Source organism: Balearica regulorum, chromosome 1 (genome assembly GCF_011004875.1).
Source record: "Balearica regulorum gibbericeps isolate bBalReg1 chromosome 1, bBalReg1.pri, whole genome shotgun sequence".
Taxonomy (NCBI): Eukaryota; Metazoa; Chordata; class Aves; order Gruiformes; family Gruidae; genus Balearica; species Balearica regulorum.
The window spans coordinates 74,851,933-74,991,642 of NC_046184.1; the positions used below are offsets into that span (position 1 = coordinate 74,851,933).

Sequence of the window (139,710 nt, forward strand, 5' to 3'; positions counted from 1 at the left end):
ATGGATTGTAAAAGCCCAGATTGCGGGCTTGAATAGGTCAAGCGGTGGAGCAGTAAACAGAAAATAGGCAGGAAGCGGGAGTCAGAGAAGCCATTTCCATAAGCTACTTCTAAGTGATTGTTGGACTCATCACAGTCATGGATAGTGAGTTTAGTCCTCAGGCAAAGAGCTAATCATGCTTGATGCCTAGCCTTGCTGGTTCTACAGCTAGAGTTTTCATCTCTGGTCCTTCATTTTTTCCTTTGTAAAATGGGAGACAGGAGCGGAATGGGTAGCAAAGCAAACAGGGAACCAGAAATTCGGTGGTTAGAAGACTGGCCAGTAGAAAGTTTACTGCAGCAGCCTTACAAACAGGACCAGCCTGTGGTGTAACAAAAATACAGGTCACCCCTTATGTGTGACAAACACACGCTCATGTATGTGGAATCTGAGTGAGGAGGGTGCAGATAGGCACTGCTAAGGCTTGTTACGAGCTTTTCCCTGGCACGGTGTGTCTGTGGAGACTGCTCTGAAGCACACTGTTAGTGAAGGTGCAATTGCTCTCCTGCTTTCGAAAGGATGTTGCTCCATTTTCTGCACATGCCAGACAGAATTGTTCATCAAATATACAGACCTGGCATTAGCTGCAGCTCACTCTGGTATAGATGCAAGAAATGAGAGGGAAGTTCAGGTTTTGGCCTCATGCAGCTCTCGTGATGGCTGGGAGATGCTATTATAACTCTATCCTTTAAAAAGGCCATGCCACGATGCACCCTAGCCAGCGGAAGGGTGCCATCTACTTCAATGTGAAGTTTACATTTTACCTGCTCTTTTCCTCTTGCTCTGACAAGTCAGAGACATTTCTTGATGATGTTTAACCCTTAGCCTTAGAAAGGGGTTATACATTGCATACAGGAGACATTTAACAAGCAGAGACTTGGAAAAGATAAAGCTACTCATCTATTCCCTTCTGTAGCGACTTTGAAGCCTCTCTTTATGCACAGATCATAGGGCCAGAGTCAAAACATACAAATGAGTCTGTGAAAATTAACTCTTTATCTTTGGTATTGGTCAATATAAGGTATATTCTCTTCACAATGGTTCTCCTTGTGGTAGCAGAACCAGAATGTGTTTGGTGCTTAAAATAAGCCCTGTCTCTCCTGCTACTGGAATGAGACAAGTTAACACAAAATAAACTGTGAAGACAACCAGCTCAGTCCCTTCTGTTGGAACTGGGGAGAAGGGGAAGAGAATGGGAGACATGGAAAAAGATTTATATTGTTACTACACTGTAGAAAGACAACTTCAGCTTTTCTTATCTTTTGACCACTTTGCAAGGTGTGAGCTGCTCTGAGTTGGTGTTGCTGGAGTTGCACTCTCTCTTCCAAACGTGGCTGTATTGCCAGAGTCCCACTTGCCTCCTTGTAGAGACTGGGGCTTGCTTGAGGCTGCCTGGAGGGCTGGAGGGAGCTGAACTGGAGAAGTCAAAACCTGAACTGGCTTATTGCAGGGTCAGGTAACCAGCAGCTCAAAAGCAAATGCGGGGCCTTCACAGCGTCCTCTTAAATTAAATGGTTTTAATGTTGTACCATCAGATGTCTCAATGGCACTAAGGTGTCCAAAAGTGAAGTGTTTAGTTTCAACCAGTAGCAAGAGACAGGCTACCTTGCCCAAACACCATCCAGGCCACCTGAGACACCACATGGGACTGCCAGCTGTGACACAGGGCCTGCAAGAGACCCAAGACTTGTGGAGAAGCAGCTGAAGGGCAGACAGGATCCCCAGGGCACTTAAAATGTCACTAATTGCTTTTGACTAGGAACTGAATCACTCCTACAGAGTGGAGGGAAACAGGACTTCAAAGAGCACCTTCTGGTCACAGAGTGTAGAGCATTAAGAGAGAAGGACTGAATTCTCCTCTGGAGATGTCTGTGTCTCTTCATTGGCGTCAGACAGCATTTTACACAGAAAACATCAGGTGAAATGAACCCACTCCCAAATTGAATTTCCATGGTTCTTTTTCCAAAAGGTTTTTATTTTTCCCTTAAAATCTCTTTGTCTTTGTGATGTAGGGCCCTAAATCCATTTACTTTTACTATGATCAGTGATTCTAAGTTGCTTTGGCATTTCAAAAAAATTATATTTCAAAAGCACCTCCCTGGAAATCTATAAGAAGTCTGCATGCAGAGCAAAGAACTCCAGGTTTGTCCATTCTACTTTAGTGAATAAAATTTAAAAGACGACTCTTCTGCCTTCATAGCTCGCTCTTGTCCTATTCCTATGAGAAGGTGGTCATCTTACTCTTCCCAGAAATCTAACCACTTCTAAGATGGCATATGGGACATGATTTATTTGCAAACAGCAACAGGAGGCAATACTTTGGGAAGGAAATGCATGTACGGAGAGTGCTTGCATTCACAAAGAAACATGTGGACGTGTATGGGCATATGTAAGCTTGCACTCTTGAAAAATGAAGTAGCCTATAATTGGGTTATGGATCATAACACACTAAAAAACTACAGCACTTCAGAATGATGAGCTGTACATGAAACACTTATTGTCAATCTTGCCATTTCTCAGCTGATTCACATAAATGAGGAAGTGGCTTTGGCATGTAATCAATACCCTAAGTGAGGGAAGTAGAGTGAAGCTTGCTGTAGCAGCAGGACCCCTTATTAGAAAGAACATAACCTATTCTTATTCTTAAAGATGATCTAAAGGGCAGAGGCTGCTTATCCTGACACTGTAAATGATAAAAAGCCAATTTCTGGGACTGAAGTTCAGTGCTGAGGTGGGTGAAAAACTTCTCATGTGGTGGAGTTTTACCTAGTGGGGTCAAACATACATCACTGACTTGCGTCACAACCGTGTACTTTCCCAAATATTTCCCTAAAAATATAGGCTACAGTCATTGTGCCTGCCTATTTTTAAACTGCTGGTAAGGACACCAGTGATCCATTGCTTTCTCTTGAGTAAAAGGTGTAGCTGTCATGTGTAGGTGGCCAGTAGGTACGTCAGCAAATATGGTATTCTGACGGTGTCAGGGTATACATCTCCTGAGATTTATGACCTTTCTCTCTTGTGCTTATTCTCATTTCCTTTGTGCTTTCCTGCTTGTTTGTTAACTCTTTGGGAAATACATCTCACTTCTGTCTGGTATCTGAACGGCACCTAGCACAGTGTAGTTCTGGCTTGTACATGCTAACCACAGCATCTTAAAATGCTGTGAACTATCATGACAGAGCCTGCAAAGTAAGAAATTGCAAACCAAAACTTTTGTGTTTAATTTGCAGTGTGGGCATTTAAGTTAGATAGTAAGGCAAGCTTTCTAACAGTAGCACAGTGAAATATAAATAGATTGCCCTGGAAGGCTGTGGATTTGTTATCACTGAGAAACTCAGAGAGTAGTTTAGCCAACTCCTTCTTAGGACTCATCAGTAAACTGATTCTGCCCAGAAACATGGTGATGAACCATAGGAGCTCTTAACATCTTCTTTTAGGCCTGTTTTTTGTGTTTCTGTCATCTTTCAAACCTGACTCCGAACTTTTCACCCACTCAGACTAGCGGGACCTCTCTGCCCCTCTAGTTCTGTATTCACCCTGTAAAACCTTTTGACTGAGGAAACCTTATCTGCAATCCATCAGTACATTTTATGTCAGCCACTTTATATCACACTAACATGTTTTTCAGTATTATTTTTCAGAATAGGCCCTAACTTATACAATCATAGAATAGTTTAGGTTGGAAGGGACCTTTAAAGGTCACCTAGTCTAACACCCCATGCAATGAGCAGGGACATCTTCAGCTTCTCTGGGAAGTTGTATTTTGATGGTGCATCTCTGAAGGGAAGAGATAGTCTCTGATGTAAACCATGTGCATGATTACAGAGGCCATTAGTTGCTGGCCCAAAATTTATCTAACTACTCTGTTGTATGTTCAGCACTATGTCTGCAGGCCTGATTTTAGCGCTACTGCATAGTTACTAGTTGCTTTTCTTCTTTTCTCCAGACTGTGTGAGAACTATACTAAAAACTACTTGAGGTATTACTTCTGAAGTTCAGGGAACCTTGGTATGGTGCTTATTTTTTTCAGTAATAGACAAGTCTGGGGCAAACACCAGGAAAAAAAGACCAGCTGAAAAACAGTTTTCTCCAGTTTGCAAGCTGGAAAAGAGACCTGACCATCTAAGTATAGGCATTTACAAAGTACGTTAGCAGAAGCTGTACAGCTCTTTAGACAGGCAGATACTACTGAACGTATCTCACAGAACATACCTTTCTGTAATGACAGAAGCACCAAAGGCCAAGGAGTCATCTGACCTTTTCTTCCACCCCCATGAACTTGGCAAAGAGGATTTTCGTCTTTGTCAAGAAGCTACCTAGTGGGCTACAAACTGTGCTGAGCATTACGCATGCAGTCATCTCCTCTTGGCTGAGCCATGTGTTTGTCACACAGTCTCACCCATGGAGCTGGGCAAGAAATACATGCTGCTACTGAGCAGCTGGAAGCCAATATTTCATTGTATATAGCGGACAGAATTGGGAGAGAGGAAAAAAAGTAAGTTATGCTGAAAGACTGCATGATAACCAGTCAGTCGGGTGTCAGAGACTGAAACAGCCTGCTCCATGCTCTGGACGGACAAAGTGCCTAACCTCTGCAAGCATGGTCCATTAAAATGTGCAGCCTCTTGGCCCGGTTCTCCTTACCCACGCATAGCGTGAAGGATGGGGAGGGGTTGATACATTTATATAGAAATACATATATTTATATGACACATACATAACTTTACGTAGAGGAAAATGTTGTTAAAGGCTGAACAGGAAACCTTGGGGAGTATTTTCAAGACAAACCAAATAACTTGTGAACTCTGCTGCATGGATTCGTTAAACTTTGAAAACACTTGTCCTCAATATTTGCCTATGCATACTGAACATGAGGTACACTTTGCCCTTGAGGAGTATTTTAATCCCACCATGCCGAGAACAAGAATCCTACTAAAATAAGAGTATTTTTTGGTGTTACACTGTTGTAACAATGAGCGTTGTTGCTTGAAACAAAGCTTGGTTTTAGAGGCACAAGTCCAATTCAGGGGAGAATAAATAGCTCTATCTGACCCACGAGGTCATCAGAACTGACAGACATTTCAGATGTTCCCAGTGTGGGTGGGAAACCACTTCAACCAGGTCTGTCAGTGCTTGCCTGTCTCAGCCCACAGTGAAGCCCTAAGCAGTACGCAGTGTAGTGCAGCAAAGCTGGGCTGTGAGCCACATGTACTTGAGCTGCACAGCAGGCAAATGGAGGGGTGGGGGGAATTTCCTCCTGCCGGATCCCCCACATCACTGAATCATGGTCTCACAGCAAGTTACAAGTATTTCTTTTTGAAGACCTGAATAAAATAGCAGAAAACACACAAGCTGATTCAGTTGTTACATGAGTCTGTCATTCTACCAGTCCTGAAGGAATATAAAGGAAAGGGCCTGCTACTTTTTTAAATTAAAAACTTTATTTTTAATTTTGTATTACCAGAGTTTGTACTCAAGCAGAGTAATTAACAGTTTAGCTGTTGCGCAGTTACACTCAACTCTTTACAAAGTCCCGTGGCGTTTGTCATCTGAAGCAATGTGAGGAGGAGGCAGACCACGTCATTGAGACTTTTAGGAGTGTATCAGGCACCTAGTTTATATCATCTCAGATCCTGTGAATGAAACACTGCTTCCTGTGCCCCCACTTTTCTCTCCATCTCTCTCAGTTTAGATTGCAAGGTCTATAGGCAGCGGTCATTTGCTCCTGCACCTGCTCGGTGCCTACTCTGCTAGCTGTACGGCAGCACAACTAACGTTGACACCTGGAGGACCCTCCCTGAGTAGAGGTCACTTATTCCTGGCAAGGTATGAAAAAACAGGGGTGCTGTTTTAATGTGCGAGGTTTTTCTCTTCAAACCTCCTAAAGTAAGTTAAAAATCTTACCATACACAGAAATCTCTCAAAGATAAGAAAAAAGAGAAAAGAACCTCACCTGGATTGGTTTGCTCTCAGAAATGTTACCTCTATGTTATTATCAGCTTTATTCCTGGAGGAAAGAGTGTCTAGTCAAAAACACCCATCTGCTAATCAAACCAGAACCGACTGCATCAGCTCCGTGCTCTGTGGTAATGCTGCTGGATGACAGTGCCAAGTTTTCACTTTCATTTAACAGCTTTCCCATAAAACAGGGAATTCAATGTCAGCTCACTTCTATATTTTGGGTTTTAATCACAAAGCACCTGTGAGAGCACTTCTTCCTTTTTTTCCAGAAGTGCTGGAATTGCCTGTGGTAGATTGGGAGGTGTCATTTCTCCAAGAGTTTGGAGAAGTCTGATGGGCTGTGCAGTTAGTAGGTACTGGGCAGGGAGTAGTACTCCCTCAACATTATTCTATTTCCAGTTATTTGTACAGCATATACCTAAAGATCCACAGTGTTAAAATGCAAATCTTGTTTGAGAATACTAAAATAATGATTAATACTAAAAAAATGATTTGGTTAACAGTCCTAATGACAAACTGTGGTGTTTTTTTTTTTGCTCACAGAACCAAGTGCAGAGCAGACAGTAACACAGAAACTCTTTAATACACCATTAGCCCAACATATATTTCAAATTTACCCTTCCTTTAAAAAGTGGTAAGAGCTATGAAATTGATACAGTTTCCGGATTCTCTGCTCAAACTGTCACAGGAGAAACTAGAAGAGATCTGCTCCTGCCTGAAAGTTTGCAGTAGCTGGGAACATAAGAAAGAATCATAGAATCACAGAACGGTTTGGGTTGGAAGGGGCCTTAAAGATCATCTAGTTCCAACCCCCTGCCATGGGCAGGGACACCCTCCACTAGACCAGCTCTATTAGAACCGCTACTAGAAGTGAGAAACATCCCAGGTAGCTGAGTTCAGACACAGCAGTAAGCTATATGATTATTTTCCTCACTGTTTTAAAAATAAGGGTAGGATAGCAGGGAGACTTCAGGATGCCTTGAAATTCCAGGCAATTCATTTAACAGCTGCAGGACAGATGTGAGAAAACAAGTAGGAGGGCTGGAAAGCTGGGCACTGGTGGTTGATTTGCACCTGATTGCAGCTCATTGCCCCTCACAGCCTGAGAGCTGAGTGGCAGGCAGCAACAGGTCTACCTTATAAAGCTGATTTTCCAACTATGAGCCCTCTGCTCATTAGAGTACCAAAGTTTGTTCAGCTGGTCCTCCTCAGAGGAATAGCTAAAATAGCTTTTGTCATCCTGTGCTAGCTCTACCAGAGAGGAATAGGAAGGTATTTTTCCATATGCTGTTGTAAGTATAAGGTCTTGGACCGGTTTGTTTTATGGGGAGTTGCAAGCAATATTTTAAAAGGTGTTGTAGTTAAAAAGACTAATATTCTTTAATGGAGGGTTACTTATACCTGCTTGAAGGCTCTTGTGCACTTAGAGAACATACTTAAATCTAACTGCAATGTTTTTAAGTTTGGTTGTTGGGTTTTTTTGGTTTGTTTGTTTGTTTTGAAAAAAAATATATGCTGTATTTGTAATGTAGGAGACTGCTTCAACTTCCTGGCATTTATTTTTAAGGAGTAAATCTTTTAAATCAGCCATAATAATAAAAAGCATTCTCTTCTCCAAAATTATTCTGACATTCTTACTATTGTTTGTTGGGGTTTTTTTTTAAGTAATCCCATGGCTAAGGACATGTTCATTAAGGTAAATGTCACTACTTACAGAAACAATGGCTGAAAAAAATAAACTTGGAGCTCTTGACTCTGCATATATCAAACTAAGTTGCTGGCATGCAAGAAGCTTGTAATAAACCAATTTAAGTAAAACATTGAGTATTTATCTCTTGCAATCTAGAATAATAAAAACTTATATGTGATTTTTCTCTTTGTTTCACAAGATTATACAAGTGGTAACTCTTGTGTTAAATGCTAGTGAAACACATTGCTGTTTTTTGAGAAAATAACTATTTTTTATTTTTTTCTACCAAAGAGAAAAGCAGGGAGCTAACTTCTTGGGAAGGTTGCTTCATTTTGTTTCTTGATGCACAGTTTGAGTAAAAAGACACAGTTCAGTGAAGTCTATATCCTTCTAGGGTCAAGTTGGTATTTGTATTATGCAGGGGGAAATCCCTTCAGGGTCAAGAAGTCTGGCGTTCTACCCCTGTGGCAACGGTGTCAGTCCCTTTCACATGCACACACCACCTTGTTAGCTCTAGTTATAAAGCTGTTGTTTAATTTTCCACTGCCCCTAACAGAAGTGAGATCTGGAATGGTACTATTCTGATAGGCTGGTTATGAGTAAAACCCAGTCTTGGAGGATCCTGAGGACTGTTGTTAGTGGTCATGCGGGTTATGCAGTTAACATACACAGGACTCTTACTTCAAAGCCAGTGTTGGGGTTTGTGTGTGGTTTGGTTTTTTGGTTTTTAACATTGTATATAATCTTCTGGAGAGAAGCAATACAGTGTATTTTGAGCTGAGGAGTTGAAAGTGATAGAGTGGTGGAAGGCAGGTATATAGCTGCAATATTGGGTGCAAAACATCAGATTCTTGGGAGCTTCAGGTAGCTTTATCTGGTGCATTATTTTTTTTTTTTTAAATTATGTATCTCTTCTAATGATCTAAATGTCATAGCTAAGTTCCGTTAGTATTGCTTGTTTCCCTCTTGTTTCTTTCCAATGGCAATTCAGTCAACCTGTTGCTGGCTGTCAGAGGGCTCTGTTCCAGTCTGATCACGTTCGCTTTGTTACACTGGCTGGTGGATGGTGTTTCTCAGTGCTGATGTTTCAGCAGATGCTCTTTTTGGCGGTGAGGAACTGTGAGTGAAGCCCACAGTGGGGCAGTGTCAGATGAAAGCTCCCAACTACTTGGTTCAGAGGAGAAGGTTGCAAATAGCAAGGTAGAGACAGGTATCTCGCTTGAAATGGGGTTTTATGCTCTCAAAATGCTCCTTTTGTGCCTTGGTAGCACACACATGCTTATCTTACTGGAAACAACTCTTAAAATATTGTCTGGGAGAATAGATAATAAAACTACAAGTAGAACTGAAGTGCCTCTGTAGGATACGTTTTTTGGGTAATTCTCTATATGGTAGTGTGACAGCTGTAGTTGTGGCTAATTAGTATAAGAAACAACTGGGGTTTGGTTTTTTGTTCTTCTAGGCTCACTGAAATGCTGAAAATCTTGTTGCACTCACTTTTCCCACCTTCCCACGTCCCCCCAAGCCAGTACCCACAAAGAGAAAATCCAGAAAGACAGACTAATATTTTTTTTGAAAGTAAACTTCATTTAAATCTTGGCTTCTGAAACCTGTCAAGATATTATCAAGAAAGCTGCAGACTCAGAATACTTCAACTGACTTGTGTACCTGTAGCTGCAGGGGTTGACTGGGAGGCCATTGAAAGAGATCAAAAACCTGATAATGTTTATAGCTGTAGGAGATACCTTCAGTAAACAGCTGGACAGTGGTTGCTGCTAGACCTGAGCAAAAAGCCATGGAACCAGGGGAAGTACACGTCACAAATGTGATCAGAAGTAATAGGTACAAAATCTGTGTGAGGTTTTTATTTCTTCTTAATGAATGCTTTTTATATTAAAAAAAATTACTTAATCCGGGATAAATTGTTCTGAGTAATAATGCTTAGTGCTTTCTTTAAAAAGATAGTCAGCTACTAGGTTGCAGGAAGTTCTTCAGTTCTCATTTTTGGTTCCCCTCCCCCAGTCCTTGCCATGGTTATTGTATTTAAGAATAAGCAGTGAGATTTCAGAAAGTATTTCTTTCTTTCTTCCCCACCTTTTCCAAATCAACATTGCTTCTAGTTCCCTGGAGAACTAAACATCGTGACTGAAGGTTTCTGTCACAGCTGGTATGTGGACCAAGGATTTTCAAATCACTTGATACTGAAGCTTTGAGTTGTCTGCTGAAAGGAAAAAATGACGTGAAGAATATATGTATGTTGATCATCCTGACTCTTATATCTTGTCCCTATTCTTTCCAGATACTTGGCAAAAGAGACAAATTGATAATGTCTTCAGAACATGAAGCTAACAAACGGCATCATAACCCAGTGGACAGTATATGCAGAAAGATCAGATCTATCCAAATGATGGACCAAGTCTCTAACCCTGCTTTGCAGATACCAAAATTTCAGTCCAGGAACTTTGACAGTCCACAGTGCAATATCAAAAAAAATCTAGAAGAAATACTGAAGAAAAGAACTTTTAGAAGTCATGATAGTAGTGATTCACACTTAATCAGTCCCAGCAATAACAGTGTTTTCTCAGCAGACTCGCAGTTGCTGTCACCTTGTCTCAGGCGTGTCTCTGATTCCTGTTCTGCAAATGCTACCTATTCAATCATTAAAAGTGAAGACAGATCCAGCGACTCATGGATGCCAGTATGCCCCGTGGAGAGCTGTTCTCCATCCTCCTTCAGATCCAGAGAGGCTAATACCCAGGACAAACTGTGTGCTTTATCAAATATCAAATCTAAAGATGTCCTTTGTCAACAGAGGTGTCTTACGTCAAGTCCAAATTTATATTTCTTTGCATCAGATAAGAAGTCAGAAAGTGCTGTCACTCAATCTCCTGTGCCAAAGAGATTATCTTTGAGTGAAAGAGGTAAAAAATCCTGGAAAAACACCACCCTCCCAATTCAAAATCCTAGACATCTGAACATTCAGCCTACATAGATGACATTTATTTACTACTTAAGCTAGTAACAATATGTTTTAGAATCGCTCAAATTCAGTAAGCCTGCAAAAAGAGCTGAGTAAAATCTTATTTTTTCTTTAAAAATATTAATGTGAGTGTAAAAAGTGAGGAAGTAATAAGTCACATCAAAAACTTTTTCAAACTTGCCAATTCCTTTTTGTGGATAAGAGATTTGGCTTTTAATTTAGTCTGCCCTTAACAAAAAAAGGCATATAAGTTCGAGTGTGACTTTTTCTGTGTAGTTGTTTGGTTTGGTTTTATTTTAAGGATTGTTTTCTAAATAGCTTAATCTGACCATGATGATTTCTCTACAGTGTATCTGGAAGGGAGGGAAAAAATAGCTCACCTCTTAAAATGTTGTGGTTTATATTTTTACTTCATGAAAAAGAATAGCCAGAGTTGCCAAAAACACGTGTGTAGAAGTAGATGCATAAACCAGTTCCCAGCTCAGAGGCAGCAGCTATGAACAGTTTCTGGTGTTATTTGGCAGTAAAAGCTCTGGTTTTATTGGGAGGAGGGGGGAAGCAAGCTGCTTGGTTGGTTCTAGTTTTTTAAATAATCTTAAAATAAATTTTAAAAGCTTCATTCAAGCTGTAGTATGCTATGTGTGCTCATGCTATTACAACCATAATATTGTAGTTAGAAGCTGTGGTGCAGGACAGTTACTATGAGCAAATAAAGATGGACACTAACAAGCTTATTCTCCATAGGATGGAAGCAGTCAGTGGGGTACAAAGCTGACAACATGTATGATGTGAGCTTGATCTGTGAAGAAGACCTACTGACCACTATCTTCTATGCATGTGACATAGAACATACAGGTTTGCCGGTGGCTTTTCCTTGCTCTGTTTTATTCTCCTCTCAACAAATTTTCAAGGCTGAAATCATGTTATGACTCCTGAGCCATGCCTATCTGTGTTACGCTTAGACTGGCTAGCTCCCTTAGCTAGGTGGCTGCATGTGTGGCAGATGCAGAATAAATGTCTGTGCCTCTTCTGTGTGATGCCTCTCTCTTCTCTCCTCCTTCCCCTTCCAGCTGATTTTTGCTGTATTTTAGTGCAGAGGAAGTGGAGGAGCAACAGGCTTCTAGCAATCAACCTTATTGAAAATGACTGTTCATTTCTTTTAGGCTTTTTCCTGTTAGAAAAGAAAACTTTGGGAAACTTCAGAGCAAGAGACAATTCCTCTGAATTCCACCTCAAATGTGACTAAAAGTGGTAGAGAAAGGAGCTGTCTAGCAGATTAAGATAATGTCAGTCACAGGGCTTGCCCAATTTGATGAGAGACCTGAAAGTAGTAGCACAGCAAATGTGTTGAGTTTATTGTTTTTAAACTGAAGCCCACAAAACTAGTAAACTGGACTTTGCTTCTGTATTAGAAAAAACAAACAAAAGTACTAAACTATTCCTCTCCAGGTCACACTAGAACTGCAGGAGTCAGTTGCTTGTCTACAGCTCTCAAAGGCAATTCCGTACACACTAGTGCAGATCAGTAGCGTGTCCTTTTACAGCTTTTTATAACGGCCTACTAGACTCCAGAGGCTGGTGCGTGGACGCCTGTATCTTTTTTAGGAAAAGTAGCAGTTTCCAAGATAGTCGATTATTTGAGACATACAACTAGTCGGGGATCAGAAGATAGCGGTCTTGAAGAGCTGTGCAACATGCTTGACCCGGATCAGAAAGATGTCTCCATGGACCTGGAAACATATCATGCCATCATGAAAGAGTGGATTGAAGACTGTAAGAGAAAATGGTAATAGCTTTTTATCAATTTATCTCATAAAAGCTTCTGTAAAAACAGGAGAGTAGAAAGTTCTCCTGTGGGTTTCTCCTTCCGTGCTCTGGAACAAAGATAGTATTGGGACATTGTGACCACAGTGTGGGTTTTGCTTGAAAGCTTTTAAATGTTACAAAGTTGGTGAGCGATCTAATGTCGTGTTGATTTTGTGAGTCTTGATGCTTCCTTGCTTCAGGGAAGATGGTGCCACAGAGGAACCAATAGCAAGCATGGAAGACCTGGAATTTAAAGTGCATAGAAACACCTCTGAAGGTACAGACCGTTTTATTCTGTTCTTATTCAGGAAAACTAAGCTTTCTTACTCTATAACAAAAAACCCCACCTCTTTCAGCAAAAAAGATACATGTCCAGATGAATGTTACATCAGGAAGCTTGGAAGCCTTTGGGGGTGATGTGTCTAAAGGAGACATGTAAGTCCATTTAAGCAATTCTTTCTCAGAATTTAGTACTCCTAGCTTTGAATTACTTGAGAGCAATTCCTAGAACCACTGTTTCAGAAAACTGTCTTGGTAGAATTTCTAATACTGACCTCAGTCTGCACTAGCTCTCGATGCTATCGTGTTCTTCCTCACAGCTTCTGCTCAGACTTAAAAAGACTAGTAATTTTTCCTACTGATATCTTGGTCCTTTCTGCATCCATTTGCCCTTTTAATTCCTGGTGGTCAGAGTTTTGCCATATGTTTCTTTTCCTTTTTAAACCGGTTCTTTCCATCCCCCAAGTTCTTAGGTGTACGTATCTCCTGGAAATCTGGTCCTTAGTTTTGTTTGGGTTTTTTATTTGTTTATAGTCATGACTCTGACCTGGATTCTATTAATAACAAAGCACTTAAACACCAGAAATTTCAAAGATAACTTTTGCATTTTATGCATAGTCAAAAATCTTAAGATCTGCTTTCTGATGCTTCCCTGTCATTTTTCAGGATCTCAAAAGGGTGATCCTTGTTCAAGTTTCAGTTGAAAGCATAAGTGGGGGATGGTTTAGGTGAAAAGAAAGGATCCAGAAATTGTGGAGTTAGATTAGCAAAGGCTTAAGATACTGTCATGCAGATACCCAGATGTGACACTTGTCTGGTGGCATACTTCAATTACAGGGACCATTTAAAAAAGTTCCTAAAAACAAAGCAGTTCCTGGTGTTCATAGAATTGGAGAACTGATCTGATATCTCTGTGCAGAGCAAATGACTGTACACTGCAGAATTACAAGCCCTCTACGGGGTCTCCTCTCGCCTCTTTAATCGGTGCAGTACAGCATCAGGATTTCAAAAAAAGTCTAGACCAAATTCCCTTTCTCCATCTTTCCTGGTTTTGTTACTGGAACAGGGAGACTTCTGACTTGATAACCTGTGTTGCGGACCTGCAGTACAACAACCAGAAGCTTCAGGAAGAGAACAACAAGCTGAAGCTCGCACTAGAAGCTGTGGATGAGACCAACAATAAGCTATTGGCCGATAATGAGGATCTACGTCAACAAATAAAAAGGTGGGAGACCCTGATGGCACCAGATCTAGTGTAACAGTCATGGGCAGACCTATGTTTTTCCAAGTGGCCTAGCCTTGCTTTATGCTTTTAGCCTCTCTGGTGCTTCATGACAACAACTTTCTTGACTTAATGTAGTACCTGTAAGGTTTAACCCTCTCGCCTGATTGTTCTGCTCTGTACCTCCTGGTTCTTATAAAATCACTCATTCATCTTATAGCCTGGCTCTTGCAGCATAAGGTGCTGCGGGTGCACACAGGCAAAAACTTAGGGTAAAGCAAAATCGAACAAAACAAATCACGGGGGCGGGGGTGGGGGGGAAGGCTTAATATTACCAATAGAACAATCCAGCACTGGAAGGCTTCCAATCCTAGACCACACACTTGCTGCCAAGTGGGGAAATGAGCATGTGAGAGCTATTTTACTAGTCCCTTGGGGAACTAAAGTGAGCTGTCTCACGAGCTTAGTATTGCTGTAGCCTGGGGACCCTTCAATGCTACAAGTATGAATCTAGTTTTGCAGTGAGTTCACAATGCTCATCTGACCCAATTTATTTGAATGTAATATAGTTAAGTCAACTGACAAACCATTCCCAGTATCTTCTGGGGAGATCAGGGCAAGAGTCCTGCAGCATAGCTTGTATAGGACGTGGTGCCCTCACGTTGGATCTGCGGTGCTCTGCAGCCTAGAGCTAGCCAAAAAAAGGGCCTTGCCCCACTGGTTAAATATCCATTGTCTGGGGTATCAGATCAGGATAAGAAAATGATGTAGCGCTTATCCTTAAACTGAGTTTTTTTCTGTAACTGCTAACAATGAAGCATTGTAAAGATGAGTTTATGTGCTCAGGTAACCTGATATGTTTGACTGTAACAAGGTACATCAAGTAGATGCAAATAAAAGCATGCTGTCTTGGATGCTATGTTTGTCTGGGGTTTCATCCCTTACTGTGAGAGCAGAAGGAGGTCATAGAGGGTAAGGCCATGAGCCTTTACTTACTAGACAAAAATAATGGACTTAAACTTGATTGTTGCTCTTCTGTTAAGTATCTCTGCCAAAGAATAAGTCCCTGGTGGCTTCTAAAAATACTGTTCTTGGTATTTCAAGCCTATCTAATGACCAACAGTAACTTGCTAAAGTTTATCTGGATTTTCTCCCCCCCCCCCCCCCCCCCCCCAGCATCCAGCATTCTGTGCTGAAAGCCAAATCACTGGGAGAAGAACTAGAAGAAGCAAAAACCAACCTGAACCTGTCAGAAGAGAAGAGACAGCAGATTCTCTGCCAGAATAAACAGCTAGTAGGTGCTCTTACTTCTTAGTTTGCGTTGTACAGCATCTCATACCTTGCTGTAACAATGACATGACTGCTCAGACTGGAAAGATTAGCAGTATGACCTTCTCTGCACCAGTAGGTACTGAGGCTTTTTGAGAATGTTTGAAATGTGATTTATTAGCATTATGAAAACACTGAAGTTTTTGCATGGAAATTTCTTTAAACTATTGTAAGCTTACGATGAAGAAAACAATTAAAAAGGCTGGTCTCACATGTAATTATGCTTAAAGACAACAGTTCTTGTGGTGCCATCATGAAGCCCTATCTGTTTTGAAGTTGGTGATGTTCTGTCAGAAATTCATAAAACTTTTCTAGAACCAGCAGAAACAGGAGACTTGGTTCAGATGTCTGCACAAAAGAGTCATTTTCCAAAACACCCCTAGGTTATTGTCAAGGCCCATATATATGGGCTGGCAGATATGACAAGGGCCTGTCAGAAACCTGTCCGTTCTGGACTGACAGCTGGAAGTCAGGCAGCACGCCTTGGTGTGCCTCAAAGGGCAGGATCTGCCTACATAAGAGCATCTGAATTGCACTCCAGGTGTCGGAGTAGCAAAGCCCGTGTGACTGTTAGAGGTGCAAAGCAGCCTGGTAAGAAGGCTGATGTGGCTGCAGCTTTTGCAGGTGCAGCCAGACACCAGAGCGCAGGCTCTCTGGAGAACGTGTATTTGTGGTGTTGCCATGAGTGCTGTTCACACTGCAGTACTATCTCTCTGTCTTGCTGTGTGGGTGTAGCTGTAAAGTGGTATTCCACAGCTCTGTGCACTGCTGATGGTGGGTATTCAGGAATCAAAAAAAGTCTTTATGCCAAGCAAGAACACAAGATTTTTTTTTTGTGTGCTGTCCTGCTGCAGCATGTGTATATTCTTGTTTTGCTTTAATTTGAGATTACATGCATAATTCACCTTGTGAGAAGAAGGTGAGATGTGAGAGGGAAATATATTATTAGAACTTTAGTACTTGTTCTTATAAGTCCCTTAGTTACTGTACCCTGTGCAGTGGAGGCTCTGAGTGGGATACTACTACCTTTCTTCATGTCTGATGTGAAAAAAGTGTAGTGTGGCACACAAGCTTTCCAGATTTGTCTTAATTCAAGCATGAGCACAACTAGACTTGCTCACTCTGGCCTCGAAAACCCCCTTCCCAGCACCTAGTGTTCTGAGATTTACTCTGATTGGAAATGTCTGTGTCAAATCCTTCAGAGAGGGTTCATGAGCTGGACCAGCCTCAGCACTCCCCATTTTGCATTCCTTTGCTTTAGAGCACAGCAACACCACAGCTTCATGTTGGGCTCTGGACATGTTTGTGATCTGTTGGTTTTTGGCTTAGTTTGGCTTTGAATGTTGAACTTGACATGATAAAAGCAACCATTTTGTTTTTCTCTTTCTCTCTTTTCTTAATAAACCTGATCAGGAAAAAGAAAATCAGTCTCTCATCATCAAAATTACTTCTCTCCAGGAAGAGGTAAAATAAATCATGACTTTGCAAGTGCATGTTCTTGTCTAGCTAAAAGCCACCATTAAGAAATGAAATGTTTGTCAGACTTTGAAGCCTGACTTGCTAATTAGGTTATCAAAATATCTTACATTTTGCAAGGATGACTTATAAAGCTTTATATCTTGAAGTTGCACTGTGCTTCAAACTTTCCATTTGCTGGGTAAGTAAAGATATGAGGCTGGGAAAGTATGGGGTACGGGGACAGGCAGCTGCTTTTCCTTCTTTTTCAAAGTTTTATAAACAAATTCCAAATATTTCTAGTTAACACAGCTATAAATGTACTAACTCTATATTGAAACAATCTCCATCTAACACTTTCTCATTTCATATTCAGTTCTGGTTTCCCTCCTTTAAGATCCAAAGGAGGAGCCTTGTACAGAGGTGTAACTCCAAAAAAATGTAGTGGCTGAGGGCTCCACTTGACAACTGGCCAGGGATCTGCAGGAAGCTTGTAGGGAATATACTGCTAATGGAGCTATATCTCTAGGGGGGGCGTTGGGTTTGGTTTGGTTTTTTTTCTGTCCAGAGGATAGCAATTCATTCTTATTTACTTTAATGAAAGAAATAACTGGTTTATAAAACACTTTTATCAGGTGATAAAACGTTTTAATACTTGCTTACAGCCTGTATTTTGGACTATTTAGTATGAAATAGAGAAACAGGTTAAATCATACATAGTAACTAAATCATACATAGTAACAACAAGAAGCACCTCATGGACTTGGGAATCTATCACCTATTAGAACAATACAGTAGTCATCGTTCTTTGGATGTTTACAATGCTCAAGATTAGTCTTTCCAAAAAGCTCTTAAGTCCAAATAGCTATTAAACTGCATCTTTCAAAAAAAAAATTCTCATGTTGCAGGCCTGAAAGATTTTTCTTTAGCTTTCTAGGTCTGGTACTGCTTAAAAAAAATCATGTTTTGAGGTTTTCTCTTTTAACAGTGCTCTGGAGAAATGGTGGGAAAAGTAGCAGAAACAGTTTCAGTGGGGCAAGCACATACAATGTATGCGCATAGATGCTGGTAGAGCTTTAGAGTAGGCAGTAGCTTGGGGGTGGAGATGTCATTTTGCGTAGTTTCTTCAAGGAGAAGCTGTCAATCCATTCAACTGTGCCTAAACACTCTGTATCTTGTTCAGAATATTAGGAATAGCATGGACACCGATGAACTGCAAAAGAAGATTTTGGACCTGTCTAAAAATGCAGCAGAGCTTCAAGTAAGCATCTGGACTCTAGGAGGAATAAAAAGACAGCCTATAGTTTACTTGGGTCTAGTGAGGGGAATTTCTGCCTCTGTAAGACAGACAGCCCTGAGCCTGTCTATACTAAAGAACTTCAGTGCCATCATAGCTTGGACAGTGCAACAGCTTTGACTAAGGAAGTTGCTGTCTGGAGGCTAAAAACTGGGCTATTATAAACACTCCACGGTTTCATTCTTTCCTCTAAGTTAAAGTTTTGGGGAAACTTTTTCCCCATTATTTGAGAAAATACATTAGAAAGTCATGCTTTGACTGATGTTGCTGAAACTATTAGGCTGGATAGACAAGAGAAAACAAAGGTGACTGTGAAAGCTGAGAGTGCTTTTGCTTTTAACTGGATGCAAAGTTTGAACTTTGAAACACACCATGCAAGGTATTCAAAGAATAATTTGATTTTTTTATTTAGGCCAGGAATGTTGATACCCTTTTTACCCTCCAAGTAGGAGATAGGAACAGACTTGTATTATAGTGCATACTGATGATTATTTTTGATCTCTTCATTCTTTAGATCCAAGCACATATCTATGAGAGCACTGTGGTGAATAAAGAGGCAAGCTTGATCCAGGTTAGTTGCTTTTACTTCATTATGGTCTTTACTGAAAAAAAACCTGACTATGGGATGATTTGTAAAAAGGCAAGTCTTCACTGTGGCACTTTTATTTCTACTGTTCTCACACTACAGAACCTGATCCTATAAATGGCTTCAAAGTAGGCGAGATCTGCTTTAGGACCTGGTTATGAGTCAGCATAATTAAAGGTTTCAGGATTTTGCTTTTATTTAAAAAAGGAAAAAAAAAAGAACCCACAACTTATTAAAACAAAGCAAACTTGCAAACTTCAGAAAAACGTATAGAAACTTCTAAAGGCTACTTCCCTCAACAGCTGGTAAAAGAATGTACCTGTAGAAGATCCTTACCTTCATGGCTTTTACTTAAATTACTTAATTTTTGTGCCCAACTAGAAATGGTGATTCAGAGCCTAATGGAAAAGCAAATCTGTGCTCTCTCACTACTGAGATGTAATTATCTAGGCCTTGCTGAAGAGTGAACATGTCTGATGCTGTTTTTAAACTTGTATTTTTTATTAGAAAGCAAAGACCTAAGACTACACAAGGGTGTTGGCATTCTCTGTATTCATTAATTATGCAAATACCTTTCTAGGCTAATGGAGTTTCTATTTAGCAGAGCATGTTCTAAATCAGCTGATGAAGTATTTTACTATTAGGCTGTCTGCAAATATAAGTGCAGTTGAAGTCAAATAGTGACGAGAGATCCTAACTTCAGTGTGATCCCGATAATAATGATTTTGTAGCTGAGTGTTTGGTGTTGTGGCGAGTTTTTTGGTTGGCTGTTTGGTTTGGTTTTGTGGTTGGGTTTTTGTTGTTGTTGCATTTGGGAGTGTTTTTGGGGGGGGTTGGTTTGGGGTTTTTTGTTTTGTTTTGGGTTGTTTTTTTTTTTTTTTTCCAAAAGCAGCTTAAGGGCACAAATGAATTAAGGTTTTTGTTTGTTTGGGGTTTTTTAAAATAGCTTTCACTTTCTTCTTCTTGAATGATTCAAAGCTTTTGTGGCCTCCGTAGTATCCTTTTATTTTGAAAAGGCTTTTTTAGTCTATTGACTAGATAGGAATTTTGAAAACAGACAGCTAGATTGCATGTTTTTATAGATAAAGGTGACTGGTTTCTATAATCTTCAAGAAAGTGGTGTGGAACACCAACTATTGTTGTTGGCATTAGGAACTTTACCTGTAAGCTAAAAACCCCTCTCATAGCCCTTTTAGATAAAGGTAGATTGGATAGGATTGATGGCTGTTGAAAACTATTATGGTAACCTTTCTTTTCCAGGCCTGCATAAGGTATATGAAGATAGAAAGAAAAATGGTTAGGGTTTTGTTTATTTGTTTGGGGGGGTTGTTTTTGTGGTGTGTTTTTTAACCTTCAGCATGTAGTTGTCTCTGCCAAGGCTGGAAACCTGGTTCTATAACCTCACTTTTCCTGCTTAGCTTCCTATGTATTTCATCTCTTTCAAAACCTCAAGTATTTTTACAGAGGAGGAACATGAAGGAGTCATAAAAGGGGTGAGAGGACCGCAGCTCCTACTTGAAGTTCCTGTTTTCTCTAAGAAATGTTTTGCTTGTCTATGCAGTGCCTTCTATTGAATGGCACAATGTGACTGAAGCCCATTGATAGTTTGTGATGCTAAGCAAGCTGCTAATTCTACTAACTCCTTAGTCTTACCACGAGGGTTGGTATGTTCTCTATCAGCCCTTCTGTTAGGTGGTGTTTAATCCACAAAGCGCTACACACTGTCTTTAATCATGAAAATTACTGAGAATAAACTTGGAATGTTGCAACTTGTTTTAAGGGTCAGTTGGGATTAAAACTCATGGTAGGCATAATATAGTCCAGGTTTTCAGCTAAAACTAGAGTGTTTCTGTCTAGTTTTAATCTGCTACCACTGGTACAGAAACCAGGTAAGTAATAAATTAAAACACAGCACCTGGAAAGAGTTTTTCTGTGTCCTTAATTTCAGGAGTTACATAGAAAAGGTCTTCTGAGTGCTTTCAGTTAGCAAATATGCAAGGTAATTGACTATATTCTTTTAAATTTGTAAAGATTTTTATATTGCATAATTAAGTAGCTGCTCAAACCTAAATCATGCAGCTTGCTGCTGTGATGTAGGATTGAGTATAGTGTTGTTTTGATTACAAAGCATCATAGGTGTAAGTCTTGCAAATGCACTTCAATGTGCTAGTTGTCAGGTTGTGTACTTTAAAGGTTCTTTTCTCCACCATCCCTGCAGAAGGAGCAGGACATCAAAGAACTGAAGTTAACCATTGTGGAGTGTTCCTCAATCATAGAGGTATGGGATCAAGTTTAGTTTTTGACTATGTGAGGACAGAGCATGCATATCCTATGCTTATTCTTCATGACCAGGTCTGATATACGTTTTAGACTTTGCGGGCAGAAAAAAAGAAGTTACTGGAGAACATGCAACACATGCAGCAAGAGCTGATCTCGTGAGTATTGTGAACAAGTGCCAGGAAATACAGTTCATCAAATGTCAAAACGGGCCGATACATTTTTTTTTTCTTCTTCTTTTTCTTCTGCTTCTAGAAATGGGTTGAGTTTCCCATTGTTTTCTAAATTTAACAGTAATGTTCCTGAAGGGACGAATTCACTGCACTGTGAACTGGAACTTGCTCAGTCTTCAGAGGTATGAATCAAATCTTTATTGAATCTCATCCCAGTTGTCTTGCATCAGTAAAGGAAGAACAAAGCTCATTCCCTCTAGATCATTAATTAACCCTGGAATTTGAAGCCGTTAATCCTAGCACACAAGCATGGAATGTGAAGTTTACAATATTGTCCCAAGTACATTGGAGAAAGTCCAAAGAAAAGGAAAAAAAAAAACAACACTCAGATCTAAAAAAATGAGACCTACAAAGTAAATCTGGAAGAGCTAGGGTCATGCATTTAGCTGGCAGAAGAACAGACTGATAGAAGATACAAGTTTTCAAATATATAAAGGCTATTATGCTGAAGAGACTAACAGTCTGTTTCTTATTGTACTGCCTACATCAGACACAAACAATGATTTTTCAATTGCACAAAGGGAGATGTTTTTTTTCCTTGAGGTCGAATGAAATTTTCTTTTCCATTAAGTATTAGAATAAGCATCTTGACAAGGTTATACAGTTTTCATCTAATTTATTCTTTAGAAAGTCTGATAAGCATTTGTCTGTAGGTACCCTTTTCTTGCCCCTCAGCAGGTACAATGGAGACTGATCTTTTAGGAGTTGTGTCTAGCTGCCCCACTGTTGTTTTTTTTTGGTTTTTTTTTTGCCCACCCCCTCTTTTTTTTCTTGGCCTCCTGAGATCTTTGGGTAGTCACTCAGAGGAGGTCTGGCACAGACTGACAAAATCTTAGTACTGCAGTTGAGCCTGTTGGTTTGGAGTTGTAGCGTCCCCCATGTCCTCTGCAAAACACTCGGCAGGTGGTTTGGTAACTTTTGGGAACTACACTTTTGATCGGACATGCTTCACATAACACTAGAAGTTTGGTCTCTAATTTACTGTTCCCATAGCTTTCCAACACTCCAACGGAGAACTACTGGGGGGAAAAAAACCAAAACAATTTACATGTACATTATGGATTTGGTTCAGATTTTTATGTGAGCTATTCTATGCTCATTTCCCTAACAACATTCCTTTGAGTCCCATCCTTCCTTACAGTGCTCTCTCCCCTTCAGATGCAAGCTGTGCAGAGAGCTGATAACAGATGCTATTGCAGTCATTCTTCTTGTAAGACTTCACCATGATACTACTCGCTTTTGCATGCGGTGCATTTGCAAAGTGTATTGATAACAGAAGGAAAAAAAAAATTCTACTAATGAACTAAAACTACAGGCCCAGAAATGAAAGGTATACTTGACTAGGCAGCTCTGTTCCAAAAGTAATGTATTGTCCCCTATTGCAACTCCTCACAGCCACAGTGAGTCACTGCAGTTTACCTCTCAAATGCTGTAATGAGACACAATTCTATCAAATCACCTATAAAGCAAGTAAGGGGTCTGTTGGTAAAGCCTCTTCTGAATAAAGATAACTAATTATTGACTTCCTCTTGCCTGCTCCTGATGTGAAAAACTTACATTAGATCACTCAGCAGCTTGGCTGGCTTGTTTTTTGTTTTTTTTTTTAAATCCCCATGACACGATGGTTTTGAAAACCTTTTACAAGCTTCAAGTTTCGGTAGCTCTGACCTTCTGGTAAATATAATGCAGGGATACTTCAGAAAAGTCTAAATGTCACTGATGCTGGTTTGTAATAAGGAGATGTCAAAATAAGCTAGCTGGCTCTTCTGTCTCTTCAAAGATTACCAAGACTGAATGGACATCCCTGGATGAAACACTGGACCGTGAAGTGCTGTTTTTACTTCAGGGACCTGAATATGCAGGAGAAAAATTTAAGACTATCATGCAAAACCTGGTCAGTGGCAGAGCTTACGTGTCTTCTATCAGCCTTTTAATTAGGATTTCTCCAAATATTGATAACCAGATCATGCTTAGTCCCTTTGAAAAAATAAGAATAGCTTCTTTGGGGATGGAGGGGGGGCATACTTACTCTAACAATATCACTTGGTACCTACTCTAACACTGTAACTTATAAACTGGGTAATTCTGGGCAGTGTTTTGTCAGACTAGTACTAGAAATGCCAGGGTTTGGATTTGGGGTTTTTTTGTTTGTTGTTTTTCAGCAAGCGGAAGCTTCTGAAGCAGAGGAGCTTGTCATGACTTCTTTACAATGGGTAAAAGATCCTGATGTGAACATGCAACAGGCTTGGGAAAGAAAACTTGTGGTAAGTAACAGTTTCCCTGAAGCTATTTTATGAAATAGTGGGGCTGTGCAAAAACTTAAGGTAGGTATCTTACTGCTGCATGCTATGTATATTAATTACTTGAGATCATAACAGTCCATTGGGGGGTCAGAGATGGCTGTATGGAGAGAAATTTATTTTGTGAGTTTTTTGAGGAGGAAGGGGACTCTTGCTTTTCACTTAAATGCCGTGCTTCTCCTGACTTGTATTGTGCAAGAACTTGCTTTGTTAAAACTATGCTTGAAGGAAAGGGAAGATGAAGCAAGTCGATTTGAAGAGGAAAATGAGGTCAGACAGCAATGTTGTATTGTGTGAGCCATGAAGCTTTTCTGCCCACTGCATGTTTTTGTCTGCCTTGAGTGCCCACGTTTCCCCCGTGCTCTGAATCTGACTACAGTAGTGGATAGTTTCACCGTCAAGAGGAGGAGGGAGGTGGCTTTATAACCAGATTTCCAATCAAAACCTTCATGGGGTTCGCTTTCTTTTGAAAAGCAGAGAGTTGTGCTGGACAAGCTACACAGGAAGAGCTTCTACAAAACTGTATTTTACAACTTAATCTTGTATAATGTATTTTTACTATTCCTTGTACCTCTTGTGAGGCTTGAAAGTAGAGACTTTTGCTCAAGGTAACTGGCAAAAATAACTTCCCCATGTGGTAGCAGCAGTCTGTGGACACAGCTCAACTCTCTTGCTTTTGTTCCCTCCTCCCCTCTCATGTAACAGCAAGGTTTCTGAAATTTTCATCTTACTGGATATAGCTCTTTCTCTAACCTGCTCCTTCTTGCTGTATTTGTTGTTAAGAACACTTCTACAGAAAACACCAAACTATATATTAATGCCATCTTCCGGTTCCTTAATAGATGCAAACCCCTCATTTCATCCCACTTAGTTAATAGCAGGTGCCACCACAGTATGTGCTTCTTTAAGCTGTCACCTTTTAAACAGAAAGCTACCCTTCTTTTCCTCTAGTACTGTAAAATGTAGCTGGCCCTCTTCACATTTCCTGGGCAGGCAGGAGCAATCTTTGGAGCCATCCGGTCCTGGAGCCAGCTCTTTTATTTTTTTTCTCTTTTATGTAAATCCTGAAAACTTCCCCTTGGAGAAAGTGCAAATGTCTCAGTCTCTTCACCCTGATGTGACTTTGGGTAGACTCTAGGAAACTGCTGGCTCATGCACTGCTGTAACTATTTGATCTTGATTAAAACTTCCTCCTTCAAAGCTGTCAAAGCTGAAAAATGCTTGTTAATTTGCCGTTCACGTTGGGATTATATTCGTGTAAAAAATTTGAAGTTAAAAACTTTTGGTGTGGGTGTTATAAATGATCATGGCAAATAAATCCTATTCTGGCTCCTAGAGAGAGATGCGTTTGTAAACTAAGGCAATGGAGGATCAAGGAAGAAAGATTCTTTAAAAATAAAAGGTTCCATCATTCTGGGACCTGTGGAGATGAGAAGTGACTTCATGTCAAACATACTGTCTTTGCCTAGCTAGAACAAGGAAATTATGTGGGAAATATGGTATATGGAGCTGAACAACAGTAGATCCCCCCCCCCCCCAAAAAAAAAAAAGATATAAAATATTTTCTTCCAGCCTTACAGAAAAATTTTGTAGAAAAAACAATTAAATCTTGGACCATGCACTATCACTTGAAGCCTAACCACTTCCCCACCATTGCCTGTGAAATGTGTTATGGACATGTTTTGCTGGGTTTTAGTATTTTAAATTATGTTTTAAAGTATATTTATATATGAAGTAAATTTTAAATGTGCCTGTATTTAAGCATATATGGATTGTGACAGTAAAAACTTTTTCACCCTTCTCCCGGTGGAAGATAAGACTGTGGCACATGTGCCCTGATAAGCCTGTACCACTTATGTGTCAAAATCATGTTATTTCTAAGAGCAAGTGCTGCCTGCTTTGGCTGAGAAACTGATCTTCAGGATGTGGGCATTTGTACATAGTCACATCCCATGTCATCCTAGTAAACCTATCTAGCAAAACTGCTCAGGCTCTCTTCAATTTGTTTTTTGTAGCGTGATACTTGATGTGCTATGCTTTTTTGTTTGTTTGTTTGAAGCTCACGAACAGCATTATGCTAACTTGCAATTAGGTAATGTGGCCCATGTTTGTAGGACTGATGTTTTTCCCCTTTGAACTAATGTAAAATCCCAGAAATGTCATTCTTACCTGATCACGTTTGACTCTCATTAAGCATTGTTTAAAATATGAGGAGTCTTTTTTTTTTTTTTTTATGTTCAGCTGAACAAGGTCAGAGAAAGAAGAATGCATTCTTCTTTCTCAGGACTTCATACTGCAAGTCACTGTTCAGAGAAATACAAAGGATGCAGTGTTACTTAACACTTCATTTTTACCATCTTCCCTTTTTCCTTCATACAAATTAGAGGTAAAACTGAAAACCTTTATCACAGGGTTCACCCTTGGACAGATTTCAGTTTTTCCTACGTGCCTAGCAGATGAAATATGGATTTATTGTTTTTTTTTTAAAATTATTTTTCTGTAATACAGACTCAAATTGGTTCCAACAGACTTAGTTGTACTTTGAAGAAAGGGTCATGGAGGTCTAAATTATCAATTTTAGAGCTTCCTGCAAGCTGGGCGTTATTAAAACTTCCCCTTATGAGACGTGGTTTTTGTTGCTGTATCTGGGAATCTTGTGATGGAGGTTTTCTGGGGTAAGTTGTAAAGAGTCCCTCCTGCACCTGTAGTCTTCTGCCACACTTCCCATAAATACTTGCTAACTGTATATTTGTTTTATGAGGGATAAAGAGGAAGAGGACAATCTGTGTACCCTAGCTCTACACAGAAAGAAAGGCTAAGAGTAGCTTTTGGCTTAGAAGTAACCTTGTGAAAAAAGCGGGGAGCCATTTATCAAATTGAACTAGCATACGGAAGGCTTACGTTTTCTTGCATAAACTGTTATGCATTGCTCCATCTTAAAATCTTGAAGTACTAACACTCAACAGGAGTCGAGCCTGTCTCTCCCCACATCCCATCAGATTCACAGGTTTGAAGTTTAGGAGTAAGAAGACACTGGTTTGAAGTTTAGGTAGCTTTGTTAACCAATTGGACTGCACAAAACACTGTTTTGTACAAAACAGACACCCATTTGTCCTTTATAATATCTTTCTTATTAAACTGTATTCTTCCTCATTTTTTTCTCTCTCTCTCCCCAACCTGATGCTGTGTGAGTAAATTACAAAATATTGTCAATCATTCACCTTCTTTATTGCTGATAGTGTTAGATGTAGGTGATACTAAATGGTGGAGCAGGGAAATCAGTTCTCCTTGTGTAAATTAGGGCTCTGGTTTACTCTCTGGCTCTGCCCCTCATCTAACCACACAGCAAAATTCTACAGGTTCTCAAGCAAGAACTAGGAGAAAAAAGACACCTTTGGATGCAGAAACTTCATCTCTTGGAAAAGTACAAAGAATCCCTAGATAAGGATTTTATTCGAATGGCAGGCAACCTGAGGAGAACCAAGACAGAACAACTTCACCTAAGGAAGGAGCTCTCTGCCAGGTACCCCTTCAAAGTGTGTGTGTGTGTCTTTTTTTTTTTTTTTTTTTTTTTCCTTTTTTTTTCCTCTTTGTTTTTGTTGGTTGCTTAGCTGTTTGGTGGGGGGTTTTGCTTTGGTTTTGGGTTGGGGTTTTTGTCTTGTGGAACAAAGTTTACTGAATTTGGAAGACTTTTTTTCACGGAGGAAACTACCTGCTGTTTCGGAGAGTGGATCTGGTTATAGTATGATTTTTACACCATGTGGGAGTTAAGATTTGTGTATGAAGTAACATATGATCTTGGAGATGTCTTTGAAAATACCAGGGAGACCACACACTGAGCAGTTAAAGCAAGAGGGCACTACCTATCTAGCAGGTGCAACCATTAAATAAATTGCTGGTTTTGTGTGAAGCAAAAGACCTGTAAAATATATGCCTGCAGGTATTATTGCTTTGGGAGACAATTGCTAGCCCCAGGTGATATAATGTCTCAGCTTTTCAAGGATATAGCTTCAATGAGTTATCTCATTAAATATGAAAATGTAACTGTAAATATTAGTGTATTGGCCCATGGTTCCTGCTATGAGTTTTTATGTTACAAATATGGCAGCAAAAGGCAGCAGATGTAAACCTCTGCCGGCCCCCCCTCTTCTCCTCAGACATTCAGGAAAGTAGCTAGTCAAGTTTTTTTTGGTGGGTTTGGTTTGTGGTTTTTTTTTTTTTTTTTTTCCAGAACAGTTATTCTCAATTTGTCTTTGTGGAACCCCAGCTTACTCATAGTGTTAGCCTTCTGCTATCCTACACTAAATGTAAATTTTTGCACATGTGCCTTTACCTGGGTTTGGGGCGTAAGCAACTTCCTAGGGCTTTGCATCCCTGTGAGCTAATGTGGAGCAGTCATACTGCACTTCTGCCTGAGTTCTCCTCCACTTAACGTTGTTAACGTAGACCTCCCACATGCTCTCCCTTCACTTGGAAAAGAGCTGATAAAAATACTGATGGCTTGGTTTCTTAAAGCTGCCTCTCTGCATTAAAATTGTTTGTGTTGGTAGCAACAAGGAAAAAAAAAAAAGAGGTGAGTTAAAGAAGAAACGGGCAAAGAGTTTCTGTAATGGAAAAATGGAAAAGAAGGGGTTTCTTGAAAACCATAATCTTTAGCACTGGTTCTGATGGCATCTGCTTGCTGTCAAGTGAAATACCCTGGAGGTAGTACTGCAGATACATAATTTCATCAGATTAATTTCCCAGTATTTCAGAGGTTATCTTTTCTAGAATGATTGAGACTATGATTGCATTGTCTTATGGTTTGGGAGAAATAGTATTCTTTTGACCAAATTGCAAAAGTTTGCCCCACGAAGCTCTTGCTCCGAGTTCTCTGTGTATTCCACAAGTTTCTGCTATGCTACACAGCTGGCTGGGGCTAGCACAGCCATTGCACCATTCAGCTGGGCAGAAACCAGGGAAAACCTCCATCCCCTTCCTAATTCTGAAGCTGCTATAGAAGAGCCTTGTCTGCCTACTGGGTTGAAATGTGCTTAGCAAGAACGAAGTCCCTGGTGCTGGATCCTGGGGAGCTGCAATATGTAATAGCTGAATGTGGGTCTTGATGCACGTCTTGACAACTAACGTGTCATCTCCCGGGCATGCCTGCTCTAAAATGTCAGTAACGGATTGTGGTTTGTGCTTTCTCACTCTGCAGGCAACGTGAGATAGAAACTGCCAAACAGTTACAAGAAGAAACTGCTGGCTGGGCAGAAGCCCTTGGTTTAGAGCTGCAAAAAGCTACAAAGCAGCTTGAAGATGCCAGCAAACAGGTAAGGGACAGTCCACATAGGAAACAAGCAAGCAGATGCAAAAGGCTATGTACAATGCATCGCTGCTTTTGGGAAAGGAAATCGCATGTTCGGAATGGAGTGCTTCATTACAAAGTGGAACCAGCAGAGGAAGTAAAACTTGAGGGGGTGGTGACAACAGTTTGCTGATGAAAGAGACAGCATTGCATATTTGTGGTGGCTTAAAAAAAAAAACAAAACAGAAAAGAGAAAAAAAAACCCACCAAAAATAGCTTCCATACAGAGTCCACCCCAATGTAAAAATGCAGAAGTTCAGAGGGAGCTTTATCACTTCCTGAGAAAGAACAGATGCAGTTTGGTTTCATTTACATGAACTGTAGAGACTCCTTGTGTTAGCCAGGCTGCTTTAATTTTTTTTTCATTCCCTTCTTTTTTCTCAAACATTGTTTTGTGCTTAGGCAGAGGATCAAGTTGAAGCCTTTCACTCTGCTTGCGAGGAAGCCGCATCCTTTAAATGCAAGTTAGAGGAAGCCATTTCTGAGCAGCAAAAACTCAAGCATGTGAATGCAGCTTTAACAAGCACTTGCCAGTTGCTTCAAGAAAAGGTGGAAGACCAGAAAAGTGAGTAACTACTGGCAGCGTGCCAGCATTCACTCTCGCACGGGCAAATCCTTTATGGTTTAGTTATGGCGAGGGGGAATAGGGCTAATCTGCAGGTCATCCGGTAAAATGCTCTCTGGAGGGTGTTTTGCTTTGGGTTTTTTTCTTTCTATTTTTCCTTCTTCTTTAAGAGATCTGCAACTATGGCATCTGGGCTGAGAACCAGGTGGGATCCCAACGAGTGGGTGTTGGGCTGGACCAAAGCTGCAGAACCTCCTAACAAAATCTCCAGTCCTAGGAGGAAGGGTTAGTAACTCCGTGGGTGGCACGGGCACTCCTTTACCAAAGGTGCTGTTCCCACACCTGAATAGCCCACCTCTTTCCTACCAAAGTCAACCCTCTTTCTTAAGCTTGCTGTACCAAATAGATCTTATTTTTATGTTCTGCGTTCCGCTTGCTGCTTGTACGTGCTTTATGTTTTTGAGTAACTGCGTGGTATTAGGCTGTTCTCCTTAGTAGAAAGCAATCGTGTCCCTGCATCGTAGCACAAGCTGCATGTGTACGGAACCATGGAAACTTCATACTCTCTCTTGCTTACCTGCTAACATCAACACCCCAGAAGCTTGGGCAATTAAAGAATGCAGTGGCTTGATTCCAGCACATGTGGCTTTTTGTTTCCAAATTCTGGAGCACGTATCAGTTGCTTATAGGAAAAAATTTTGACTGACTTAAGCCCACCGAACACTTTGGCCTCAGCCATGTGTTTCCCAGGGCACTGTGACTGACGCACAACATACATGTGTGTTGTAAACAACTTTATGTGAAACTACAATTTGTCTTTTAAGAAAAATTATGTGGGACCCTGTGCCTTAGCTGTAAGGCACACCTGTTACACATTCATGTGGCAGAAACAGCAGCAGACTGTGCTTGCTGACTTCTGACCAGTATTTCGGCGTTGTTCGTGTGTATGTGCTCATGTTGCTTTCATGCTTACTGCTTCCTTCACGCTGTGGAGTTGGTTTTTTTAGCATAGAGGCATAACGGTGGAAATAGTGTGTCATTTTCCAGCTCTGAATAGGCAAAGCTCTTTTGCAAAGTGGGCTAGAGTAAATAAAAAGAGAGAGAACCCCAGATATGTGGAAGGATTGGGGGGGGGGGGGGGGGGGGAGAAAAAACAAACCCAACAACAAACACCCAAACAAACCCCCTGAAAATGACTGATACTTTAGCTTTAAATTACTTCAGGTAGTTTGCAGAAATATCTTTCTGTAGATAAATAGAAATAAACTGGTAAATGTGTGGGAAAAATTGCAAGGTGTTATGAAGAACAGGGCTGACAAACAAGAATAGGCGTGTGGGAGTACAATACTGTATATTAGCTCCTGCGGAAAGCCAGATAGGTCTAGTGCCCCTTTTGAATGGAGGGCTGGGTTGTAGTCTCTTCCCCACCCACCTACCCAGTCCATTCTTCTACTTCCCCCCCACATGCGCCATGAGAAATGAGGGAACCTGTTGGCCAAGAAAGCTACTTCAACCTAATTCAACTTGGCACGGTTCCTTCTATGTTTCAGATGTCTAACCATGCCTTGCCACCAGTTGCTGCAGCCCTCATCCAGTGAAAAAGCTGAACAGGTTACTGAGAGCTGCCTTCAATTTTTGCTTGGGCGCTGAGGTGACGGTGCTAATGAAATCTCCTTTCCCCTGAGCCTGCATTATTAGCCATGGTATAAAAGCTATGATAGACTTTTATCAAGGCAGAAGGCACCAGAGGCAGGCTCTGGAATTACCAAACTTGAACAAATGATGTTTCAAAGTATAGTGTAAAGCCCATTGACTTTAAAACTTCTGCACAAGGAAGTCGTCTTGTCTTTGGAAGAACCAAGTGTTTCTCTTCTAATAAGTTCTAATGGAGTTGTCCATTTCCATAGGGAATCATGGCACTGACAATGTGAGGAAGCATTCCCCCCGCCCTTTATAGCAAGGGGAAACATAACCAGGGGGAGAAAAAGTGCCCAGTGTTTTCTGGAACTCACAAAACAAAATGTACTTTTAAAATTCTCTTTCCTGTGAAAAACTGTCGTAGGTATAACTAGACTAAAGCAAAGTGCAATGGGTTTGCAATAGGCAGTAGTCAGGTTTAATGATACTTTAACATCTGACTACTTGTTATCAAATTATAAGGAACCCTGTAAGACTTGTAAATGTCTATTCATAGCAACTGTTAACACGCTAAGATGGGAGCTGCTTCGAAGGCGATTCTGTGAATTGCTATGTCAGGTATGATGCTTGTCTGGTGGGAGAAAAAAAGGTAGGCTTGCACAGGAGGTGCTCTGGTGGAAGGACACTTACAGCTGAGATGAACTGCAAGTAATTTGGCAGCATCTGATTTCTTCTTTTTCTAACATATCTATAACTGGATGCAGTAAACTGTATGTACTGATCTACATGTTATTATTTTCCTTCTTCGGGCTTATGGAAAAAATGGGCTAGAACTTACAGGTGTGGTGTTGGTATTCACTGGAAACGGTTGTTGGCGAACATATCGAATGGGGCTGAAGGAAGCTTTCCCTGATGTATTGGTATGATTTGTCCCTCGCAATCAGCCCTCTCTTCTGCAGACAGTCTTGAGAACAAATGTTTAAAATCTTGCAATAATTTTTTTTTTTTTCAGTGTCCAAGCGTTGGAATAGGCAGTGAAACAGTTAATACCTTTGTGCCCCTCTGTGGAAATGTGTTGGAAATTATATAACTCTGGAGTACTTTGAATAAAAATATTTTCTCCAAGTTTGGAAGGGGGTGGAGGGGGAGACATTGTGGGAAGACTTTTTTCTCAACCAGCTCTACTAAGGAACACTATAGCTCAGTGTTTGAACAGTCTGGATTTAACATAGAATAACAAGGTGTTTACAAAGACAAACAGAAGATCCTAAAATGTATCCTAGGCTGTAATAGGGGCATCAGAGGAGCAGAATCAAAACTGAGTTAGCTGCATGCAAATAAAACTTGTATTTATGCATAAAGGTCTGCAGAATTAAAGGCTGTGAAAGTAGCAAGGGGAAAGAACTGCATAGTCTTCCTGACACCTGAAAATAGTTCAACTGGAAAGTTAAAATTTTAATTTTGTTCATAATCAGTAGTATTGTTCCTGCTCTTTTTCTTACCTTTTGTTCCTTCTTATTTTTTTTTTCCTTTCTACATCTACCCGTCTTAAACTATTTCTCTCTTGCAACAGTGCTGTGCAGAGTTGGAATGTGACTACAGTCTGCTGCCTGCATCAGCTGAGCCAGTAAAAGGGAAGGTAAGTGTGTTTGCTGTGACCATTGCTGAGCCTGTTAAAATGTGACACTAGTTCTGTTTGTTCTTAGGTTTTTTATATAAAAGAATAAACAACTCTCCTCATGAGAGAGAAGATGGGGCTACATCTTCCAATTTCTTTTCCATTTTTCATCACTTAAGCACCACTAGGTCAAATGCAGCTGCGTAAGTGTCACTTCAGAAGTTTCCTCTAGCCATCTTCAGGTGACACCTCTTCAGCCCTGAGCAGCGAGAAGAGGTGTGCGTTCAGGGGGAGGGGATGGTGGGGCAGTGCTCTGTCTTCCTGCAGCCCTGCTGCTCCTGCTGAGGGAAACCTGACCTCCTTAGCAGGTCCTGGACACTGGATGAATGTTCCCCTTCTCGGTCTGTCTGGTTGGCTTGCCTGGAAGGTTGTGTTTTGGGGGTTTTGTTTGTTGGTTTGGTTTTAGATTTTCATGGGGTTTGGGGAGGGGTTTGTATGGGGTTTTTTTTGTTTGGCTTTTTTTTTTTTTTGGTCTTTTTGTTTTGTTCTCCTGTCCTGCTCATCTTGCCTGGTTTTGTAGTGTCTAGTTAGAGACCTAGCTTGGAACCAACACATGTGTTGCAAATGTAAAGTTGAATTATTCTACCTCTTCCTGTATCTGTTCTGCCCATTAAGGATGTGGGCTTTTCTAGACAAAAAAGCAACAGTTGATGTATTTGTATAACTGTTAGTATTACATTATGCAGATATAACTGCTCGTGTGTGGGGGGAGTTGGTGCCATTAATGTATTCGGCATGACTGAACAACAGGGGCGCTTTCTATTTTTTCAATTAGCAGCTCCGTCGTTCTAAACGACTGTGGAGCGAAGGACCCGCCTCGTGCATTGAACTTCGCAGGACGCTGCACTCGGATATTTCATACTGGCGTAGCACACCTCTGCTAGGTAAGACCTGGTGGTGTTGGCCACGTTTCTTTCTCTCTCCAGAAATATAGGAAGAATTGATAGAACAGTATCAATGGTGCTAAACGTGCTGGCAGACTGTGGAAAATCTATTGTTGGCTTTAGCCTATTTCCGCATGTAATCCAGGCGGCTGAACCGTGTTTATAATGCTTGCAATTAAAGGCCTGAAAAGGTGGCTGCCTGTGAGCCTGACAGGAATCCACAAAAGCTTAAGGATCTATTGGTATAAATCATATATCCAAGTGTATTCCTGACAAGATGCGTGCCAGTCTGGATCAAGAGGACTTGAGTTATGTTCTTCCCATTCATTCATCCTGTTGACTTGCATGCACTGAGATAGCAAACACGGTCCTGCCACTGAGCTGAGGTCAGACCCAGTTTAAAAACTTGAATGGGTAATATAGCTACTGAATATCAAATAATTGTATTTGTTGATTTCTCCTGCGTTCCTAAGGTGTTTGTACTTCCCTGCAACTCTCAAGCCTTATGAGCATTAAAAGCAACCACTGACACACATGCATTGCAGGGCCATAGAACTGCAGAGTGCATTTGGGATTTTATAGAAAAAGCATTTCTTCCAGAGTAACCTGGTACAGCACAGAGTCTCTTCTCATACAAACTATAAAATGCTCAAATGTAATTCTATGCCATACTGGGGGAGACAGAAGATCTTGCTTGACTGCACATGCTCCTTATAAGAGGACTCTGCTGCCCTGAAAGAGCTGTTTCGGTGCACCAACTCAGAGTGTTCTTGCAACTTGCTGTAATATCACAATCCAGCCACAAATAAGGTGTGTATTTTCAGCTTGCACCAATCAAGTATTGGTACAAAAAAGATCTATTTCCCAGCCCCCTCTGCCACAGAAAACAATTCACTACAACAGAGCTGTCCTACTTGGAAGTGTCTATAACCTGACCAATGGAAAATCCCCATCCCCTGGTGCTGCAGACTCTCCACCTACAAAATATGTTAAGGCCACATAACCTAACCCTTTCATACCAAGATGGAAGCTGCCTTATCTGTGTTTGGCTGGTCTGCTTCTCAATTATTTTAGACTTGTCAAAAATTGACAACCTTGCCAATGACCACTGCTCTTCACGCTTGTCTCTCTTAACAGATGCTCTGACCTTGGAAACTTCATGCCCAAATAAATCTCCTGCGTACAGCTGGGATCGGCCTTGCAGACAGAGCTCTGGCAGCCGCACATTTGAAAGCGGAGATCTGGGACGTGCATCCGCTTCAGATGTGAAGTCAGTGGGGTGCAAGTACAATGGCAGAATAACTTCTTTGGGGTGAAGGGTGGAAGAGTCCAAGGGATCTAGCAGGTTCCAAGGGAAAGCTTTATCCCCAGTGCATGCTGAGTTCAACAGCAGAGCATCTTGTAGGAACTACTGGATGCTTAGTGGTCAGCTAATGGTGTTATAGGGTAACACTTTGCTTCTGTTAATAAAAGTAATATTAAAACTTTTTACCGAAACCTTTGGTATGACCACTAGCCAAATACAGTGATGGTGTTTCCACTTCATACTGGAGAACTGAGGCATTCAGTATTTAACTTGCAACTGATACTCCCATTTAGGAGTCAAAATCCTGTTGGCTTTGAGGAGTCACTTTTTTTTTTCCAGAGTTTAGAGCAGGAGTTCTGAGGTCTTTGCTTACCAAGCTGCCTCCTTAGATCTTTAAAATAGAGATTGAACTGCTTAAGATTATGAAAGCTAGCTAAATATTGTCAGTGAATATTTTAAAAGATAAGGATGTTCCTGAAGATGCAGAGGCAGGCAGTCTGCAGCAAAAGACTCAGCAGCTCTTGAAGCTTTTGCCACTGGTTTTCTGTAGAATTGTGTGGTGTGGAGGAGGTTGGGAGAAGGACTGGTGGTGGTTCTTGCTGTTTGGGGGAGGAGGGACTGATGGTAGTAGTGAATTTGTCTTTCTCTGAGAGACCAGCTGTCTGACTATACAGATAGCGGTGATTTCAGTTGTTATGTGCTTAAGGAAAATGGGCAATATAGCTTACTGTTGGTTGGGCAATATGCAAATAAAACGTGTATTGCCAGGTGGAAAATATGCTCTGCTGGTAACTATACTGATGCAGACCTTCCTGTTTCCATTACAATGATGGACTCTTCACTTACTGAGGTGAGTGCTGTCTCTGATGCCTGAGATGTGGGGGTTTTTTTGAATGGGTTCAAGCATTTATTGCCTTACCCAGATCCAGACTGAGCAGCTATAAATCAGCACTGCTGCAAGGTGAATGGAGCTGGCATCAGTCAGCAGGGTGCTGTGACATCTTGTTCTGTGTGGGGTAGTCCCTTCTATTTGGGCACGCTTCCTGGAATATTGTAGTTAGAGACCCAGATGTCTTGATGTTCACGTGCATCTGGGTCATCCTTTTAGCTGGGTAGTACTTTAAACGTGGTTTCGAGACTTGAGGCAGTGCTTTTTCTGCAGCAATGCTCAGTTCTGCCAGGGAAGTCTGAGTGACTTTTGCTCTTTTTATCCACCTGCAAGAAACCACAGGATGTTTTAGTTGTGAATGCTGTCTTTCTCTGCGCTTTATCCCACAGCTACCACCTAACAGCTGAAAAACGACATCTTTGCTGTATTAAAAAACCTTTCTTTCAGCTGGTGTGTTCAGATATGCCTTTGCTGCTGTACTGAATCCTGCATCTATTGGAGTGCTCCTACCTACAGCTTGAGCTGTCAGTCAGCTTTCTCATGGCAACAGCAAGATGAGCCACAGCTCAGCACACTTAGCTGCGCTCAGTGCCACAACGCTCACTATTGAAATCTAGACCTCAGCTCTGCCACATGGGGCTTCTAATGAGCTTTACAAACTCCAGTATTGGTGCTGGTGATGGTGGTGATATTGGACAGTGGTTTCTGTGAACCTGGCAGCATTAGTTTTTGCAAGACTAATGAGCAGGCAACCTTAGATTCACCCTAGCTGGTGTGTGGTACCTCCAGGTGCAGCAGTGGTCCGCTTGTAGCGGGAAATCAAGGCAGAAAGTGCAGTGAGGGTAAAAAAAAGTAAGAGTGAGGGGGCTGCCTGTGGTTTCAGCACACTGCTTGGTTGGGGCAGAGCAGGTGAGGAACTCCTTGCTTGTGCTGCTACTGCTTAAGCTACCTGAAAGAGGATAATCTCAAGGGCTCTTGCTTCATCCAGTCCTTCTGGAAAGTCGCAGCACTGCAAAGTTGTTTGAAATGCCCATGCTTCGTTGCTCTGGAGCTTTCTGTAATTCTAGCTGGGCTCAGAAGTGCTGTTTTCCATTTTTGCTTCTTATTTTTTATATAAACTTTCCATGTGAATATCCTAGAAGAGGGAAAAATGAAAGCATTAAACCTTGCCCCAGAGAAAAGGCAAACGGGCCATGTCCACTATCTGTTCTAAAAACTGTGACGTGCAGCAAAATTTGAATATCCTTGTTTAATAGGAAAAGTCTCCCTAGATGTTGGGGCTTTTATTATGCTGTGGCTTCAGATGTATTTGAGCAATCAAGCCCTTCAGCATGTAAGTAGCTCAAATTATTTTGTCAAAGTATTGTCACCATAGGAGTTTAGGGGCTATTTAATAAAGGAGCTCTTGAGAGCCAGATGAAGCTTGGGCTTTTTATACTTGTTTTGATGTGAAAGTTGTATCACAGCCTAAAAATCAGATGATAGGCCTTCCAAATGTTAATGCTTGTTTGGGAGGAGTTATACAAGACTGTGGACAGAACTTGTCTGCTGTAATAGAGGATCCTTGGATTGTTATGCTAATTGAAGGGATGGGGAGGGGGAGAAGAGATTAGGATTGTACTGCAGGATCATCTTTGACACAATCCTTTTATTAGGAAGAGCCGTTCTCTAATGCCTTGTGCAAACATTTTATTAGAAAAGCTGGAATGTGGGGTATTCACTGTTTCTCTTTAAGTGTACCCTGTGCAACCCATGGGAGCTTGCAATCCTAATAGTCAGTATGGGCTTTTAAAAACAGAATTGAGGGTTTTCCTTCATCGCAAACAGAAACCACTGACCATGTGATTACCTGGGGAAGGAAAGGGCATGTAGAATAACGTATTGCTTTAGTTCCAGGTGATGCAAGGGTTTTTTTGTTGTTGTTTGTTTGGGCGCTGTGGGGTATGTATTTTATTTTACAAGCTTTTTAGATTTCTTTTGTTTTCATTCCAACATGCTATTTATTTTCACCTTCTCTAATACTCCTGTAGATCTAATGGCCTGAACAAGGCAAATGCAATGCTGTACTTCCTTAAGCTTAATAGATAATTCAAATAAGAATAAAAATAGCCTGGATTTGCATTAGAGGAAACATCCGGCTAGCTGGGGCAAAGCTATGAGTGCAGTCAGGCTCTGGTGGGTGGAGGAGTGGAGAGGAGAGAGAAGGCTCTTGCCGATGCTGGGAACAGTCAGTTGTTCTCAGAAGTGACTGGGGGGTATTGGTCACCTCTTTTTCAACTTTGCTGGGTTTCCTGGGTCCTCTGAGGATGTCTGAGGGAGAAGGAAAGATACCAGAACATAGATGATCAGTTGCTGATATGGTTTTCCTGTTGTCTTTGTCCTTCCCACACACGCTTCACTAGTGCTCTTGAACAGTTGCTATGTAGGGAGCTACCAAACCTGGCTAGCCTCACACCTTCTGTGCTTGGAGATAGGTTTAGGGTTTTTTTTCTTGTATTGAGCACTCCTCTTCAGCTGACTTTACAGGTTGAAACAGAGGTTTAAAAGCTATTTTCATCCACGAAGAGAGACCAAGATATCAGTTGAATAGACAAGTTGGAGTTATCCAGGGTGAAATGAGGAAGAGGGATATTTCCGATTCAGTATCTCCCTCGCCATATTAAAAGACTTCAGAGGATGTTGTTTTTGTCTGTGATGCGATAAGGCTTGGGTCCAGAACCGCACTGTAGTGGCTAAAGGAACATGAACAAAACATTTAGCCTTTAACTGCTGAATTCCTCTCTGCTGTTTGCATACAAAGGAGGCCTGAAGCCTTCTGAAGTGGCCAGGTATTTGTTATACATAATGTGGAAAACTAGTGTCAGTCAAAGACAGACACTAAAATGTACAACGCAATGTGCAAGTTCTCTGTGTTCTGAATCATCTGTTTGGTCGAGCTGTTAAAAGTGTTACTATTATTAACAAGTCTGACATCTATAGCCGAGTGAAGTTCTTTGCACCTCACTTGTGGGGTTTGAGGTCAAGACCTTGAAAATGGCTATATCTTGACACACGTCATTAAGATAGAACAGTGGCATGGTAACATGTATATTGGTCATTTGAAAATGTGCATTAGAAGCAAAACATGAAGTCAGGAATCAAAATACATCTCAAAGTACAATATTCCTGAGATAAGATTTCTGCAGAAACAAAGTTATCGCTCCTAATGACGATAACATGCTAAGCTACATACTGTATGTATGGGTGGCTTCAGACCAGCAGAAGAATCTGCATGCACTTACCATTTAGTTCTTCACTACTAAAATAATTTAGGTATAACTGGGGAATTATTTAAAACTTTGACATACAGATTTTCTACTCACACAGCAACCCTTTCCCTGATATTAACTCTTCTCTTTTTATTAAGATTGACTGTGCAGAGCCATCGCTACCAGCCAGTCTGATCCCATCCAGGTCAGATTTTGTGCAAGTTTTTAAGTGTCTTTATCGAGATCGTATACTGTGGATGAGTATCTGAAAGAATTTTGTTTTAGCAGTGATCACTTAACTTCACCCCAAGAAGTTCTTACGTCCTCTTTGGAAAGCACTGCACCAGTAACAGGTAAGTCCTTAATTTGGGGCACAGATGTTTGAACTATTGCACTGACAGTCTTGAAACAGATATGCTCAAGTCTGTGCGTTTACTGAACAGTAAGAGCTCTGTTTTCTGTTGCCTGATATTATAGGCTGCCTTGTTATGGAGGAAAAATCACCCAAGTGTTCACGTGAAAAAGAGGAAGATGTGCCAACTTCCACAGCAATGGAGAAAGACAGCAATAAGGATCCAGCTGGTCCTGTATCAGGTACAGTAACTGCTGCAGCACATGAACACTCACACAGTGAGGAAATGGCTTGCTTCCAGCACATCTTTGAAGTGAGGAAGCTGAGTGAGAAAAATAACTTAATGACAACTTGTGATTCCCCCCCGATGTTGAACATACTTTTGCCTCTGAGTGCTCTCAACCCTCCCTGAGACTGAGCAGGAATAAGATTTTACCTGCTTGTGGGAGGCTGGTAGCCTACAGTGCTGCAAGAAGTAAATGTGAAATAACTTAGTGCAATCTTGATGTTTGCTCAGTTGGCAACACGTTGTGTGGGTACTAAGCTCCGGGCAATTTTGGGAAGAGAGAGAACGTTTTCATGATTTTTAAGAAGTTTAGTGACACAGCTAGACTATACAACACTTTCCGCTCTTTCAAAAGTGATGGTCAGTGCACAAGAAGCTGGTGTGGGTCAAGAGGAGAGATGAGGATAGAGGCCTTTGTGTATGGTTCTGTCTCTTTGCTGTAGCCATAAAGACCTAGAATTACTCTTACCAGATCTGATGGTGCTTCTTCTTCTCTAAAAACCCAAAGCAAAACAAGACTGGAGTATGTGTACCCAGTGTATTTAAGCTATTTTTGAAAAGGCTGATCTGAATAAGCAGCCCAGAATACGTGTGAACGCTTGTTTGTTACCATTTTTTAACCTTTACCTAAATATAAGACTTCTTGTTGCCATTTTTTGGTTGGTTTTGTTTTTCTTTAGTACTATCTTCCTGAAATCTAATTCAGTCCTTTCACTTAAACGTATTTTCTTTCTACTAATTTGCCTCTACTGTTAATTTTCATATGTGGTCTAGGTGCCTTTTGCAAGGAGGAAACAGATATGCAAAACAGATCAGAGAGAGTCCAAATAGCTTTAAAGTCTGAGAATCCTGCTGCCTGTTGTACATCTCTGAATAGAAAGCATTTCTAGTATTAGAATGGAGACACCAATGAATCTCTGTTTGTGGTTTTTGCTAGTACCACACAACATCTTCTAAAGGGGCCTGGGAGCCGGGTCAGATGTATAGGGCTGCTGCAAAAATCAGCAGGGACGAAAGGGACCACTAAGCAGAGGTGGTTGTTCATGTGAAGGATGGAAAGAGAAAGTACTTCAAACTTGAAGGTGGTGTTTGGGGTTTTTTTTCCTGTGCCATTTCTTGGGCTTGCATCTGTGTATGACTACATAAACAGAAAAGGGGAAAAAAAAAATCTAGGTGTTCTAAAAGGTGTAAATAGCTACCAGACTTACTGATACACAAGAAATTAACTGACTCTTAAATTTTCTTCAGTTTCTTAAATATCTTCCTTCTTAAATCTTTGTAAGAGCTGTCTTCCTGGAGGTTAATTTTGCCTGCTTTAAAGCTTTTCTAATTTGCGGTGCTCAAAAGTTTGTGTTGCATTTGAACTGGCATCATTGGTTCCTGAACTTACCAGTTCATCACCGCTCGTCTTCTGGGAGAAAGAGTTATTTTGTTGGCTCTGTCAGAACCCTGCTAGTTCACGTTTAAGGTACAAAGGACAATCCAAGTGTCAGTCTATGTTTGAAGCTTATAGACACCTGAAATGCCACAAGTGTATGCATTTCATGACCTGGTTGTGCTCAAGCTCCTTTGTAACAGCAGCTGAAGTAGCTTCTATTTCTTGACTTCATCTGATATTCTATAATGTGAAAAAAGAGAATTACAAATACTCATCACTTCTGTTTTGTGCATGAGATTTTTTTTTTTTACAGTGCTTATAGAATTCCAAATAAAAACAAATTATAAACTGTCTCTTTAAATAGCAAACAAACAAAAAAAAAACCCCACCACAAACCATGCCGGTAGCAAAATAATGAAATTCATTTATCTAAGGGAATATTACTGTAACTCTTGCTACTTCAACTAGAGTAGCTACAACCAGGAGTAATAGTCTCACTTGTAGACATGTAACACTTTGGGATTTTTTCCAAGCCAAACATAATTACTGTCGTACTTCTTCCTGTATGTCTTTACAGCGTTCTTTGCTGCTGCCCGTCCTTCTGAATGCCCTCTCCTGGCATTCGCTACAGTTTCTTTTTAGCCCCGTTGGTCTGTGGCTAGCACACTGGGTGCTGCAGGCTTGTTTTGGTTTTATCATGGCATTTGGTTTTGGGAATGTTTCTCCCCAGGAGCGGATCTGACTGCGAAGGAATCCTGCCCTGTGACGGAAGAACACAAAACTGCATTTCAAAACGTCTTAAAGCAAGGCCTGGTAAGAGTCCTAGTAGCAATAAAACATAGAACTGGTTTGGCTGAGCAGTGACAAAGGAAAACACTACAGGAGGGGACAGACCCTTCCAGTAGTGCTGTGGCTCTTCACTTGCTTACAACTTCTCTCTGATGCACCTTCAGGAGGTAGACCAGGAAAAGAAAAATAATCAAGAGCAGAGCAAGGAAGCACCAGCTCCGGTTCCGAGTAGGAAAGGTAAGAGGATTTTGCTGAACACATTAGTGTAACTCACTGGAATGAATGCCTTGGTCACTCCTGTCAAGATCGGTGCAGGGAGCTGCCTGCCCCACACCGGTTATTGTGAAGGGCCCTTGTTTTAAGGGGTAGTAGCTGCAGTTAGAGATCAAAATGGATTAGCAGTGGAGACAGGGAAGATGTTATGCAAAACCTGCTCCTCTGATTTCTACAGATACTGATCTAACCACTGTAATCTTCCTCTAGAAAGGAGGGAAAATTTCTTAGGAATTGCATATGAGTTGGGATATTGGAAACAATTCTGGCATGCCCGCCCTCCCCAAATATTTGTAAAGCAGCATCCTTTATGCTAGCTAGAGTTTGGGGTAATATGTTGTAGAGAAGCAGGGTGATGTTTCCACTATACTGTGCTTAGAAACCTCTACTCTTCTAGTCACTTCACCTTTTGCCTCTGGAGTTTGCTAAAAGCTGCTGATGTAGTTAAGTCACACGTCCTGAACCTATGGGCTGGGGACCTAAACCAAAACCTGTCATTAACCGCTCCTGTACCAATTAAATGTCAGTTGAAGCCAACTAAACTTTTGGGGCTTTGTACAAGTGACGGTGCTGAGCTGTCTTACTGACGCTAACCCTAATGTACTCTGAGGTACACAAATTCTTTTTCTAGGCAAGAGCTTAACACTGGAAATCTGCAACAGTGGTTTCTGTTGGAGCTTAAAAGACTTTGACAAGCTGGTTTTGGGAGGCTGTTTTTTTTTTCACTCTTGTCTGAGAACTTTTCTTTCTCTCTTCTCAGGGAGTTCACCCACTGCAGGTGGCATAAAAGGAGATAAAACAAAGCAAAATGAGCCGTAAGTGTTTTGACTTTCAGTGATCAACTGCAGGTATGAATTTAAAGCTGCTGTTACATGATTATTGTTTGTTCTTTTCCTACAGTGACTCTCCTAATGAGAAAGAAGTGGAGGTATGTCTCGACTGCTTATAGCCTTAAGTACCTCGGACAACAGAAAGACCTTATAGATAAGCCCTGATTAATATCTTGCCCTACATAAAAGAATAATGCTGAATAGCCTAAACTGGATGCATTTCTATAAATTAGCCTCTGAAATCTGTCTTTCCAAGCCCAGTGGAAATTTTGAAAGGGAGGGGATGGGAAAAGATGGTAATGTGTAAAACTGAACGAAAGATTTGTCATGACTAAAACATTTGTTTGTAAGCTTGAAGGAGCATAGCTGTGACCTCCTCCCAGGCAGAACGTGCTGATTTAAGACAGTCTTGTCAAAAGACGCAGATGGCACGCTGCGTGCTACCAGGATATCACTTATTCTGGCTGCAGATTTTTTCCCTTCATCACTACATATGGGAACACTGGCTTTGTGGAAATTGGCCGTGTTTGCTTTCTTTTCTGTATCTCCCCTATAACTTTGTTCGTGGGCTATAGTGCCAAATGTCATGTCAGTATCCAAATCTCCTTAAACTGCTCCATCAGTTGGATTATTCTGAAATCTTTTCCTCTCCCACAACAGGCTGAATTTCTGAGGTTGTCTTTAGGTTTTAAATGTGACTTGTTTACCTTGGACAAGAGAGTGAGGCTTGAAGAAAGGTCCCGAGACTTGGCTGAAGAAAATTTGAAAAAGGAGATCACAAATGCTCTAAAGATGTTAGAGGTTAGTGTTGGCCAAGACTGGTAGGGTGGATGGGATGAACGGTTGTGAAAGTATTTGTCTTCACATGGCCTTTTTTTAGGATTTGTGTGTAATACATTCTAAGCAGTTCTGAACTAAGTTCTTACGTGATGCACTTAAAATGAGACTTTTGAGGGGTAGCCTTCATCTGAGTGTGTTGTGTGCTCAGGCAGTGGGGAGCTTTTCTATTGCACAGGTGTTGGGGTTCAGCAAGAACCCCTGTGTTCAGCTAATTTTATGCTAGGTAACTCTGCCTACTGGAGGTCTGTATTCAAGTTACACTGATTGAGGATGTTGGATGCTGATCTTGTGACACTGTGGGCCTGAACGCAACCCCTCAGTGTCATCAGCTGGGTTTGTCCTTCTTTTACTAATAGCTCACACTGGTTTGGGGTTTTTTTAATCGATATGTCTCTTAGGCTTTAGTTCCTTTGTGTGAAGAGGATAACCAAGCACAGGAGATTATTAAGAAGTTGCAGAAAAGCTTGCAGTTCCTTAGCCAGTATGCAGCCCGAGTCGCCAGTAAAGCAGAGATGTTGGGAGCTATTAATCAGGTAACTGTTTCCATATAAATGTATTTTGTACAAAGGTAAAAGCTTTTAGGTGTAAAGGGATAGCAGTATCTGTTTGCCGGGCTTCTGACTCCAGAATTACATTTGCGAATCTTGTGAATGCAACGCAGGCTGACCAGTACAGCTGACCAGTACAGCTTAGTCCTGGCTTTCTCTTCTCAGATCACTGTTTGTGGTGTTACAAGGGATCACAGGCACTGAGAGAGCAGCTATGTTGCAGTAGCAATGTGCAAAAACACACAACAGAAATATGACCCTGATTTTGGATTTTTTGTTTATTTTTAAAAAAGAGCTTTGCATCAGAGGGATGTATACACTAGAGACCACAAGAATGTAGCGTAGCAACAGTAGTCTTGATGCTGTAAGGATGATTCTGTGCCTTATGGAAAGGGCAGCTAATAAGCTAAATCTATGGAAATTTACAAAGACCTACTCAAACGTTACACGTAATTGTGTATAATGCCAAAGAACAGCATGAAAATACGACTTGGCAATACTAGCAAATGCGTGGTGGCAGCTGAGACTGTAGATCAGAGAAAGAGATGAGGAGGAGTTGTAAGGGCTCAGAAAATGAAGACTAATTTATTTTAGGATAAGAGTAATCACTGGAGAAATGAGACCTGTGTAATTTGGGCATGTGTTGAGAGATGGGTTCTAGTTGAAACTTTGAAAGGGTGAACAAAACTGAGAGGATCTCGCATCATGGTGATACAAGATGAGAGTAGATGGTTAAGGAGGGAGAAAAAGTCTTAAACTCTAAACATGATGCAGCTCCTTAAAGACCCCCCTTCTTTTTTCTACTGCTGTTCCACTCATTTAGGAAAGCCGTGTCAGCAAGGCTGTGGAAGTAATGATTCAACATGTGGAAAACCTGAAGCGCATGTACGCAAAAGAACACGCAGAACTTGAGGAGCTGAAACAGGTCCTGCTCCAGAATGAGAGATCTTTTAGTTCTCTTGGAGATCGAGGTAAAGCAGCTTCGTCTTTCCTTTTTCTAGCACCTGCCAGACAGACTCTTACCTAATTGAAGCTTAACATATTAGGTGGAGGCCTTATGGCTGTTCTATCTCCTTTCCTAAAAATAGAGGGAAAAAATAGCAATTTACTAACGGTATTAGAAACAACTCTCTGAAATTAGACTTGTACGTAAACTGCCATGAATCTCAGTGCAGGGGGAAACATTGCAAGTATGCAGTAATGCTCTGGCTTTTCTAAAAGTGCATTGCATGTGGTGGTGATAATCTTTTATTTCTTGTGAGCAGTAAATTTGAGTGCTCACTCACACTGGAGCATTCCCACTAGCTATTTCTACGTAGCTGAGCTTTGATTGCTCTCCACAGATGCTTCCTGCTCTTTTCTAAATACAAATTACAGACTCCTTAAGTGAAGGTGCTCTAAACTTCCCCCTCTAAGCAGGTGGTACAGTGGGTTTCAGATGGCACTGTGCACTTGTGGCTTTGCCAGAGAAGGATTAAATTTTTCTGAAAAACAGAGCGTGTATTTTAAAACCTGAAAGGGCAGTCTTGCACACAGGTAAAATCCTCGCAGGAGCCTTCTAAATCACAGGCTATTCCTTCCTGACTGTCAAAGAATGTTCTGTAACAGGACCCTGTCTCGATAACAGAAGAACACATATAATGATAGCAACAGAAATTGATGCTTGTAGAGGATGTATAATGTGTGAATATTATGAACTTATCTAATGAAATAGAAAGCTTTTTCCTGAAGTCTTATTTCTGCTTTCTATGAGTGCTCTGACACACTCTTCACTTAAACAAATTCTGCAAAAAGTCAAAGATTTAGTTGCAAATAAAGCTCACTGCATTCCTGTAAGCCTTTTTGATGTTTGATCTCTTCACAGATGAATCTGCAAATAAAAAGCTGCCAAATTCTTTTAAGGTAATGGCTGTTGCAGCTTAACTTGAAATTTCAAATGTGTTCTAAGAGTGTGTGTGTGCATTTTTCTTTGCCTTGTCATATGCTCTGCTACATGCTTGACTTAGTAGGTTTCTGTCTCAAATATGGACTGATGTCATCAACCATGAGGATATATTTTTTTTTTCAGTCGCCCCCACCAACCCAAGGGAACTGCATGTGGCCCCACTTAGAAGATGAAATGTTCACAGAAGCTGAAATAACTGTGCTTCCGTGCAGTGGTTAAGAAATACTGTTCACTTACGGGTGTCTCATTGGGGTTACAAAAGAAGGATTTAGCACAGAGAGATGAAAAAAAAATAGATGGGAGCAATTCAAACTGATAGTAGAAATTCCTGTGAGCACCATTAGGAGAATTTAGATGCCTTCAGTCTTGGTATTTTGCTGAAAGCTGTGTAGCCAGCCTCACTTCAGATGCCGGGGGGGGGGGGGGGAAGCAGTTAATGTGGGAAGATGCTGCTTTAAAGAACATGGTTTGGGCTGTGCTTTGATTTGATTTGTGTGTCACCTCAAGCTAAGTATCAACATCTATGTTTTATACAGCTTGTATAAAAACAGATGGTATTTTGTGATCAGTGAGTAATGCAGTCATTCCTTGATAGAGTCAGTAATGCCTCTTATTTGTATAGCCCTCATCATCCCTACGAAGAGTTAGCATTGCAACACTGCCTAGGAGCACTGGAAATGCAGGCGTTGGGTTGCCGCTGGTAAGTAAGGGTGCCTAGATGGTGAGGTGCTTTACCCTCTCAAAGCTGGCTGGGCTGAAGCGTGAAAATGCTGATGCAGTAAGTGTGTCAAACTTTTTCTTTAGGCCCAGTTCCATGAACCTGATAGAGATGAATGGAATGATAAATTCAACAGGAGATCAAGCAGTTGGTAAAGTTACTTCGGCTTGTCTTTGAATAGGGTTAAATATTTTTCAAATCTAACTGCGCCTGTGTTAAGCAGTTTATGGAGCGTCTTGAGGTATAATCATGTTTAAGCTATACTCTTCACATTAGTTTTTCATGCTTCAGTAGGTAAATGAACCTTTGTGAGTAAATGTTACAGCTGCTCTCTTTTAATTTTTTTATTAAGGGTTTAGAATTTTAAAAAAAATACCTCAACTTTCTTGCTTTAGAACTAAAATATGAAATCTAGGCAGCTGGCATTGATGGATCTGGTTTTTGGGGGTGTTTGGTGGGGGGGAGGGTGGTGGTGGTTGTTTTGTGGATGTGTTTTGTTTTCTTTGAAGAATCCTAATTTCAGGCAACCAATTTAGAAACTTATTTGTCTAAGGCCTACTCAAAGGAGTAGGCTGCTGCTGAATTTCTAATTTCCTGCTACATATCTGATAGGGAAATGAAGGCAAATTTGTTTAAAATATGACAGGGGGCGACTAGGAGCAAAGCAAAATGAGAAGCGTCCTTCACTACAGCGGTTCATTAGCACGTATTCCTGGGCAGAGTATGAAGACGAACATGCTGAAACAAAGTAAGTTCCAACAGCAACATCCTCTGAGGTGTGTGTGCGCGCGCACGCGTGTGTGTGTGCAGGGCTGGCTGGTTTGTTTGTCTCTAATGAACTCTTAACTGTCCTGATCAGGGCTGTAAAATCAAGCTGTTGTGAGCTCTGTCAAACTGAATGCTTGATGGAAAAGCTTTGGAACTGTTGATGCTTGCTTACAGACACGAGCAGTCGGAATCACCTGCAGAAGTACAAGAAACACCATCCAGGAAGGAAAGTGTCTCTGAAAAAGGAAAATATTCATCAAAATGGAACCTAGAGTCAGTGTAAGTTTTCTCACATTGTGAGGTAAAGCAACGTTTGGGTGGCGGACACAGGATGAGGAAGCAAAGCTGTAGCTTTAGTTGGGTTGTTGGTACCAACTTCTTAAAGAAACCACCTGGGAATGGGTAATCTCAGGTGCCAGAGACTTGCCCCAGCAGGGATTCCTTACTAATCTGAAATGGTGAGGTAAGGAGGACCCTCATGTTATGACCCTACCTCTTTTGGTTATTCTGTGACAGCTGTTAGAGCTAGGCTATTAGGTCATGCTAACGTGTACTCTTGTAAAAATGATCAAGGATTTGAGTCCTGTGCAAAACTTAGCAGGTTTGGCACACACTGAGATACAAGTAGTTATGAAAACTTAACTCCAGACTATTCCAGCTAATTTCTCCGAGTATCTCGAGTCAAGGAAGCGAGTGCTGTCCTAAACAAATATCCCTTGGAAGCCCCTTCCTTATGGGAAAGGAGCTGCCTCCACAGAGAAACTGTTTATTCCACGTGAATATCCTATGCTAAGCCTCCACTGTGAGCATTCCTGATCAAAGCAGAGACAGTTATGCTCGTGTGTAAAACTGAGAAGACAGCAAGAACAAATACTATTATTTTTTCTATTGTTTGATAAAGGATAGAGGTACTCGGCATGATGAGAGGTCTAGGATTTGGATAGTCGGTGAGGGTAAGACTTCTCCCTAACCTCAAGGAAGGCCCCAAAGCCCTAGAAAACAGTAAAACGTAAGGCCAGTACTTTCAGCGCTTTCTACAAGCGAAATTTCTTGATGATCCGCAAGGCAGCTTTTGTGAATCTGCTTCAGAAACAGTGTGTGGTACAGGGAGCACAGGTGGACTTACGAGTTGGGTCAGTCACCTAAATAGCTGATCAAGAACTTGCTTACTGAAGTCTGCATTTTAAGCCCAGAACATAAGCTACCACTGTACATAGCTCCCAACGCAGTAACGACCTTCTAATTTTTGATAGTTAAGGATCTGTATGTTTGTGTGGTCTAGTTTACTTTAGGGTTTTTTGGGGTGGGAAGAGGGCTTCCAAGTTTTGAAGGAAAAACCAAACCATTCTATGACTTACTCTCCTGTGCAGGTGCAATCTAATGTCATCATGGGCATCCCATTTCAAGACTTCCTTTTCCAATGCTAACAAAACTCTCTGGGTTTCTGTTTCCATCCTGGTACTGCTTGCTGCTCTTACGAGCTTCCTCACTGGGCTGTCTCTTCAAAGACCAGCCGACGCAGCGCCTGTAGGAACTGGGGACTCCTGGACTTCACTACAGCAACTGTTGTGGCCATATACAGGACTTCAACACAACGGACCACCCCCAGTATAACAAAGGTTCTGACTTTTGTAGTTATACTTCTGAGTTCTGGATGACAGTATGAGAAGCTGAGATAGGATATTTAAGGTTACATGTTGGTTTGGTTGGGTTGTGGGGGGGGGCTTTTGGGAGAAAATTTTTTTTAAGTTGTGTTTTGTTTGGTGTTTTGGGGGGTTTTTTGTTTGTTTTTTTTTTTTAAAGCATGACTTGAAATTAAAAAATACTTTCCTCCCCCCATCCCCAAGTTTGACAAAAGTCATCTTTGCAACTACCTAAAAAGGTCTCAGTTCTATTCAGGTTAGTAATTTTGAACGTAGCTAACAATAAATATGACTAAGTGGTACGCCACAAGAGAATAAAGAACTTATTTTGCTTTAGCAAAACTAGAATGTTTGCATTTTAGTCACTGAAGCTGTTCTAATGATTTGAATAGAAAAGCATTCAAGACTTGAAATGTAACTTTATTGAAAGCTTTTGATAATAAAGTTTTAAAGGAAAGCATGCAGTATTTAAGAGTATGTTAAAACTCTTGTAGCAAGGAGTAGCTGATATACAACATCAATAAACAGGAAGCTAGCTGTTTCCACTCTATCAATTGCTTCTTTGCTGGCAGAGTCTTTTAGCATATGGTAGAGTGTGGAGTGAAATTCAGAATCTTCTTCTAGCTCTTCTGAAAAAGCTTCACTGCTTTCAGTGATCTTGAGCTTTTGTGCTTTCTGACCATTAAACATGTAAAGAGACCAGTCTTTGTCAGAATCTGCTTTAAGATGCTCACTTACCTATTACAGGAAAAAAAAAGTGCTGTAAGATGAAGCTCATGACACAGAGTATAAATTCTAGTATGAAATTCTGAAGTCTAGTATACTCATGAGCGTAATGCAGAAAGCAAGCCAAGGCACTGCTTTGAAATCCTGAAACGATATGAACTCTCTCTGCCTAAGAGACTGTATACCAGGTACTATATCAACACCAAAGTCTTCCTTCTAGTTTGCCTCTGTAAAAGGCAAGGTTTGGCCACTCCAGCTTTCTTGCTGCTCCTGACTCCTGTGGAGAGAGGAGCTAAGTGCAACAGGCATCACTTGGTTTAGTTCTTGCTCCTGGGATTAGCCTAATACTTAAATATTTAAGTATGTCACATGTATTTAACTCAAGAGAGGGGGAGAGTTGTTCAAGACTTCAATGGTATGGTATGTTGGTATGTTCTGTATCTAAACTGGGAGTATTTTTCTGTCTGTCTGGGAGAAGTTTTAACCACATCTGTTTTAGTTGACAGATGAAAACACATCAATGCTGAAGTTGTTTATCCCCCCTTTACAGTAGGGAACAAGTGGACAAGAAAAAAGGTCCAGATATTAATTATAAAACTTGCAGGTCAGATGGCTATTCTGAGGACCCCTGCAGCAGGATACTTCATGAAAATCAGCATCCAGCTATGTCATCCCAGCCTTGGCTAAAGCCTCAATAGCTGACCTATCAGTTACACATCCTAGCAGATTAGCAAGCATCTCTGTTAGAGAGATGTGCGTACTGTTAGAGATCTTGCAATTGCATGAGCTGTGGAGCACTGGAGCAGCAGGCTCTGAACTTTTACCAAACTCTGCTAAGTAGTCAACCCTAAATCTTAAAACTGCTGCTCTAAAAGCATATGCAGGGGTTGAAGACAATGTTTGAGATGACTGTAACTTACAGAAGTTAATTGTTTCTGTCTCTTTATGACAGTTCTGTGCTAGTTTTCTCTAGAAGTTTAATCTAAATCCACAAACCTTGAACACTACTTGCTCTTGACCTGCTTCTAGATTCCACTTGCTCCAGGCAAAAGCGAAAGCAGATGCAACCAGTGCCATCTGTTGATAGGCCCTAACTTCTGCTAAGGCAGCCTGTAATGCAAAAAGTACAAGTTAGGAAAAAAAACCCAACCAAACGTATATATCATTCAGTCTAATTCCCTATGTTATACTAATGTAAGAAAAAGCTTGCTTTAACCAACCTCAACTGGCTAAGCTGCCAGAACACTTGTATACTTGCCACCTGATTCTGCACAATGGCTCTTCATACAAGAAAGTGTTACCTAGATGGAAAGAACAACAGGACAACCATCCACTCCTGCACTCACCTTCTTGTTCACAGAGACAAACTTGTGAGAATACTCTCCTGGGAAAATATTCACACCAGCTTTTTTCAAAACTGTTCTTAGGTCAACTGGACTTGTCCATTTTCCTGTGATGTGTGAAAGCACATCCCTCTCTTCCACCACTACTGAAGACAACATACACTGATCACCCTGTTGTACAAAACCGTAAAAAACAACTTATTGGTAATGAAAGCTATTTTCTGCTTCAGGCATCAAATTAGTAATAGTATCTTTGCTGTTCTGGATATTGTATACATTAGCTACCACTCTAGGCTGTAACCTTTAATTCCATATCCTGAAGAAAGCCACTTCTCTGTAGGATTTCAGAAATGACACTGGTCTACTGGCCCCTGCTTGCGTACAGACTCTTTTAAAACCACGTCTGTTACTGAACTGATTTATACAGCAATGAGCACATGGATAATCATGTGTAACTCGAACCTTTAGAAGGAACAAATAGCATTAGTAGTAGGTTGCTTGAAATGCTTGGTATACTTGGGAGGAGAGAAGAACAATCTTGAATCCAGCAAGGTGGTATCAATATCAAAGCTCTTACTGGAACTTTGCAGAACAATCATACAGATGCTTTCTTCTGACCAGTTCACAGAAAATAACTGAAATTAAATCATCAGTTCTCTTCCTTACAGTGCATGGAAAGAAAGAGATCATCTCTCATTTTTAACTGAGGCAGAGTGAGATTCAAATTGCTCTTCTGGAAGAATCCCAAGTTCTTAACAAAGGACACTGTAATAATTCTATATATTTTTTAAAAGCTGCAAATGTTTTTATAAAAAAATATTTACAGTACCTTAATTTGTATCTGAACCGTGGCAAAGACTGTAGTAACTACAAGCAGTGCTTCATCCATAGCAGTAGGTTGCAATTTCCATGCCTGATAGGGCATGTTGAGGTGAGCATCCTGGAGAAGTGCTATCGTATAAAAGGCACCCATCTCAAAGGTTACGCTTTTCTCTGGCTTTTCATATGTTATGTTACTGATGCCATCAGTTCTCCACTGTTGGCCTTTACAAAAGGGATGCAAAAATACAAAGGTGTATGTGTAAAGCTTCTGATATGTGCCAGCAAAGAATTAGTTGGTAAAGACATCCTAGGTTAGATAATATTTACAGCTAAGATAAAATATTATGCACAAAATCAATGAACTTTCTTTAAGGCCAAAATTTTCCTTATTTTAATTGTCCTTAAGTACAAGATAGGGCTAATTTTGACAGGAAAGCTTCGCAATTGCAAAAGAAATACAAATACTAATGTAATTGTCACATCTTACTTGCTATATAGCAGTCTACAAGCTCATTTTCAAGAGTAACTTCAAACATCAAATTGTTTTAAGAGGTTCTACTCTCTTTCATCAATGTAAAGTCAGAGGTATGTTGTATTTTTTTAATAACTAGAATATCACATTTGGTTTTTAACATTTAATTTCCATATTTTAACTTACACATTAAGTTAGGAGCTAATTTGGCTCAAAGTGGACTTTACATGGCTTCACCCTAGCAAAACTTGATTTGTGGTATACAGTTGTACTACTTCCATTAAATGGTATGTATCTTTTTTTCAATCACATGAAGAAGCTACAGTAAAAAGCTTCAAGCAATCCAGCATTAAATAAGGTGCAGAAGCAAAACAGAACACAAAAAAAACCCAAGAAACAAGTCGATTAACATTGAAGTCCCCAAATTATTTCTGAGCTCTGAATTAGCTCTTATCTTTACAGCTAGATTCTGGAAATAATCAAACTCAGGTATAAAGTCCATTATTCAAACTTAGGACATAAATTTATTTTAAGTTTGTACCTGCAGGATCCCATCGGGCTATCACAGGATCCTCAAAATACATCACGTTGTCAGGAAGCCTGAGGGTTATCTGTATTGGTGGAGGTGTGGTATCTTCAGCCTCTTCTGGGGGATATGGGTATGCCTCCACTCCACCATCGAGTAACTGTGGCAAGATGGGAAAAGGACAGATAACATTGATTAGAAAATACAGTACTCTCTTTTTTTTCTTTCGGTCCACTTAATCACCTGTGGAGTTTCTTAATACACCATTTCAAATTTGTTAGTATTAATAGTTTGTTAATATTGCAGATTTCCAACAATGTTGGAGAAAGTAGAAGGGTGACCACTACCCCGCCTTTGAACCCTTCATGTGCTGTTGATGGCAGCCTTAAGGCGGTGCCATACACTAAGCATAGTCAGCTCTTAATAGAGCCACAGTCTGCAAAAAAAAAAAACCCAAAACAAACCAACAAGCACACCTGAGAGTCAAAAGCAACTATAATTCTACTTTGCCCACACAGCATCAAAGGGAATGACAGAGGGTGATGTGAGTGGTGATGCAGGTCTGTGGGCTCGGTTGGGAATGAAGACCCCATGCCTCTGGATCTGCTCACAGTCCCACTTGCTTAGTTTCTATAGGAATTTCACTTAAAGATTTTTCAGATTCACACTAAAAACTGTGATGGAAGTTAGTGCTGCATCAGGCTCCATGAGTGGGAAAACTGTAACGCATGGGCTATAGACCTCAAAAATCTTGTAGAGCCTGGCACTGAACTGGCAGTAATTTTGTTACCATCCTTTCACATCTGAAAAACTAAGAATTATTCTCTTTGCTTTTCCTTGGCTAAGAGCATTTTTCTAACACAACACTCTGTGCTAGCCATGCTGATGAGCACTGACAGAGCACACACCTCTTGGCGCAGGCTGGCCTGTTCTCCACCACTGCTCCAAAAATGGGCCAAGTGTAATTGAAAAATGATTTGAAAACTTTCAGCTTGCTGCTTAAGCAATGATGTAACTGCATATGTAAAATGGTGACACAGCTCTTCAGGGACAACGGGGAAGAGGGCTGCATGGGGCATCGTCTCTTTCCTCACTTACCTCCACCATACTCCAGTCCTTGATTTGTTTGACCTGAGGTGGAAGCTGTAGTGCATCAATGTGGTACACACCACCCACTGGTACAAACCGTTGCAAATCAACAATGTCCTCATCAGTTATCGCTGCTTCTTTTCCATTCGTCTCTTCCTGCAACAGTGGATCCTGAACTAAAACATAACCAAACAACATGAGTTAATTGAAGCACGAAGTTAAGATGCTGAAATTTCCCACTTTTACTATTTTTCCCTTTAGCACAAAAAGCCCGTGTGCTTGAAGTGCTTTACACTCTGCAGCATTTCGACACCATCTACTGGTTTCCCCAAACCTTTTAACAATTAATTGAAATGTAGGGGAAAGATAGACAGCTGGACAAACAAAAGCACTTCTTGTTTTGGTACTGAGCTTATTTTAACAGATACTAATCTCTGCTCTTTGTAGTCAATTCAAAATGTTCAAATAAGGTTTTACTGACCAGCTGAGTCACATCATTAATCACTGAAGAATTTCAAAAGTATACAATACAGTAGACTCGGGATGGTTTGGGTAAGATTGCATTGGTGTGAAAAGAAATGAGGCTTAAATAAAAAGGTATAAGCCAACTGCATGTCACATGCTGAAAATGAAATACAAATTATGTTTATGAAGGAGGGATTTTAACATGTGAAACAAAATTTTCAGATAACAAAGATAATTCATATTTTTATATGCACAATTAGGTATGTATTATATGTATAAATTTAAGTTTTAATTAATTGGAAAATATTATTAGAAGGCATAAATGCCATGGACAAAAATGCCTAGAAATATATATTTTAAAAATATATAATTGCATGAAACATTGCACCAGATGTTACAGGAGGAAGGACATTACTTTTGACAGGGATCAAGAAAAAGTGTGCAATAATGTAAGACCAGCTACTGTGTTACAAAAATATGCTTTTAGAGAGTGAGATAATCTTATAAAATGACAAATATCCATATAATCTGTTTTCAAGCTTTTTAAAAAACAAGTGAAAGTGGTATTAATTTTATAATGTCAGATTTAGTTGCATTATGCAAAGCTTTTATTCTACTGTATTCAAACAACAACATAACATCCTTTTGCAGTTATTCCAAGCAAAAACTTTACAGGAAGTAAGAACCATTTTACTACCAGCCACAGTGGCAGCTTGCTCTTTAACTTGCTTTTTAAAATAATAGAAAAATGTGTGTCTTCTCAACAAAACTATTCATTCTCTCAAACTAAATTAACTTCCTAACACTGGTACAACAAAGTTAAATCCAGAGAAGAACCAACCGGCTGTAGTTCTCAGTGTTTTCCGTGTTGCTGCATGCCTAGTTCTCCTCTCTTCTACCCAGCTGCCTGTTTTCACTGAATTTGTGGTTCTTTCAAACTCTGTTCTAAAAAGTGGCTGTTGAATGGGTTGGGTTGGCAAATAGTACGCCAGCAAAAGCGTAGGTTTTCTCTCCTTATTAAAGCAGATGATAGATAAATAAGTTTGAAGGTATTCAGGTATAATTAGTACATTTCTGGACACATACATTTTACCTCATAATACGTAGGGATTTTCAAAGCCTTACAGAAAGAAAATAGCAAATTCTTCCAAATGAAGCCCAAGTTCTCTTGCACACTGCTTTGTTTAGATGGTCTTTAGGGTCTAGTCTGATAACTGGTTGCTTGGACTGTGCTCAGCAGAAAGTTTTCGGGTGGGTTTGATGGGTTTTTTTTTTAAACAAGGAGAAGTCTGTACAGTTCAGCTGAACTATGCTGAACAGTTCCTAGTCATTTTATTTAAGACAGTATTAAAAGAAAACTCGCTCTTTTTAAACCAAAGGACACCACAACACTGAAGAAATTCATAACTTAACTTCTGTGGGACAGCTAAACAAACAGGTTTAGTTCCTAGGCGTAGGCCCTCTCTTAGCAAAGTATATCGCAAGTTATCTTGCTTCAAATACCTGCAGTACCACCTACACTGCCTGAATGCCTACCATTATATGCATTTGAATCATTTTTTTCCGAGGAAGTCAAACTCACCAGCCAGCCTGGCAGATTCATACAGATTGCCTCTTTTACCCATAAACATATGCATACTAATACACAAATGTACACAAACATAGTAAATATGTACAGGAACATAATAAATACCTTAATTAAAATAAGTGTAGGGACAAAATGCAGGTTCCTATCTATCTGTCCTATTTTCTCCCTGCATTTAACAATCATTAATAGAAATGTCAACAAAAGTCAAGTGTTATCAAAACATCAATGTATTTATAAACTTTGTTCCATTCACACAGAGATATACATCACAATGTTTCTGTATATAAAAGAAAATATTTAGAATAATGGAATAAATACTTTTGTAATGCTGCACATAAAAACTAACCATATACCTTGTGATGGTATGTCCGAGATTTCTGATTTCTTCTCAGTTTCCTCCTCTGTCGTCTCATTTATATCAGCTATGCCATTGCTCTGCTCTTTGAATGAGATAGCAGTCTATATAAAAAGCAAAAGACATTTTTTTCATTAGAGACAGACACAATTTAAAAAAAAAAAAAAAAAAAGAGTACCACCTCCTTCAAGGAGGCCCGAGGAGAAAGCATACAGTCCCACTCCTCCAGCAACATGTGTGCCAATCTTGCTACAGTGTCAAGGTTTTAGGAGAAATCATTTCTACCTAGCTAACAAAAATAGCTTTGATTAAAAGTGCTCTCAGACTTTATAACCAGCTGTCTAAATAGAGATAACATAAAACAATTACTTCATTTCCACAGCAAATTCCATCTTGAGCTCCCCAAGTACCACACGAGCACTTTGCCTTTTTAGCAGTGCATGCACTCAAAAACTATTCTGACTTTACAGCTAGAAGAGTGGCACAAAGAAAACTTACTTAGGCCACCATTGAATCCAAAGCCATACTGAAACCCTGCCAGACCCCCACTTGCAGTCATAGCCTGTGCCCTGCCCGTGATATTTACTCCCTTTCTCACACTGTTTTCTGTTTTCAAAACATTACCCTAAATTTCCAGCCAAATTTCCAACCCAGATACAAATTCACCCTGTCATAGCAGACTCCTCTGGAAGTGGCAGACAAACAAACAGCAGTTCAGTGTATGAGCCATTCGTTTGGAGGCACAAGCACTTCCTGTGCATGGGAAGAACACACATCTCCTGAAAGAGGACAGAAGGCAAAAGAAAGGGGGGGGAGAAGTATTTATGCACATAAATGTGGGGGAACTCAAGGCAGAGGCAGACAGCAGGACAGACTGCAGGAGCTGAGAGAAGTGGAGTCTTCAGATGGAACAGTAAAATTCACAAAACTGGACAGAAAGAGAGTAAGACCTGTAAAAGAAAAAGAGAAGGAATGAAATGAGGAGCTTGAAGAAAGTCATGAAAAAAATGTAGGTGAAAACCACCAAAAGACAAGATTTGTCACACAGAAAGAAAAAAGGAACTAAGAAAAATGGGATTTCAGGCACTGATTCACCACAAGGTGTCAGGGACTGAAAAGCAAAAAGCAAAGACCGCTGCTCCGAATGTATTAAGGCAGCATCAAACATGATGGTTTACAGTTACTGGTGCAGAAATTTTAGATTGAGACCCCCAAGTCATTTATCTGCAGGTTGCAGATGATACACAAAGTGAAAACCCCAAACCCAGAAACAAGAATACAAACTCAAGCAACCCCCACAACTGCCAAAGCCACCGTACTCCCTTGCGGAGTTATTGATGAAGGGAATCCAGCAAACAGCACGGGTGTTGGGAAAGCCCTCTCCTGGCAGACGCTGAGACACTACGTAACTGCACAACCGAGACCTGCTGAACTGAATCCTACTCTGCACCGTGCGAATTTTCCTAATACTGGATTCCTGCAGTGATTTCATGGGACTGCCAGTTTCCCAGAAGCAGAACATACATCACACGTTTATGGAAATATCTTACAATGGCTCCTAACATTCCTCATGGCTGGATCCTACTCTTAAACTGCCAACCAAATGCCAACTCACGCCTGTCGACTGCACGGCAACTACCACATCCTGTCCAAACGTCCCTTCCTACCTTCTGTACAACAATCTTTGGTCATTCATCTTTCCACTCTCTTGAGAAGGTCTATGGCACTGTATCAAGACAAGCTGCCTTCTAGAAAACGTCTAAGAACCTGGTTCTCTGGACACGTTAAGAAGCTGTTACACCATGACTGGCCTTCGAGTAGCAATAGCAATGCAGAATATCCTTTGGTGAGATTTTTTTTTTACCTACCTTTCTCCCATCAGAACACATTTCTTCTTCAACAGGCATGCCAGGCTCTTCTCTGACTTGCTTTTCCTCCTCTTCTGGTTCTTCTACATTGTCTTTCGAATGCTGAGTTAATTCTTCGCTATCCAAGAGTTCCAATTTTGGCACACTCTGACACTGCAGCCAAAGTGGAGATACATGATCATAACGTGTATGCAATATGCGAACAGCAACACTGCTCACAGCCAGTGACTTTGGAAGCTGAAATCCATGCTGTGCATCACAAAACACGTGATTTTTGAACCTGTAAATAACAGTTAAAAAAAAAAAAAAATTCCCTAGTAAGATTGGCAGTGCTTGCTTTTATATTTCTTCATAAGTATTCAAATTGATGTTCTACACTGAGTCACCTTAATTCTCCTTTGTTGCATGGCACAGTCTAAGAAACAGAGTGTGATACCATGATATGCCTCCTGTCTTGTACAGACAGCTGTCTGTAAGCCTCTCCAGAAAAACTGTAACTGCATTAAGGGGATCAAGAGCTGCAAAAATAACGGTGCTTGTAAGATGACAATGAAGCAGAATCAGACGACAGCTCTTCTACACAGTACATTCCTGGTAAAAGTGACTAATTTGTGGGCAAATCCTACATAGGTGAAGTCACCAGCTGTTTGTGTTACATCAGTCTCAGCATCGTCCATGTAAAATCTAAAGAGATGCACAGATGTAAAAGTAATTTTGAAAATCCACCGATCCTTGTGACAGTGTAGGGAACAGGCTAAGAGCAGGCGCAGGAGGCCAACTTGCATTAAATCAAGTACCTAACTTGTGAACTTGGGATCTTTCATCACATACGGAAGTTTCTTGTTCATTGCAATTCCTGCCCAACCAAAGCCAGAACAATTCAAATAATACTTATTTTTGGATAAGATCAGCTGGTCACAAGTTCTAAAAATCTTCTAGTAAAGAAACATTTCTTTTTAATTCTTGGTTGAAAATGTTAAGTGCATCTCTAAGCTGACCAACTAACACTAAGCCAACGGGCTCCTCCTGCAGGTCAGTCTGACACGGCTCAGCACCCAGCCTTCTAGTCACCTCAGCAAAGCTTACAGCAACAGGTCCTTAGTCAAGACAAAGTCCTTTTACCAATTTATTCCTCATGTTTGCAGAGTGGGAGTAGGAATTCCGCTCAAAAACCTTGTTTTGAAAAATACATCAGTTAAACGGTAATCTAATTAAAAAAAAATAAAAATCTTCGATTCAGAACCCACTATGGAGGATATTTACATCCCAGGCTCTAGAATCTTTTTTATCTAACAGAGAACTGAGCCCAAAGCATCATTCACCGCTTTGCAAGCAACTTAGAAACTATTTAATGCATCAGCACGAAACATTACTTCCAGAGGAATTTCAGTTCTCCGCATGAGTTTTATTGTTTTCCTTTAAACATTGTTCTGGCAGTAACAGGGTTCTACTCTAGCATTTAAAAACCAAAACTATTTTTATATATATCTTTTTTTCTATGTTGATACCTATATAAAACACTCCTGTTTCTTTAATTAAAAACTCTGATGTAACCAGCACCTTCCTTCTTAGCAACAAGGTGGTATGAAATCCATCAGTTGGGAGTCTGTAGAATGAATGCTATTTGACATGAAAAAAGATCATGAGCAACTGGTTCTTGGTGTTTACTTGACTCAGGTAGACCAGGCCAGGCCTCATTGCAAATTAAGGATTTCAGTATGCTGTACCTTACTTTCTTCTTCAGATTGGCCCAAATACAGAAAGTAACATTTTTATCCTTTATGACTGCCTGCATATTTCCGGTTTCAGAATCTTCATACATATTAGCTGTCTACAAAGTAAAAAGCCGATTAAATCATGTTTTCTTCTTAGTTATATCACTTTGATTTACTTACATTTACACTTGAATAAATAAAAAGACACACAGGAATAAAAATACAAGTTCAAGTATGTAGTATTTATGTACTAAAACATGACAGTTATAAACTCAAATTTCTTTGTTATGGGATCTTACATTACCCCTTCAATGGTACTTCCTATATCTCCCTTAGTCATTTGCCCTCAAAAATACTTCTCAGGACAAGTTTTTTTTTAAAAAAAAGACTTACCAAGCAATAAAGCACTCCTATCCCACCATCACCACACAGGTTATTTTATAATTTTGTCAATATCAAACTTGTGAAACAATAATTACATTGGGAGTTTAATCCTAAACTCAGTAAAGACAATGAAGAATTGAACATTTCTTAATTTGCAGAGCGTTTTGATTGTGAACACACAACTGGTTCACTATTTCCTTTACTCCTTTTCCTGGTTTTGTTTCCTCTAGCACTATTCTTTTGCTAAACATACTTACATATATGATTAATATACTTAAAATAGCAAGCAAGATCACTACCTATACATGCACCTCAGAAAAAGGATTCCCAAGTACATTTTCATTTTCTTGTTTAAATACTCCTTGCTCTTCCCAAGATCTTAGTTTATAAAATATTTTAATCATGAGAAACTGTATTAAAAAATGCATACAAGGTAATCCTATGATCTGCCTTTCACATTTGCAATTTTTTTTGTACAGTCAACTAGCTTTAAATTAAATCACTGAGACAAAATCGGAAATAAATTTCATACAGCTCCCCTTGTTTTCAACATCTCCAAATCCCACAAAATTTCACAATAATTTAAACTTAAATGTCTTAATGATGAGGCCCCAGGTTGGATGTGGCTTTGGGCAACCCAGTCTAGTGGAAAGTGTCCCTGCCCATGGCAGGGAGGTTGGAACTAGATGATCTTGAAGGTCCCTTCCAACCCAGACCATTCTGTGATTCTATGGGAATTTCCACTGTAAAGCACAGATTTTCAGGGGTTTTGAAGAATTACAAGTCTGGTACCTGCTATACACATGATTTGGAAACTCACATGCTAAATCTGGAAACTCAGATACTAATCTCTGTGATGATTTAAGAACAAACAAAAGCCACCATCACAACAAGACACTTGCAGCTAACCTTACGTGCATTGCGCGTACTACAACTTCAAAGTAGTAAATCTTACTTTAAGCAGGTGCTCAGTAGCTCCATTGTACTTTTGATGAAGCAGATTCTGCAATTCCAGAATAGATTCCTGGTACTGGACTGTTTCTTTTTCTGTTAGCTCATTTGGTGGCGTGTCCAGTAAAAGAAACTGCAACTTCTCCATTAACTAGAAGACATTATATGCGGGAAAAATATCTCTGTTTTGACACCGTGATTAATATACTGTGTGTTCTGTGATAAAAAATGAGGCCAACTTGCTTCCTTTGTACCTAAACATATCTTAGTCGCAGAAACAATCTTTTTCTATTATATCTCTAGAAATTGTGCTAAGCCAGCACTGTCAGATAGACAGTCAACCATGCAAAGTGCTGGAAATTCCAGGGTCAAGTCTGCCATCCTTCATTCCTCTAGTCCAATTCCTTCATTCCTTAGCCTGTGGGCTGTGAAATCTTAGCTTATGAAACAGATCATTTATGGAACTAGATTGGTCATACAAGGAAACCTTTTGGTCAAAAATTAGTTTTAAATGAAGAGTTTACAGGTTTATTTTGGAACCATATTTTTTATAGTAATAATCACAACTATGTCATCTTAAAAAAAAAAAAAAAAAAAACAACAGAAAGACATAGAGCAATTACATTTTAATTCTCAGAAAAATCCTTAGCATGAAGTTTGGAACTCTGCCATAACATTGTTGTCTTCCACTACATGCTAATATCTTAACATCTAAGTGCATGTACAGAACTAAAAAATTCCTAGCTGGCCAAAGTGACCTGCAGCACTGAAACAAAGGGAGGATCAGATTATAGGTTATGCTGCCCTTCCAGACTTGCCAAACTCTTCTTCCTCTCAGCCTGTGGAATCGCAGGGCTGGTGCTCATTAAAGGTGTGGCAAAGCAGCGGCAGAATTGTAACTACTCCTGTCTTTTTTGTATTGCACCTTTAACGTGTTCTACCTTGACAGTGAGGTGGTCCCTGTCGACTCTGAACTCCTGATCTCCATGATCACACAGTTCAGAGTGTTTAACAGTTTCCTCTAAAAACGTGTAGAACAGGAAAGTAATGTTCAGGTGTTTTACACCCAGAGCACAGACAGACAATCTTTTTGACATCACCTTGCATTTCCAGTGGGGGCAAAAGAAAAAAGCCTGTCTTCCAGTATCACATAATGCTCTACTGAGCACACAGCACAAGGTAGTATGCGTGTACAGGGCCCAAAGTAGCTGTACCTGCTTCGGTGTCGGGTGGGAAACATACAGCAGGGGAGGAAGCGTGTGTGTGGGGGAAAGACGTGACAGCAGGAGGAAGAGTGGCGAGAAGGAACGGAAGGGGGCAATTGCCCCGCTTTTTGCTTGGGTCACAGCACAGAAGAGAAAGGCGGGAGTTCTCTGTTGAAATGCTCAGAAAGGACCGGCACTTTCCCCACTGGGTCAGAAAAAGGCGGTATGTGAGAGGTGAAAATTGCAGGACCCAGCAAGCATGACAAGATAGCAAATCTAACGCTCAGAACCAAACCAGCCCAATGAAAGTCACATGCGACTTTCACCCCCAATTTCTGGAAGACACCATTTAACTTTCTGAAAAACACTATAAAGCTAGCATAAATTAAAATAAAACCCTCCATTTAAGGAGCAGCCACAAATTGCTTACAATTGCCTCAAAAACCATCAATGGCTGGTGCCTTGCATTTTGGGAAACCCTGCTCTTAACTGGCTGTGTTACACAGTAGGGCTGCTGTCCACTGAAGCATCTGTGTATGACAGGAGCTTGTGTGTTCTGGCTCAAGACTGTCGGAAGTGGACACAGCTGGGAAGAGGGATGTTGGAACACTACAGCTCCATGTAGCAACACTACACACCAATCCCTCAAAATGCACCGCATATTTAAAGTCAATAGTCATCTCCTTTAGAGTTAACAATAAATCGGTAATTAAAGAAATGTAAAAACTAAAGAAAAACTTCTGGGGTTTGAAGGCTATAGCAAATTCCAGTCATTTGGCCACAAAAAAAAAAAAAAAGAAAAAGAAAAAAATGGAAGGAGGAAGGGGAAGGGGCTGTTAAGATATGTTCTGGTAAGCTTAAACTGAAAAATACCATTTTAACACTTACATTTAGCACCTGTTCTCCCTTCTCCATCACAAGTCGAATGTCCTCATTTTGATCTTCACGCCATAAGCTCATGAAAGTATTTATTTCCTGCAGTACAGTTGGGTCAGGACTTCCATCACAGCTGAGGTAATGCTCCCACTACAGAAAATGTTCAAAGTAAAGTAGATATGGGCATGTGGTGCAAATGACTATCATTATTGCAAGAAAAACAAGGATTCTAAAAGACAAATACACGATAGTGATACATTCACACCTGCATCTCAACAGGAATGTAATGGCATCTGGTTTATCATTGTGCCAGAAAAAATGGTTTACTTTGGTATTAATGTGTTAAGATACTCCTGCCCACCTAACATTTGCTGTTTATGCTTACTCCTTTATCAGCGGTTTCTGTTCTGCTAGGTAGAGCTTGCATGTCTACAAAAAGCAACAAATTCAGTACCTGACACAAATGTGGGGCTCAAAGAATAAATGACTGAGAACATAAATGAGAAACTGGTGCAGGTGGAAGAGGCAGATGGTTCTCAGACCAGATACAGCCAACAAAACTGAAAATTCCTACACTGGCAATAAAGCTGCTCCAGAGCCTTCTACTCCAACAAGTTTATTCTTCGTTTCTCTGCCTCTGAAGGAGAATTCCTCCTCCTTACCAGCACCAATTCAGCTCTGGTGGGAATGTGAAAAGGATTTAGTGTTTATTTTGTTTATAATAATGTTATTTTCAAATCAATTACTGGTCATTCTTGGGGGGTGTGTGGAAATAATAACCAATGACGACAGGCTAAACCCACTTAACTCGATACACAAGCCTAACATTGGCTCATAGGATCAACTTACAACTATAATGTAATTTTTTTCTATCCATATAGTACCATATTAAGGAAACCTTGCCTCCCTGTATACTGTGAAGATTAGTAACACAATGTTACTGAAGACTGCATTACAACATAAAATGGCTCTTTTAAAGCAAAAGCGCTTGTATAATTGCATTCCCAACCACTTCCAGAACCATTTACAGTGACTTCAAAAAAAGCAATAATAGGTGAGTGCTCTGGAAGCTCCTGTATAAAAGATTGATCAGTCTTCAGTAATTAAAACATCTGATTTCTTTCTTTGTACATATTTGCACTTGAAAGAGAGCTTCAGTGTCATCATCAGGAAAGCACATCCTTGAGAATAACAGCACTTGTTCTTTAAGAAAAAGGATAAATTTGATGAAAATTTGTAAGCATATCTGTTAATCTGCATTGAAATTGTTCAGAAAGGGACATGGAAACTCAACATTTCTTTTGCCCTCAATATTCATAACAGCAGACTAGTACAAACTCTAGTATTTCCCATAATCTACCAGCATTTTATCTGAAGATTTATTTTTAAAATAATAGTTCTACTTTGCCATTGCTTTTCAAAACAAAAAGATTCTTATGTTTCTCCTTCTGAGAAATACTCTTCAGAACCATCCATAAACAACTGTCCCCTTTCAAAATGACTGACAGATTCTCTTGTTCACAAGGATAATAAAGTCAGAGCTTGTTAACAACTGAAAAAAATAAAAATAATCCAAAGATGTCAAGACCTAACTGTGAAGTTATGGTGCTGCACCCTTGTGGCAACCAATGCTAAGGGCACCCTGGAAAAGTAACCATCACGCCCAGGACTGACTGGTCCCTCTGCAGGGCTCCCGCGGCCACATCTGGAATGCTGTATCCAGTTTTGGGTCCCATGGTACAAGAGAAAGAGTGGTAAACTGGAGAGTCCAGAGGAGGGACATTAAGAGGCTTAGGCTACTGGGGAAAATTACACGAGGAAAAAATGAGCTTTGTTAGTCTGGAGAGGACTAACAAAGCTAAAGGAGGAGCTAATTGCAATCTACTGGTACCTAGAGACGGGTTACAGAGAAGCCAGAGGCAAACTTTCCTCAGAGCTGCACAGGGATGAGGTGCCATGACAATCAGGCAAACATCACAAGCTGTAACCGGGGAAATGCCAATTGCATTTGAAGAAAAATTGTTTCAATGAGAGTAATAAAGCAGTCAAAAGGGCTGCCCAGAGACACTGTGCTATCCCCAGCCTTAGAAATTTTCAAAACACAACCGAGCACCTTGATGTAACTTCAGAGTTTGCCTTGCTTTGTGCAGGAGGTCAAACTATGAATTTCAGAAGTCCCTTCTAATGTGATTTATCCTATGATTCTAAATTTGTTCCACAGAGGCTTTATAATGGATTAAGTGATATACAAGACAAAGAGAAAATCCTTGTGTCCACAAGTCTATTTAACCACACCTGGAACCAAACTGACCAAATCTCTTATCAGACTGTTACTGAACGATGTTTCTGCAAGATGGATTCACAAAAGTGAAATGTTCTACTAGGGTATTTCCATCCCTTACTATTTAAAATTTAACTTTACAGGCATATAGTACTAGCGGGTGATGATTCAACCACCATGTATGTCACCCTAAATTGCAGACATTAACTCTCAGCTGCATTTTTATGTATTTTCAGCCCTGATCTCTGACCCAGAGTTCTGCCGTATCCTTCAAAGTTTTGGCCAACCTCTCTCCAAATGATGACCTGTGATATCCAGGAACCACTGGAACAATTGTCTCAAATTCTACAAAAATATTTTTAAGGCTTGGTAGAGCTTTTTTGTGGAATGTTTAAAAGTAGAATGAATTAAACAAATAGAAAAGGAAGGACAAATACCAGAACATCTGAAATTACAACTCCTCTTGACTGCTGGGGTAAGCTGTGGGGCCCTCATACTTCGATCACCCAGACAGGTTCCTCTTTGCCCATGTTTTCTTTTCTGTGTATGCCAAAGTGTAGAAGATAGAGGAGATTGAGGATGGCCAGTTACTACCTTGAGATGGAACTTGAAGAGCTGTCATAGCACACACCTAAATTCAAGAAATGGAAACTCCTGGATCCTGTAATGGAGACACAGCCTAAAGTCTCTTCATTGTCGAACCTCTACAACAAAAAAGCTTACCTTCGCATATGCTCTATAATCCCTTTTCCACTGCTGTGCAGACAAAAACTTCTGTTCCAGTGAATGAAGTTCTGCTAGTTCAGACTCCCTTCGTTCCTGATCCTGTTAAATAAATAAATAAATAAATAAATAAATAAATATATCTCAAACAGACAAGTTAAAATATTTGGTTTACTTCTTACAATTATTTTGTATCAAAGAAAAAAATTCAGGATATTTGAATGAGTTATCATTTAAACAAATCCAAACACTGATAATTTGCTTTTTTAAGAAACACTTAATTGAGAAGATTGCAGTAGTTAGCAATATGTTATTGTCATCACATTAGTTGCTGAGCCATATGATAAACATAAAGTGTCATATGATTGTTAACCTCTCATTTGAACAGTTTCTATATCATCACCCTGGAACTAGCTCTAAAGAGAGCTGCTAAAAAAATGTAAGTATGTGTTAGAAAAATGTGTGCAAGATTATTTTATTTTTTTCCTTATAATTTCTATTATTTTAAATTCCTCTTCTCCCCAGGGGAAAAAAGATATTCTGTGAAGGACAAAAGGCACAGGAAAGAGTGACTTTTCTCGGGGGGGGGGGGGGGGGGGGGAATTGTAGTGATTTTTTTTTTTTTAAACACAAAAATATTTAGATATTACTAATCAGTTTTTCTTCTGAATTCCAGTCTTCTCAGAAAAATAAATATACCTATACTAATACACACACATATATATACACGTGCAGACACACAATCAATGTATCTGCCCTAACATGTAACCACTTTTACAGAATTTAGACCAAAATTTTCTTGCCAGACCTGTACCAAATGTAATTAAGGGGAACACAAAAAATACATCCAATTGAAAGGATAGTAGAAATGGGGGGAGGGGGGAAAGAGGTATTTATTCAAAATGGAGTATCACATATCGCAAAAGTTAAAATATTTAACCACAGCAGCTTTATGTATCAAAACCAGGCAAGACTATCTTGTCTCAGGGAATTTTTCTGAATCAAAGCAACACTAAGCCAAACAGCTGCTTAGTGAAAGAATACTATAGAAAAAAAATCAAAGAAAAAAAAAAAATCAGCACCATTTCCCTTGGCTTCCCATGCATTATGTTTTATTACTAACCCAGCTCACTACTTTCTCAACTCGTGGGATCTTATGTAAGAGAACCTTTCAGTGGCCTGAACAAATATTGCATGATTAAAATTAATCTAGTGATACTAGAAAATTTCCTCTATATTGTTCCCAACACTAAGGACATAAGGAAATTAATTTCTATTCTCACACTAAATTAGTAATGTTTTACAGACCTTGTCACAAGTTTAGAAATAGGATTAGATTTTTTCAGTGAGTACAAACTAACTTTTGCCTTAAGCTTTTCCATCTGCTCCTGTTCAATTCTCTCCTTTTCAAGTCTTGCTGCTGCTTCTTGTTGAGCTTGAAGCTTGGCTTCCTCTGAAGATTGGGAAATATATCAACAGCACAATTATATTTTGCTTAATAAACGCAGACAAATTATTTTGTTATTAGCTGTAATGACAAAACAACCATAATAACCAGCAGCACAAATGTGTATCTTATATTGTGCAGAAATCTTCCAAATGAGCCAAATTCATATGAATCATAGCACTAAAACACTCTATCTATGGCGCTACTCCTGTCAGCCTGTGACAATACAAGTGGAGACAAGAATCAGCAAGCCCTCTTTTTCCACTCAGAAACCATCCACAAAGGTTACTAGTGATTAGTAGTCACTATTACTAGCAGTCATAGCACACCCAGGCCCCCCCCAGGTTGGATTACTAGCAGACAGGGAAGTAGAAGAGGTGGATCTGACGTTCAGACAGGGGAATCGGGTTGTGGTACTGAACTGCGGAATCAGACACATTCAGGCGGTGAGGACAGGTAAGTCACGCAACGGGGATTTCATTTTAAGTGATACAGTGACACACAATAGAAAGATCTTGAAGATGTGGGTGGAGAATCAGTCACTCAGTAGAGACAGAAGAAGCCCAAGCAAACTACACTTTAATCTATGTGAGTCTGTAGTCACCTTAACTGCTTACTCCTTCACAACACCAGCTAGCCCCCTGCCAACAGAATGCTTCCATTGGCTTTCTCTGGGAAAAGTCCTTTTCAGAGAATTTCTCTTGACTATTGATAACTAGGCTTGAGAGGAGATGGAGAAAAAAAAAAGAAAAAGAAATGCAATGTCTTGTGGTTTTCTAACTTGCTGAGAATATTTCAAAAGGTAATGGTAAAAGGGAAAAGAAAAAAAAAATCTAATTCTTCTAGCCATCCTCCTTCCCAAGTTCCTAATCGCAGTAGAAATAACTAGAGAAAAAAGTATAGCTCTAACAAGAAAGTGAGATGTGGGAGGTGGTAACACAGAATTTGGCCCACACAAGGAAAGAGGGATGCATCACCTGTGTTTGTGAAACAGTGATACGTATCAGTGCACACATAGTTTGGGAGATTACTTTCTGTCCATTTAATTAAAATACATGATTTGTGCCATCACATTCCCTGTAAATGAATTGCACAATACCTTCCTCTTTCAGCCTCCTCTCTTCTTCTTCTTTCTGTAATCTTAGTTGTTCAGTTTTGCTAACTTTCTTTTTGCCACCGGACTTAATGTTTGCAATAAATTAAAAGAAAACAAATGTCAATATTAGTTTAATACATTTTGGGAGCTATTCGTCCTCTATAACTTTGCCCTTCTAATCTGATCCCTGAATTAAGATTTTAGGCTCCCTACACAGTCAATGAAGCCTCCAGAATAGCAATCCACATCCTGGACTCAATTTTCCTCTCATTTTCGTGATGCAATATATGCTCTTATAATTAATATATTAGTCTATGCTAGATGCTCCTGAACGTGGCCATGCTAGGGGAATATTAAAATCTCTTGTTTTAATGTGGAAATTGAATAACAGGCAGATCTACTAATAAAGTGGATGTTACAACTTCAAACGTTTTGGGAAATATTCAGAAATGTATTTTGGGATATAGGCAAGTCTGGCATTTAGAAGTCTAATTCACAAGACAGCAAACAAAGAGTTCTCTTTACTGTGATAAAATCCTAACTGCAACTCAAGACAGTTAACTGTTCAACCTCTAGGTTAATCCTACAATAACTGTATTTCAAATGTAGGTTTCTCAAAAATTATCTTCCTCACTGATTCTTTGCAGCCTGGGTACACATTTTAAAAAAATAAAAGCCAAGGTAAGCAACATGCAAAATGTACTGTCCTGTAACAGATTAACCAAAATAGAACATTTATTTTTTGTCCTGTAATTCATAGCACTCACAGATTCCTCATTGATGATACACATAAAACTTTGCTAACTGATTCTGTGCACATGAGGCTACATTGTCTTCAAGAGACTTGAACAACTACGAAGTGGAAAGCATAATTCTCTTTGGATTTGAAGATTTAGATTTGGCCCCTCACTTTTTTCCTCACTAGCAAAAAAGGAAGATTCCTAAATCAGTTCCTTCTGGTTAAAAAACAAAACAAAAAAAATTTTTTATGACTCTTCTTCCAGTGAAAATGGAAAATCTACTTGTTTCAATTACTTATAATCACTTTTTAGTCAACTTCTTTTCACACGCTTATGACTTAACACAGTACTGACAAAATTGACATGCACAAGGAATACATTTGAATGTGTTCTTTTTTGGAGGAGGGGTAAATAATTTCATCATCACAGAATTAAGAATAATCCATGGGCATGAATTTATGCAATCCAGTTTCCCCTGGACTTCTGTCTGTTGTCCCCCTACCCACCACGATCTGTGTCCACTCTGTGTCAGGGTGGGCCAGGACACTGGCTCTCTGCCCAGACATCCGCTGCCAAGCAAAACACGCAGCGGCTGCGCTTGCCGCCGTCTCTCTAGTAGTTCTGCAGGAACACGACCCGGCCTCCTGGCAAAAGGCACGTAAACTGAGTCTCCCGGAGACGCCTGTTCCTCTTTCAAATTTGATTGAGCCTGACCAACTGGCTCAGAAGAAATACAAATTAAAAAAAACAACCCACCACCTTTTTCCTTTTAAAAAGCACATTTGCATACAGTTACGTGTCACAACACCTTTATTACGACAGAACCTCTGAAAAATAATGTTTTGTAGACATTAAGTCCAGAAGTAACTGATGCTTACTTTAATTTCAGTATGGAGCACTTTGTAATTTTACTCATTTAATTTCCAAAAGAACAGAATTGCGCTGGCACACTATCTACACAAACACTGCAAGGGTCAAAATGCTGTATGTGAACTAGAGCATACTTCCGTCTACCTACCTTTTTTTTCTTTTTTGGACCCTAGAAGATCGGGGGAGGGGGGGAGAGAAAAAGGAAAGTGAGCATCAGAGAACAGGGTATCAAGTACTAAGGAATAATTAGAAGATAGAACTACTCTGTAAAATTAGATGAGTTTAACTATTGAAAAATTATAATTACAATAATTTTAATATTACAGAAAATTAGTCACTAACACATGACTCCAGACCATCATAATTTATCAGGCTAGATTACACTTACGGTTATAGAAGTTTATCTACTTATTGCCACTGTTAAAAAGTTAATGTACAACAAATACATAATTTAATTTGAGATACAATTTAGTAAAAAAAAAAAAAAATGTTTTCTGAACTGATCAACCGATACTATGTGCTACTCCTAATAACAATAAATTACATCATGCGATGACCTAGAACACCACTGGAGTCTTTTCTTACTCATGGGGAAACTGCACATAAAGTGAAAAAATGTAATTAGGACACTTTTCCAAATGACTACAGGAAATACAAACAGGTTCTAGAAAGCAAAAAAATCCAACAGCAAATCCCTTATTTGATTTACCAGACAATTACCTTTTCTGTGCAATATCTAAATATTGCCGTGTGGATTTATATAACTTCAGTGTGATTAATTACCCACATGAGAACGTGCCCTGAGGGCTGGGGAAGGAGAAGACCGGCCATGCAAGGGAACGCAGAGGAGTCCGCCCTTCAGGGGATTTTTCAAAGCCTTAAATCTTTCTTTTTCACACACCGGTAGCCCACGTGGAATACTTCAGCCCGACCCCTACCCACTTCACCACCTCATCAGCGTCCCAAGGCGCCCGCTACCGCTGCTCCGGCGGGAACTCAAAGCCCTACGGCCACACCCGCACTAGGAAACCGCCCGGGCCCACCGCCCGGGCCCACCGCCCGGGCCCACCGCCCGGGCCCACCGCCCGGGCCCACCGCCCGGGCCCACCGCCCGGGCATAGGCCGCGGCGGCGGCAGCAGCAGCTGGGGGCGCAGGTGCAGCTCCGCGGCCGTCCCCCGCAGACCGCCCCCTCAGGGCCGGTGCCGGCGGCTCGGTCACCGGGACCGGGCAGCAGCAGCCCCGGCAACAAACCGCCGTAAGGGCGAGACGCTGCCGGTCGCCCGGCTCTCACCATGGCGCCGCCGCGTTGCCTAGGCGACCAGCCCCTCTTCCCACGTGCTCGCCGCCACCAATCGCGTCCTTCCTCCTAGCGCCCCGCCCCTAGGCGCAGCCGTGTCTGCCGCCCGCCCCCGGCTGGCCGGGAGAAGGGCGGTGCCTGACGTTACGGCATTGCCGTAAAGCGGCGCCAGTGGGGATGACGGTGTGGAGCTGGTGAGGTATTGACCTTCTGCTTCTCCCCCTGTCCCCAGGGCCCTGGCTGGGGAGGGGGCGCCGGGCTGGGCCTGGCTGGCTGACGGACGGACGGACGGAGGGAGAGAGGGACGGGCAGGCAGGGCAGGGCAGGGCAGGCAGGGCGACGGGCACTGGCACCCGTAGGCAAAGCAGGGGGAGGCGGCAGCCGGAGGAGGCGGCCCCGGCCCCGCCGGGCCTGCAGGAGGCCAGCCCGTTCCCCACTAGCGCCGTCTGGGGAAGCTGGGCTGGGTTCCGGTTGCTTTCATTTACAAAAATAAACATCGGGTTACTTCGTTACTTCGTTACCAACGCATTATATTTTTATTTTTTTTTTTACGTTATATTTTGCCAGTATGCACTGGCTTCAATTCGTAATGCACGGAAACGATTTTTTAAAAAGCAAAATTTATGAACGCAAAGGAATTCCTACAGTTTTATTTTTTGTATATATTCACCACTGTACGTATATATGCACGGAGCTACAAATGTTCCCGTAGCAGAGCCCAGAGAGGGGAGCAGCCGGGCAGAGAAGCGCAAGCACCCGGAACGCAGCCGATGAGGAGCGAGCGGACAGGCGAGCGCTGCGGCGGCTGAAAGGGTTGGGAGGTTTCTTGGTTTGTGTTCGAGGTGAGGATGGATGGAAGGGGAGATGAGAAACTATAGACAGAAAGAAAAATTGAGCCAAAAGCAGATGAGACAGAGTAAAACCAGAAAATAATGGAGTTGGAGCTCCAATAAGATGAAGTCTGGTTAGAAACTCTGGAATTCCTCTGGAGGATGAGGCTGGGATTTGTTGACTCCCATGGAAGGCTAATGTCAAACTGATTATTCTTCAGGTTAAAAAAAAAAATAATCAGACAAGAATAAAGAGTTCACTGAAATGTGAGAATGGCCAATTCTTTAAGAGGTGAAGTGTTGAATCTGTACAAAAATGTAAGTGTCTTAAGTGCCGCAAGCACTTTCCTTAACCAGACAAAACCCTTTTACTGCGCACTCAAGCTATTAAAAAAAAAATTTTTTTTTTTTCTTCAAGCTGCTGTACCTTGGAAGGGAGTATCCCAAAGGAGCAGACTACTTTAGAAGCCGTTTGAAAGCAGCTTTTCTAAAAAATAAAGATGTGAAAGATCCTGAAAAAATTAAGCAACTAATTGCACGAGGAGAATTTGTTATAAAAGAATTGGAGGCCTTGTACTTTCTCAGAAAATACAGAGCTCTGAAACAGCGCTACTACAGTGATGACGATCAATAACTGGTATTAATGACTTTGCATGTAACAATACAAATCCATAAAAATAAACAATAAAAGAGCTATAACCTCAGAAGATACGAAACGTAAATCCTTCCAACCCATCTGAAGTACAAATTACGACTTTGCTTCCCCTTAAATATTTGCTTGAGGGATTTGGGGGTTGTATTCTATGGGCAATATTTTTTTCTCAACTGCTTTTGACCTGCTTGAGCTAAATCCTCATGCATGAGAAGAATTCTGCAGGAAGTAGTGGTAATGTGATTCTGTTCTGTTTCACTTTGATACAGATGTTGAACAGACAGCTCTTACATTGCCCGATAGCTGTGTGATTGAATGCTGACTCAAGGTGCTACACTTGTCACTTAGAAGATTAATCTGGTTTTGAAAGTCTTCCACATTTAATGGTTTGTTTCCACCATAAATGAGCAGCTTGTCAAGAGGAAAGTAAATTCTTAAAGCTTTTAACTACATCAGTGTAACGTGCAGGAGTCATGTCGGCAGGCTGGCAGAGCTGCTTGCTGTCTTACTTCGGGGTCAGGAAAGGGGTGAATTTGAACGATCATGATTTAAGCACTTAAGCCCTAAAGACAACTCCTGCTACTACTGATTTCTGATGTTGTCTAACTATTGTAGCAGGAATGTAGAACTTGATCCTTTCCCCTGGAAGAAAAGTTTGACCACGGATGTTTGTTCCATGGCTAACTCTGTAGACCTTGGCTTGTCTTGGCTGTAGATGAGACAAATTTGTGCCAGAACTGATACTCTGCGTGTATGATGTTTTGGGTCCCCCCTCCCCCAAAGAACTAAATGTTACTGAAGATAGGACAGAAATAATCTTTGAAATATAGGCAAGTAATTAATTACTGCAGTAAAACTATTGGCAATAGCAACAGTCCTTACACATGTAAATTCCAGAATGGAATTAAAAAAAAAAAAAAAAGGCAAATTAGACCATACGCTACCTTGTGATGAAATAGATGTGCTTCGGTTTCTAGCACCAAATTGATGTAAAAACCAGTCCTTCCACATCGACCTAACTCTTCTACAGTATGTTGCATTTAAACCTGTTCTGAAGGAATACCTCTGTATACAAAATTTAACCTACTCTTCTCAGTAACTGATAAAAGATGATCCAGAGTGTAAGTTATAGAACAGCAGCAGTTTCACGCTTTTTTCGCCCCCATAGGAGACAATCAGTACCAAAGAATGTCTTTCATATTTTCTGTAAGTAAGTTAGTTGATGGAAGGCATTTGATTGATAGAAGAAAAGAAATGTGCACCTGGGACTGAACACAGAGTAGCTCTTCAGAGTATTTTAAGTTTGTAGACCAATTCACACAAAGTCTGCTGTTAGACTAAGGAAAACAAGGTCTCTGGCTATGACTGCAGACGGTGCAGGCGAAGCAGCACACCCCAGCGAAACGAGAAGCACGATCTCACCCAAAGCAAAGCTCTGCTCCTCGCAGACGCGGAATGCAAACGCGGCAGGGACCAGAGGAGATGGATCAGTACCATAAAGCATTTTGTCAAGGTGTGGCAGCACCCCCTCCCCGAGGAAGGGAACACCAGCAGGCAAAGCCAACAGCTTTGTGACGGGCAACAAGTACAAGAAATAAACTGAGACCAACTGCCTGATACGTGCAATTCACGGGACGCTCTGTTACAGACATGAGGTGCTGAAATTATTGGAGAGAAAAAGGAAACTGGGACAGAAACTCACAATAACTATTTTTTATTACATTACAATAAATAGGAGCAGTACAGTTTGACAAAAAAATGACAAATTCCAGATCACCTCACAGCACGTACTCCTAAAAACATTAAAAATTTTAAAACAAACAGTGGTCTTTTTTTTTTTTTTTATTTTTTTAACTTAATGTCTGGTATGACCAACATTCCTAGGTCACGCAACCAAATGATGGAAAAACTGGATCACACTGCATATGTTCCACATCAAATAAAGCACAATGTACAAAATGTGCATGTTTCCGTTTACACTATACAAAAATAGTTAAAATACATTCCAGGTAAACATATTACATTAAGAAGTCATTCTAGTAAGAAGTTGGCACTCAAGAGGAAAAAGCAGAAGTATTTTCAACATGAAAACACAAGACAGTGGAATAAAGAAATGTTAGGAAAGATTTACCATCTATGTAGCTTTATGTAAACTAGAGACAAAATGATTTGTTTACAGTTTGATGGTCTTTGAAGGTAATAATTGTATTGCTTCGTAGTACAGACAAGAGCAGAAGATTGTGTGACACTATTTACCCATTACAGAGATCCTGTTATTGTAACGAGATCTATACAGTGAAATGTTAGGTTAGCAAAAATTTTTGGGTGATGAGACTGGGCAAGGGAATTCAATTTCAGTTTTGAGAAAGCCAATGATAAAGCTGTTTACCAGAGTTACATAAAGCTACTGTAAGAAGGTGTTACTCCCTGACACATGGCAATTTAATGTAGTAACGTGGTAAGTGATTCACATGTTCATTTCGTAGTTGCTATCAGAACAGACAGCATCCAGGGATGTTCTTTGAAAGCATTTCAAATAGGGAAAGACGGAATAATTAGAAGATCGACTTGTGCAAGCTGCAATCCAACATGCTTCACCAAATCTCAACAAATATTAAGACAAAACAGCACAACAGTGGCAAGGATGTGTATTTTTCTTTTTTTTTTTTTTTAAAGTAAAAAAGGGCTAAATAGATTTTGTACTAATTTAATTAGATTGGTAGCTACAGACCATATTTACTGGGAAAAAAACCCTATTTTATATATAGCTTTACATTAGAGCTATGTAAATCCACATTTGATGATTAAGACATTGCAGCTTAAATCTCTCCAAACAGTTTTTAGTTAAATTAACGTAAGAATTTTAGACCAGCCCTAATTTTACATGCAGTGTGACTCAGTTACCAAAAATCTTCAAGTAATCTTAAGATTACTCCCATTTGGCTCAAGGTATACTATCCACTTTTCCTACGTTCTTCATATATAATTAAGAGTGTCTAAAAATGTGCAAATAACTGTCTCCAAAATGTTTTTACCTTGGAAGCTATAAAATGTTTTGCGACATTGCAACATTAAGAATCTATTCTTATTCTTGTTGGTCCTTATGATAACGTTAGGTTCTCCTATTACTGTTTTTCAGAATATTTCATAATCTAAAGTTTATTTCACATCGAAGCTGAAAGGGGGGGGGGGGGAAATCTGGGTTTTGGTGGAGGGTGGGAAATGGGGGGGCGCAGGCAGGGAAAGGCATTATTTCTCTCAGCCACATTGAAATTAAAGAACACGCAGCAATCTAGACAGTATATGTCCCCTGCCAGCTTTGCAGCTCTCCACCTATGAGAGGCACTGTGGGGGTTTTTTTTGTAGAAGCAAAAGAATACTTTTCTCATGCAGTTGCACCTTTGACATCATATAAATGGTCCAAGTTACACAGGTCTATGAAAATTGGACTGTGAAAAATTTCCACATCATTGTTTAGGTATGCCTTAGGTTAGGGCAATGCTGCTATTCCCTGTTCCAAACTTTCCAGTGTCCTGAACTATCCTATTTCAATGTCTTGTGTTTTATTTTCTCGGGTACACCAGAGTCACATTTTCAAATTGTACTCTGCAGCTGAGTTAGGTGCTGTGAAGAAGTGCACCTTCCGGAACCCAGGCCCTAATGAAACGATCAAACAATGCAACATTTACAGTAAGACAACAGGAACTGGCAACACTGGAATTACTGGCTCTTACTTTAGTGCAGAATAACTAGACTACTGCAGTACCAAATATGAAAGCTTCTGCAAAAATTCTGCATTAATTCCAATCAGGAAAAAAAGGGGAGGGATGGGGAGAGAGTTCACAAGAGAACTTAATCACAGAGAAAGACAACATTAAAATCTTGGTCTAGCTTCATGACAGTCTAGACACTGGAATGCCACTCACCAACCATTTAATCTGTGCAACAAAACTAGTACTTCACAAACATCACACAAACGACATTGACTCTGGAAACCGTGTTCTATGCTGACGGTTTGTGCAAATTCCACACCATTTTTATGGCATAGTGGATTTCCAAATTATTTGCATGAAGCAGCTAAATTCAACTCATTCACTCATCTGATGTTACTAGAATTTAAAATTCCTCCCCTATTTTGCACAAAATCGGCATTTGGAAATATTTAATGCCACTCTTAGGGAAAAAAAGAACGGTTTTACTCACTGTATAATTTAGTATTCATTCTGATTTAATTCTTATGGTAAATTCTGGATCTATGTATGAATTAACCTAAGAATTTGAATCAACTTATCTGTTAAGGCTTTCTAGTATTTCCTAGAGACGCTGAGGGTGAAATCCTGTACCTACTGAGCAAAGCTACTTAAAAGTTTTGCCGCTGGGGGTCAGGAGAGCTAGGATTTCACCTTGGTCTTCAGACACAAAAAGTTAGTAAAAGTCTTAAAGCAATGCATTAACAATAGCAAATCAACCTAATTAGAACTTTTACTTTTTCCATTGCCAGATGTGCATTGTTGTCTTTTTTTAATTTTTCTTTTTTTTATAGAAAAAATAGAGTATTTAAGGAGTGACCGTGACAAATTGCAGTGAAAAATCTTTTTGTGAAAGTATTATCTTTACATTCATTAAAGTTGATCTGAAATGCTACAAGACTAGATGCCTAGAAGCAAAATCTACAGGAAGACTATAAAGGCTTCTGGTCTCTCTATATTGCAGTCAGTCTAAAAGAAAAGAAAGGCTGAAGTGAAAGTCTCTTTTGCTAACTAGTCCTTTTTCCCAACCAGATTTAAAAACCAAAAAATTAAAGGGGATGTTAGAATGTGTAGAGCATCATTTCATTGTTTGGTTTGCACACAGAACAGAAGTTCACAATCAGTAAGAAAAATAGGAAGTTAGCAACTGTGCATGCACCAAAGAGTCCTAAGACAGTTCTCAGGTTTTTGTGTGTTTTTTGTTTCTTTTTTTTTTTTTTTTTTCTTTCACAGGCATTGCTAGTTCAAGAACCAACAGTCAAAGAATACTGGCACTTTAAGAGGAATGAAGTTTCCACTGTCATTTAAAACAAGCATTCAGGTAAAGCTAACAGGATCATGAAGCAGAAAGTAAAGTAATGCTAAAACAAATGCTAATAATTTAGTGTAATGTACAAAATTACTTAAGTACTTCTTAAGAATAAGGATAAATTGTATTTACATAATTATACACTTTGTCTTTGTCTTCTTTTTCTTCTTTTTACCATCTTTGCTCATCTTCTCTTTGTGTTTTCTGATTTCTCGAACTAATGTATAGAAGGCATCATCAACACCCTGAAAAAGATACATGCACGCACACATTAGGATCACGTGAAGAGACTTACATGCCTGCTCAGGTACAGTTTTCATCTGACCTGATCAGGTGAAGTGTGCTCAATCAGCCGTCTGTTTTGCTGCCTGCCAGGAGAGGTTACACCATCTTCTCCTTTCTGAGGCTTTTATAACATCCCCTTGAGTAGACTGTGGGTTGGAGGAATTGGTGGGGCAACAGTCCTCCTTCCTGCTTCTTGGCAAGGGATGTACATGCTGGGAAAAACATGTTCAGATGGAATGGGAACTACGATTGTCTCCCATCATGTAAGAGGAATATGTCTGACAGCATTACGGTGCATGGGCAGAGGGGCCTGCAGGAGAGCAGCTTTGGGGAGTGGGCTGCCATTGCTTGAACAACAAATTAATCCTGGCTACAGGCTGTTCCTCTCCTGAGTTCTAAGGAGCACTGAAACAACTACCCGAACAAACTGGTTTGATGCCGCCACCAGCTAGCACCTGCCTGCCCTCTTTCTCAGCTGTTCCCCAAACTGGGCTTACAGCAGCCTGCAGGTGAGGTACTGCTCAGGGGTTGACCACAGATACTCCATAGGTCCAAGGCCATTACTAATGCGGTAGGGAAAGTAATTTCATGTACTGCCCTCTTCTCCATCTCGAAGAGGGCACATGTTATCCCACCTCAAAGCAAAGTGTAGATACCACACATTTAGACTATAACTATGTATATTGTTACCACAGAATAAAGCTGTGAAGAATTAGTTAGCTTTGTTTATGCCCTAATAATTTATATGCAGCTTTAAAAAGTAAATACAAGTATCTGTAGCAAGAATTCAATACCAGAGAGATAGTTATGATTAATCTACATATTCAGGTCATTTCTCAGGCACACTGACAGAGTAATCACACCATGGTTTTATAAATCTGTACATATGCAAATCAGTCAAATCAATCCCTTGTTCCAATGATAAGTTATTTGATAAATCACTCTATTCAGCTTACATAGTTAAAGACAGCGAACACATCATCTATGGTGCTGTATCATGTACAGTCACTTAAATTCTCCACAGCTCCAACAGTTACACTACAGACACAAAAGCTAATAATGTTTTTTGAGGTGGGGTGGGGGTAACTGTAGCTGACAAAAATTATCTCTGGTCAAAAGAGACCAACACATCTAAAAGCCCGATATGAAGCATTATATCAAGTACCATATATACAGTACACTTCGTAACAACCTATTTACATGAAACAGTTTATTCTATTGCCTAGCTTTCAGGTAGCTCCAAATTCCAATGAAGTACCATGTTGTCAGTCAGCCTCATTAAGCCAAACTTAATAGTTTGAGTACAGTTATAAAACCATTAAGATAAAAAATGATCTTGATTCTTCACTGCCTTACTCCTTGTATTATCTTTTAGATAGATCAGAAACAGTTGTATAATGTTCATGTATCACAGCAGCCAACTGCACCACTACAGAACTGGGTCTAGAAGTTTAGCTTACAACTGGCAGCAGCTTCCTACCTCTCGTCAGCTACAGAGTTTGCCTTCAAGCTGCCAGTAAAAATCAACAGTCTCTGTTTACTTCTGTATGCCTACTTCAGTAAAAGAACTGGAAGTGAACTCTGAAGAGAGCGCTACAACAAAATGCCAAAAATCACCTAATTCATTACTGTTTCAAACACCAAATAGTGGTGAAACTTAATACAGCAAGTCCAAACAACAGGGAGGTGTCAGATAGCTTCACTTGTAAAGGAGTGCTCCCAGGATAACATAAATTTATTTAAAACCTTCACATTTCAAGTTCATCGAACATTTACAAATAACTGATGTTCGATCAAAGTCCCTGGCAGCCTATCTCCCAATACTAATAGCGCACTTTTGCAAGGTCTCGTAATATAAAAAAAAAAAATCCATTTGCTAAGAACTTATTCTACATTTTACGTTGATCAATAATGTTTTAAAATTGATGTAGCGTGCCTAACGGAAGAGTAACCTTAGTTCTGGAAAAGGTCATGTCCCCCATGAATCTTTTGAGAATTAGAAATGGTTGGTATTATTTTACCAAGAGCTAGTGTATTTTGCTTGTAACTTCAGCATTAATGCACAAAGTGAATATTTAGCAATGTTCACGTAGGGAAATCATCTAGAAGTAGTGAAAGTCCAAAGTGCATTTACTGCAGTTCTCATCTCAGCCAGCCAACTGGGAGGACAGTATTAAGAACCAATCACAAAAGACAGAATAGTTTCATTCTTAGAACACTAGAATGGTCTAAGAAAAGCCTCTGCACAATATGCTTCTATGAGACTGTTCACATTTCGTTACAAAATTACCTTTCAGTATTTCACACTCATCATTAATGCATTAGAAAAATACTCGTTATGAGGACAGTCGTTGGCTTTCAGCAGTATCTTCAAATCAGACATGCTAAACAAAAATTGCAATTTAAGTCTTCAAACGAGCAACCCTCCCTCATTAAACTGGTTTTAAAATACAGAGAAAACAACTTGTACAAAGTAATATCCAGAGACTATTACAGGCCTTTAAACACAACTCGCAATTAAGGCTGAAATCTTTATTCTACCTAGTAAGGTGATGATCTTTTAAATACAGTGCATGTTGCTAAATACTAGGGAAGTGACTTAGCTTTCATCCTTGCATTTACACCTTTGTAGATCAGGCCTTTAAAATTATTAATTATCTATTTAGTAGTTTGGTCCTGCCACAGTTCCTCTTAAATTCAGGTAATGTATATAACATGACATACACAACTACATTTAGAATATTTGTGAATTGGAACTGGAGAACTCAAACTGAGGTCTTTCACTTTTCAGTCTGTGGATTAAAGTTTTAAATTTAAGTAGTGGATACTCTGTTTACAGAAGGTCCCTAAAGGCATCAATACTGTAAGATCAAAGGCGGTCAACCTTTCTAGTTACTTCTTTCAGCAAGAGGGGACTGCACGCAGCTGACCTTCCTCCCTCTAACAACAGAGTTATTGTGAGCAAGCTTTTTGGAAAGCGTAAGATGTACTGAATGAGCACTTTAAGTCCAGGCTCAGGATTAGAAACTCAAAATTCGCTGTGCATGCTCAGAACTATACCACACTGCCTCAATAAAAGTGCACGGACGGACCTCGCTCCTGGCACTTGTTTTTCCAAAGGACAATTACAAAAGGCAAAGGGAAAGGGAAAATCGGAACTGCTCCCACAGAAACAGCCTGCTCCTGGCTACAACCTTTCTATGGAATACCACGTGGTCCCATGACCGTAGAGAAATCTGGATATGTGGTTGCATGGTTACAAGCATGTATGAGACTTGGCAACTAACCTGGCTATCAATAATAAACCCTGAATTCATAAGGAACTGGGAATTCCTTAATAGCCCAGCCCCCAAAATAGACCCTTAAAAAAAGTTTTAAGTTGTAGAGAAGAGTCTTTCTTATATTTTTTTAAAATATAATACATATATACATACATATAGGTATCAGTCACGAGGAAGAGAAATTAAACCACCACAGAAAAAACCCAAAACTGTACTTCTCTTGGACACAGGCAGAAAGTAAGTAGGAAGCTGGGAGAAAGAAAGCGTATGTTCGCTATCAAAAAGAATCTTAAAATCTAAAAGATGTTTCCACTGAAAAAATAATGAAAACCACAATTCCCAACATCCTGTTCTCCATCTCCCAAGGAAGTCCACAGAAAGGAAAAGCAGACAGAATTCAAAATCTTTAAAGTCCCAGCATACAAAAAGAAATTCCACTCTGAGGTATGGCTACATTAGTAAGACAGCAAGAAATGGCAAAGTTGGTTTTCAGAAGGCTACAGAAAGTAGGCTTAAGCAATTTAATTCATATGGCTCTCATCAAAAGTAATCTTGCCATGTTGCTGGTAGTTGTTTTCTGATAATTAGGAAAGAATAAAACAAAGTATTTTGATGGCATCAATTTTCCCGATATTTGGATGCAAGATTGGGGAGCTTTGTAACTGAAGTTTCCAGTTTCCTGCAAAGGAAACCTTTGATACAAACAATATCACAAAGTGTATCTTTTTTAAGGAAACATCTAAAGAATTATCTCAGAGCAGTCATTCATCACTTAAAAGCTGAGAATACAATGAGCCTGAGCAGATCTAGTAAAAACTGATGAGAAACAAGATTTCTCCTCCCTTCCCCAGAAAGAGGAATAAAACTCCCTTATTGAAGGGAATATTCCTACAGTTGTGAGAGTCTCTTTAGGATACAAGTCAAATTCCACTGCTGCTCTGCAGGATGTTCTGAAGTGTGAAAAAACACCTTGAAAAGCAAATAGCTTTTCTTTTACACAATGGGTAATTCCAGGTCATCCTCCTTTTGGACAAGTACATAAGGAGTAACAACCCAGTCTCTGCACTGGTGCAGTAAGATGTAAAGAATTAATGGCTGGTAATATATGCAAGGAGCTATTCTGATGGTTTGTTCAAAAAAGCACTGGAAGTGATTTAGACTAGCACTTCTTCCATATCATAGTTTCTTATTCCCTCTCCTCTTCCCTTTTCTTACAGTAGAGTATACAGATAAAAAATAATTTTATGAAAATTTGAGTATTGATTTTTTTTTGTTTTTTTCCCCGTTGTTGTCGGTTTTGGTGTCCCGTGTCCCTCCCCATTTTACTTCACTGTTGCTTCCCCTCTACCCCTTGTAAAGGCTCTCAAAGAAACATTACCATTTTGTCCTCATCTGGATCACTCATGGCATTATAGTTGACAAAAAAGAAAACTAATATATTTCTGGAAATGGTAAGAGTGATTATTTTTAAGCTGGGGGAAAAAAAAGGGAAAAAAGGCACGGCATAAGGAAGGGCCTGAAAGTTACGAAATCCTGTACACCAGCTGCTAGCCAAATAACTGCTTTGCTGGATGAGGAACTTTCTGTTTCTGCATCTGAGAAGGACTATAAATACTATAATCCTCTCCCCTCAGTTCATCAACCTGAAGATTCAATCAATATTCACTTCAACAGTGTCTGCAATATACTTTCTCCTCTTAACTTCTTCACGCTCAAAACCCTTTCACAGATGGAGAACTCGATATGCAGTAAAGACTTCTTGTTAATCTATTTATCAAAACCCCATGAAACAAAGCAAATCCATAGTATTTGGGCGTTTGCTAGGAACATTATTCAGGACTACTATACTGAGATGTGATTAGGTTTATATCATAAATTATGTCATCAATTAACCATAAAATGTCTGATTTGCAAGACACTGTCAATCTTTTTTATTTGGCAAGTGATTTGTAAGACTTACCCTGTTACATTAGAAAACTTACCCTGTTACATAACAAAACTTACCCTGTTACATTACAAGGCATTTTTTAATTTTCACGCACCCTGGAGTCTTTTCTTCTTTGCTGATTTTTTTCACTCTGTACTGTCGAATCTCTCGCACCAATGTATAAAAAGCATCCTCCACTCTCTGCATTGTAAAACACAACTCCTTAAAAACTGCTTCGTTAACAATCGTGACATATTGGGACACCCACGGCAGGGAAAAAGACCACAAAAAAACCCCAACTGAAATTATGAGCTTTACTTGAGAGAATATATGGCTCTCCATTTATATATTTAAAATGCTAGGCTTGCACATTTACTGCTTGGTAAATACTTTTAATTCCAAGCAAAAGAGACACACTTAAAGAATATACTGATTACCAATTATTGTGAATATCTACACTCCTTCTTTCCTGTACAGAGTAACACTTGGACAAAAAAGAGTAAGAATGATTTTCTTCCATTGCATACTGTGCTGAAAATAATACCACTTGTGTTACTGAATCTTTTCACATGGTTTTATGGGCATGGATGTATTTAGCAGGCAGAAGACCTTATTAGATTGGTGACCAGGGGTACTTATAAATACACACAGCTAACCACCTATTTTCACTTCTTAGCCAAAGTGAGAACCTGTTACTGTTTGGACAGGCAAAAAAAAGTAAGCTCATTTATGTTCTGTTCCTTATATAAGAAGGGGTACTTTCTTTGCAAAAATGTGTGGAAGAAACTAACAATGTATAGAAAAAGTCTAAACACGTAATTTCCTAAGAGGTTACAAAGAAATAAAATCTTCCAAGCATACTAAATTTTGGGCAATATTGTCTTTAAAGCTTACTCTGTAAAGTAAGTAGCACTATGCCATTAGATTTACAGAGAGATATGTGAGTCACGGTAAGGTGCTTTTTAGAAGTACCTTAAGTATATTTCAAAGTAACTTTCAAAAGTAATTACTCATTGTAATTATAGAAGCTATTCTTCCATGCAGAAAAAGCAACAAGCTCATCATTATCATGTTTAATAGCTTGGTTCACATCAATGTACAAGGCAGACCCAATCTGTTCTCTCTGGGCCAGGCTCAGGCATCCACGAGGGTCCCGTAACAACCACTAAGCGCAAACAGCCTGCGAAGTTCTGCTCTCAGGTTTTTCCTCTACTTGAGGAGAGCTCTTCAAGCATTCCAAGGATGACACAGAGCTACATGTTTTACTTCTCTGGTTGGACACCCTACCTTTCTGCAGCTTTGTGTTTAGGCTACTTGGAGATGATGATACAGTAAGCATTTAAGGAAAAAAAAAAAAAAAGGGATGAGGTTTGAAGATATCTTTAAGCAAATACAAGATAAAAAGGTACGGCACCAGCTTTAAGTTATATCTGTTATTTCAAAGTGATTATATCTGTGCATAAACTTAAAAAATTAAGATAAATCTATGAGGATATTCTTGTTACAAGATGCAAAATGTTTAGCTGCAGCTTTTAAAGGGGAGAGCTAATCTCTCCTCTGCTTACTGTCAATCTCATTACTCGTCTCCTCAATCAGATCAACAGGGTTCTTAATTTAATACAAACTCATTATTTGAAAATAAAACCAGAACAGACTGATGATACTGGCAAACAGTACAACATTTAAGCCTCAAAACTTTATTACTACCCAAACGCACAATCTGGGCTTGTATTTGGCAGATTTTCCATAAATTATCTCTCCAATTCATCTTCATATTAACTGTTTTTGTTATTAGGTGCGTAACATTTATTGCCACAGTTACTGGGTCATTTTGCATGAACTGTGGCATAGGTTATCACATTTAAGACTCATTCTTAACACATTGCTGCTTATCTGAAGGTTCTTCTGAACTACAGCCACTTGAATTTAAAGATTAAATGAATTAGATTTATTTCTTGGACTGTATTTCTCTGGTATATACAAGGTGCCCTGTTAGGATGTAGTGAAGTATTGATGAGGTGACAAGTCTGACGTTCCAGGTGTGCGAGTTTGCAAAATGTAAAGGAACCCATTAAAAACCAGCAAAAACCAAGTAAAGCTCATATTTTCATGTTTTCCTGGAAGGAACAGAAGTTTATTCCTGAAGAGGAAACAGTAAACGTTGATCAGCTGGCACGTGCCAAAGCACAGGCTGTATGAGAATCAACATTTTTGCAAATCTACTGTTTTGCAGTAGAAATATGTAATTTGATTATGGAGCTTTCACATGAATAATTAGATAACAATTCTTCAGTCGACATTTATTGCCAACTTTCCCATCACCAATGAGCTGTAATTTGCTTTAGCAATGCAGAGAGAGACACAGACAGAGTGAGAAAAGCAATTGCTACTACTGCCACCACCAAGAATAGTCTTATGAATCCCGTTGAAAGAAATTATTCTGAAAGAAAAAAATCTGTACAGAGACACATTTTCTAATTTCATTAGCACAAGGTGACATTTTAAAGAGCCAGGTGCCAATCTTATAAACTTAAGAAGTCATTTTAATACGAATTTCTTTTAGGATTCTTCAGCAGTTTTTCCTTAAATGAGCATGCACCATATATCTAAAATATGATTAACCAGTTCTTTTAGCTGGCAGAACTGGAAGCAAAAACATCCTTTGGCAGATATTAAAAACTTCAAAATCTAAACAGCCCAAAGAACCCATGACCTTGAGGCAATGTTTTCAAGATGCTTTTGACTCCTAGGAGACAGCGAAACATTCTGTTTAAAACATGACTATGTGCAAAGAAATATTATTTCAAATAAAGACCAAATTCCAAAAGGGAATTTTCACAAGTTCCGCTTCTGTAAATATCGCTTAAAGGGAACTAATGAAAGTTAGCCCTGACACCTCAAAAGTGTTCTGCGTCCACCTGTATACACTTTATCAGAGTTGGTCTCCTAAAACCAACTGTAAGACAAATAAAAATCAAAATTACCCATGAGGACATGAGCAAAAAAAATGCTACTCACTTGCCTAAAAGCACTCCCAACATAAAACTTCGTAGTGGTAAAGTCAGCTTCACCAATACTAGAGAATACACAAACCTGCAAAAATCTCCTAGCTCCTGTAACATTTAGCTCACAGGTAAAAGCTAATTTTTTGCTGTCTCTAAAACAGAGATAATACTTCAAAGGACTGTTTGGAAACAGTTACCACAACTCAGCCACATGCAACACCTCCACTAGTTTGGGGAGAGAGTGTTAAGCTGATCATGCTATCTTATGATGGTTAAATACCATACATCAGTAAATTCATATTAAATACTGCACAAAATCATGATTAAAGTTACAAAGTTAATCACTCCAAAGTTAAGAAGTGCCAGAATTACAGCTGTCTGAATTTCACCCATTGTGCTCATGTATCCTTTTTTTTTTTTTTTCTGCACCTATTTCTGTTTACATTAGGTAAATAACAAACACGTTTCCTCAGCATCCTGGAGTCATTCAGCACACAAGCTAGATGACAGAATTTGTTTCAACATTATCAAAACCTTTTTTTTTTTTCTTCTTCCTTGGGGCCTTATTCTTGGGAAGGACTAAGCTTTTTTGGAAAAGTTTTATGTTACAACAAACAAGTGACATGAAAAAAACTCAACCCACATTATGAAGTCTGACAAAGTTCAACTTCTTGAAACCAAAAAGTTTTAAAATGGAACCTGTACACATGAACTACATGAAAAATGGCTTGGAGTAAAACATGTATAATATCATTAAACAGATGAGAAATCCATGAAAATTGCAAGTTGGTTCAGGCAAACTAAGTTATCAGTTGTTCATGACTCTCAACTGAGATGTAGGAATGAAGTTCTGTAAATACTGCATTGCTTACTTCATCAGACCAGGCACAGGTTCTCAACTTATTTTCATCACAAGTTTAGGGCCTAATCTATTGTACATCAGAGAGCTGAAATAACTATAATGCTTTTTATAAGCATTCTTAGGATTTCAGCTCCTTCATTAAACACTTCAAAAGTGTGTTTACGTATATATTCTCAAAGTGAGACCTAACACTTTGGGGAATCCTTTATTATGCTTACAATAATGCCCATATATCTGCTTTTCCTTTGAATTCAATACTAGCAGAACAGTTGAAATGTTGCAAGGAAAACAAAATCCTACAGTCAAACCACATTTGGGGTACAGCCTTACAGCTCTTCCTTGTGTAACCCACAGGCAAATGGAAGCCCAGTAAAGAATACAGGATGCACATTTATCCTTGGTGGGGATAAATCGAGTTTGCCTCTTATCGATATTATTGATAATATTGAGAGCTATATGCTCATGTGGACAGGGAAGAATCTGAATTTAATGCTTATGTCAAACAGAAAAGCAAAACCAGCTATACCTAAGATATTCAAACCCTTCTGCATAAGAATCATGAAAGGACAAGTATAAGTGATGCAATATGCCTTACAAAACCACCAGTATTGACACACATTTATATTTAGAAATAGGACTATCACTATTTTTCATAAATTACATTATATTAATTTCAGTCAGTGGTCTAATTTAAAAAATTAATAATTTATAGCTTTAGACCCAAGTTGCAGGGTCCACTAAGTGAATGTTTCACAAGAGCTCAACAACTTGTATGAAAATTCACACAGTGATTTGGCTTAAAACACGACCTTTTTGCAGTAAGTTAAAGTTTACATGTTTACTGCCAGTGAGAACCAAATAAAAACAAATACACTAGTTTTTAGAGCAACTTATTTCTGCACTTCATTTCTGTGGTTTTTCTCTTTCCTATTTTTGACCTTTTGCCTAAGAATTTTTAAAAATCTTAAAAACCTGACTTAGTTGGAACTGAGACACCATTCTGCATAAGCATACGATGCCATCACTTAAAAAAAGTGTTTTGGCAATCAAAACAGACTACATGGACAACTCCTTTCCATTTCCATCTCCTGTGTCTCCTTCCCCAGAAGTCCTTCTGATTCCCTTTGAGGTCCAGCAGAAGTGGGGCATGGGGAAGGGCTGAAGCAAGAAGATGGTGGGGGCCCCTTCAACAGGGCATCAGTGCTGACATTTTCAGTGTGGTGGGAGTTGCATACAGGAAAAGAAGGTTCCTACTTCCAAGTAGTCATGTCAGACTTTCTACAGACTCCAGAATTTACCAGAGCACCAGCTACATCTGTTCATACTTGGAAGTTCTGCATGTAACCAGAGAGGACCAGAATTTATTTATTTATTTGTAGCCAAGGACTGAATTCTGCCCAATAAAAAATATAGTCCATGGGCCACATGCAGCTCACAAAATGGTATGAATCCTCGTACTTTGGAAGAAGGTACATATAGATGCATAGGTACATGTTTTTAATATATGACAGTGTGACTGAAAAAATCGTAATATGTAAATACGTATGTATACAGATTTATGTACACACCTACATGAATATTTAGATGATCTTGCTGTAATTAAAGATCAGGTTCTTCCTCCAATTCCCTTTTGTCTTCTCAAAAATATTTTATTAACACAGCATCTTATGAAGCAATTTCATAACACAACATGTTATGAACAGCACTGCGAAAGAATCGGCAGCCATACCTAGTGGTTCCAACTTCTAGAAGCCAACATTCTCAAGAGAGTCTATTGGGACCTTTATTTTAAAATCCACGAAACACCTTTAGGGACTCCTCATCTGTAGAGGGTGTAAAGCTCAGCTTTGAAAAACAAAAGCCAACAGTCAGATCCCTTCTATAACATTACAGTTGGTACCTCCAGAAATAATAAAGTCACAGGTAAAAGCTGTCAAATTATAGAATGACAGTTCACATATGTCTGATCTGTTGTCCTCTGAAATAAATACAAACCTCTGGCAGACCTCTTAAAAGTCTGAAAGATCAAAAAAAAAACCAGATACTACTTTGTGTAAACAAAGATTTAAAACTGGAGTGGTGATTTTTGAGCATGCGATTTTATATTGGCTAGGCATGGTGAGGCTGCTTGTAGGAGTAAGCTACAAGTGGGGCAGGGAGAAGAAATCTTTGAAAATACACCATCATACCAATATACTTTTATTAAAAGTGGCTATGCAAAAGGAGTATTTCCTCAGCAAAGCCTGATGCTCTGTAAAACAGACTGAACAAAGTAAAATCTAGATGTTAGTACAGAACTTCTATTATTTCGAATCTCAAACATGATTTCAGAGTTCTTCCTTTTTTATCCCAACATCTCACTGACAGCCGCTAATACAGGACACCTTCCAAACAAAAGCACTGTGATTATTCAGTCCACTATCTTCAGAACACTCTTGTGGCCTAATTTATTCTCAGCCATTAAAGTTGTCTAGTTCTGGTTTTTTTTAACCTAACAGAGACTTTCTCTATTGCCAAAAGATAGCATTCCTTTGATTCCTCTGTAAAGTTTTACTAATTATTCCAGTTTTCCACTTGTCAGAAACTTGGGTGGGTGCAGCAAATTTGCACTAATAAAATATTAATTTCTTATATCCAAAAATAACATGTACTGTCTATGAGAAAATTCTGCCAAATGATACAGCTGAATCTATTTAGCAGTTACATTGAGCAGTTACTCCAATTGCATTGTTACTTTTATTTGCTTCCTTCTGCTGCACCTAATTCCTGATTCATAACTTGCACATAACACTTCAGATTATGAAGAGAATATGGAGTTATTTGGCTATTCAGACCTGATCTAATTTGTACAGACAGTAGGTCTTTACTCTTAAAAGAAAAACCACAAACCAGCATTTTTCAAAAAGAATAGCTTTCTTTCAGAAGTACAGAACCAGTTTCACCTACATCTCTATAGCTTATGTTCTCCTGAATACACAGATGTACCACCATGGGCACCTTTGTCCTAGCAAACCCTGAGAGAAGCCCTGAAAGGACCCTAATGGCTGCCTCTTTCACCTGTACCAGTGGGGTGCAATAAACTATGAGTGAGCTCTAAAGTCTTAGAAGAGTATCGCTTTACACAAGCAATTAATCCAATAATTTAAAAAAAGACTTATGGTCAATTGCTTAGCTATAAAAAGGTCTGTCGAGCACATCCCACTAATGTCGAATCAATGCCTCAAAGAAAAATTCCTTTTGTTATTAATGAAAAGACTTAAAACAGAATAAACTAATTAGCTGTTTGTCTGCTTAATCCTCTTGCTGAGGGGGAAGAAGAAAAAAAAAAGGCATTTCACCTCTAAGTAGAAGTGCTTTTTATTCTATTAAAACCTATCGCAATGTTGAGAATGCTGCAACCATCTGACAGTGGAGAGTAAGAGCAGTCCAGGTCTCATTCTTTGAGTTTGCGCAACAGAAGTGAATCACTCATTAATAAACAATTACCAGTTGTCAGCGAGTTGAGAGAAAGAAGAGACACCACAAGAATTTCTGCTCTGGAGAAATGTATCTATTGATGTGACTAAGCAATTGTCAATCCCTAGAATAATTAACTTAATGATAATTCAGATGAGAGTTCTGCATTTGCGTCTGGGAAGTTTTGAACTTTACCTGTCTTGTCTTTGCTGATGTTTCAATGAAAGGAATTCCATAACTTCTTGCTAAATCCTGAGCTTGTTTTGTATCTACTGTTCGGGAAGGCAAATCACATTTGTTTCCTACTAGCACCATTGGGACATCTTCAGAGTCTTTAACTCTCTTTATTTGTTCCCTAAAAAGACCAAAAAAAAAATAGATTGTATTTAACAGGTATTAATACTTTATATGGTAGATTTTAAAAAAATGAAAAAAATTAACAGATTTCAACATCATTCTTTGTGTTAATTTACTGCACATACACTATTAGGAGCCACCAAAAAATAAATTGACCAATCCTGTCACCATCAAGTTTACCATCTTATTTAACAAAAAAAAAGTTGACATTTTGCAAGCTACTATAGATTTTGATGTCATTACAATTTTTCTTTTTTTTTTTTTTTTTTTTTTTAGAAGTGTTTAGTTTTTAACTGCCAGAAGCAGCCTAAGATTCTCTGGTACAAATCTCTCATACTCAGCACTCATACTCAATTCATCTGCTAAGATACAACACTGTCAAAAGCACTATGCCTGTTGTCTCAATTTCGGTTTGGTTTTGGGGTTTGTTTTTTTTTTTTTTTAAATTAAATACAACATTACAAACTCCGCATTTAGACGGCGGTTTTTAAACTTTGAAGACCACTGCTCTGGTTCCCTACAAAGAGAAATTTGGTAAGAGAGCCCTTTCAAATACTAGTTAGAAAGCACTCTGAAATACTAGTTAGATGTACTTGTCAAGAATCTCAAATAACAATCATTAATTTCATTACTTTTGCCTTCCCAAATAATTTAGCAGCATGTTCCTTAATTAATACAGTCACTGCTTTCAGTTATTTATTTATAAGCTTTCAGCTTCAGTCTGCAAGGTCATCCACAGGTGTGTGAACACAGCAGAAACTCCCATCATTCAATTTACAACATTCTTTGAAATAAACTGGTAAGGCCTTCTTATGCAAATCTGCAACTCTCTTTTTACAAACGAAAATTCCATATAAAATCCTCTATGCTCCTTCTTCCCCTTATGTCAACATCTATCTTACCTTTTTCCCTTCTCCCTCTACAACCAGAGGAAATGCATTTGTAATAATCCAGTTAGATAATGAAGAAAAGTTCACAGCTCTTCTGAGAACAATAGGTATGTGGTTTTCTTAGTTTGTCATCCCTGCTATGTTAACTCTTAACTGGGTTTTTGTTGGGTTTTTTTTTTTTTAAGTCACCAGTACCGATACATTCAATTAACACATTTTATATACAATGAAATTTATACAGAAGCTGGCTAGCTCAATTCAAATATAAAAAAGAAGCAGTCCTGAAACAAAGCATCCACATTCTCAATATTGATCTCTTCCCAGGTTAGTATGCAGCAATTTCGCGCCTCTCATCTGCAACAGTACTCCCCCGATCCTGCTGCTGCTCCAGGGAGATAAGCCAGCAGTAAGCTATTTCTGTAAGCAGGCATCTACCTGTTTAGCTACTCACATCAGCACACTACACAATGGAATGAGCTGACTTGCTGGCATACGGGAGAAAATGAAACTATGCGATCAGGGTAGTTGCACCTGCTGGCTTCAATTACCTTGAACTGTCATGGTATCCCACCTTTAAATGAGGAACAGTAACTTCTACTTGTAACAAAAACATGCAACTTCAACTTGAGTAGGTATTGGGGTTTGTAGGTAACACTGATAGCAAAGCACTCCTGCACTATACGGCAACACAGATCTGATAACATTATAAATTATAAACTATGAATAGCTTAACATTATGTGTTTGGGACTAATCTTAAACTGATGTTGCTCAACTCAGTGATCTTTGGCAGGATTTGCATTGCCTTCTAACAGAGTACCCAAGGAGAATTCAGTATAATAGTAGGCTACTAAGTTACCAATCTTCTGGTATGGTCATCACCAGAGACTGCTTCTATTTCTATATCAGTGTAGCTGACAAAGAAAGCATGAGTTGAAATTTTTAACTAATTATGTATAAAAAAAAGAGAACATGAAGAAACTACTAACAGGTTATTTTTTAGCAGTTATCCTGGAGCTGAGATTTTGTGTGTGCCTCCCCTCCCTAGGCATCAGGGCTCACGCATGTTAGTCTATTAGTAACATTCCACACGTATTTCCCCTCCATCCCCGGAACAAAAGCTAACAATTGACATTATTGTCCGTACAATTTCAATTGCATATATTTTTCCATCTTTACATACAATTTTATTTATGGAATGGGCAGAGTTTACCTTTGGATAAGTCTTCACTGTGAACAGGCAGAAATACTAAATCACATTAGTTTATAACAGAATAGCTTTCAGATATTTTGTCTGCCTAACTTGTGAGCAAGGCAGCTGATTTTCAGATTACCCAAAATTACAGACCTACAAATGCACAAATAAGTTGCAATATTGCAAATTCGCAAATTTCCCCTCAGATGCTATTTCAGAAGAAATCGTTCTATTCTCTAGTGTAAGGGCAAGCAACATATCCACCTAATGACAAGGGTCAGTCGATTATCTTTCGATATACACACCTATAATGGTGAATATCTTCAAAAGACTTTGTATTGTTTATAGCAAATACACAGAGGAAGCCTTCCCCTGTTCTCATATACTGATCCCTCATTGCACTGTATTCTTCTTGACCTGCTGTATCGAGAATATCCAAGAGACAAGTTTCTCCATCAATTACTACTTGCTTCCTGTAGGAATCCTAAGAAACAAAAAAACATAAACCTTGGTTAAATACAAACAAGTAAGATTTCAAGCACCTATAACTCAGAAGATATTAAAGTTGTTTACTAGTAATCGAGCATGACTGAAAACAGTTAAGAGTTAAAATCCAACTTTACAGATGGACAAGTGACAGTAGGAGAATAGTGTCCCATATTTACACGTATATAGTAATTCAGAAGTGGAAAGAGCACTGCAAGGACACGTTCTTATCTGTATTTGGAATCTTCAGTGAGTAACAGCAAATGTGTGCACACACACAGAAAAAGGACAGTGTTCTTATTTCTTATTTTGTACAAAAGGAAAAAAAGTACAAGTTGGATCCAGATGAAAAGCATTTCCCCTTTGTTTCTGTTAATAGAAGAACTGAAGAAACTTGTAATCTGGATTTCAAAAGGTTTTACTTTAAGCTTACTGAATTTACCAAAATTCCTTTTTTTTAAAAAAAAAAGTAAAATTTTACCTTCAGTCTATGGATGTTTACAAAAGCATTGTACCACAACAATGTACAAAATAATAAAATAGAAAGAATTCACAAGTGAGAAGACAACTCTAAAAATCTATGCCACTGAAAAGGAGATGAAGTCTAAACAGCCTTCAGTGTTTGGGACAGCAAATTTAGTTTGTATGCCTAAGCAGGTACATATAATGATATTTAAGTTACCAAAGTTGAGTTGTTATATTTGAAGTTCAAGCTTTTTAGCCAAGACAGACCAACACAGAGTCATATAAAAGCCCTGATGGGCTGGTTCATAGAGATGTTGGAACAAGTTATTTCAATGCTATCAATTCAAAGTTTTCAGGTCACTGATTCAAGTGGCTAAAATCTGTACAAAATCCCAAGAGACTAGATATTAATGCCTATTTACAGCTCTTTTTTGTGCTAGGCTTCTATGAATAGTTTTAGCAATAAAAATATAAGCATTACTTTCCCAATAACTCTATTTCTTATAAACATCTATATATTCAAAATAAAACCATGTCAATAAGCTTTAAAAATAGGTCATTGAGCAGGGCCATGAATGATTCTCAGTAAACAGTACTTGTAACAAAGAAAAGATATAAACACAAAATCTTAGTGTTACCTTTCAGATCCTTTAGCTAGAGATTAACACAATATTGCCATTGTTCTTTCTAACACTATACAGAAGTGAACTTAAGCTACTGGGAAGGGAATTAAAGAATTAAAGTTGCAATTCTAGCCAACTTCAAGATTAATTCAGAGTGACCTTCCTTCCTTTGTACTCATTTTAAGGCACAGTACACCTACTCTTGTGCACTTTCTATCTATTTGTGTTTTTATAAAAGGCTCTCTTCTTTCCTGTTGCTCATGCTAAAAACCAAGCAGGAGATAATTGTATAGAATTAGTATCTTAAACTAAACAAAGTAATCTCACATTTCTCTTGAGCCTGGATGACATTTAACAGTATCAGGTAAAACAATATTGACTGTTTACCTTAAAGATAAAAGTTTACTTCCAACATGATTTTGGAAATATTTATTTCACAGAAGTGCAAATTTAGCATTCAAGTAAGAAGTAGGTAACTTACTTTAGAAATATATAAGCCATGTTTAAATATTAATACAGCTGAGACAAATACACAAGCTCCAACGTGTATGAAAATAAGGTTAATATTCTACTTCATTGCTTAAATAAAAAAAAAACCAAACAACAAAACCAACAAAAAACCCCAAACACACCAAAAACCCCTAAAGGGCGTATCTTTATTCCAATTCACTTAAATTCAATAGCAGACCCCCCATGTCCTATGATACCTTTTTATCACAGCTCACAGTGAAGTACTAGTAGAACTTCTAGCATTATACTAGGCATATTTACAAAGCTTTTAGTTTCTCTTCTTGCAATTTGACTGCTAGTTTAAAAATATGAAAAACAGTTCTTGAAAAGCCTGTATTATTCCTTTACATCTTAGCACTTCAAAGGAAAAGAAATTCCCCTCAACTGAGCTCTAAACAAAAGCTTTAAGTAATTTTCATCAAAGAAAATAATTTTTAAGAGAAAAGAAAATCGCTATTAAGAACTGCTGGCTTTAGCATGCCTACCACGTTAGCAGTAGTAGCAAAGGTGCACCAGCATAAAGCACAGCACAGGTACAAGAAGGAACACTTTGAGATTATATTTGTTTTGCCCACTTCTGGAGAGAAAATTTTGTCACTATCTAGAAGGGTGATTTGAGGTGGAAGGAAAAGACACAAGAGAAAAATGTCCAGCTTATGATTTCCTTCCAAGCTACCGAAATAATAAACACTTTGCTTTTTTGCCTCTTTTTCCCCCCCTCTGCAAAACATCAAACCTGAAATAACATTTGTCACAGTAGGAAAGAAAACTGAAGCACCACATTAAAAGCTCAGGCTACTGGGACCTCCACCCCCATCGTGGTGAATACCAGTGTAAACAGACCCAAGATAAAAGTTGTTTATTTAAGTGTTAGTATACTGTAAAAATTATCAAGTCCTGCAAACCAGAATGTAGGATGTACCAAAAAGTTATGCCACTGTAGTACTAGTGGCACTTCTGCTTTAAAACGCAACTGCAGAACCCAAATGGCCAGATTCCCCTTCAAATACAAAAAAAACCCCACCCACAACCTTCTAATCTACAAAAATTCATAATTTATAAAAATCCAGTAGCTTTACTGCACATCGGAAGACTTGCAGTAATGAGTACAATGAAGAAACATCCAGTATAAGGCTATTAAGTAAAAACAAAATGCAAACTAAAAATTAATTTTGCAGCAGTACATTACTCCAAATATGACTTTGCAATTATTATCCAGTATACAGACATAGCAGATCTATATCAAAAAGTTTTAATTTCATTAATCACTTAACCTGCTTTTATTGGCCTTCCACAAGCCATAAAAATCAGCAGAAATTATGCTATAAAGGAATAACAATTCCATCTGTTCACAAGCACTGATACAAAAATGTGATAGGAAATCTCTAGTACACACTACATATGGAATTTATCTAAGAAAACCCCCACTGCTTAATAAATGCCATCTAAGCAAGTAACTATTATTTTGTAAAAATCCATTATATCAGCTATTTAATATTAAAATATCACAGCTACTAAAACTGAGCTATTACTAAATATTGGTGGAAGTTTCACAGGTGCATGGGTCATTCAAGAACACAGACTTAAATATCAGTATTCCTAAATCAGTCAAGGGATTTCCCTAATCCAATTGAAAAACCTCTGACAGGCAGCTAGGAAGGCTGTTCTTTCCTAGGACATTTAAAATAAGACATATATTTAGCACTAAAACACGCTGAAGCTGTAAAACATAAAAATAAATTTAAAAATTTAAAATTATACTATCACACAAGGTAGCAGAAATAAAAATTTAACAAACGTAAACCAGTAGAGGGCACTAGTCCAACTGTTCTGTGTATTAGTCCAGATTTACAAGGGTTAGTGTCCATACAGTTGAAAAAAAGACTTCAAATATCTTGGTTATAAATCTGTGCTTGGACATCTACTTCAAATAAGGTATGAAATTGTGAAACACATATAGAGCACATATTTGAATAACAGTAGCCACCCAAACACGCACTCATTTTAATTCCCCCTCCGCCCATCATCTGCTATGCTCAGATATAATGAAATACTCAAGCAGCCTATGAAACTTGACATTTTCCAAACAAGTTATCTGTTGAATCATTAAGTCTGTTCCACTGAAAACAGCAACATTACCATTGTAAATGCATCTGTGAGTAAGTAACTAGTGTATTTTATCCTCTCTTCAATTTCATCATGTCTTCACAACATGAGAATTTTAGAAATGTTGAGTTTCATTTTGTTAATCACAGGAAAGATTTAAAACTATTGAATAACTGTGTAGTTATGGAATCCACTACAGATAACAAACACTGAACTCTTTTCTCTGCCTACCCCAAAATATTTAGCTTGATTATTTATCTGCGAGGGAAAAATAGTATTTTGGCAACAGCCATAGGGGCAATGAAAACAGTAGTGAGAACCAATAGTAATGACACTACTGAACTATCCTAACTGTTATTATTTACCAGTCAAAGCAACTTTAGCTTTATTTCCTCATACTGCATAAAAAACCCCCCACTCTACAGCTATGGTTCATTGATCAGCCCCTACCATGACAACTGCATCTATACAGGAAGCACAATCAAGCAACCCTTCTCAACTGAACAGGATTCTGCCTGGGATTGAAGCATTTAGACCCAATTACAAGCCCATTCTTTGGAACTTGTTTGCCACTCCAAATCACAGTCCGCTCTTACTATAACTGAATTATTTCTTCCCTACAAGCTTACCTTCATGGTTATTTTATCACACTGTGAGCACGCAAGGTGATTTACAGCATAAAAGGAAGATACAATATCCATCCTCAAGGTCTCAAAACTTAAAAGACAAAAATGGCAACTAGTGCTCAGACAAGAACTTGTCGCATGCAACAGTATTAATCTTCTGCAACTCCTACAAGTTGTTGATGCTGGTAAAACCCATTAGGTTAAAGGTTTCTTTCTTTGAGAAGATTCTGGACCACACCACAGTGTTACAGTCATCCTGCACACTACTGAATAAAAGCCACAGTTCTGGAATTTTAGATTCTTTCTATAAGGAACTGTATTTTATTATTTTACATTAAAATGTATTTGGTAGTCCTCAAAATACTCAGCTTATTGATTAGTAAAACGCCTCCAGTACTGTAGGAATACTGGCATTATAGTTTGTGTGTTCCTAAATTGCTCACAGAGTTCTGGTTTTATATGACAACTTCTAACACAGAACCTCCACAGCACTTTTTTTAATGTGTAAGCACACCTCTAACCTAAGAGAAACCCAGATGACTATGAACAAGCATTAAAGACCAACATCCCCCCACGTTCCTTTGGCAGGAAGAAGTAAAATCCCTTTCATTTGCTCCTCTCAATGAGTTTTATGCGTTTTCTGGTTTTTAAGCGTGTTTTGGGTTGGTGCTGGTTAAGATTTCACATCTTAGTAATCGAAAGACCTGCTCTCCTAGCGCAAGTCAAACACTCTTCCTCCCTCCATAGGTCTATTCACAAAATCTCCTACAAGCATACATGAGGGTACTTGGCCATGCAACAGAGAGACAAGATGACACACAGGCACGTTAAGGTAAACTCAAACTCAAGCCAAGCCATCTCTCTCTGGGGCACATTAACTCAGGCCTGTACGTCGCTAACGACAGCTGCCTACCATCTCAGGGCACTGGCTCCTCTTGCTTATGTTTACCTGAAAATGACTACACAGCCATTTTCCGAGTCACCATTTTAAGCCTAGATTTAAACCCTTGTGATTCCTTCAAGTGAGCTTGGAAGTGCCTCATTGTATAAACATATAAATGAAGTCATGAGCTACAGAGCTTCACTGCTGGGAACATAAAAATCTTGGGTAAATTATAGTGTCATTTCTCCTTTTATATGGTCTGAGGTTATTAAATCCAATGATCCACAAGAGATTTAAATATAAGAAAAATACTAGTGGTGTCTGAAAAGGCAAAGCTCACTTGCTCATTAAAAACCTTTCAAATATTGCAGCTTTTAAAGCTTAAATACAATTTCCAATTTTGAGGAACTGTGCCATGTATTTCAAAGAATACACTACAGCAGCTATCTTGTAACATTTTTCCTAGATACAGGAACACACACTGGTCTGTTTAAATAAAAATAAATCAGGCTCCAATTTTTTTGCCTTATTCACCATAACATTCCAGAACACATTTCTCACCATGTGAAACAGATCCTAACGATAGGAGCTGAGAAAGCTTGACGCATACGTTTCAGAACTATGAATTTTCCTTCTTGATATCAAAAAGGAAAGTCACATTTAGGAGGTTGCATGCAAAGCCATGAAGAGTTTTGCCAAGCATTTTCAAGTGAGTTTGGCAAATACTTTGTCACTGAGATCCTAAAAACATGCATTCAAACTGTCCAACAAAACGTGGCAATTAACACCATACTTCAATTGATCAAAACTGTTAATGTTTCACTGCAGTTGTTGCTCCACAGCCAGATCAAGAAGCACAGCAATTTCTTCTCCAATGCTAGTCCAATGCTGACCATTATCTTTGAGCTCATTATATTACAAAGCCCTGTTCTATGTTTTTGCAGTAACTGTCCAATAAGTAAACTACTACCATTATTACTGATAATCTCTCTTCACAAAAAAGTATACAATTAAATTGTTTACCTCTATTGTAGGGTCATATTCATCCACAAAGTGATTCTGAATTAGCTGTATTGTCAAGGCGCTCTTGCCTACACCACCAGCTCCAACGACAACAAGTTTATATTCTGTCATTTTTTAGCAGACCTGATGACAAAGAAACCAACATTAAGCAGGAGTCAGGCTCCGACTAATGAGGATGCTGTTGGTGCGTTTTCATTCAGTATCACGTTCCTTTACTATTACCGGAAAGCAATTCCCTCCCTGAAAGACAAGACAAAAAGCTATGAGGGAATGCTATTTCTCAAACAAAATTATACATAGGAAACGCAGGGTGGGCACTAAGCTGAAAGGCACCAGTTACAGAGAGATAAAAACACAAGGATACACTAAATTCTAGAAAAGGTCAAAGAGTATTTCTTGCGAGGCAAAGATCTTGCTCTCCCCTGCATTCTCCCAGAGCCCCGGTGACTCTGAGAGACCTCCCGGATTTTGACGAAAGGCGGGCCAAACCCAGCGCCCCTCAGGTTGAAGCACAAGCCCGGGAACCCGCTTCCCGCAAACGGCTGTGCCGGGACAGCCGCGGGTGCGAGCACAGCTTCACCTCCCCACTTGTTTTTTCCCGGGCGAGCCCGGCGCGGCTGCACACACACACACACACCCTCCCGCCCCCCGCCCGAGCTCGGACCCCCCCCACCTCCCCCGGGGCTCGGGGTGCCGCTGCCCGCCCCGCCCCGGCTCCCCTCAGCCAGGAGCCAGCGACGCAGCCGGGCGGCCGAAACTTTCCGGCCGGGCGCCTCGGCCCCGCTCACCGAGGTTTTTCTGGATTTAGGAAGGGGGGGGGAAGAAAAAAAAATATAGATGAAGAAATGAGGCGGGGGGTGGGGGGGGGTTGACTCGGCACAAGCCGCCGGGTGCCGGGCTCCCGGAGGGCGTTGGCCACCTGTCCCGCCGCCCCCTCCCGCTGCCGCCGAGCCACCGCCCGCGCCGCGGGGAAGGACGGCGGAGGGGCAGGCGAGAGCTGCTCCGGAGGATGCCGGCGGAGGGGAAGCGGGGCAGGGCGCAGCCCCGCGGGCGGCAGCGGGACAGGCGCGGGGAGGCGGCCCCCGCCCGGTTGCCGGCGTTTCTGCCCCTCCGCGGGGCGACGCCGGGAGGAAGAAGGGGAACGGGGGAGGGGGGTGCCCGGCTCCGGGAAGCCGCACCGTTTCCCCCTGCCCCACCTCAAAGGGAAAGGGGGAAAGGAAAGCAAGCGCGGCGGCTCTGTCCCGGTTCAGCGGGGCAGGGATAGGCGGGTACCTGCCTGGCGCTGCAGCGGGCCGCGGGAGCACGCCGGCGCCTCCCTTCGCCCGCCCCACCGCGGCGGTCGCTCCGCGTCCCTTTCCGTCCCGGTCTGAAATGGCGGGGGACGGGGAGGGCTGGGGCTGGAGCTGCCGAGGGAGCCGAGCGCCGAGAGGGTGGATGGACGGATGGATGGACGGGCGGGCGCGATCGATGCGCTCCGCGCTCCCCCGCCCCTTGCGGCAGCCCCGGCCCCGGCCCCTCCCTCCTCCTCCTCCTCCTCCTCCTCCTCCCCCCCCCCTCCTGCCGCCGCGGGCGGTTGAGGAGGCGCGGCGGGAGGAGGGGGAGGAAGAGGAGGGAGCTTGGGACCGCCCGTCGCGGGCACCGGCGGCTCAGAGGCGGTGTTTCGCGTCGCAGCGTGAGGGAAAGCCTGGCCGGGAAGTGTGCGCTCGAGGGTGGTGAAGGGAAATAAGTACAATTCCAGCGTTTCCTCGCCATTTCCTCCTCCCCTCAGGGCCCGCGGGGACCCGGCGCGCACCGCCGCAGCTCCTCGGCGCGGGGGACTGAAGGAACGAGGCTTAGCCGCTGCCGTAAGGCTTTCGGGCGGTTCGTCCTGGGGGGAGCGCCCGGGCTGCCCGGCCGGGGCAGGCGCTAGGCAGCGCCTGGCTAAACATAAAAAGCGTTTTAATCCGTAGCCGGTCACCAAAATATCAGCAGAAGCCTTGTGGAACTGCTGCGAAACTTAGGCGCCCGTTAAAGTTGGTCGGCTTGCACTCGTTGCAAAATGAAACGCAAGGCTTTGTCATTAGCTACGGGGGTGCTCTGTATAAAAGTTAATAAGCGCGGGTTTTTTTGGAAGCAAATTTAACAATTCTGTAGTGAAGCCTGTTTTCTTATTAAAAGGCCAAAACCGTAATTCCCTGTAATTGAAAAGCTCTAATGTGTGTCAATATCCTGTAATGTCATTTATATGCCTGTGTCACATCCCAAGCACAAAGATTTTTTTGAAACGCGTCACCTGGTCTCAGACAAAGGTAGCGAACTTACTCCGAATGAAGCTTATTCCGAGGGTGACTCCAGCAATGTTGACTGGCTCACACAAGGGATTAATTTGGCCAGTTTTGCTTTCCCTCTTTAAATCGGAAGGTCAAAAATAAATATGTTGTGTCTACACATCTGGTGTTCAAGAGTTTTCATTTAAGAGGCTGGAGCTTTGTTCTCCGCGACTGCGTGCGACAACTTCCAGCTTCTTTCATTCTTGGCGTGCATCTAAGGGGCTCTGTTGTTGGGCCATACCCAGCTGCGCATCGAAAGCATTAACCCTCTGAGACTGTGCCGTCTAATTTAGAAAGTATGTTCCCGTGATTAATTCACATAAATAAGCTGAAGCCCCTGTGGTGTTGTTCAGCACAACTCCCTGATGCTAAGGTGTTAAGGCTCAGGTGAAAAACAAACACGTTTGAGCTGTTGTGTGAAAAATGGTGTCTCTACAGGCAGAGACTGCAAAAGATCAGACGAGCTTTTCTTCTGTTCTTGAAACAAGTCTTCTGTCACTGAAATCTGACAAAAGCCCTATGGACTCCTATGGGAGCTTCTCTAAGGACACTCATATGCAGTGGGAGGGTATATATTGTCATGAACTGTGAAGAAAATGAAATTGGGAAATTCCTCACGATCCCCATTTCTCCTCTTCCAGTGATTTAGGTGTTAGTAACCTGGTCATTTTTGTGTTAAATGTTCTTATTAGATCGTTTCCCAACAGCCTCAATAAAGAGATTTGCAAAAATACATATGATGGAGTAACATGAAATTGTCTCACAAATTAGAGTTAAAACTGAGTGATTCAGTTTGCTTATTAAGGAGGCTACCTCATATGAGTGGATGTAAAAACAAAAAGAAAGACCTGTTTTCAAAGAACAAGTAGCCTGGTGGTAAAACCACAAGTTTGGGATGTGGGAAACCCACATTCCCATCTGTGGTGCGAAAGAGGCAAAGAAAGGATTTGAATGCAGATGTTCGGTAACAGAGGTAAACGCCCCGATCAGCAATTTTATGATAACCGGATCTCACTTTGGTATTGTGCCCCCCCCTAGGAAAACTATCTGCGTGTTGTGGCTCTTCCTAATGCAGTGGGAAAATGCCTGTGTAACAGGAAAACTTGCCCAGTTCTGCACATAATGCTGGTGTTCCACAAACAGCTTTGATGGTTTGTTCTCATCTACAGGGCTTTGTATGGGGAGAAGCTGTTCGTCTTTAAACCCACACAGTCCCAGCTGGGATCAGAAGAGTATCTGAAGAGCAGCTGCCTTTGGTAGAACCTCCCCTGTGAAAACTTCAGGTCCCGATGACAGCTTGAATCACCGTATCTCCAGACGATCTCAGCAAAATGTGCAGACAATCATTTTGCATATAGTTGGGAGACAACGTGAATTGTTGGGGTTCTAGAGAAAGCAGAATGCAAAGCTTGATTTTTAAATTTTTTTTCATGCACAGATTTGTTTATAAATGTTTATTATAAAATTGCAGTTTGCTTTAATTAAATTTCGTTTAGAAGTATCTTCTCAGGCTTATGTGTAAAGTGGTTTGAAAACAAGCTGAAATAAATGAGCTGATCAAAAATATTAAGTGCCAACCCATACACTGCATTGCTATGAAAGCTGGTGAAAAGTCAGCACAAGCGACGCAAAAACTCCTCGATTCTGCAGAAGTGCCGTTCTATGAGTTACCAACTTCATTTCAGTGATTGTTTCTTCAGTGCAATTTGCAGAGAATTCTGAACACAGGCAAAGATGCACATCCTCAAATCCCAAAACACTTCAGTGTGCTGGAGCTAAATACTTTTGTTAAGTTAAAGCATATTCATCAAGTCCAAGGCTTCTTCACATTTGCATTAAAATTTTCCAGTCCCAGTCTTCTGGATCCTCTGTGGATATGGATCTTTGAGGGCAAATCACCAATCACAGCTCCTTACTCTGACAAGATGCTTCCCTTACAATATCAAGCACTAGGCCAAGTATAATCCCATCAACCACATATTTACACCGCTCAGATTTGCCCAATCCTAAACATTATACAATAAAGTCAATGACATTTTAACTTTGAGAAATATGAGCTTTCACCACCCAACACCAGTGTCGGGGGGGGGGGGGAACGTAAAATACAGCTCCAGCCTCCAGATAAATAGCAAGCTTTCCCTGTTAACAGAGAGTGTTAGACAAGCTGAGACAAGAGTTAATTTTCCTGTGGCTTTTCCTGGCATTGAACTCTATGCAAAGCAGATGCAAAGCCAATGCAGAGTTACTACAAGAAGATAAGTAAGTGGGTTTGTGCAACTTCAAGTTTGCCTGCCATGAATTAGGAATGTAAGTAAAGAGAATTTTTCTGTCACACATAGATAGGCCAGTAGTGACGCATACGTTGTCAGATAACCACCAATATAGGTTCAGTCCCGGCCGTGCATAAGCACGCAGTTATACTTCAGTTGGTTTAGCCAGAAGCCACAATACTGGCGTTAATGACGGTTTCGTGCTTTTAGGCTACCATTATGGCACTTTGCGCAAGGACAGACACTACCTGATCAGCCTGCGCATGTCAAGTGTTTACATGACAAAGTTTTTGACGCCGTTTGACCTGGCTGCAGGGGTTTATATGGGCTGTGTGGTTCGTTTTATGCAGGCACTTTATTTTGCTCTGGTGTAAGATTCCATGTGTCACCCAGGAGCAGCATTTGAGACATTCCTGTCACTTAGGATGTACCGGCCATCAGTTTTTACCTTTTCCTCTTCTCCTTGCAGGAAAATTAAGACTTTTAAGGAAGTCCTGCCAACTTCGTTGTGCTGTCATTAAGACCACCTACAGAAGATTTTTAAGTTCTATCTAGAGCAGTACAAATGCCCTTACAAATTTCTGTCTGCTGACACAGCAGGATACAATTGTAATCCACAAGACTTTTAACTCACTAATTCTACTCAAGACAGGGCCTACAAGACATATATAGGACAGCATACAGTGAACTTAAATGTGTAAATATTTACATCCACAGATAAATATTAAAATAAAGGCTATAGTTCTGATGGGGTGTTAATTTTTGGGACCTGTCAAATTTCCTGTAGTGAGATGGACCCTCTAGTAATTTTACATGTCTAGATTGAAGTTTAACATAGATGAACTTGCACAGTATATGAAAACAGCTTATATGGACTCACGCTGAATTTGAACACATTTTGCCTTGTCACTGCAAGTCCTTTTCAAATTATCTGATGGACCCCAAGAAATCCATGAACCCTAAACCAAAAATTACCTTTCAAATGCTCAACTAGATAAAGCACAAGTCTAGGTTCTGCTCCTTTGGCTTCAGTGGCAGCTAGGTTGTCCACTACCCACTTTAAACACAAAAACAGCACAAGGTCCTGCAAACTTTCCTTTTTTTTTTTATATGTAGGTGCTGAGGAAACATGGTTAATGCATTTTTCTGCAATAACATTAGATTTGGCTTGGAAGTAACGTGCTAAGATACACCACATTACTGGTATTTGTAAATGGTTTGACTTTTGCTTTAATTCATCTGTCTCTGACTTTTTGAATATAGTTCTCTGTTAAAAATGGGCTGGGCAGAGAGGAACAGTTCAACTGTGAACTATTCTTTAGAAAACTGGATGCTTTCGCCATCCCACTAATGTCATCTGGCATTAGTTAACATAGCATCTCTCTAATTATATTGTCAGCATAAAGCCACTAAATTAAAATACAAAGAGAATTGTTAAAATGTCCCAATTTAACTCCAGTATTTCTTTTAAAGCATAGTTTTTCAAGTTTTGTGTATATAGGAAATCATCCAAAGCCCACTGAAGTTAATGGGCTTCATTCTGATTAGGCCCAGAAATGTTTGGGAAAATCAGTGGGGTGTCCAAATTGCCTCTCTAAACCAAGTGATTAGATGCCTCATTTCTATTATTGGCACCCACAGCTCAGCACCCAAAACTAACTGACTGCGCAACACTGCAGATCTAAGGGGTCTCTCAAGGGACAGAAGACTACCTTGTGGGGAGAGAAAGAGAACATTAGACACAGTGGAAGTTCACCATCCTGCTGCACCCATGCCTTTAGGGTGCCAAAAAAAAGCACTAGGAAGAAGGACTTAAGTAAGTAGATCTCTCCTACCTGAGACAGCGTGGAAGAGCAGTGGAGGGGGCTCTACACCATACACTTGCAGTGTGACTGGGTCAGCTGCAGCAAAACGTAGTCCTGCAACACGCCAGACATCTACTCCTCCAGTGGAACCTGCAGGAGGTGAACAGAGAATGCTAGCCCCCGGCATGACCCACTCCTCGCAAGCAGCTCCCACCTCTCTGCTGCGTGTTTTCCAATTCCCATCCTTGTGAGTCGGCGTGTCAGGCACAGCACAGTGACTGGCTTCTGCGAATTGCCCCTTAGCACTAGCTGGTGGGAGAAATGAGGCCTTAAGCAAAACCTTTGGTTCCAGCTAAGTCCACCCTGCTTAAAAGCACCCTGTCCGCGGGTGAGAGGAATCTGCTTCTGCAGCCGAGCCAGGCTGCGTGTGTCACCAAACTAAAACACTGGGTTAACTTTGGCTTTTGGCATGACCTAGAGTTCAGTCCTGCTCTCAGTGCATGGCAGTTCTGCCACTTGGTTATGCCTGGGTTTACATGTTAGCATTGCCTACACATCTCTTGGTATTATTAAAATCTTGGAGATCTAGCTGATTTCTGGCTCACCAAGAGTTTTATTTCTCTGGAGTTTGGTAAAACTATACATCTCCGTGAGATGATCAGAAACACATGGAAAAAATATTAAAATGGTGCATAAAGAGAAAAAGAATTAAATATTTTCTTTCCAAGACAGCTACTTTTTTGCTGCAGACTTTTTACTTCAGGAAAAAAAATCAAAATGTTGTCAGCACTTTGGAAACGACGTCCTTTTTTCCACCCCAACAGTCTTTTGCCTCTTTTGCCTAGACCAAGCACATTGCTACAGCTCAGGACAATGCATGAAGACCTAATGTTTTTCAAAGAAGTAAAAAGTATTCCAGCAGCAGTAGGAGTTCACATTTTTCTTGGACAGGATGTATTTCCCCAGCTCCCCTGGGAACTGGAAGCAGAATCCCAGGGCAGCCCTCCTCACAAACTGCTGTGGTTGGGAGTCAGCTATTTTGGGGATACGAACCAGCCTGGGAGACTCAGCCAGTGGTGACACCGGACAATTTGCAGATTTAGGCAAGGCTGGAAGTCCCTGATCTCAGAGGTCCACGGACCTCTCAGAGAGCAGAAGTGTTCAGAGCCTGAAAAGCTGAGGCACCTGGGCTTGCAGTCCAGTGAGCTGCCTGGCAGGTTTGGAGCCCAAGACCTTGGCAAGACAAAGGACAGGCAGGCAAGAAGTTTAAATTGAAATCACCAGTTTCACACAGAAAGTTCTGGTTGGCAAATCCCTGTTTCTCAGTCGGGGCCATTGTCTGGATGCAGCCATTTGCCAGCTGAAGGTTGGTCAGCACAGGGCTGCATTAACTCCTGCTGGGATGCCCTGAACGCAGATGGCAAGGAGCATGCTGGCTTCATCTTGCGTGGCCTCTCTCATGGCAGAGGTGGTGCTGCCCCTTCTATGAAGAGGCATGCTTATCTTGCTGCGGTACCTTAGTGACCTGGCAATGATTTTCATTCACTGCGCTCCCACAGGCTAAAATATAGCCCATGGAATGGTATTTTTGGCCCATGCAAATGATGCAGGACTGGATTCCCTGTGCCCTGTGGCTTCTGCATTCATGCACACCAGTGCCAAAATCTGTGTGGTCAGGGTGCATTTACAAGGCCACTAAATGAAAGTGGTGAGATTTTACACAGGGAGAAGGGCAAGCATGCACCCACGTTCCCTCATGGGGCACTTAAACCACATCTGATCTCTGAGAAAAATCAAGCTTTTTGTGCTCACACCTCTTGCTTACATACTGCATTAAGTTAGATGGTAAACAGCCTGGGACAACCCCTGTGGCCAGACCTTCCACCAGCATAAAGGAATATAGTGTGTGTGGAATGATACCAGTATACTCCACTGCAGCCAGTTCTGGGCTTCCTAAGGCTGTAAGTGAAACTGAGGTTTGCAATTCAAATGATAGAGTGGCCAGAGACAGAGAGGGCTTTCCCGCTTCTGCGGTGGGAGACAAGGATGTGTAACTGAGACAAAACCTCTGGCAAGCTGAACTGTCCGTTCCCGTTGCTGCCGAGGCACCAGGAGGCACGGGGCAGTGGTTACTGCTGGATACAGCCAGCCCCAACCATATTAGTCATCTTTATCCCAGATAACCAAGCTCTTCCTTGGCACAGCAGCTTCCACACGCTGTCACAGCCGTGGGCAAAAAAAGGCAGCAGGGCCACACTGTTGTTCCTGCTTCTTCCCTTACTGTCCTGATCTGCTGTCCTCGCTCTACATCGACAGCCAGCCCAACTAAATTATGTATGTTAATATATGTATTTTATAGCAACCTACAAATTCTTTGATCTCAGCTTAGGCCTTTGGTTCTTATTACAAGCGATAATAAATAAATAAACACGGGAAGAAGTAATACGTATCTGCAGCAGTGGCAGTTTGGTTACCTGCTTCCTCACACATAGACACACTCCAATGCTAGAATTTCATTTTAAGAAAAGGTCACTGAACTCAAGATCACAGGTCCTACTTTGCTGCGCTGTAATTCAGTTTTCATCCCATTTCATTTCAGGAGATTCCACTGTACATTTATCTGCTTACACACTCAGAATTATTCGGGAATGGCTGCATTTACTCCAGACTTGAATTAGAACAAGTTATAGTAAAATTTGTCTAATGGTGATTAGTAAGTCCAATAGCAGTGTACAGCCCTAGGAAATGCACCTGGAAGCACTGCAAGAATGTGAATATGGCGGGAAGTAGTGCTGAGGTGTAACACGTACGCTCAGAGATGGATCTAAAAATAAAAGAAACTTCTGTTTAATCACAACAGCGGGATTTTTAGGATTGCTTGCTCTTGCAGAGGCAGTTAAATAGATCCTGACATAGAGTACCAAGGAAGGAAATGTATGTGTTTATTTTGGAGTGTTTGGATCATTGGATAGAAAGCTTATAGGAAAATGGAAAACATGCAGCAGTAATTTATTTCTAAAGGGAAGGGGGAGAAAAGTCAAGGAAATTCCCTCACAGTCTGCTTGGAGCCAGGTTTTCAGCTGGTGTAAATCCGTAGGCTAGGTTAAAATTATTGGAACTAGCTCATGTCCTGTATCAATAGAAAGCAAAACAGCAATGTTGATTTACATTAGCTGGTGATTTGAGGCCCTAAGAAGAGTCAGCATTACCAGGCTCCTGCATCAGGGTAAGACCAGGGCTTTGTCCTAGCATCAGATCCAGCTCTCATCTGTAGCGGAGCTGTGCAGCCAGGCAGCGGCCTGTCCCTTGTTATGTGTCAATGAACATCAGCATCTTCACCTCTTTCCAGCACCCTGGTAAGTCCCTCCCTGACCACATTAAAATAAAATTTGAGCTTTGCAACAATGATTCCCCTTTGCTTGTCCTTAGGTCCCAACTCTCAACAGCTTTGCAGACCAAAAGTGTATTCTTCCTGACCTCCTCAATATGTTTGCATTATCAGCTGTTACATTTTTTATTACACTTCATTGAATTTGACGCATAAAGACTTTCATGCAGCTTGCCCCTGCTCTCTAGGAATTTCACAAATAAATCACTGACATGCACTGCAAACTGTCAAAGAGTTGCTGACATACTCTACAGTAGAAAGGCACTGGATAACCTTTTGCACTAGAATGCTATTTTTAAGTGTTTTAATAAAGAACACTATTGTTTTTGAAAATATATGGCTATGGTGAAAGGAGTTAATGGTTTGCACATGATGTATCACACCCATGATAAAATTCTTCACAGAAATGTTTAAAATCCCAAGCAGTAACCACGCACACAAAATTGTTAAGGACACTCTGTGGGTTGAAGCTCTCCTCTTTGTCTGAGCATTTAGACCTTTCTGAGCATCCTTTGTGTAACAGAGCACAGATATAAAAGCCAGGCTCAGTGATCCAGACACTTTTCCACACCATGGGGTCAGAGCCTTGGGCAAAGGTTTCCCCCATTCAAAGGCAGGGACTGAGGAGAGAAAGGGGTGCTGGATGCATCTAAACAGCTGCCTCTGGGTTTTGTGAGTGCCCTGAAAAAGGGGATACCAAAGCATCTGTTTCTTGGGACAAGGCCGTGGTGTTTCTGCAAAGGGGAATTGACTATGTGCTGTTTATAACTATCTTTGTGGTAATCAGCAAGTGTCTGTATGTTCTTTAAATAGACACATTACCCTAAGGAAATACCCAAGTCAGCACCTCTGTATCCTGCTCTTACAGAGGAAACCTGACCTACAAGGCGTCAAACTTTGCTGCCGCTTGGTGAAGGGGCAGAAATATTTTAGCTAAGGCCTGACTGCTGCTTGCTTTTCTTGTAGAGGTAGCTCCATCACGTTTGGTTCAGCTTTCACTTATGTCAGTTTTACTCTGAGGTGATTCCAGTTACTTAGAGGAGTTGCTCCATAATTACACAAGTGGCAATGAGAAAAGAACCAAGCCTCAAGGAACTGCTTCCTAAGTAAAGCAAGAAGGACATGATCAAGTAATTGATTAGTTTATAGATTCCTCATTTATTCTCACTAACTGCTGTTAAATATAGAAATATATACTTCCAAATATTTGTCTCAGGAAATTACTGCTCTTTTATCTGATACTCAAGTCTTACTGTATGAATCATTTAAAACTAGATAAGACAAACCACCAGAGAGTGTGTTAAGCAAAATGAGGATAGAGTTGCAGTTGATCAGAAGAACAGACAAGATAGTCTTCCTCCTTTCTCAATGCCTACAGAAGAAAGTTCTGTACTATCATTTTTTAAATTGACATGGTGCTTGGGACAGTAATTCTAAAAAGAGCTTCACTGAAATACTTCTCTCTAAAGACGTCTTCATAACCAGGTGACATCTGGAAAAATGTGACTTCCAAAATATTCTTTAAGTACCCATTTAGAATAGAGAAGGAAAAAAAAAGCCACTGAAAAGGTGTTGTGAACTGTAGCATTACACACATCCATTAAACGGCATTTTGCTATCAGTGCAGTCAGAAACTTTGCACTTATAAACAAGAAACAGAAGACAGAGATTAACATGCTAGATTTTTTACACAGTGTTTCACATCAGAATCTGGTTGTATAAGCTAAAGTGAGGATATTGAAGCCAATGACCCTACCATAAGTGAGACCAGAACTAACTGTAGTAATATACTGTTAAAACGTCATTAACATCAGAATGAGTGGGGGAAATGAAATTTTTCTAATACATTTCCTTTATTATTTGTCAAATTTTGATCAGCCTTTCCTGAAAAATCTGCCATTTCTAGAAATACATATTTTGGAGGAAATGCAATAAATAAGCCAATTTAGTTTTGCAGGAGATGTACTGAGGATTCACACACTTAAACTTTTCATAAAACTTAGTCTAGGGGAATCAGCTTTACAAACATAGGCTTCAGATTGTCAACCATTAACAATTCCTTACATTGTCCTCCTGCCATACAGTCCATCTCTATCCCAAATTTGCCCTTTTAATTGTTGGTACACATTCTCACGTTTCAAAGACATCTACATAACTCCATGTGAACAGATGCCATCTCACTTCATTCGTGTCAGAGATAACTTCTCTTTCTAGAACAGCTCCTTGTCAGTGGACCTTCCCTGAACAGGTAGAAGGATGAAGAGTGTTGCAGTTAAGGAAGAAACATGAGTGACTGGGTTTGTTGCCCTGTCAACTCTTAAATTGCTGTGTTCACACTCACATTCAGCTTGAGATTGAGCATGACTGAGCTGTGGCCAAGTCATACTTTTTTGCCATGTCTTAAGTCTGTCCAGATGGCAGGCATCCCTGCTCCTCACAGAGGCAAGATCTTAACTTCAGTGACAGGCCAGGGCTTCTGACTCATGCAGCTCCCGCTGAGCACAGCAGCAACGGGGAGGTATAGCCAATTGTGGAGACAACAGCATGTGCCAGGGACAGGAGCAGTGGGATCCAGGGGACAATACCTGACAAAGTAACCTTCTTCCAGTCTGTGCCTTGCCTCTGCGGGAAGGCTGAACCTAGACCTTTCCAGGAGTGGGGAGCAGCAGGGCACTTCCCCGTGGGGCACTACAAGTCCTACGGGAGCTTGGCACCAGCAGTGGTGCTGATGGGCAACTCATCCTGGCTGTGGCAGCACCATTTCTGTGGCACTCTACACATGTGTCTTTGTGGACAGGGAGTGCCTACACACATTCACAGAGCAGCCTGAAAGGGACAATCATGACTCATTTACGCTCTCTGTTCCCAGCAGGTCCTGCATGTGGGTTAGCGGCCCTCTGTAATCAGTAATCCTGTAAGCCATTGACAGGCGTGAGCAATGTGACTGCCGTGGTTTGAACTCTCTGCATTCGCAGACGGTGGCCAGTCTGACCCCCTCGCACAGCACAGAACAAAGCTCACCCAGGCATTTCTGCAGCAAGCTCCGAGCTTGTCTGTGAGGTTTTACACGCCTGTAAAGGAGTTGCCTACTAGTGCTACTAAATCTTTCTTCATGCCGTGGACTGATTTAAGCTTTGCGGTATAAAGGGATAAAGCTGCTAAGGCAAATACATCTCTGTAGGAGTTATATTTCTTACGTTCTTTCCGCCAGCACGCTTGCCAGGGAGGGTTCACCTGCCACCACTGCTGCCAATGCAAGGAACAGATCTTAGAGAGGAGAGCAATCTGCTTCACCGGGGGGCATGGATGGGCCAAGGGGAAGAGTGAAAGCCTGTTGATGTGAAAGGCAAGGATAGCAATAGATCAGTGGAAGCGTATGAGCTGACAGGTATATTTTCTATCAAGAAGACAAAGAAACACAGAAGCATAGCTCTGCTTTTGGTGAAGAACAATTCTTCATATACAAGGAATGTCACTTACTGACTTTTGAAGAATTCCTCTAAAATTCCTATCATGCATCACTGCTGGTAAAGCCTATAAATCTGTTTGAGACCCAGGAAAGGAAGATGATATAGGACTGCAAGATGTCATTGTACAAATGGTGTAGTTCACCAAAAATAAGACCCTGAAGACTTACCCCTGTCCTCACCCTACAATTATGGGGAGGGAGTGACCATGGAACACAGCGTTTAGGACACCATAGAATATATTTGGCCTCCAGGCAGTTCTCAGAGCACCTTGGCATACGTAATTAGTGAGGATGCTGGTGTTTATTTAAGGCTTGTGGTTGTGAAAAATAGAACAACGAGATTTTGGGGGAGTGGGCAATAATCAAGGCAGTAAAATAATTTCTCTCCTCCCTTTGCTTTTCCTTTCAGATTTTCTGTCATAGAAACAAATCGAACCCCACCCCTATCCACTTAGTTCACTTAACTCAGACTTTCTTGACAGCTAACACATGCTATGCAAGATTACTTTCCTACATTCCCTTCTGCCTTCTACCCTTCCATTTCATTCTTGCTGTATCATCTTAAAGCTAGATCTTACAATTTCAAACAGTTTTTGAGAGCCTATAGTCAGACTGACAGAAGGCAGCAGGGAATGAGCTTAGCTTGCTATTTTTCTCAATAGCTCTCTTTGACACGAAAATTCCTCCTTGCCACATACAGTCCTAAATGAAAGAGTAATTTCTGACTTGCTTTCATAAGCCTTTTGATTTTCGTCTTTAGTCTGTACATGTCTCACAGATATTTCTCCAGCCCCTGCTCCTTATGGACCAGTATCATCTTACTTCACTCTCACATTTTTATCAAAGCTTTCCTTTTAACAGAGAGATGCTCCTTAGAAAAATTTCAAATCTAAGTTTCCCTGAGCTTTGAGAGAGAAATCAGCCTGGAATTTAATTTTTCTATGATGCTCAAGTCAATATTTTTCTGGGATGTTTTGGGTTTGGTTTTTTATTTGGGTTTTTTTTTGGGGGGGGGGGGGGTGGTTTTTGTTTTTTTTTTAATTTGGAAGAAAACTTGGTTGGGTTAAAATTAACATTACTTTTTGAAATATAAACCCATATTAGCACCCGAACTTTGTAGCTTATGCCCATCCATTCCTTTAAATATTCATTAGTAAAATACTTGCTTACTAAAGGCAGAGAAAGAATTAGCATCATCTGACATTACAGTCAGAAATAAAGGTTGTGTATATAAATGTGATCCAACAGCACAATTAGAGTGGATTACAGAAATCTATTTCAGCTGACTTTATTTAATCCTATTCAGCTCTGCAGTGTCTTTGTTTCAAGGAGAAACAAGATAAAGGCTGGCTAGGTGAGTAATAAACTTATATCACATACATTAATATACAGTAATCAGATAGTAAAATCTTATTCAGAAAGTCTATTGTGCAAGACACTGTACAAAGACAAACATAGTTCCTGCCTGGCAACTCAGTAAAGGCAAAAGGGACAATGAATCAATTTTAAAAGAAGTAGATCCTAACATGAAGCACAGTAAAGTCAGTGCTAGCCTTTCCATTGACTTCCCTTGATTTCAGATCACATGTATCCGTATGCACACATGTGTGCACACATATGCACAGAAATTTGTTCCACCTATGTTTATGAATACATACATTTTACTTAGATGCAAGTCTTAGAGTGACACTATATGTGCACAGCAGCGTACGTGATCATACCAAAAAAAAGAATCCAGGCTCCACTTGACAAAAAAATCAATACCGACTTTGTTTAATTGCTGCCACTCTCCTGAAATGCATTTATGTCTTAACAGTTGTTCTATGACAGAAGCAGATAGTGAAGGAAGATCTATTTTGAACAGAAGTAGAGGATTAGATTGTAGAAATAAGATATTTTTGTTGACAATAACAAGCATGTATTTTCATTCAAACAAGCTGTTCTATGAAAAGGAGAAGGAATTTTACTATCTGAATTTTCTGGTTTTTAGTGTAAGCTGAGGTACGCAAATCCCACACTGACTGCATGAGCTACAAAGGTTAAACCTAGCAAAGCAGAGTTTTAGCAAGGCGGGGGCAGGGTAAGAATGTATCTTTTCTGTAGCAGCTTTTCAAGAACTAGTTCTCACAAATTTTTGAAATATTTTGTGTGGCATTTAATGAAGTCACATCAAGACTGCCTCCTCAGCCCTTAAGAGATGCAATTGTCTTTTTCAAGCATGCTTTTTCAAGGCATACTCCTTCACTGGTAGACTTGTGATAAAAACAGGCATGAAAAACAGAGGAAACTTTGGATAAGTTAAACATACCGGGTTTGTGGCAAACAAGTAACTCAGAAACTTGAGGAAAGAAGCCAGTGTTACAAAGTCTAATGCATGGAGACAAGTTTCAAACATGCTCAGTGAAGTTGGGTGCCCTACTCCATACACAAAAGACCGACCAAAATTTGTGCTAAGGGCTTGTGTAAATGAGAACTTCCAGACACAGAATTTTATGCTTAGATTTAACTTTTATTCATGAACGCTTACTCCCCATGTGCCCTTTAGCCCGTTATGTAGGAGGCTGGCTCCTACATAAAAATCACTGTACCTTTTACCTAAATCCCACTTCCTAGCCTATTCCTAGCCTTTCCTAGCCTAGCAGGAGTAGTGATAGTTTCAAAATCCTGTCTAAACTTCAGCAAATAAATGCACTCTGCCTACCCAGCTTTCCTACTTAGTTTCAGTTAGAAAAAACTATGCTGCAGGTTCTATACTGCTGTGTTTTACAAAGTTTGTGCAACATAAATGTACCGAGCCTTTGTCAAAACGTGCTCTACTTCAGACACAGCCATGCATAGTGTACATTGATGGCTCTGAAATCTCTTTGTGTGAAGGAATTTCTATAAATGATGTATAAATCTATTTTTGTTCACATAAAGGCATTTGTTTTTGTTGTTTATTGTCTCAGACTAATGTAAGTGGTTATGCCACTGTTGTGTATTTACAAATTGGGGTGTGAATAAATAACAATTAAACTGTTTATACTTTCATTTTCAAATTTTACTTTCTGCTGGCACTCAGAAAGTATAACTTGAAGGCTGAATCCACAACTGAGGAGTCACTATAAAGGAAGGATGCACATGGCTAAGTACTGGGTTTATAACATCTTGCTTACAGATATTTCCTCTTGCAAACTCTAATGGGAGATGAGGGAAGATCCATGTTTCAGTTTATCTGAACCACCAAAGTTTACAGAGACGGAAAAGAGTGGGTGGGAGAAGAGGAAAAGGGAGGGGAGGCTGGAGGAAAAAAAAAAATCAGCTGTTGTCTATCTGTGTTCTAAATACAGGATCCTCTGATCTACTGATATGTAATTCATACTAGCAATTTCATACCTTGAAAATATTTTGCACAGACCTGATGATGTTATGGATATTTTCCCTCCACCTCCTTTAATAAACAGTGCCATCGGATGATTTTCCTCTCTTAGCCTGAGTCATTTCCTCTTCCGTTGCTTCAAGCTCTTTCAGCCTACAACTGACACTAACCACCTCTCCACCACAGCAGTCCTTCAAGTCTCTGTCCTAGCTTGCAAGAATTAGGCGTTACTGTTTGAGGAAGCTGTTGTGACACTTGCCAGTTATTGTGGTTTAAGTGCCCACGTGGACACTCTTACTCTGTACTAAAAGTGCCTTTTTTGTGGTTTAACTTGATCCATTTCCAAAGTAGCCTATGCTAAGGCCACATGGACACATCTTCATAGAAAAATAGCTTATAATAGCTTATATTCCTCACTACATCCTATGTGGAGATGGTTATTCCCACCCTAATTACTCTGGAATCGCTTACTTCAATCTTGGGTAATTTTATATGAAAAATCTATTTTGTCTCTATGATCTCTTTTATGCTACTAACTGCCAGTAACTTTATCCAGCTATATAAAATGTGATCTTCCCTGACTTCGCTTTTTCCCAAACGTTTTGGAATGCCCTCAACAAGTGATATTTTATAGACTTTATTGTAATACCACAGATAAACCACAGCTTTTTAGCAAAATTAATGCCGATGAGATGTTGCTATAGAAATACTTAAAATATAAACAGCTTTAATCTGCAGCCATTTGTGATGGGGAAAAAAATTACAAGTACTTACAGCTTTTACAACTCCAAAAAGCTGGTTCATACCAACAAACAAGGCTCTTGAAGAGAGATACCACAGATCCAGTTTTTCCTCTGATGTGCCCTTTTCTTCTCCCAGTGTCCCATCTGGGCACACTCGTAGGAAGTGCAAGCTGAGCCAAGTTTTCTGCAGTTCCCACGAGAGCAGGTCCATGGTTTTGGCATTTATGGCTGAGCCTGGCAGGCAGTAGTATGACAGCAGCAGGTAGCAGGCAAGGAGAGCCAACGCGTGAGGCAACAGTGTTTCAACAGGCAGAGCTGGAGGAGCCAAGATGACGGGCAGTGCATTTTTAGTGAGAGGCTGGAGCTTCTGGAGCATATTCCAAGCAAAGGGTTTGGGCTTAGGAAGGAGTGGAGTGTACTGGTGGGAAAAGGGGTTTGGAGGAAGGACGGTTCTGGCAGGAGGGAGGGGGAAGTGGGGAACTGGAAGGGCTGAAGGGCTCTGTAGTGGTAGAGGAGGGGCAGACCTCTTTGTGGCAGGCAGTGTTAGGCAACCAAAACACAAGTACTGGCAGATGGGAGCTCTGGCTGGGAAGAGCAGGAGGGCTCTGAGACAAGATGGGTGGGTAGCTGGGATGTCCAGGGCTCCGGCAAAGTTGGATTTGCCTGGGACACACTCCTTCCCAGGCATTCCCAGTTACACCTGGGGTCTAATGGAGGGTGACTAGGGTTACATAATGCTACTACCCTATCAATTACCTTTACCTTCCTCATCCACATTTTTACTGTTAGAAACACGGTGGCTCAGTTGAAAACTCTCTGCTTACTGCTGGTGGAGCCTCTTTGAACTTTGAGGACCTCAGCAACTGACTTGAAAGGACTTGCTGCAGCAGGCTCTAGGGAGTGGTTCAGAGGTGCTGGGCCTCCCCAAGAGCTGTGTGAGCTGTGTATCCATGCACAAAGCTACTTTTTAATGACTCTGTTCATTTTTTAATTCAGAGTTGAACATGAGCTAGACTGGGACACAAAGTATATAAGGTACTGTAAAGATAGCTTTATGTGCTGGAAAACCACCATAATCCAAGGGGTTTCAGAGTGTGTTACACAGCCAAGACGACCCCAAGGAGAACATCAAAAGCGTGATGTAGATGTTCTCACCAGGAGTCCCACGGACCTAGAGAGTGAAATCTTTGTCCCACGGGGCTGGAATTTTATTCGCAGAAATGCAACTAAATGGACTCCTGAGCAACAGGTTAAATACTCCTGCTTCTGTGATTGCTCACAAGTCCGCTTACTCACCACAGTATTTGGCAACATTGTAAGTTAGTTTTCATTATTTCATTTAGAGCATGGAAGACCTTTGGAGAAAGAACTGAAGGATAAGTTATGAGTTATGACATATTTTTAAAAAGCATTTGACTATATACCTAGCTTTTATAGACAGCCTTCACAAGAGTTAGGAGGGAAAAGGGAGAACAACAGACATTTCATCCTGAAACATAAAGGAATCATGTGGATCTTGGCTTAGAGATGTTCAAGTTAATTTCTACTTAGGTGATAAATCTATTTTTCATGGATTTGTAACTTGGCTATAAAAGCATACTTGAAGGCTTGAATCTTGGCAGTCAAAGCTTTCAGGTCAGGAGAATATTTTTAGCAATATTTTATTTAAAAAAAAAAAGTAAAGCATGGAAGTTTGTTTTTAAGTTTAGAAAGTTAAAGAGAGATTTTAAAAAAGCATGGGTTGGGTCACACTTTGACACCCATGGTTGGGTTTTTTCCCTTAAACAAGAGCAACAAAATCCCCATCCAACCTGCTTCCAACCTGACAGATAATAAAAGATATTTCAGATTTATCCTTTTAAAATTGCCCTCAGGCCTGTTTCATATTCAAAAGTAAATAATCCATCTCAGCTAATAATCCTTAAAAAAGGAAATCAAGGCACTGTTGTGAATTTTAATGGTTATGTTTAATGAGCAGGACTTCAGCTCATTACAAGTCATCATAACTCCAAGAATGGCACTAGAACTACATCAATTAGCACTCACTGAAGATATGGATAGTAAACATATACTACATTACGTCCCTTAAAACACATGACTAATTGTGGTGGCGTGCTTCCCCTCAACACACCTTAAGCCATAACCACCAGTGGAGGTCATGATGGCTGCATCCAGCTTACACTGGACTTTGGGGGATGGATGGCAACATGGTAGCCAAAGGCCATCTGGAACAGTGACCCAGACTTCTTGCTGGTATGCAAATATGACTATAAGTCATTCATCTTACTCTGTAAACAGTGGACAGCCCAGAGCCCATTGAGCTCTCCTGCATGGCAGCAGGCTGCACACCAGGATCTCCCCTTGAGTAGGGACAGCTCTCAAGGTTACTCCTCGAGGTTGAGTGATTCCTTGCCACAACAGATTCTCGGTAAGTGACTAACAGTATGCTAAACTTTGAAATCTTAGCTAAGTGATATGAAGGATTGATTGCGCATATATAATCCTTTAGATATAAACCACTGATCAAGTCTGGGACTAGGACTGGATCCAGCCACACCTAGACTCCTCTCTGAGAAGGAGTTTAGAAAGCAAGGGGGTCCTTTCTGAACCTCGTGACTCAACAAGAGGGTCTCCCTGACACTTTTGTCTAACTCTGTCCTCTATGCAGTAAATAATCAAGTGTACCTTACCATCAAATCTTGTTAAACCACCCTCACATTTACCATTGAACATTGTTAGCTCAATGGTTTATATCAATAAAGTATACTGTTGCTTCTGTCTTACGAGTGAAGTGCATAACTCCATTCGCAACCCTAATTCAGAAATACTAAGGCACTAAAGTAATTAAAGTAAATCAATGCATTAGAAGAAATGAAGAACCAATGACAGGACACCAATCAGCTCAGTATGCCACGTACTAAAAGCATTAGGACAATTTTGGTCAAGCATACTGGGGCAAACACTTGGCCACAAAATCTTTGGTTTTACAGTTTCATTCAACCTCAAAATTACAGAGAGGCTGAGTCAACCCTGCCAGATTTGAATTAGTGGTTCCAGGAACACTAGGAGCTGGTAGAGCTAAGCCACTGGTAGAGCTAAGCAGTGGGGCAGAAAAGGTGTGGAGCAGGCAGAGCAAACAGCAAGATCCATTTCTGGTCTTTAATTTACACCTTCTTGTTTGCTTCTGCAGCACAATCTCCCTTCTGTGATTTAGACTCCCTTTAACATCATGGGCCAAATTCAGCTCTGGCTGCTAGTGCTTACCTCTTTGTGTTGTACTAGCAAGGTGAAGGGCTGTTCTAAAAGAGTAGCTGGTGTTTTCTTGACACTAAGAGAAATCCAGATTTGGTATAAAGATGGTTCATGTCACCTGCTTCCAACCCAGACCAAGAAACTCTTTAGGGCACTGACAGGGCCAGACCTAAGGCATCCCCTGCAACAGAACCACCCATATGAGACCATTTTTTAAGAAGCTATGGGATTAAATACCCTGGAGCCAAGTTGATCCTAGCCCTGCAAAGTTTTAAGAGAACAGAAAGATAACTTTGACAGATTTAACTCTCACCACAGATTCTGCATTCAGTTCAGCTCATTTGGGCCTGAAGATCTAGCTCTTCTAAGGCAATCAAATCAGCATTTAAGAGCAATTCTTACCCCCTCAGGCACCCCAAAGGAGACCTTTATCTTCAGGTGTTTTATATGCAGCAGTGACTTTCATAGGCCAAATTACCATCTCAGTCTCTGTCCTTCCACTCCTGCTCCTTCCACCCTCATCATCCCTTGCCCTCCCCTCCCTGGTTCCTTCCTCCTGTGGCTGGGTTCCCCCCTCTGTGCTGTACACACCCTACTAATGGTTTCTGCACATCAGCCCTTCCAAGCCCACATCCTTCGTACAGCATGTCACATAACGCACCTCCCATACAGAACAACAGGCCTTTTCTTCAAGCTTCTGTCCAACAAAACAGCTTCGTCCGTACACCTAGCCACAGCCCAAAATAGAATAAAGTAAGGAGGGGGACGACTGGGCAAGGTTTGGGCTACATTTTAATGGGCTGGATTTCATGCACAACAAAGCTGTACGACAGCAGTTAGGATATTTGCAGCCTGTTTGCAATTAGCAAGGTAGCTACGCTCAAGGGGGTTGATATGTGCATTCACTTAAAGCAGAAGATGCAGTTCTGCTAACTTCATTTAGATGGAGAATATCACCACTCAGCTATTCCAGCAAGCCTTTGAGCTGCTGCTGGAGTTCTTTCAGCTTTAGTCTAGGTACTATATAGTCCCCCTAGCTGTAGTATTGGAGCACCTCCCAAGTATTTAAAAATAGAAGTCACAGTAACAATCTCCCTTTCTTACTTGGCAGCTAGAAGGAGAAATACTTGGCGTAACTTATACATTTGTTTGCATATTCGTGGGTGGGATCAAGTTGTTTGTTGATGTGTATATGGGAAGAATTAAATTTCTCTTCAGTAAGTTGAAAAGATTTTAGCACAAAAAGCAATGACTTCAGTGGCAGTTTTCCACATATGCATACCGCAGCTCAATGAGCTGCCTTGTGTCCCCTTGGATTCCCCAGGTTTTGCCCAGAGGGCGAAGGTGTGGTCAAGGCCACAGTCTGGAGCGCGTTCTTGGTAATTAGCTACTGAGGTCTCCACAACATGAAGAACTTTCTGTCCTCTCATCTCTGCTTCTGGGCAAAGCACACCACTGCTGCCGAAACACTTCTATGCTCTGGAAAGCCTTTTAAAACACCTGAGCAGCCTGGTGGCACAAACACCAATTGTTTATTTGTAGAGGTCTCTCTCTAATAGAATGTCCTTCACCCCACACCCTTTGTGAACCAGAGTGGCTGACTGCCATGGGATGTAGTTTCTATCAAGAGCTTGATGTATGGATCCCAGATGTGAGTGTGCATGAAGTATGGTCATCAGTTCACACATCTACACATTCAGGGAGGACACACCTCAGACTGAGGTCAGCACATTGCTGAGAAAGGCAGACAGCAGTTTAAATCTTCCTGGGTTATCAGGGATCAAGCCCAGAAGGTGACTGGCCCTGGCTAATCAATGGGAAATGATGAAATTGCTCTCTGATCAATATTTGGAGGGGAGGGAGAGGGTAGAAGAATTCAGTCCAGTTGCCTGCCTTAAATATAAATTGGAGGTAAATATAGGGTACATAAATAAATGTGGGGAGAAATATGAAAGCTAGAATACCTTCTCAGACTGAGATTTTCCTATCTGAACACAATCTAAAGACAGAGGATGTACCCTAGGACTGAATGTCCAAATGTATTTATTAGGAAGTTTCTACAGCTTGTCAGCTAGATGTAGGGAAGGAAGAAAGAGCCAGGGGCTTTTGCTCTCTGGATGTGTTCTTCAAGAGAGTAGATAACCTTAGAATTCTTTCCTTTATGTCCCCTGTTTAGGCAAGATGCATTGTTTCTTACTGCTCTCTTGTTATTAACTAATTTCTTAGCATAGATATTAAATTGAACATATACTCCCATGATAACTGCATTCTTTTGCTTCTTGAAGCTTCAGATTTTTTGGTGAAGTGTCCCCGGAACAATTAAAACCTTTGGCAAAAGGAGCTTCTGTAAGTAATACTCATTATGGACTTAGAGGCCTGAAAACAGCCAAATCTGCTCCTTCTCACTGGGAGAGTTAATGGAGGTAACATGGAGCCATCACCCAGCCTTTTGAAAGATGCAAGATATCACCCTGACAGGAGTCTTCCTTGTAACAAAGTCCCCTACAGACACAGATGATGCAACAAGTGAGCTGCTCCTGAGATGCTGGATACTAATTTGCCTCTGTTGCAACGTGTCCTACTCGGCCTGTCTGGCTCCTTGTCCCTGTTGCCGCAGTTCCACTCACCTCCCCAGATCTCACTTCTGGGGCTTCCTGGTGGGTGTCTGCTTTTCCCACACCTGACTGAGAATAGCTTAAGACTACCATGTTGCCTGCTTGGATTTCAGTCCCTCTTGCCACACAACCAGACGAGTAAGCTAAAGATGCTTTTGTCTATCCCAAATCATGGCCCAACCAGGGATAAACCCAACCCAACAGCCTCTATATGGTCACATGCAATTAGCAACACTCTGAGTTCATTATGACTTTGCCTCACACCATCAATGCCTCTCTGTCTGAAGAGCTTTCTAAATTTTTCAGAGTCTGGTTTATTGACTCCACACATTTTCCAACATGGTACATCATGATTTGTGTAGCTGGTCTTACAGGAAGCTAATCACTTCTCCAGGCACCCCTGGAAATCATCTAGTCCAACCCTCTGCTCAAACTAGGGTCACCTAGAGCAGGTTGCTCAGGACCATGCCCAGTTGGGATTTGAATATCTCCAAGGACAGAGACTCTACAACCTCTCTGGGCAACCTGTTCCAGTGTTTCGTCACCCTTACAGTAAAAAAGGCTTTTTCTTATGTTTAAGGTGGATTTTCTTGTTTGTCAGTTTGTGCTCATTGCCTCTTGTTCTGTCACTGGCCACCACTAGGAAAAGTGTGGCTCCATTTTCTTTATATCCTCTTGCCAGTTATCTATACACATTGATAAAATCCACCAAGCCTCCTCAAACCAACACTCTCAGCCTCTTCTTGTATAACACATACTCCAATCCCTTAATCATCTCAGTGGCCCTTTGCGGGACTCACTCTAGTATTTTCATGTCTGTCTTATGCTGCGGATCCCAGAACTGGACCCAGCATTCCAGATGTGCCTCACCAGTGCTACACAGAGAGGAAGGATCACATCCTACAACGTGCTGGTAATGCTCTTCCTAATGCACATAGGGAGGCTCTTGCCTTCTTTGTCCCTAGGACATATTACTGGCTAATAGCCAACTTGCCCACCAGCCCCAAGTCCTTTTTTGCAAAGCCACTTTCCAGCCGGTTGGCCCCCAACCTGTAACTGGTGCATGGGGTTATTCCTCTCCAGTTACAATACTCTTTGTGACATGTGGGAGGTGCAAGATGGTATCTTCTATTCCCTGAGAAACCAAAACGAGTGCCTCTTAGGGTAAGCAGAAGCAAACCTTTCTCTGCCAAAGGTTTCCTCTGTGACTGTGCCTCACCTCCCTGGAAAAATGCTGCTTCTTGAAACTGTATTTTCTGCTAGCAAAGATGTACACCCAAAATAAACAGGAAAAACAAAACTACTGTAATTTTGCCTTTCTGTCACTGAAACACTACAGCTATCACTGAACTTATTAGGAGTAGATTGTGATTCATTCTAACTGGCAAAGAAACACAGGTCCTGTGCAATTCTACCATAATCATAAAATCCCTTCCATAGCTCTGGGCTTCTGGCATTGTTCTGACTATCACGATTAATGCCAGCCACCAGAAAACACTTGTACATGGACTCCTGAATTATGAGACATAAACAGGCCCATTGGAGATATACTGGAGAGCTTTTGGATATCCTGCAGAAAGGTTTTGAGCTGTTGAGCAAAGTGACAGTATTCTAGTATCCTGATTTTAAGATTGACACTCATGAAGGTAGGGTATATCTTGATGGTAGATCTTTACCTTGCAATTGTCTTTAACATAAGCCATAGTAAGGTAAAAACAAATAAGAGCATTTATGTACAAAATCCAAAATCCATAACATGTTGTAAAGATTTATAAAGGCAGAGGTGGCAAAGACAACAGAAAGAAAACCATTAATCCATGATCAAATCCTTAAATGATCCTCCTCTCTCCCTTCCCCCATAAGCTGATAAGCTGTAGATCCACTCTTAACCCACATGATCAGGACTCATCCTCATGCACACTCCTGCCCTCAGGAGTGCGCACAAGATATCTGCAGGTGGTAGAACCACACCAGATCTGTAGATCTGCCTTTGTTTGGGGTTTGTCTGGGAACTTGCTCAGATTCACATCTCACACTTCTCCCATCTTGGCCCTGCTTCCAAACATTATGGATCTCTTAAACAACTGGTTTCAAACCTCATCTCCAGAAACTGTACCTTTTTTTGGAAATACTAATCCCTTTGCCAGGCCTGATGTGTCACAACAGCCCCTGAGGAGGTGTAAAATGCCTTTTCTCACCTGACCGGACCAAGTGCAATACTCAGTGAGGAGCATTTCCCTACACTTGAATTTATTTTTCACATGAATATGCACATCAGCAACCACTCTTAAGACAGATACCTATGCAGGCCTATTTCATGCAGTGCTGGCTCCTGACCGAAATTTCACACAGCAGTAATTAATTACTTTAGGCAATAATATACATGGGAAAGCTGAGCAACCAATTCTGGATTTAGGGGTGTTATTTGCAGGTGTACATCATAAATTTGCCATGGTAAATTTAAAACCAACACTATGTACCTAAATTTAACACTTGATATGTCCTTGTTTACAAGCAGAAAGTGCTGCCTTGATTTTCCCCCCCTTCACATGTCTGCAGTTGCGTGACTGGGCAAGACGCAGAACAGTTTCCTCTCTTGAGTAAATTTTTTCCCTTGATAATAATATTGAGCACTTAAATAGCACTTTTTATCCACAAGGTGCCTCACTAGTGTTAATACAATTAGCTAACTTAATTCTCCCTCCTCCTTCCCCCTGAATGTGCACAGAACAGGCAAAATAAGACGCCAAAGGAAGTGTTAGAATTACTGGCATCCAGTCCTAAGGCCACTCCCTCTATGAAGCAAGTGATATAAGACATCTCCTACAAAGCCCCACTATTACAGCTGCAATTTTGTAAACACCTTTTTATAGTAGCTTTTGTTCTTTATCAACCAACGCATTGAGCAAATAGCTTCTGGGAAGGAACTCATGTTTACCTTTGCTCTATGTGCCACCATCAGCGCTATCCGAAACCCAGACAGACATGAAACAGGTGCCAGTGTTGCATATTTGAGTCACCATCAGTAAAGGCTGACTCATAATTACAGTGAACATATAGTCTGTTTTCAGATCTTTGGGTAGAGATGTAAAAACCGAATGTCACATTAAAGAGAGGCTGTCAGCTCTCTAGGTCTCTAAGGAAACAAGGTTTGACAGTAAAAATGGGTAATGATATTATTTCTGGAACATTTTTTAGAGTTTATGACTCCTAGACTTTACACAAATTAATTAAGCTTCTCTCTGCACCCCCTTACAGAAATATATCTGAAAAAAAAATCCAAACAGATTTATGGAGGAAGTCTCTCAGTTGTCCCCAGGAAAAAAGTTTCCATTTAAGTGAATGGAAGTTAAATTGTGACAAAGACCACTCATTTTAGCTTAGGCTGAAGTCAGAGCTGATTCAAGGCTGTGTCAGGCACAGATAAGTCTTCAATATGAGAAAGTTAGTTCATATTCAGGCACTTCATCTGTATGGTCTGTGTTTTGTTTGCTCTCATTACAGAGAATGGTCTCTATCTTTTCCAAGCTACCTTTGAGTTTAGAAAGGGCTCTTCCTTCCTTAGAGATCAAGGAGGAAAATGAAATACAATGGGCTTCTCAGGAGGCAAATGACCAGAGAAACGTTTAATTTCTGCAACGCAGAGCCTTTCCTACCTTTGGACTACCGGCACTATTCTCCACCCCCTTCCTTTTTTTGCAGCTGGCAGCTGGGACCAGCAGCTGGAGTTCAGCTGCAAAGGTCATCACTACGTTGGATTGCTTTCCTACCCTTCAGACCAAGAGGAACCTGGATTGGGGAGGCCTGACTGTACCTTGGTGAAGGAGTACCAGATGACTTCATCCATACAAAATACAGTGAAGACTATATGTCTTATCATAAGGAAGCTATACAGGTTAATGTGCATGCACACTACTTTTAACTGCAACAGCACATTGTCCAAGGATTAAAGATCACTATTTTTAAATAAAGGAAATACTATTATCCCTATTGTGTAGAAACATAAGGCACAGGAAGTTGTATGTAAACTTCTTAAATGGACATAAAAATCAGTATCTGAGCTGCAAACAGAACCCAGGTCAACAGCTCTAAGCTCCTACTGCTTCCTGTACTCCCTCTTTCTCTCTGCTGGGTGTATTACTTCAGATATTTCCAAGGCAAACCATTTCAGAGGTTAGATTTTCTAAAAGTTGCAGAACACCATGAATACTCAAAAGACAAGAGCAAAAATACAGACTCCCGTTTCATCTTCATTTCTTCATTCCCTCATCAAAAATGTACTTGAGAGTATAATATCTACTCAACACCTGGTTACACACCAGCTAACTTCCATTAGTGTAACCCTTGAATGCTGATCAAAGAGTCCTGCCATGGAGCAGATCTGCAGCAGAACAATCCTGTTTCAGTGAAGCAACAGCCACTTCCATTCACTATAATTATTACACCAAATCAGTTCCCTAGGAGACAATCTAATCAAGTGATCAGTTTGATCAAAGAGGTTTCTGTTAAAGTTTTATATGCTTCTGTCCAGCAAGAATAGTATATTGCCAGCCAAGTTCTGGCATGTTTGAAAGATTGAGAAATAACAAGATTCCAGGAGTAGCAATTCAGAAGAATTTTTGCCAGCTAAGGCCCAGATCCTGCAATCAAAAGTAGGCAAGCAAGCTCCTACACCTACAAGCCATCAGTGACTTAAGTGAAATTTGTCATTGTATTTGTATTGACTACAGTTCTTGCTCATATGTTCCCAGTTATCACACTAGAGCCAAAGACTGCACCTCCTACCAGGGGCAGATTCACAAGAAAACAGGCTACAGGGGCAGCATTCACACCATGTACTTGTATTCCAGCTGTCGTGCAGCCCCACCTAAATTGCGTTTGCTCTTGGCAGAACAGAAAGCAGCTTTCCTGTATCTCCTAATGAGATCCTCCTCAAGAATGACTCTTCCCTTTACTTTCCAAAGTTTTGTACATTCATCTAACTGTCTCACGGAACCCCCTCATTGCTAGCTTTCATACAGTCCCCTCCTGCATCTACTTCTGTTTCCACAGTACTGAGGCTATCTGAAGACCACATAGTCTTCTGCCCTACAGCATCACCCTCACCTTCATTAATACCATATTTCATACCAAACAACAGTATTTCTCCCATCATGGAATATCACACAAAGAAAGAATCCAGTATTTCATCTCCTATGTTCAAACATATTGTCCCATTTTGTTCTCTACTCTTCCACCCATTGTGGTGATGGGCTGAACAACGCACTTTGAACTAAAAAAAAATGGGAAAGTTGAAATCTAGAACTGCAGCTGAGATCATCTCTATAAAGCAACAATAAAAGCAGCAGCAAGAACTGAAAAACAATTAGATGTAAAAGACATATCCAATATTGCTGACATCCAAAGAACTGATGTGAGTTCGCCTCAAAGTCAAGGTTACGGAGCTGATCTAGTTCATCATCAGCATGTTGGCATAACCTCTGCAGTTTTAGCAACTCCTTTGTAGGACAGGAGGGTCAACACAGATCAGAGCATCCCTGAACTTTATAACCATCTACTCCGACACCATCAGGCTATCTGAGAAACATTAGCAGCTTTGGTGCTAAACTCTGTGGGCTCAGGAACATCCTCTTCAAGGCCCAGTGAAGAGGCTTGGACTCTCATTCCAAAGGAAGAGGGGGAAGAAAATTTACCTTATGGAATGGATCTTAAGAAGCATATGCTCATTTACTTTCTCAGCCTGTATATGCAGTTACACAGGCAATTACACATGTAAATTAGGCATAAAATAGAACTTCGCGTGAGTAAAAGTTAGTCCTTGCATCATGTCTATTTACAACTGCTAATTGTGAAAGTACTAAGTCTTTGTCCTGGTCTGCAATTAAAAACAAAGCCAATCTAGTTACAGGAGAGAAGGCGTTTCTGTGTGGATATGTGGGAAAAATTCTTTCCAGCACAGCTCTCCCTGGAAAAAACACATTCTGCTACACCACCAAAAGAGAGCCCATCAGCTGGTGTATCTTGGTGCTTCCAAGTTACGTACTATAAACTGTCAAAAATACGTGTGTGACTACAAACTCGTTCTGCATTAACTGGGAAATTTAACTCTATTATGCATCTATCCAGGCAATTCTCTTCGGGTAGGCAAAGTCTCTTTCTGTCCTGTGTAGCACTCAAACCACGTGCACTTAGTACTCAGTTCTAATGGTCCTACGATGATTTCAGTGGAGTAATGCAGTGTGATTCAAGGTCAGTGCTCCCTGAATCAATTTTCCATGGTCTATAATCTTTGCTGTAAACAGCCTGCTCTGCAACTAAGAAAGCAGAAAGGGTTTTAATGCCATCAGTTTCACCCTTAAGACCTCCACATTAAGCTCAAAGAGCCAAAAGGATTTCGTATGATTTGTTCCAGGCTTGTATCAGACTCTACATCAAGGCACCTCCCTTATTCTAGACCACCACGGTGGCCTCTAATGTTTGGCTCTTCGCAGGACCAGCCCTGTGTTCAGCATAAATTAAACCAGCTGGAGGATTATATCTAAAAGAGTAGGCAAACACTCTCAGTGTAACCTCTGCCCTGTTCACCCTCTCCGTGCTTGGCTTGTACCCATGTTGGGAGCAAGGCAGAAGGACCACAGGCAGCCGGTGATTGCTTTGCTTTCTCTTGCAGCATGGGACTCCCAAGAAAGCCAGTTCTACCGTCTGATGTCCCCTTTGAACAGCTTCACAGGCATTAAGGTTTCACAGTGTTGGGGAGTGGTGAAGTAGTCTCTTTGTTTCTCATTTCCACCCTGGAGTCAAACATCCATTCTCTTTTTAGCAATCAAAATTATAACAAAGTCTCCAAAGGCATTTTCCCAATGTTCACCCCCAAATAAACCACACGAGAGAATGCCACAGGGTGCTAGAAAGACTTTGAAGTTCCCGTGAGAGAACTTTTCCATGATGTTCTCTCCCTTATCATGACTACATTATGCTTTTAAAAAGACAACAAAAAAAGATAGGCCATACCCTCCATTTGCTACTGTCTCCATTTAAAACTGAAACACATGAAAAGCTGTAGATAAGGTCTGGCATAAATAAAAGTAGAGACTAGGCTATCTACAAAATCACAAGATAATATCATAAGTAAAAGAGCATTTAATAAAAGAGAAATTATCCCTGCAGTTCTCGAAAAACCTCAGTAATACAGCAGGTTTTTCACAACTTGGTCAAAGCAGTGGGTTTTTTTCAGCATTCTAGGAGATACTCTGAAATAATAACTGCATAAATAACAGCAAATAATCAAAAGCTCCTTCTACTGATATTTCTCAAAGCCCAGTGGTAGTACGTCCTGGTGCAGGCCACATCAAAGCCTATCGTATTGCCCTCTGATATACCCACTCCAAGCAGACCGACCATCCACAACGTAGCAGAAGACAGTATCGCTGAGTGAAGCAGCACTGTTACCATGTGATAGAGGTTCAGGGGAAATTTTCTACTGACAGAGCAGGCCCCCCCATTTTTTTCTTTTGCCTTCCGTAGACTCTCTTTGGAAGGAAGAGACTGCCTAAGCAGCCACTATAGCTACTGAAAAAGAATTAGACAACAAAGGACAAAAAGTTGAAGACCAGAGCACCAAATGTTAAAAAACAATCATCTCAATTTTTGACATTTCATATGGTTCTGCCTTATTTTTTAGAAGTCTGCAATACCAATGTTTGGATTTCAGAAGTCCTCAAAAGCGTGCAGTGTTTGGATCTCAGGTTCTGGTTTGAATTAGTTCTTATGTTCAGCTCTGTTTTCCCTTACTATCAGCATAAGTACGTTTTTACTTTATAATGCCTCACAATGATTAGCGTGCCTTTTTGATTTTTTTCATTTGTCTTCTGTATGGATATGGAAACCCCCCCAAGATTTTCAATTTAGATCAAAGAAAACTTAAAAAACAAAAAAAATCTCAAAAAGACAGGTTTTTGCTTCCAGAGTCCTAAACCTTGCTATTATTTTATTTTGGTAATTCCCAAAACAAAAAACAATATTTCAAAATTAACTGAAACATTTAACTTTTCCAACACTTTTTACATGTGTTGAATGAAAGGATCCCATGAAATCGGAAACAGGTCCCTGCCCCCACCAAAATTATATTTGATGGAAGGGAGGGAGGGAGGGAGGGAGGGAGGGAGGGAGGGAGGGAGGAAGGAAGGGAGGAAGGAAGGGAGGAAGGAAGGAAGGAAGGAAGGGAGGAAGGGAGGAAGGAAGGAAGGAAGGAAGGAAGGAAGGAAGGAAGGAAGGAAGGAAGGAAGGAAAAGTCAGCTTCACTTACCCTGTGATACAAAGTGACCCAAGCAGAAGAAGCAGAAGTAGTACACTGTGTCTTATACTACAGATGTGAGAGCCCTTGTGCCAGTGAACTACCTGTTAATGGCCATGGCTGTACAGACAGTGTGGCAGCAGGCATGTTTGCAGCACCACCTCACACAGTACATCTTACAGAGACAATAGGTATTGGCCAGAACCTTGGGCTCATGACTAGACTCTAAGAAACGAGGCTGATTTTTCATTACAAACTTTTTAGAAACAATCTGCAGAATAACATTTTGCAATCTTAGAGATGGGCTGTTTCAACAAAGATTCTCAAGTTGCTTTTGCAAGCTGCTTCCCAAGGCCAAATCACCCCTGTGCAGTAGGCGTTGCCTCCATTTTGCAGCAAGGGAAACCGAGGCACCACAGGCTCAAATCACTTGCCCAAGATGACACAGTAAACCTGCAACAGCCCAGTAACAAAGCCCAAGAGTTATGAGATAATGATAGGAACTGTCAGCATATCATTTTCTCATTACTTCACAGTTTGATGAGGGATAACACATTACAGAACAGCAGCTGTCCATGTGAAATTGTTAGCCTTAACTTTTTGTATGTGTGAACTGTTTACTGAAGCAGTCAGTAACTGCTGTGGCTTTGTTTCTGTATTGCTTGCCTGTGCATTTTTCATGCAAATGCCAGCTACAGGGTATTGTTATAGTGGGTGTTGAGGGGAAAATACAAATATTGTAATATATTTAGTTTGTTCAGTTAATCTTTTTGTCAGTTTTTACAGCTTTTTTGTGGTAGGTTTCTGCAAGCACTTGAGGTGCTTGGGCAAAAATGTTCAGTCAGTGCATTTCCTCAGTTGTACATGTAAGCATTTGCAGAAAATCAATTTCAGATTTGACTGTGCAAGAATTCATGCTTCAAGTGCATGCACACAAACGAGCCAGGCAAGAGAAGAACGCTCAAGGTATTCAGTCAATCTCACAAGGTAGCCACTGTTTTAGATGTAACACTTCCCTACTCTGTAAAACGTGCTCTTCTTTCTCATGCAGGTGGCTTAATGCAGCTTATGTCTGCTTTGCAGAAGTACCTTCCCCCTGACTACTAACAACAGCTCGTCAGACTGAACTAGAGTTTGTACTGGTGTTTAGCGAGAACGCTTACTTGGCCAAATTAATTCCTGGTAAAATTCTAATTTGTTTTACAACCAAGCAATCACCCCTGCTAAAATACCTATTACTAGTAGCAGTTGTGATACTGGTTTAAAAAAAAAAACAAATCCCAGTTTTGATCACTTACAGCCAAAATCAATCCTGTGGTTCCATTCTGTGGCTCTCCACGAAGCACGGGCCACTAGTATATTCAGGGCTGTACCAAGGGTGCCAAGCAAGCCAGCTCTGGATGTTCCTCCAACAGAGGTGGAAAAGAACACCACACAGTAGCTCCTCGTGAATTTGGAGATCAGTAGGAGACCCCGCAGGGAGCCTCCATGGAGCAGGGGGTAAGCAGAGGAGTGCTGAGACAGGAGCATGCCTTGCTGCAGTGCTGAATATCCTGTACCCTGAACACAGCAGACTGAAAGTTCTTGCTTAGCTGATCGATAGGAAAATAAGGTTAGCCTTATCTGACAAACCAGGAGCCTGACTGCTTTAACCCCGCAAGCAAGCTATCGGGTTCAAGCTTCAGAGCGGCAGGTTTCCAATGAACAACAGTGATTCAGCTTCAAGGCACCAAACGAAAATGCACAGAGCTGGGTCCAATGAGTCTCACATGCCTCATCTTCAGGGGCCTGCTCCCTGGAATGGGTTAAGAAATGCCAAGCCTGACAGCTAAGCTGCTTACCTGTCTGCAAAAGGAACATTAGGAAACTTGGAGTAAAAAAAAAAAAAATCAAACTCACGGGGCCTTCAAAAGAGGAGGAAAAGAGGGCCCTTATTTAGAATACCTGATATTACAGTGATAAAAGCACATTCCTGGGAAAGGGAGAAACGGTTTTGAACCTCCTTTGGCTGAGGGGGCATAACACCTCCTTACATCTCATCTCTGCACAGATGCTCTAACCACTGGGTATTTCATCCCCTCTGCACAGTTGATGGAGGTGACTAGAACACCCTGACCCTCTCAACAAGTGCTGGCCGTGAGTTGAGGCTGCCTCCCGAGCAGCCCCAGAGCGAGCCAGGTGAAGGGCTGCCTCCTCATGTGGACACCCTGCCGGGGGCAGGTGCAGGGTGGCTCAGACAGGGACAGCCGTGCAAGTGCCCAAGGCAGAACCTCTGGTGCTGGAAACTGCACAGGTGAACAGGGCAGTGCGACGTGAGTGCAAACACCTCTGGAGTTCAGTGGCAGCTGAACAAGGGACTTTTAGGGGACAGTCTGAGATTGGCGCCCCTTCAGTTCCACTTGAACACTGATTTAGCTCCTAAACCATGTCTTGGCTGCAACCCTGTCTCACACAGGGAATGAACTCACTGGTTCCTCCTTTCTGTGCTTTGCATAGCTCCAAGTCACCAACGCAACACGCCCACCAGGACAATGCAGCACTGATCCCTTTGTGCAGTGGGTACAACCAGGGTACCACTTGACACTGCAGAAAATATGCTTGACCCAGAAATCTGAAAATGCATTTTTGTACTAACCAAGGTGGTTCCTTGTCCTGGAGAAATTCAAAACTTCTGCTGTCTTACAGATAACAAGCGTGAAGGTAAATGCTGAGACCACTGGCAAAGGAGTGTAAATTACTGTAGGTTTTATTTAACTGTAAAATAAATGAGCCCTAGCTTTAAAAATGCATGAACTAAAAAACTTATTACAACTGCCTATTTTTAGCTGAGTAAACATCACATCATCATCATCACAGCAGAAAGCGATCTCTAAATGCCATCACTAATGCTTGTTGCCCGAGATTTGGATCCTGCTGTGGTGGTGCATGCCGAGAAATCCTTTAGCCCTTGAACAGAATCGGTGAGCTTTTCAAAGGGTCAGGTTAACAATATCTGATCCCAGATAAGCTACCTAGTCTCAGAAGAAACAAGGAAGAAAGGCAATACAAAGGTGTTTGTAAATAGCACATGTCAATGGGCCTGAATGTATCTGCAAATCTCACACCAGATTTCACGCAAATTTCATACAGAAAAGTAGTATTAACTTTGTCAATGTGGGATCTCTCACTAAGGACCCATAAATTGGGCTGTAATACTAATGCAGGAGAGGACACAGAATGAACTATATACTTAGCCTTTGAACTATACACTCAGGTTTGCCACAGATTAATCAGGTAACTTTGGGACAACTTGAGAAAGTGATCTCTAACTCTGAGGGCTGCAATTTTGGGGAAACCCGTGTGTTAAAACAGCTGCTTTCCTTGATAAATACTGAAAAATGTGAACCACTAGCCTGAGGCCACTTTCAGCCAAACTTCTCCTCAGTTTTCCCATCTATAAAACAGGCACAGAATTACCCTGCATTGGGTTTTATCCTACAGCTGCCTATTTAGGGGAAAAAAAAATGCCAGGAGGACTACTTTAAGTCTATTCGTAAGGGAAACAGTTTGCAGAACAGAGTTTAGAGATTATTGCATGGCACATCCTAGACAGAAACGTAATATTGGAGAACACTAAATATGAGATCTTTAATCCCAAGATGTATTTACACAAATGTGTTCTATTTCAAAACTGCCTCTAAATTATTTCAAGCAAGCAGAGAACGTTCACTCCCCAAAGTGTTAAATTATGCACAGAAATTGCAATTCAGTTCCAGTAAAATACTCATTCTGATGCTAGATTTATTTTTCCCTCCTGATTAATTGCATGTGCTGAAAAGACCGCAAAGTCCACAACAACCTGAGGCCATTTTACCGAATGCTGCAGAGGTCATTTCAGAAAGCAGCATAATGGATAAGCAAGGCAGTTCTCATAACACGCCGCAAGACCTGGATGACACACCTTCTGCACTCTGCCACCTGGGTTTCTTTCCAGAGTACAATATTTTATGAAGGAGCAATTTTAGTCCACAGACTAATAAGGCAAGACAAGTTGCCCAGGTTAGAAACATGGGAGGAGTCGCTCAGAAGAATGTAGCTCTCAACACATTGGGTTAATAATTAACAAGACAGAAGGGCAGAAAAAAGAAGAGAAAAGAAAGACTGCATTGAAAGCCACATTTAGGCCTATCTCCAGATGGTCAAAATCCATTCTCACAATGTTCCTTTGGAGTATTAACCTGTTTGGGTTTCTAGCGTAAGTGAAAAATGCAACCACCTTCCTCAACAACTCCACTGGGTTTATGTTTCCTGTGGGATCCTACTCAGCACGCCCTTACTCCTGCATTTCCTTGATGCTGTCAGGCAGATGGCAAGCTGAATTCCACAATTCAAAGTCCAGTTTTTGTACTCTGACTTCTTTTCACATGCTCAAATGCCCTCAGATTGACTACTGAGAGACATGACTCAAGTTGGTATAAGGATCTGAAGACTAGTGCAACTTATAGGCGGAAAAATTCAACAAAAAGTACATTAGTCTGAATGCTACTCTAAAAAAGGCTTGAATACTGCTTTTTGTAAGGGTATGATATATTTTGGATCTAGAGGTGATTTTTTTTTACGGTGAATTTATGTCATCTTCTGAATCTGGCTGTGCCAGTAAAATCTGTTACCACCCCAAGCCCCTCTGCTGGATTTTGGCCTCATCCAACTGCCTGTGGAGCAGTTCCAGCAAGCACTCCTCCTTTCACTTGAGATGAGCTCAGACCGACTATTGCAACTATTCAAACCAGCCTGCCTGATTTTTGCCTGAAAAAATTAGGATGTGCTCCCACAGACCGGCAGCTCAATGGGGACAGCAGTCTTCACCCAGGAGACAATTACAAACAGCCAAAAAGCTGTACATGAAAAATGACATCTTCCAACAGCCTTACTGACATAACCATAGCGGGAAAGCAAATGTGGCAATTCTGGTACAAAAATGTCTTAGTTGTGCTGCCAACTTCGTCCTGCACCTAGCTAGTGGCTTGTGGCCTCCAAAACAGGTAGTACATCCCCTTTTCCCTCTCTCTTTTCCCAGGCTGCCCTATCCGGCCCCATGAACTGCCTCTATTGCTCATCAGAACACATGGAAAATAATTCAGCTCATTAATCTAGCAAAGAACTAGTGACTTTTTTTCTGTGATTAGCCTTAATACTAGTAGTCTTCTGCTGCATGAGTGAATTCAGCCAGCTTTACCTGGGGGTTGACAAGCAACAGGGACAATCAATGTATGGGACAGACCAGTATCGCCCACCCTGGAGCCTTGTAGGGAAGGGTGGGAGCAGGTCACCTCCCTTCTGGTGCCAACAGGCCATTAGATCTGCACAGTCCCCACCACGTAGCTACAAATTCCAAAGAGTTGCATTTATTTTGTTTTGATATAGGAGAATAAATATTAATAGGAAACACTAGTATAACAGTATCCTTGTCACAGGCCCCATAGTGCTTTAATTCTACCAATGCAGTTCAAACCAGACAACTCCCACGTTTAGAAAATCCCAAACTTACACCTCTGTGAAATATTTGCAAAGAAGCAAATATTTTTCCCTTTATAGATATATATACCTATATATTTATAGATACACACACCTCTCTATAGGTATAACTACATTGATTAGTATTCAGTATCTTTTACTAAAGACCTTTACTGGCACGAGTCTCTATGTGGACACAATTATGGTAAGTAAGCCTTGCTGTTCCCAAAGCTATCGGGGACTTTACGCCAGTGGAGCTGCATGCCTGCTGACAAGACACTGACAGCCTGAGGCATCCACTACACTATTCAGTTTTCAGGCCTAGTGATTAAAAAAAACCCCACAACTGTATCAGAGCTTGTAAGCAGACTGAGTCTTTGGTAGAACAACAGGTAGCCAGACACAGGTGAGTACCTGGGAGAAGGACAGAGGGATTTCAGTGTCACTCTCCAATTCAGGCGGCTCACCAAGAAGTACGAGTCCCTGCCAGAACACACCAGGGGCTGTTAAATTTCAGCACAAGCCTTTCAGAAAGCTGCCTACCCTCACAGGCTGCACTGTTACAGATGGAGCTCGCTTTCCTCTCTGCCAGCACAGGCCCTGCCTCTCCACCTGATCTTGCCCTGCAGAACAAAAGCCTTCTGCTCGGCAGCCACGGGGGACTGGTATGCATGTCTGTTCCTTGCTGCCCAGCTCCATCACATTTAAACCAGGACGTGCAAAAGCCTCCTTCCTTCCTTCCTCCCCGCTGATATCTGGTCATTTTAAATTTGAAAGCGATTCATTTCTTTGTACATACCGAGTAGAGGGGTGGGGAATTGGGAATCTTTTATATCACTGACCAATACGACTATGCAGATGGTATTTGCCAGTGATGCTTCACAACCAGTTTAATTCCACTCTTTTGGATCTGGTTGTTTTGTGCTTTCACTTATTATGAAATATACTTCAGAGCAGGAAGAAGGTGCAGAATTACTGGCCTAGTCAATGTCATACACTAAAACGTTCAAGCAGTTCACTACGTAAATTTCCCCATATTCACTTGATTAAACTGCAGAGGGTATTAAAACCTACAGCTTTAAAACTGAATATAAACATTACAGTCATTATTCAAGTAGATGCCAACAAAAGTGCCGTTACAAAAAAAAAAAACAAACAAGATAAAAAAACTCAAATAAAGCCAGTTCACTTGAAGCACATTCCATCTATGAAATACGTTTCTTCCTCTCTCCCACTGTGGCAGTGATGAGATCCTTAACAAGAAAGAAAATTGGGCAGCTTAAGCATTTCAAAAAGCCCTTGTAAAATGCATCCCATTTTGAGCACCCATCACAGTATTTTAGCACACAGGTTCTGCAAGGGCCTGACCCAAATCCTACTAAAATTAGTAAGACTCTGCACTGATTGAATGGGCACTGGTTATAGTTTTAAATGCACAAGAATGAGAAATCTGTTGTCCTATTTACTGATTTACTTACAATGTCTCCCCCTTTCCCAGATCCATTTAGGTTTATATCCTGGAAACTACTGCCACGTTCTAATAAAACAGGGGTCAAGTAAATCTGTGCACTTACAGGACCATCTAAGTAAACTGCTTGCTAGAAGCTAGCGGCAGGTATTTGAGGCTATTCAAAGCCGTGCAGCCTGTCAACTCCCAACACAGGGGTAGGCTTTGGGGTTATTGGGGGGGGGGGGGGGGGGGGGGGGTTTAAGCTTTTGGGTTCTTTTTTTTTTTTTTCTTTTCCTGGTTTGAGGCAAATCCTAATAAAAGCCAGAGGGACGCCTATCCATCTGCCTCTGGTGGGCCAAACAGTAAGAGCTGGAGCAGTTCTTGTCTCCATCCTTCTCTCAATTACACAAGCAGAATAACCAAGCTGTCTTGCCAACATGTTGTGGAGGTTTTCCTTAAAACAGGAGCAAAGATATTTGCAATTCTTATTAGAGTCAGTGTTCAACAGTACTGTGGGAAGGAGAC

The 139,710-nt window shown here is 40.6% G+C and overlaps 4 protein-coding genes across 21 annotated transcripts; 2 read left to right on the plus strand and 2 right to left on the minus strand.

Moving 5' to 3' along the window:
• Positions 1–10,004: 10,004 nt before the first annotated feature.
• On the plus strand, positions 10,005–49,842 carry IRAG2 (inositol 1,4,5-triphosphate receptor associated 2). 3 transcript variants are annotated; one of them, XM_075758953.1, is made up of 39 exons: positions 10,005–10,614; positions 11,418–11,528; positions 12,279–12,459; positions 12,680–12,756; positions 12,836–12,914; positions 13,825–13,983; positions 15,157–15,274; positions 16,723–16,773; positions 17,948–18,025; positions 18,576–18,632; positions 20,866–20,925; positions 21,018–21,082; positions 21,180–21,279; positions 22,938–23,051; positions 23,320–23,421; positions 26,817–26,980; positions 28,655–28,769; positions 29,207–29,369; positions 31,564–31,625; positions 32,581–32,646; positions 33,461–33,569; positions 34,707–34,839; positions 35,644–35,725; positions 39,171–39,217; positions 39,301–39,365; positions 39,490–39,606; positions 41,759–41,841; positions 41,982–42,054; positions 42,851–42,905; positions 42,991–43,018; positions 43,581–43,721; positions 44,159–44,293; positions 45,132–45,279; positions 46,173–46,210; positions 46,876–46,953; positions 47,058–47,122; positions 47,618–47,719; positions 47,914–48,018; positions 49,110–49,842. In XM_075758953.1, exons 1-39 carry the CDS (start codon positions 10,020–10,022, stop codon positions 49,351–49,353), a joined length of 4,365 nt encoding a protein of 1,454 aa, XP_075615068.1. In that variant the 5' UTR covers positions 10,005–10,019; the 3' UTR covers positions 49,354–49,842. The 3 variants fall into 3 exon arrangements, with proteins under 3 accessions (XP_075615068.1, XP_075615064.1, XP_075615054.1); XM_075758949.1 differs by lacking the exons at positions 10,005–10,614; positions 11,418–11,528; positions 12,279–12,459; ... (14 more) ...; positions 29,207–29,369; positions 31,564–31,625 and having other exon boundaries at positions 32,587–32,646; positions 33,464–33,569; XM_075758939.1 differs by lacking the exons at positions 10,005–10,614; positions 11,418–11,528; positions 12,279–12,459; ... (16 more) ...; positions 32,581–32,646; positions 33,461–33,569 and having other exon boundaries at positions 34,734–34,850.
• DNAI7 (dynein axonemal intermediate chain 7) lies at positions 49,782–71,956 on the minus strand. Of its 7 annotated transcripts, XM_075758869.1 has the most exons (17): positions 71,645–71,956; positions 71,073–71,093; positions 70,561–70,698; positions 69,318–69,399; positions 68,133–68,224; positions 66,772–66,873; positions 63,780–63,917; positions 61,691–61,837; positions 60,364–60,467; positions 58,637–58,916; positions 56,767–56,872; positions 54,370–54,536; positions 53,287–53,431; positions 52,281–52,495; positions 51,455–51,622; positions 51,105–51,218; positions 49,782–50,120 (listed from the first exon to the last, which is right to left on the minus strand). In XM_075758869.1, the coding sequence occupies exons 3-17, from the start codon at positions 70,618–70,620 to the stop codon at positions 49,851–49,853; spliced, it is 2,190 nt and encodes a 729-aa protein (XP_075614984.1). In that variant the 5' UTR covers positions 70,621–70,698; positions 71,073–71,093; positions 71,645–71,956; the 3' UTR covers positions 49,782–49,850. The 7 variants fall into 7 exon arrangements, 6 of the variants coding, with proteins under 6 accessions (XP_075614984.1, XP_075615003.1, XP_075615012.1 ...); XM_075758888.1 differs by lacking the exon at positions 70,561–70,698 and having other exon boundaries at positions 71,645–71,955; XM_075758897.1 differs by lacking the exons at positions 70,561–70,698; positions 71,073–71,093 and having other exon boundaries at positions 71,645–71,955.
• An 808-nt stretch (positions 71,957–72,764) lies between these two features.
• ETFRF1 (electron transfer flavoprotein regulatory factor 1) lies at positions 72,765–78,704 on the plus strand. 3 transcript variants are annotated; one of them, XM_075759041.1, is made up of 3 exons: positions 72,765–73,064; positions 73,274–73,370; positions 73,471–78,704. In XM_075759041.1, the coding sequence occupies exons 2-3, from the start codon at positions 73,326–73,328 to the stop codon at positions 73,684–73,686; spliced, it is 261 nt and encodes an 86-aa protein (XP_075615156.1). In that variant the 5' UTR covers positions 72,765–73,064; positions 73,274–73,325; the 3' UTR covers positions 73,687–78,704. The 3 variants fall into 3 exon arrangements, with proteins under 3 accessions (XP_075615156.1, XP_075615166.1, XP_010299057.1); XM_075759051.1 differs by lacking the exon at positions 72,765–73,064 and having other exon boundaries at positions 73,071–73,370; positions 73,471–73,689; positions 73,974–78,704; XM_010300755.2 differs by lacking the exon at positions 72,765–73,064 and having other exon boundaries at positions 73,071–73,370.
• Positions 75,403–102,166, minus strand: KRAS (KRAS proto-oncogene, GTPase). 8 transcript variants are annotated; one of them, XM_075759020.1, is made up of 7 exons: positions 102,013–102,166; positions 100,741–100,980; positions 94,324–94,502; positions 91,774–91,933; positions 84,341–84,456; position 84,289; positions 75,403–79,007 (listed from the first exon to the last, which is right to left on the minus strand). In XM_075759020.1, the coding sequence occupies exons 2-7, from the start codon at positions 100,849–100,851 to the stop codon at positions 78,891–78,893; spliced, it is 684 nt and encodes a 227-aa protein (XP_075615135.1). In that variant the 5' UTR covers positions 100,852–100,980; positions 102,013–102,166; the 3' UTR covers positions 75,403–78,890. The 8 variants fall into 8 exon arrangements, with proteins under 8 accessions (XP_075615135.1, XP_075615129.1, XP_075615123.1 ...); XM_075758992.1 differs by lacking the exons at positions 75,403–79,007; position 84,289 and adding an exon at positions 79,018–82,905 and having other exon boundaries at positions 84,371–84,456; positions 100,741–100,863; positions 100,963–100,976; positions 102,013–102,164; XM_075758983.1 differs by lacking the exons at positions 75,403–79,007; position 84,289 and adding an exon at positions 79,018–82,905 and having other exon boundaries at positions 84,371–84,456; positions 100,741–100,863; positions 100,963–100,980; positions 102,013–102,164.
• Positions 102,167–139,710: the final 37,544 nt, after the last annotated feature.

What these genes read in the sequence shown, in the direction of transcription:
- IRAG2 (XM_075758953.1), top strand. Translation starts at nt 10,020, where the DNA reads ATGTCTTCAGAACATGAAGCTAACAAACGGCATCATAACCCAGTGGAC. An exon ending in AGACTATCATGCAAAACCTG is followed by an intron (nt 23,052 to 23,319) that starts GTCAGTGGCAGA and finishes GTTGTTTTTCAG; the next exon opens with CAAGCGGAAGCTTCTGAAGC. An exon ending in ACGTCTTAAAGCAAGGCCTG is followed by an intron (nt 41,842 to 41,981) that starts GTAAGAGTCCTA and finishes ATGCACCTTCAG; the next exon opens with GAGGTAGACCAGGAAAAGAA.
- DNAI7 (XM_075758869.1), bottom strand. Translation starts at nt 70,620, where the DNA reads ATGTCTGGGCAGAGAGCCAGTGTCCTGGCCCACCCTGACACAGAGTGG. An exon ending in AGGACTGGAGTATGGTGGAG is followed by an intron (nt 53,432 to 54,369) that starts GTAAGTGAGGAA and finishes ATCTTGCCACAG; the next exon opens with TTACTCGATGGTGGAGTGGA. An exon ending in CGGTTCAGATACAAATTAAG is followed by an intron (nt 51,623 to 52,280) that starts GTACTGTAAATA and finishes TTTGTACAACAG; the next exon opens with GGTGATCAGTGTATGTTGTC.
- ETFRF1 (XM_075759041.1), top strand. Translation starts at nt 73,326, where the DNA reads ATGGCCAATTCTTTAAGAGGTGAAGTGTTGAATCTGTACAAAAAT. An exon ending in TGTTGAATCTGTACAAAAAT is followed by an intron (nt 73,371 to 73,470) that starts GTAAGTGTCTTA and finishes TTTTTCTTCAAG; the next exon opens with CTGCTGTACCTTGGAAGGGA.
- KRAS (XM_075759020.1), bottom strand. Translation starts at nt 100,851, where the DNA reads ATGACAGAATATAAACTTGTTGTCGTTGGAGCTGGTGGTGTAGGCAAG. An exon ending in GAAGATATTCACCATTATAG is followed by an intron (nt 91,934 to 94,323) that starts GTGTGTATATCG and finishes TGGTCTTTTTAG; the next exon opens with GGAACAAATAAAGAGAGTTA. An exon ending in CATCAGCAAAGACAAGACAG is followed by an intron (nt 84,457 to 91,773) that starts GTAAAGTTCAAA and finishes TTTACAATGCAG; the next exon opens with AGAGTGGAGGATGCTTTTTA.